Source organism: Maylandia zebra, linkage group LG10 (genome assembly GCF_041146795.1).
Source record: "Maylandia zebra isolate NMK-2024a linkage group LG10, Mzebra_GT3a, whole genome shotgun sequence".
Taxonomy (NCBI): Eukaryota; Metazoa; Chordata; class Actinopteri; order Cichliformes; family Cichlidae; genus Maylandia; species Maylandia zebra.
In genome coordinates this window covers 20,610,181-20,754,359 of record NC_135176.1, presented here as the reverse complement: position 1 = coordinate 20,754,359, position 144,179 = coordinate 20,610,181, and the positions used below count along the sequence as shown (strand labels likewise).

The following is a 144,179-nucleotide window of genomic DNA, read 5'->3' as shown; positions in this document are numbered from 1 at the left end:
TTAAGTTTAAGGACTGCTGTGATCTAAACCAAGAGTGCTGCATACTCATGTACAGTCGCATCTCTCTATATATTCTATTTTCATTGTATAACTATTACAGTGAAATATTTCAGGACTTTTTGTTTTGTTTTGTTCTTATTTTTTATTTTCGTAACTTCTGCTCATCTTCTTTTTCTTCTTTTGGCTGCTTATTTTTAGGGTTCACCACAGAGTGCATCCTTACCTTTACCACCATCCACTTTTGTCACACCAGACTCTCTCCCTGTCCTCCTTCACTTCATCCATGAACCTCCCTTGTAGTCTTCCTCTTTTCCTCCTGCCTGGCAGCTCCATCTTCAGCATCCTTTGTCCAGTACTTCCACTATTTGACCTTTTACATGTCTAACTGCTCAACCTGAGCCGTCCCTCATGTAAACCTTCCCTTTCATCCCTCATACTTGACTCCAGTCAGTCCACCCTTCCTGTGCTCTCTTCTTCATCTCTCTTGTGCACTGGATGGTTGACCCCAGGTATTTAAACTCATCCATCTTCACTACCTCTGCTCTTTGCATCTTCACGTTTCAACCAGCTTGCCTCACATTCACACACGTGTATTCTGTGTTGTTTCTACTGATTTCCATTCCTCTTCTCTCCAGTACAGACCTCCACGTTCTCTGCAACCTGCACATTTCTTCCACTACTGATCACAGTGTTGTCTGTGAACATCATAGTGCACAGAGATTCCTGCTTGACCTCATCTGTCAGTCTGTCCATCTCCATCGCAAACAAGATGTAATCCCACCTGAGTTGGAGCAACAGATGGGTTATCTGTTGCTCTACATACTTTTTGGCCAAAGAAGTATTAGCCCTGTAGCTCATTGCTCATTAAAATTAGAAATCCAGTATCTCAAATTATTTAAATGTTTTACTTTTAGTTTGAGCAAATTACTATTTACATAGTGTAAATACCAGCTGAGTATCTTTCAGTCTAGTTCAGTTCATGGAACCACAATCACAAGGAAGGCTGCTGATTTTACAGATAATCGACAGCCTACAAAAACAGGATAATCCACAAAATCCCATTGCTGAAAAGGCTGGTTGTTCACAGAGTGCAGTAATGGAAAGTTGAATGAAAGGACAGAGTCTAATAGAAAAAATATGCACAAGAAACAAGGATGAGAGCCACCTTTTGAGAGGATTCTCAAGAAAAGTCCATCCAAAAACTTGGCATCAGTGGATCAAGAGCCACCACACACACATGCCCCCTTCAACTGTTGCATTCTTAATATAAAGCCACTCCTGAACCAGAGACAACGTCAGAGACGTCTTACCTGGTGTAAGCAGAAAAAGAAGCGGAGACTTTCTCAGCGATTCGAAGTCGTCCTTTTAGATGAAAGTAAAATTTGCATTTCATTTCGAAATCAAGGTCCTCGAGTCTGAAGGACGAGTGGAGAGGCAGAGACTCGAAGCTGTCTGACCTTTGATCACCACGGCAGACTGAAATGAAGTCTTTCTTTTCCTTTATAGATTCATTTCACTCGCCGGCATGTTACATTCTGAGGGCGATTCTCCATTTCATCTATTCTTTTAGGACCCGGTGTCTTATTTTTTTTAAAGCGTATAAGGATTTATAAACTGTGAATTATGCAAACCTACGGCAGTAGAGTAAAAGAATAAAATTTCAAATTTATTGGCTTGACTGAAAGACAACCCAGGGAGAGGTTGTTAAAATACTGTCACAGCAAATACTTAACTCTAAGTCAATGAAAATAATGAATGTCTCTTGGGGATACAGAGACGCAAAAAAAGTATCTAACTTACTTTCTGTAAAAACACATCCTGCTTCTCCCTAAAGATGCAGTAAGCGACAGATCAACCTTAAAGGCTGAATAGAAAGCTGTCAACATCTGCCAGAGTGCAGCTTTGATGAAACTCCGCGCTGCTACTCCCCCACCATTTACCTGACTTTTCTCCTCCTCTTGCAATTCCCCGTGGTTCTGTTCCCCCTCCTCTACTATTTTTCTCATTCCCTTCCTTCTGTTTTCCTCCTCCACTTCTAAGGGACAACTACTGAGAGGCAGCCTTTCTGTGACAGCAGGGGAGGTGGCTGATGGGAGAGATGGAGGTGTGGGGAAAATTACACAGATGGCCGGATGTGTGTGCGACTTTTTGATCGTCGGTAGCTTTGAACAACATTTAACAACAACAATGAACGTTTTTGTTAGAGATTTTTAAAATGAGACAGTTTGGAATAAATTCTGCAAGTACAACTTACGTGTGATAATAATAATTTCAAAAATATGTGTGCGTCTTTGTTCTGCCTGTTCCAGAGGCTGTAATGTGTAATGTGAAAAGGCAAGCAGCAGCTATTCGAATATATAACGAGTCTGGGCAGTGCTTTACAAACAGTTATTCAGCACAGGCACTGAGGTTTCTTAGTTTTGCAAGAGGGGATAGACTTGCGGCTTGATTTCTAGAAGTCCGGCAGACACCTGAGACCCCCATTTGTTTGTTGATGCTCTTTAAATATGTTTTGTCTTAAACCCCTGGCAAAGACAGCAGTGGCAGTAGGGCTTAAGAGCAAATTTGAGCTCAGTTATCTGGTTAGCTGCTTCATACATAGCCTGCCATTCTGTTTAGTTTTGTCCAGCAAAGGGGAATACATCAATGAGCGCACTAGACCTCTTCAACAAATCAGTGTTCTGACAGAAAAGTAATGCAACTCTGGATAGAAATAAATAAAAAATTGCATAAGCTCATCGAAATGGTGCCATGCAGAATGTATGCCATCATCAAATCAAAAAAGTGATCCAACAAAATATGTCAGTTTGATTTCTTTTTTATGGCTGGGAAATACATGTAACTACATCCTTTGATTTTTCAACCCAATATTATCAGCCAGAAGCTCTCTGCATACTTCCAGCTGTCTTAAATGTGAGAAAAAGAGTCTATTTTTTTTACTATAATGTATCCAATGACAGTAGTTGAGCTGATCTGTAGTGGATACAGATCCACTGTATTCAGTGAAGTTCAGTGTCTCTCTTCTCTGTGCTGAAGGACAACAAGATGATCAAATTTGAGTCTGCGGTGCAGATGTCAGTTTTATTTCCCATGCATTGCAGTTTGTAAGTTACTCATTTATGACCTCCTGTCTCTTTTTTTACCCCCTCCTTCTATAAGAAGGTTGTGGATTTTAAACCTCTGTATGTTGGGCGTGTTTCATTTGGATCCTGTTTCTTATGAACGATCAGAGCGAAGCTTGATTTTTATCAGCATCAGTTATAACAGACAATTTCTCCCTTCGCAAAAAATATGACCTGTCTCATCTATCATTTCTTTGTAACACCAACATCCTGTACCACGGGAAGATGAATTGTAGATATTTGCAGTTACAATAGAAAAGCAAGAGATATTATTAAGAACCGTTTATTCCCATATCTCGATGCCAGCTGCTCATTTTAAAATAATCAGGACCACAAGGCTTGAAATTAATGATCTAGGAAAGTTTGATAGGCAGCAAACGTATCTGAGCTCATGTCAGCAAGGTTTACAGTTCTTCAAATGTTCTTGTGACAAAAGATCATCAGCCCCTTAGGCTTTCTGTATTTTCTCTTTGTGTTTACCCTTGTCAGTTACTTCTTCTTTTCCGACTTGCTTAGTCATTCAGAGGCGTACCTTGGTCTAGTCCCTGACCCTTGTTGATCTGTGAAGGAAACAGATTGCCACTTACTGTCTCTTGGACACGTTAGGTCATCAGCTGCTCCTCTTCACTTAACCCTTCAATTTATAACATGTCAGGGTTGTGTAAGCACGGCATAAAAGAACATCTGTCCATGCGTATGTCTGAGTCAGTACTGCTGTGTTGCTGATTTCCCTCCCTTTTATCAGTTTCTTTTCGTTTCCTGGTTGTTCGTTCTTCATCCTATTGTTCTGTTTGTTTTGTTCTGTTTTGTGTTGGATTATTTCATGATTCTGTTACCTCCCTCTTTCTTTCTGTGTGAGCGACAGTGATACCTGCAAACCATTTAATTAAGTTCCATTTGTTTTCATCTGGAAACGGGTGGCTGTTCTTTTATTTATTGACTTCGAAAAAGATGCAAAACAAAAAACGCTGCGTGTTGGACCGTGAGGAGTCGTGTTAATCTGTTATTTTGACCGGCAGCACGCACATGCACACTGGGCAATTCTTTAAATACACAGATATGTTTTCAGTTTAACAGGAGGATTAAGAAAGGTTGAATTATCAGTTTCTTTAGATCAACAAGCAGTGTTGTGTTTGGCAGTATGTCTGTGTACTCTTTGCATTATAAGTTATGTAGTGTGAACACAGGACAAAGAAGGACCTGTGACCTGCGTTGTAAAGAGCTTCATTTTTCGCTCTAAATGGGAAAATGTCCAATTTTAATCTTGGTCTTCAAAAATCAAGAGGAAACACTTTGCATTATTAATGATGGTATAAAATGGTTGACTCATGATTTAGAATAAAAGTAACCTCCCTATAACTAAGGAAAATCTGTGGTTGCTAGGTGACTGCATTGAATATTTTGGGATTCAGCGACTGACTGCAAGCAGCTCTGCCATTCAACTGGTCACCCAGAGGTTAAGCGTGCAACACCCTCAACCTCTGGGCGACCACTATCGATTTCACAGGTCAGCTGGTGACAGGAAACCTGTCGCCACAAAACAACTAACACTGACAGCAATCACTCTCAGAATGATTTGCAAATAATCGCTGTCTAATTTAAAAACAAACTGCCCCCAAGAGCGCCACTCCTCTGACACATCTCTTTGCAATAGAGGACTGATTGCCAATTGTTTGTATTCTGCTTATAGTCCCTGTTGATTTGCTTCCCCCTGCATAAGCTGCCTTTATAGGTTAAAAGTATCAGTATAGGCAATATTGGTCCTGTATTTACTTGGTATCCCACAGCACTATCAACAACAGTAATTAATTCCTGTTATGCTAATGGAGTTTTCTCAAACTTTTACTCGCATGCCTTCCTTGCAAAGAAAGTTCACATCCCCGCACCCCACAACTCTGTATTTACTATTAACAAAAATGAGAAATTAATTTAAGTGACAGTCGGCACTTGTTTATTTCCTCTAAATAAATTACATTTATTCCACTTCCCTTCACAAACCACCCTTTTTCTCCCTGGGCATCAACATGGTCCAATGGCAAGTTTCTCCTCTTACATAATGAACCATGGCCCCTGCATGATTTGCATCATCAAATGAACCCAGTGCTATTTGAAGTATTGAAACTTCATGGATATTTTAAACACCAAATGTATTATTTCTTTGTTTATTCTGCTTTAAATCCTACATAGCTGTCTTTTCGTCTTATGGTGCTTTCTTTGCTCTCAAAAAGCTGTTGAATTCAGGACCATTTTCACTCTGCACAAGTGATAAACAGCTGACAGATTCATTAGAATACACATTTCCAATTAGGACAGTCAGCTATTCATGTCACTGAAATGCCTTATCTGCCATTTACAAGACTATAGAGACATGTAATATATCCAGTAGTTATTATTCATACAGGTATTTTTTTCCTAATAATTTTATTTTACTGTCAATCACAGGTGCTCATTATTATAGCAGACAAATTTGCCCCACAGCTCTGGAAACTTTAACAACGTGGTTTGAATCCGAGTATGTACATCTCAATAACATAACATGGTGCAAAAAAGCCGTCGCTCTCTTTCACGATGCTCTGCCTCGGGCCCACATTAGACGCCGTGTGAGCGCTAAAGAGACGCGGCGGTGAGCGGGACTGACAGACACACTCGGCACAGGTCACAGCTTGTTTTATTTTGAATTCGAACCAAGAGAAGAGGGACAAGGATGCACACGGATAAATTACACCAGGTATCGCTACATATCAACTAACAACATCACAACATCTCATTAAAGCGCTCTTGACAACAGATCCAACATTACCAAATTGAAAAAAAATTAATAATAATAAGAGTGCAGGAGGAGAACTCGGCTGCAGCTGAAGCCCATCCATAAACAGAACAATACACAGTGGCAAATAAAGAGTTTTGGCAAGAGACAGTTGTATGCACAATATCTTGTTTCCCATCTGCAACATTGTGTTTAATGAAGCTACAAGACTGGCAACTGAAGCAATATGTAGTTCACATAAAGGAATTGTACTAATTTTAAAAAAAAGGAGACGAAGAAAAACTCCCTAAAGCTACTACAATGCATACACACAACCTAGCCTGAATGCACATCTTTATGTACAGCTTAGCTCACTGCAGGATCTCAGGATTTAAAATGTATGGCACATCACATTTAAAATGTTCTTCTTCTTGTGTATGAGCGATTAAACAGCAATGAAGGGGGGGGGAAAGTCGTTCGGTCAAGTCAGAACTGACGCGGGCCTTGGCCTCAGACAGACCAGCTGAAGCTTTGACACATTTTGGGTGATACGCCTGTGTAGTTTTTGACAGGTATGCCTGAGGTTGCCTAGTCTGCACAAAAAAAGCTAGAAAGAAGAGGGGCTGAGAATGACTATACAGTAACTACAGTATACACACTGGGGAAAATATGACTTCAAACTTCAGAGACTCGCACAAAGAAGCGTGAATCTCAGCGTCAACTCGTGACTTCGTACAAAGAGTTACCTGGTAATCACATACAAAACATCCATAGATTACAGTAAAAAATAAATAACCATGATAGTCAATGAATAATCATTTTGAGGAAGGGAGTAAACAAGATAACAAGAGAGCAGACTGCAGGTGGATGTGGGTGTACGTCAGCAGATGATGATAACCTCAACAGAGTAAGAGATCGGATGCCCCTCGATAAGAATGAGCACATAAAAGAGCAGACAAGTTAATCTGAATACAAATGTGCTTGTGGGGTTTAATGTCTGCATGCACGATTTCACTCTATATATGTACTCTTGTGTGAATCTGTCTCTTTTGTCTACAAGTCTAAATATTCACTGACATGTTGTCGGCCTGTGTCTGCATGTACGTCTTCATGTCTGCATGTGTGTCTTTACATCCTTTAACCATTCAGCTAACTCAGTGGCCCTCACCGCCACTCGGGGGTTTGGCGTCGCGCCCTCCTGACCCTCCAGGCAGCCAGGGGGAGACAGAGTGCGAGGTGGTCTGCTTGGCCATGCTGTAGTGGCTGATCACTGTATAGAAACGGCCCCTGGAGTTGGCATCCTGGGCAGCGTAGTAGGCCTCAAGAGAGGCTGGGATACACCGCTTGTGCTGTAGGGGGAACAACAGTGAGGTTGGTGTGATTTAGCAGGAGAGTAACATGCTAATTAAAAACTCTGAATTAAATACTGAATCATTTACAGAGTTAAAGCAATGAAACCTGAAGGAAAACATTAAAATCCCAACTTCAATTACAATCCAGGCAAAATGTGTTTATACCACATTTATTAAGTTTTTACACTGATTGTATACTTAGCATTGGCCACATCAGAAATATTCAAAGATAACACTACATCAAGGAAAAACAGGTACGGTGCTGCTACTGTACTATAATCACTTGTGCTCCAGTTCTGACAGAGACTAGAAACAGAGATGTCCCATATTAGCTTCTAGCATATTAGCGTTAAATCCTTCTGCTCACAAGCAAAGGTTTTAAATAACCAGGTCCAGTAAAGACCTCATAGTCCCATTTTATCCTAATAGCACATTCTAAACGAGCTGACAGCTCTGCCTCCCAATCTAAAAGTGGACCCGACTCCCAGTTTGGGTCTGGGAGACAGCTCTGCTTTTAAGACAAGACTTAAAGCTTTCCTCTTTCCTCTTAAAGCTTATAGCTAGTTGTTTAACTCTGGTTTTCTCTCAGAGTGTGTATCTTTTGTCCCAGAAGCTTGGAAAGAAAAGCATCTGGACTTCTTTAAGTTACTTGAAGCCGTTTCACCTCTCATCTGAGAAGCTTTTTCAGTTCTAAGGGAAATTGGTGGAGAGTCCCAAATGTTAAGCCCTATGGGAGGGTCCCCAAGTGGGTCATGGACCTCCTATTGATCCTCTACCTAATCACACTAACCAAGGTGTGAAAATGGGTATGGGACAGAGAAGACAGGTGGTTTGAAAGAGGAGTGAAAGCAGCCATCTATGTCCACTGTGAACGACCCTCCTTGAACAGAGGCGGTGGTTTACAACACCAACTGTCTGCCATCTAAAATCCAGTTTTGAGATCCCTTTCCAGACGCCTTAACGCCCACTCACACCCTGGGCCAATTGACCTCAGGAAATCACATGATAGGGTGGGGCTCAATGAGTTCAGCCGAAAATTTGGCTGATTGTGACCTACACCCGTTTTCACACCTTGGCTTGACACTCTTGGGGACAATCCCATAGGGTTTAAAATCTGGGACTCTTCACCAGTTGCTCTTAGAACTGAAGAAGCTTCTTGGATGAGATGTGAAATGTCTTCAAGCAACTTAAAGAAATCCAGACACTTTTCTTTCCAAGCCCCTTAGACAATATACACAACTTTCTCCCCACAAATTTTAAGTATACTCTTCTCTATTTGTACTAAGTTTGTGCAGAAGAGACAGAAAAAAAGATTAATAATATTGCCACAACATAAATCTTCTGGTGGCATTTGACATAATACAATCAGGGTCTTATGAAAGGATGAGAAACCCACTGTAATATATAATAAGAACAAGGTAATTATCTCATGTTTTCTAATACTTTTTGTTAGAACACTGAACACACACAGTAATATTGTCTCTTATTAGGTAAGTCACAGTGAAATTGTGTGTACTCTGTCACATTAATGATTTTTTAGTTACCACATTACCTCATTGAAATACCTTATTTATTAAGCAGTTACCTTTTTACATTTTCTATGTAAATAACTGTATGTTTGCTCTGTTATCTGATGGTGTAGCCGACCAGCTACAGCTTTCATTATACATTGTAAAATGTCAATAAAAGGCTTCTATTTCTGATTCTAATATTAGTTGTAATAAGGAGGTAAAGTCAGAAGACACAAGAAGACGCCTAAAGCTCTGCATAAGATTTATAGGTCAGTGTGCTCCAGTGTGTACCCATTTAAAGCCTCACATAGTTGTGCTGTGTGTGGCACACTGTGTGAGCAGGCGTGTCTTTCTATTGACACCTTTCCACCTTGTGAATGTGGATGTGACACTGCTAATAATACCTCAGCAGACTGCAGTCAGAGCCCCTGCAGAGGTTGTGGGCCTCAAACTAGATTTATTCCACCTTAAAGACTACATCTGTCTAGAGACACAGACTTGCAAGGTGACCTCTTACAAGGTAGAGTAAAACTTATAAGTAGAGGGCAGTAGAAATCAGCAGAAAAGAGGCTGTCTGTATCCATACACTGTAAAACCTAAAACAGACTGTTGCATAAGGACATCAGTGTGAAACATTTTCTTTTACGACCTCAGCCGTAATGATCAGGAGTCAGTCATAATGTGGTAATTACCATAAAATATTCAGCATGTCTGATTTTTCTAATTTTCATCTAATTGTCAACCAAGCTATTAACATATGATAGAGGACTAAATTAAGTGTCTTTTTGGCTTCTGTGTCAAAGAATAAAAGCAGAAAATTACACCGGTCATAACAAAATCATTGACGCCATTGATGGATTATTGCCTGTCAGATAAGCCTCATCAGCCTCTTCGGTTAACATGAACTCAGAAATGAATAAAAGTAGGGCAGAAGTTTTTTTTCTTCACCCAGGGGAGACTGCGCTCACCTCTATTTCCTGATTTAGATAGGTGGGACGTTAGAGAAGAGCGGACAGGATTCTGCAGTTTATATGGCAGAGCAAATATTTGCCAACACGAATGGCCAATGACAGAGAAATTTATTGTGAAATTTTAGAAAAATACTTGGATGCTCCAGTTTCTCCTGCTGTCAGGGGAGGAACAACAGAAAAACAAAAAAAGGAATGGAAAGAAAATCTCATTATGGTGACATGTCGTAGCTGGACCTTAAAATATTCTTCACAGCTCATGCCTTCTTCAGGATGTAGCACGAATGAGCTGAAGGGGATGTATGTACAGGAGAGGCATGAGCACGCGAGCATATAATCAAACAACAGCTGCTCCACCTCCAAAACAATTTGATCCTATGAGCCTATTGATTTTGCACACGCTGAGATATCTTTCAGTTACACAGATGCTCAAAAACAACAGCAACGACCAAACAAAGAGGAAAAAATGATAAATGAGAACCACACATGTGACACCGCAGAGTATTGAACATTTTGGTGTTAAAGAACAGCACATATATTGATTTAAACAACAGTAACACACAAAGACGACATAAACCACACAATCATCACAAAAATAACTAAAATCTCTTCCTTAAAGACCTGGATCCATAGCTTACCATTGCTAAATCCAAAATGTTTTACAGTGTTAATGTGTGATGCATTAACATCATCACACATTTTTATGTTCTCACTCCTCAAACAAGCACATCAACTTTCTCCACTTGGCTATCTTTGCACATTAAAAAAAAAGCTTTCACACATCAATAAACCAGAAAATCTTTGCTGAGGGCTCACAGTTTCTTTTAATGGGGGCTTAAAATCAATATACCTCATGGATAGCTGAGTGTTTAAGAAGATTTTGTGCTGATGAGAGATTTGGAAAAGCAGGTTCAAGAAATAACATCCAGATTTTGTACCTATGAGCATAAACCGAGGCTGCAATAGCTAGGATGTGTTTAGAAAGCAATGTGCAACTAAAAATACTCACGTCTCAGTTCGATTAAGCAAATCATTTAATTGAACCCTATCTGATAACCCTGGGTGGTCTGAGGTTAAATATATCATTACTCCTTTGCCTGAGCAAACCATCTACTGTGAGGCTTCTCACCAGGTCCTGTAAAGGTCCCGTGTGACAGTAATTCTGTGGTCTTTACACTGACTCCCTGTAAAGTTTGGGGCTCAGTGTGAGACTTTGGTAATCACTTTCAGAGCGCTTCATGGTCAGACGCTTCCCCTAGTGAACTTCTCCATCCACGCGTAACTAATAAGCCTCTGAGGTCAGCTAATCAGTGCATTTGGTGGTACCTCGATCTAGGTCAAGGACAAACTCAGACGGCGCTTTTTGGTTTGTGGCTCCCAAGTTGTAGAACTCGATTTAATTCGACTTCAGCTCTGTGGACACTGTCTACACCTTTAAAAAGAAGCTTATGACCCACCTATGCAGGATTGCTTCTATCTACTTTTATCCATTCATAGCATTTTAATTGTTGTTTATATTGCCACACACTTTGCAACATTTATTCTTGAAAAGTGCTACATAAACAAACGTCACTTACTTAAATCTTTCCCAATCCACCCATGACTACACTCAGTAATGCACCATCCATAGGAGACAAGCTTTTAAGCAGTACACACCAGGATCCAAACAAAGAACGTGGCTAAACAAAAAGGCTTTGGAAACCTTGTGAGAATTTCACTTAGAGCAAGACATCTGCTACTGAAGAAAACACAGCAGAGCTTCATCATTTGTGTGTTACCTACTATTTACATCTGGATGCGTCTTTGTGGACTAAAAGAAAATTAAGCGACTGTATGTGAGGTGATGGGAGACACTTTGGACCCAAATCTTAAGAAGGACATAGATTATAGGCCTGTTCTTACTGTCAAGTGGCTCCCATGCTGTTCTTTATTACTAAAAGGTTTAATTTTCTGTATGCTTAAGACTTGAAGACCATGCTTTGAACACTGCAAGTATTTTTTTTTCTTAGTGCATGCATAATTAATAGGAGTGAATGTCTAAACAATGGAAGAGTTTTGGAGGTATGCTGATGTGCCTTACTAATTAACTGAACACAGAGGTGGGAAGTACCGAAGTACAAATACTTCTATATTTTACTTAGGTAGAGTTTTCAGGTACCTCTGACTGAGCACATGCTGCATATTTTGATCAGTGTATTCTTATGACAATGCACTGCAGCAAAAAGATGTCAATATAATACAAATTTAATCGAATTATGGTTAAAATCTCGCTCTTTATTGATTGATTAAACATCAGATCATTTTGTACATCCCACTTGACATCCTGTGAGCATGACTTCCAGTTCAAAGCCTAAATTCAAGGGGTTTAACAAACATATTGCATTAACTATTTAGAAATTAGTTCAGAAACTCAAAAGTATTTAGATAATATGATACAGGGATTGTTTTGGGGTTTTTTTTTTTATACAAGGACTCATTTACCTGTAGTAGGCTAAAACCTGATATTAGGTTATCCAAAATATTACAATATTCACAGAGGAATGAATGGGCAGTTTGAAGAAGTGCACCTCGATAGGCATGATAAACCAAATGACATTATATTATGTGGGGCTTTTACTTGACTCTGTGTCTCCTTTTGAGACCAACCAGATTAATTCAGACAAGTGCTATAGAAGTAGTGAAAAACCACAGTGCTATTGAGATTATTCATCTCTTCTTGACATGATCCTATTTAAGATGTGACAGATGTGTTTCCACTTGATATATTACCTGGAAATCTCCAAGACAGGAAAATATCTACTGTAGAATACTGATAACCCTCAAATATGTTGTTTTGGAGAAAAGGAAGAAGGTAGTCCAAGTATTCACAAAAGGCATGAAGGTGCAAAAATTAAGATAGACATATTAATAAAAAAAAAATGCTAAGAAATGGCTCAATAATAATAAGTTATCGTGTGCTGCAGGCTTGCTCAGCACTGAAGAGGCTAATCTACAACCCACATTCCAGCACAAACCAGCTACTGTGTTAAACACCTCTCCTAATAAATGTGCTGCTGAGCAATAAAATGAAACACTGGCCGTTTATGGGTATTACCTTATAAATGAATCCATCTGGGCAGGCGTGGTCGTAGGTGAAGGCTTTATAAACCACCAGGAACACAATGCAGGCAAGGAAGGCCAAGGCCAGGATGATCAGAATCGTCACCTGCAGGGAGGACAAACACTGGTCAGAGCAATAATGGACGATTGTAGTTTTCGTGAGGCAGGTTTAGGGTTAGACAGCGAGAAAGATTGAGCGTGTGCACCAGTGCGTGTCTACATGTGTGTGTGTAGTCATGACAAATGGTAAGATGTTGTTGACTGAGGTCAAAAGCTCCTCAAGGCAAGGTGTTCCTGTTGAAATGTGTGATGAATGACTCAAGTGGTGACACTATTAAAAAGTACCTTGTTTCCACGGTGACAATGCTGCAAAGATAAGACATTAAGTGAGCGAGGTAAATCACTGTTCTGTTTACCTTTGTTCAGGTATATATGTGTGTTTCTCTGATACAGTACATGCATATTTTGCACCAACACCTTTGTCACTAAAAGGTCTCTTTTTTTTTTCTTTCAAAAACTCAGTTTGAATCAAAGCTCTTTTCTGTTCAAGCATCCCAGTAAGCTGTGACAGGTGTGACAGCGAGCCTCCACATACCATCCCTGGCCTGTCGTGCTACATATCCATCTAGATCGCTTTGGTGTGAATTACCCACCTTCGAAGACCTTGCTGTAGAAATGTCTGCCCTCTCTTGGTTGTAATGAAACTGGCACTTGGTTTATAAACCCACAATCCATGCTGAGAGCAATTTCATGTGGGAACTATTTCTAACAAACTACACCCACCAGTTGTATCAGTGCATAGCAAAAAGCGAATATCTACCCACGGCGAGAGGCTGTGTTCATGACAGGATGTAAATATTAGTGACCACACACTGCAGAACTACAGTATAATGTTAGTGAGCTGGATGCTTGTTTTACTTGGCAGTCAACCCACAACAGGGTAATTTAGATGGGTAAACAGTGTTACAGATAAAAGGAAAAGCAGGTAAAATTGATTTGGGGATAATGACCCCTTCAATTTTTGTCATCATCTGAATTCATTGTCTTTTTCCTGTCTTCCTCCATCCACCCCCAGTTGGGGGTAGAAGATTTAGATTTGTTCTGTTTGTGCATGATGTATTGTATATGTTGTTTTAGACTGCTGTATGTGAAGCAAATTAGCCCACAATGATATGGCATTAAATTGGTCCTGAAAGATACGTATCTATGAATTCTTATTTCATAGATCGAACAAGGTGCTGGAAACATTCCTAACAGGCCTGACGGTATCACGCAGTTGCTGTACAACCCTTATACAAATTGTGTATTTCACCAAAAAGGTGGCCTCTGGTGACTGTGAAAAACATTTGATTACAGTGAACTATTGCTATGTTCAAGAAACTATTCTAAGTTAGTTTAAGACATCAGAAGATGGGTACACTGTGGTCATAAAGGACTGTACATTGTCAGAAACAACACTCAGGTAGGCTGTGGCATTTCACCCTCTATCACCCAGGACTTACACTTAGTATAAGTAATTTTGGCTGTAAAACTATTTTAAAAATCTAATCTTTTAGGAACCATTTGAATGTTTTCCTCAGCCCAGAATAGTTGAGGAGTTACGGTAATGTGAAGTGCACATGGTAAAATCTAGGCAGAGCTGATTTTTCCATCTGTGTTCAGACAGCAGAACCTAATGAATGCTTTATGCTACTGTGATACATCAAAAATCCCTGTAAAGCTCGTCTTTTCTTCTTTCTGAAGCCATTTTAATTTAATCTGTAGCACAAACAGTAAAAGAATGACAGTTAGTTAAAGAGCACCTGTAAAAAGAGCCAGGGTTAAACAATGCTTAGCTGGTACTAAAGGGCCCAAAGTGTGCCAAGAAAACCTCCTCCATGCCATTACATCACCACTAGCAGCCTGAATTGCTTAACAGGGCAGGATGGATCCATGCTTTCATGTTCTTTACACCAGATTTTCCATTTTTCTAAAGTAGAACAGTATTGTTTTTTTCTGTTTGCTTGTTTTGTTTTTATCCATGGAGATATGCTGCAGTCACTCTGTTGTTAAAAATGCTATCGATTGGTTTTTGGACGTCTTGTCAGTGAGTCATCCACGTGAATCAATCAGAACCCTTCCTGCCACCAAACCTGCGCTAATTGTCAGCGCACTTGAGTTAGTGAATTTGCCCACCATTTAATTTCTGAAATTCTCCAGCTGCTCACTGCCAAAAGCAGAAGAAAGAAAAGTGCCCTTCATTTTTCACTGTAAATAACAGGGTGCACAAAAGAGAATTATAAATTGCATATTCTTGATCTCAATGAAATATAATTTAAAAGAAAAGAAATGAAACAAAGCATAATGTTTGGGTCAGTTTCAATAACAAGGGCCAATGAAATGTTATCAGCCTGGACAAGCACTTGTATGGAATCAAAAGCATTATGCAGTGTGAAAAATGCCCAAATATCAGCCCAAAGCAGAGCTAATCGAAAATGATGGAAGTAATGCATTTATTTCTGCATGCTGATGCAAATGTGTAGTTTGATGTGTGAAATATTCATTTCCCTGGCAGGCTAGACAATGTTGTAGTAAAGTAGATTAACATATAAAAGGATTTGTTTCCTCCTACTTTCTACTTGACACCCTGATTGGGTGCTTCTGAGTGAACATTTAATTAGAATTATGCAAATGGAGTACAAAGGATAGCTGTAGGTAAGTGTGAGCTGAATGAACATAGCTGTATCTCCTAAAAAAAAAAGAAAAACGTTAATATTAAAAGTCAGAGTTATCCCAGGGAGTCAGCTGAAATATGGACTCTTCCATAATGGATGAACGTATCTAATTTTCTCTTTTCATTTCTAGACCAATGTTAAAGCCCGATTTACTGCTGTGTATACAATCTGTCACAGCGAGATGTCAGAGCAATTACGCGCGGTTGTAATCATCAGTCTCCATCAGCGTTATGCGGGTGGACAGTGACACGCAAGCTAAGTGACTGTTTACTTGGTGTCAACCGGGGGACACGACTCTCAGCCTCGGTTGCTGCTGACACTTTTTGTAAATTACATCTCCCGCACTGCTAAACGTGAAAAGAATGCGCTGAAAGTCATAGCTAACTCGTATTTAGGGAGCAGCGGCAGACGTGGAATGACTGACGAAGGACCCACCCCCTTTTTTTGAAGTCCTGAATAGCGATGCACATGAAACGGGCTTATTAAGAAGAAGGATTACTGTAAAGCTCCTCATATCATGAAGAAAGCAATGTGAGTTGCTCATGCATGTGGGCTTTAAAATTTAAAAACTCTGAAGCATGAAAAGAAGGCTGGAGTCTGAAGAGATCTGCACTTCTGTGTGCTGCTAAAAATGGAGGGAATTTAAAGAGTCTTCATCCACGCGCTGGAACCGTTTGTCTGAAATAGTCATTTAGGGGATTATTTACTAAATGACACTTTTAAAATTAGGTCGTGACATATTACATACGTAAAACAGATTAGCGGGATTAACCCTTGCACCGAGTGTGTAGCGTTGATGTTTATGTTCAGTCTCTCTCTGATGTTAATTGTTGTTGGAGTGATGACTCAAGCAGGAATTTAGCCCACCCTCGGTGACAGAAATGATCGCCCTAAAATCCCTGTTGATGCAGCTGCTGTGGCCATGTGGTGTGCAAATCCATTAAAAATCTATCCTGACCTTTCTCCATTATTCATAATCTGGCTGAACTCTGCAGTAAACCTTAGAAGGTTCAGCTGAGGGAAGTCGACTCCCTCCATGCATGTAATGGCTTCAAACTTCTATTTACTGTCTTACTGTAATATTTCGCTGCTATAGGATGACACTACTGTACTCATGTATCTGATCTGAGCGTAACAAAATGCGCATTTATGGAACAGAACAAGCTACACCAGAACATAACAGAGCAGAGAAAGGCTTTTTTTGATTTGATCACTACAAAACTATAATTATTCTAGCAAGGCACCCACATCAGCGTCATCCCATTTTCTTCTCAGTATACTCAATGTGACTGTTTTGTCACTAGCACTTCAGTATGTGTCATACTACACTACTATCACCACCAACACAACCACCATCCCGTTTGCTGTGCAACACAGATAACAGACAAACGCTTGTTTGTCTTGGATGCAGGTAGAAGCGCAGCATGTTGTTGCGCTTTGAATAAAGAACAGCGTGTCTTTAGGATTGGCTTCATGAGCAGAGGCTGGGTGGCTACAGGTAACCGTGCCTGCTGGGGCTTTAATCACTTCACCTAATCCACCGTGGGGGTGGGGCCGAGGGAAAAAGACCTCAAACTGTCTGCATTTAAAACCACACAAAGCAAAATAAATAAATAAAAATAGATTTGACAAGCATCACAGGCTTCCTGTGGATCCACACTGTTTGCTCACATGAAAGACTAATAAGAACTCATGAGTAAAGTAAGTACAACAATGTTGAGAAAAACAAACAAAACAAAACAAAAAAAAAAAAAGTTGCTGTAGACTTACCTGACGGACTTTCGTAATTGAAATCTCCACCACAGAGTTGCTCTATTAGACTGAGATCTGGTGACTGTGGAGGCCATTTGAGTACATTGAACTCATGTCATGCTCATCACCCAGTTTGAGATGACTTTTTTCATGTTTATTAGCATTTGCAACTTACATGTTTAAATAAAGATTTAATTTGTTCATTCAAAATCAAATCAAACGAATGAAGTCAGAAACTATGGAACTACTCAGCGAAGGCTATCGGCATCATCTTCTTGGTAAATCTATTTCAAAAATACTGACGGCCTGTGATAGTTATTTTAAAATCCTATAGGTGATTTTCAGAAAATTTGACCTCTGACCTTGACAAAGTCACTGAGATTTCAACTCATCGCCTCGTTCTTCTGGGGTTACTGTGTTCACAAACTTGGGTGCCTGCCCACCTGTCATCCCAGTTGGGTGACGACAATACCTCATCAGCCTTTATGGCAGAGGGGTAAAAACGTTATTATAAAGAATAAACTAGAATGTAGTTTAAGACCATCCACTTGAGATAGTTTCCTCAATCTGTTGACCTGTTTGGCATTTTTGCTCAAAATGGCCTGCAGGTCATTTTTCTTTCAATCAGGCTTAAAGATATTTATATTTATATATCTATAATCTTGTACTTCCCTATCTGCCTTTTATTCTTCTCTACAACAGGCAGCTGTCGACAGTTGTGAATTTCAGAGAAAGACAAAAAACAAAGCAGATTATAAAAGATCCATTAGGATTGTTCCTCTGCTCCCCGGCTTTCTCATCACTGACTGCAGATTACACATCTACAGTTTACCTGTTGTTTACCACATCTTTCATAACACACACACACACACACACACACACCACATGCTTATTTTCTCAAACTCCCTTTGGATTGTAGAAAATAATTGATTGCGAGTGAGATATTTTCCACAAAATACATTTCTCTTTTATTATTTATGGCTGCACGGTGCATCACAAGTTCAAAGGCAGTGAGTTTTCTAAATAGATGTGCTTCTTCACAGTGTGTTTTCCCACCATTTGACATATGATTTCTCTCCTTTTTTTTTTTTTTTTTTTCCCGACGCCGTGCTAGGTTAAAATGCAACACACCACCCACACTCTCTGCTGTAAGTTGACAGGCCATATGGGGGGAGCAGACACCTCCTCACATTCGAGGAACAGAGGAGAATATGTAAGTGCGCGTCTAAGCAGGAGAGAAAAGAAAGGTGGGTGTGTGACAGGAGAGAGAAACGGCGCTGATAAAACAGATAACTAAGTGACAGAGGGAGCAAAGCGAGAAATAAAGAAAGAGATGACAAAGGCAATAAAGCAGCAGGCAAAAGGCAGACAGCGAATGACAGAGATCCAGGGGCAGATGGAGAATCTTGTTCCCTGTTTTGGTAGCAGGTGGCAGGGACAGACAGACACACAGAGAGGCAGGCGGGAGGGCAGCAAACGCAATGGGATATCAGTTGTTGCATCGATCAATACAGTGCTGAAGAAAGCATGAATAACTGCTTTTCATTCATCTTCCTATTACCCCTCTGACATCTTCTCAAGAGCAGCACAAAGGAAGCTCAATCTCTTAAATTTTCAACTATTATTTTCCGTTCAGCAGTGAGCTGAATGAATCTGCGCTCGCACGGGCATGTGGCGCTACAAGCATTAAAAACAGCCACGCTATCGAATGAGGACTGTTCGAATGCTAAAAAGTTTCACCTTAGCTGTAATATCTCAAATGCCCCAAGGGAAATTTTGTTGATTAATGAGATTAATTATGTTGTTGACAGGCTGAGTTAGTGCAGAGTGAAAGCCTCCCCTACAAAAATAAATTATTTTTTTTAAAAAGCTTAAAGGTCACTGGTCAGCGGCAAATGCCAGTATGTCAATCAGACTCAACATCCAAAAATAAAGGATGTGGGGAAGGACCCTTTAAAAGTCTGACTATAAACTTGAGCAGTGCTTTTTATCCATCGTAACGCAGCCCGTGGGTTAAATTCTGAAACTACATCACTAGAAAGAAATCAGACGAGGCAAAAAAAGAGCAATTAGACGACTTAAATGTCAAATATAAATATCCATGAAAGTTTCCAGATCAAAATCCTCTTTGAAACTCGGCTTGCTCTTCCTATTTGATGTGGTGTTCTTGTCACACATGCGGCACAACTAATAGGATTTAAGTACAGGTAGTCTTTGTCCAAATCCTTCTAGACTTGAAGTTTTATCACCTCGGTGACTAAAAGTTTATTACAAAGCTAAAATCACAATGCAAATCTTTACAGAATTTTCAGATTAAATCCAGAATCATCGGAACTTTAGTAACATTTTGTTTATGAGTAAGGTCAGAACAAGTGCGACTGGAACTGGACTTCTAACACTGACTCGTGGCAACAAAGTGGAAAAGAAAAACGGTATTTTTGCAATGAGGGCTGAATTTTTGTTGTTTATTGATCATGCTCCGTTGATAAGTAAGTACGTTAAGAATGTAAAAATACACAATTTAGCAAAGCTAATCTTTTATTTTTATATTTTTTCATATATTAACATTTCAGCCGTCTTTGGAAACATACGATCCAATCCAGCCTAAAGATATAAGAGCAGAGATGAACATGTGCCTAATCCAGAATAAAACCCTCACCTATATGTCACATGCACAATGCTTTAAGCCATGGATCAGCTAGCTACATATAATTTTAAATTAAATATTCTCTTATCCTCTTAAGGCAGTTCAGTAAGGCAGAAACTAATGAAATGTGTGAACGGATACCTTTTAAGGCATTTGGTTGGAAGCTATCACTGATAACTGAAAGATCACAGGTTGGACCCTCATGCAAAATACACCACTCAAACATACTCTTTCACTGTATGCGATATAAATGTGGACATGGCCATTGTTACAATGATGACAGAAAATTACCGGAATACTTTGTCACTTCAAGGATGGTAGGTGATGTGGTTAAAATCATTGAAAAAGAAAAAATAGGAGCGGACGTCTAGTCTTCAGGCCATTTTATTAAACTTTAAGGTAAATACTGTTTTTAATCATATATAAAGTAATACTATCAGCACCACAGACACAATCTGTGTTAGCCCTGCGATAGACCAGCGATGTATCCAGGCTGTACCCTGGCTCTTGCTCTATGGAAGGTGTGACAGGCTACAGTATCCCCCGCCCCCAAGTGAGCCTGATAAGGATAAGTGGAACAGGATGGATGGATAAATCCTCACTTTCTTTCTTCCACTCTACTTTTAAGGTTTTGTTAAAACTCTTTTTCCAACTACAGTCGAGCCATGTTGTGCAGTATTTAGGAAGAACAGCTCTTCTTTCATGGATTTTCTTCTACCGGTACTTGGATTTTGGCAATTGTGCCTTCTAATCCTGCATGCTGTTTTTCTCTCCAAAAAAACTCGGGTGAAAAATTCACTTTGTTTTTAGTATATACAACAAAGGCAAGCCTCAAAGCCAGCTCTGTTTGGGGAGTATCTGAGACAGGGCAGCGGGATGTCAAGGAGACCATGTAGGCGGATTTGGGCTCTCGAGAACTGGTTATCCGGTTGAGACGAGCGCAGCTTCAGCAGCAGAGCCCAAACACTCCACTGTCGAGTTGCATCATGTCTCAGACGAAAACACAAACTATTAAAATGCCAACCTGAGGTTTGCACAGAGGAGCAAGTCCCCCTAGCCAGAGCACCCAGATTCCTTGAGGGAGGTCAACAAGTTACACTTGTTCGCTCTTTCTCAAAAACAATGACTAGAACATCTGCGTTGTGATTATTCATGCAGAAAACCTGCTGTTTTTCTCTGCATGTGAGGTGAATTTCTTACAAATTTTAAATAAAGGTCACTTTATTTATTCTGTATATTCATGACATCAGTCTTTGATCACCAAACTCAAGTTTTACAGAAATATATGGCAAAAACGGCGCTGATTAAAACCTGCATTCTGTCTGGTATGAACAAATATAATCTCCCTCTTTCTGACTGTGCATATCCGGGGGTGAATGAGCTGCAAACATCTTGCACTTGCAATGTCCTCTGCGGCCTCCTGCATTAAAGCACAGCAAGAGTTGCTGAATTTTCTTTTTAACTGAACCAGGTTGGCAGTTGCAACGGATTGCAGGAACACGATGAAGAAGGCTTTGCATCCCTCGGATTATGTGCTGAAAGGAAAGTACACAAGCCAAGCACAGACTAGCAGTCTTTTAAAATCCTAACACCCCCCCCCCCCCCCCCCTCCTCGCCCATGAAAAGAACATCACATGTGTAACAACTGCTTTATGCAGATTGTAGTCATCACAGTTTGAAATTTTCATCTTTTAATCATGTTAAACCACAGGACACACTTGCATATTAGTCATTTCCACTCATAATAATCAAAGATTTCTGATGTAATCTCAAAGGATCCAACAGCTCTCATGCTGTGTTCGAAGACTTATGTTCTGCTCACTAAAAGATAACGTAGCAGTGTCCACAGCCCATTTTTATGGAGACAAGCACAGCGTCTTTACACACTGGTATTTAAATGGGACATTTAGGATTATAGCAAGCTAACTTTAGCGATGATAAAGCCCTTTCTCAGGACTAATCTGTTATTCTTTTTGGATGTGTGTCTATAGACAATGTCATTGTTAATTTTTCACCTCCTCGTCTGTTTGCTGTAAGATGTGTCATTAGAGAGCATCAAACTTTTCTCACTCAGAATCCACAAGCTCAGCAGCGAGTGTGACAGTGCATGTTCAGCGGGAGATGAGTGCTAATTATGATAATGCATCCCAATTAGGCGAGGTCTCTATGGAGACAGAACTTCAAAGGTTTTGCCTGTATGCACTGCGTATTAGTTAGAGATGTTACACGGAGGAGAAGGTTCTTAGAGTATAGAGTCCAAATCAAATAGCAGGTGGGTTAGAATAAAAAGAAATGACAGAAATAAAAATGGACAGAAAGGGTGAAAGAGGCCAAAAAAAAACAAACAAACCCACAACGTAAAAAACAACTGAATAAAAGTCCAGAAACCTGTTTTCCCTAAAATGTGAGTCTACAGTCCACCGGAAAGAGAGCCACTAATCAGTAATGATAACAAATCTGAATGCACCCTCAATAATATGAACACACAAAAACACTTAAATGCTAATCATGAATCCGTAGTAAATCCCTGAGGAGACTGAAATTCTCGATTAGGTTTGCTAATCAGCTCCTACTCTGCTAGATGAAGATGCTGCAGGAGAGGAGATATTATTAATGATGGGACCTGCCTGCTAACACACAGCGCACCTCTAAACAGCTGTTTACCTCGCAAGACAAGGTCCATTACTCTAATGTATCCCCAGCTCTCAGTCTCCTGGGTACGTTTTATGTTCCTGCATTTGTTCAGCATGCGCACGGATGTGTGTGCATGAACGCGTTTGTGTGTACGTGTAACACAGTGAAAGTAAAATGTATCCATGTGTCCTGGGATTTTTCATCTTTGGAAAATGTTCACCCAAAGAAATTTTAATTTTGATTTAGTTTGGGATTTCATACAGTAACTCAAACAGTTTTAATTGTAGTAATTTATTTGAGATCTTTGGGTGTGATTTACATGCTTTACCTACGCACTGACGTTCAGCCATGACACAAAGTTGTAGAGTCGTTCACGTCTGGTACGAAAATTAAACACGCTTAAATTACTCAAAAGCCACGTTAACAGCCTGATATGGTTATGGTAGTGGTTAGTAGCTATGGCTATAAATCAAATGGTAACGTGGTGCTAGGCATGAAAGATAATCAGCATTATGATCAATTCTATTTATTAACAGTCACATCAAGGTGAAAAAACCCCGACAATCACAAAACCCCCTATGAGCAAGCAAATATTGCCTTCATTTTTTTTTTGCAATTTTTGCCCCTCTTAGTACTGAAAATGGAGTTGAGTATATATTTATTTGTATTGTTGAGTACAACAATATAAAATGTGGACGTAGCTTCTGAGAAAGGAAAAATGAAGCCAGTGCAGAAGTGGCTTAAACATTAATCGAGCCTTTCTGGTTTGTCCTCTGTAAACGTTTTCCTGCTGGGTTTATGGTCTCACACCCACATTTTGGGCAACACTGAATCAAAATTACATCTACCCGATTTCAAAATCAAGGATTATCTGTGGTATGAAACTGCATGCTGATTAGCTAACTAGCTGTCAATCACAAGTCATTAGCCCATTCTTGTTTTGTATGTAAATTTCTATCTTCTATTAGAGATTACTTTCCTAAAGTACTTGCTTGCTTTCTCTTTCAATGCTTTGCATCACAGTGAAACTCTCCCATAGTGTTTTGTTTCCATCTCTATGTTCTCTATTTTCTTTTCTCCTTCCCCTCATCCCACACACCGGTCACAGCAGATGGCTTCCCATCGATGAGCGTGGTTTCTTCCTTTTAAAAGGGAGTTTTTCCTTCCCACATCACAAAATGCTTGCTCATAGACAACAGTTTGACTTAAAGGGTTTTCTCCAGAATACTTTAGGTCTTTACCTGGTGATATATAGTGTGCCTTAAGGTGACTGCTGTTACAATTTAGTGCCACATAAATAAACCTAAATTGAATTCTCTACATCTCTTGTAAAAAGTCACTGTCCTAATTTTTCAGTAGCAGTATATAAATCTATGAGCTGTAGTAGCAGTAGTATTTTTATTATATATCTCCCATACTATAATAATTTTGTTATTACACAGAGCTCTGCTTATCTTATCTTAAGAAATTTTTACCAGAGAATAATAGCAAATAATTACTTCCTCACTTGTAGTTTACAGTCCTGTGTGTCCTACAGTGATCATGCAATCCGGTCATTAGGTCTGACATCACTAGCCGTGTCTGGGCCTAAACTCCGCTGCAGGTCCATATATCAAACGATCACTATGGCATTACTGAGAGTTGAAAAACTGTCTAAAGTCTTTCATCTTTAATAAAATGATCAGCATTCTGCTCTACCAGGTGTGACAATTGAGTTTAACATCCAGGCATCCATGAAAACGGAATTTATGACATTTAACGGAGTTAGAAGTTAGCAGGAAGTTAGCTCGCTAGCTTCTATCTAAATGCAATATAGCATGTCCTGACTGCAGGGTTTTGGAAACAAATTAAAACGTACAGCTCTGCTATCACTTCCGACATAAATGAAGACAGAAAACTAAAGCAGCAGCAGTGACGTTTGTATAGTGTTACTGAAGTTGGCTAGCTGGTATTTAATGATGTGCTACGTGACCGCTAGCGACACAGCTATGTTAGCATAATATAAACAAGCTAACTTTTTTTCCACTCGATAACAGTTAACGTGAGTGTTCTCGGTGGTCAGGAGCAAATGTAATCGCATGGCAGGATGCTGTAAAAGGACCAAACTTCAGCCAGGAGAACAACTGAGATAATCCATCCACAATACGAGGTTAGTCATTTATATACTGCTGCATGGGCTGGGCTGTAGTTACATCCTAAGGTTTTAAAAACTGAGCTTAAATAAATGATTAGCGGTAATAAAAGCCGAGGGAGGTCAACAGTGATCACTGACTGTTTTAGGAGCTTTTTGAGATTAAATAGAAGAAAATACAAAACATTAAACATGTTAACAACTAGGGCTGCTCAATTAATCAAATTTTAATCACGATTACGATCTGGGCTTTCAACGATCATTAAAAATGACTGAGCCGATTATTAGCCCCTCCCTCATGCTTTACTCTCGCGCTGCTCCGTGTGGCAAATCAAGCGCACTGCTCTGCATTTCGAACACGCGTCACAACAATTAAGAGGACCCGAGGGAAGCTCGGAAAGCTAAGCAGAAGTTATTTGGAGAGGAGAGTGACTGCCGTTGGTTGAAAAGAAAGGTAAAGAAAAAAAACTTCAGTGGTGTGGAAACATTATGGGTTCGCGGAGTCAGATGTGGATCAAGTAGACACAGTGTGTAAACTTTGCTATGGTGTCGTAGCTGCACCACAGAGCAACACTGCAAAGTTCACATTTTTCATTTATTTCTTATATTGCAAACATTTGCACTGTTATCAGTATTTGCACACTATTTTATATTATTTTTTTAAAGTCATTATTCAATACATTGTTATTCTTAACCCTTTAAAGCCGGTCAGAGCAGCATGCTCGTTTTGTATAACTATTTTTAAATCCCTGTAGAACCTGAACCGCTAAGCTAGCACAATAAATTTTTTTCCATATGAAACCAGAGGAGTTACATCTTATGCCATCAGCTTGTCCTAGGTCACGGTTTCCTTCCACATATAGCTTTGCAAAAATTGCATAAAAAGCGCTTGCAGGAACAAAAACATAATATTCCAGAAACACGCTTTGCCGATCCGATCAGCTGTTTGTAACACTTCCCACATTGAAAAAGACGTCAACGCGAACTATCGCAAGTGACGTCATTTTTGCGGAAAATTCGTCACATCATCACTTAACAACCGGATAAGAGTGATACCACTGGTGTCTGTAGTCTGAAAACACCACGAGGAAGACATAGGGAAGTGAGAGGTGGATCAATTTGGAGGACAGATGTTAAAGTGAGAGGAAGCAACAGAGAAGTATAAAGTGAAGGGTCAGATTAGTCATCCGCAGTCTGTCTGTCTCCTAATTGCTCCCATGGCTCAGCTTGTCAGAACACCAGCAGCCAGGAGGACAACTCAGGCTGAGGACAGGGAGCACACTGGCCACTCACTTTTTTCCTCCACTTGATTTTTTTTTTTTGCCTCCCCAACATGGAAACATCAAAGCTTGGCTTTTTCTCCAATTTAATCTTTTTTAAGTTTTTAACGCTGCACAATTTGCAGAAATTGGCAGCCCGTGAACTCGATCAGCTGCCACTGAGAAGTTAAGAGGCAGCAGAAATGCGATCGCTGGAGGAGTCTTACAGGCCTTGTATTCCTGGTTGTAAAGATTACATTAAAATCTGGCATTTCTTGTGAAAGACAAGAACTCAAACAAATTCCTGCAGCTAATTTAAAAGATTTTCTGATCTGATATCATTATGGTAAATGTGTGGTTAAATTTAAGCACCAAAATAACATGGTCTCGGTAAGAGAAAGCCAGGGTTGTGAGCAAATCCTTTAGGAACAACTGTGTATCCTCATCAAATTACTCTTTTGGGGACAAATCTGATACATTACAAATTTATTTGATGCTCACCTTTAATTGCTTTTGCATAGTCCCGAGGCATTAGCGGCTGTCTGCACTGGCAGTTAAAAATCTGACTTACTAATCTTAAATTTTACACTCAGATGCAGATTTAGATTCATGGTTTTAAAAGAATGTCATCTTCTTTGCCATACAAAGAAATCCTTTTAAGCCACTCGATCAGCGCTAAACACTGAGGACTTTTCCTGGGGCAATGGAAACATTTTCAGCCAAATTTTGTTATAATACTCTGACACATTTTCCAATTTATCAAAACAAAAGAGATAGATGATAATTGCATTCGCAGGCAATCTCTAACCAACCAATTAAGCCTAAAGAAACTTAATTTTACATCTAAAACTGAATCAGATTTCATAGCAATGAACTCGTGGATTTCCGTTTTGTACCACGGTGGACTTAAAAAACAAAACCAACTGATACAGAACATTTAAACAAGTCAGGCTGAAACCGCAATATGAATGCCAAGAGATTTATTAGTGTCAGACTGCATGCACTTGGCCATCGATCAGCCTCAGACATCCTTTTTCGTCTTGGCATCCCCTTACAACTGAGTTATTATGTCCAACAACAGAGTATGAATGCAGCTGCCTCTGCAGCCTTGAATAAAAACAAGACAGGATGGTCAAGGTTGGATGGATTCAGGATTCACTTTTGCTTTCTGTAGTCTCAAATTGGATTGATTCTTCGCCTTGACCTTTAAGATAAAAAAGGGCACGCACTTTGAATTTTTCCTTGTATACTGATTAAATAAGAGAGATGATTTATGCATATATATACTTATATCTGCTGAAATTGATAGGGAGACAGCATTTGAAGTATACCTTCCCTTGAGGTACTGATTGATATGGGAACTGAAACTAGAAGTAGAGCACAAGGGAAGCCATCTGGACCTCTAAATCATCCTAAATACCACTCACAGGGCAGCGATGTCTGTCCATTACGTGGCTTTCGTTGCTGCTGCCTTTCAGACGTGGAGTTGTCTGTCTGTCCAGCCTGTTTGTCAGTCTTTCATATGGTAGCTGGCACAGGGGACCTACAGTATTTGCAGTGACAACTAACTCATACTCAAGTCAACTTTGAGGCCTTTGAGACAGCAGACTGACCTGATCAGTGGCATATGAAGACTTACGTACACCCCCGTGGAGCTGTGCAAAGGTTAGACATAAAGAGGTATCCAAACTATTTTACACTAATAACTGACTTTTCAGCTCACATTAACCTAATACAACCATCACACATTCATTTCAGGTCCAAAGTGAATACAACAGCATGATCCAATTCATAATTTAACAATGACAGAGTGTAAGTACTTCAGGTGTGTGTGTATGTGTGTCTACTAAAGATCTAGGTATCACATCTGGCTTATTTTATCAGAAGCCAGTTTTGAAATAATAATGTGTCTGTGATAATCTGCCAGTGGGAACTGGCACAGTTAGAAGTGTGAGTGTGATTGTGTTAGAACTGGTGAAAATTACTTCCCAGCATAGTTTGCTGAGAGTGTGAGCACACTGGTGCCAGTGGTTGGTTAGCTATGAAACGATGGAAAGGGGAGAAAAAAGAGGAAGTTGGTGTATCGAGGCAAATGGAGGACAAGAGCACAAACTCCCAGTCTGCCTCTATATATATATATATATGTAAAAGAAAAGAAAAAGAAAAAGAAATTCTGAGGGTTTTTTGGAGCCTAAATGTGGAGCCAGTAGCGGAGTCCCGACTTAGCAAGGATGACTAGACCCATCTGTATCATATAAACTTAGCCCAGAAACTAAGGAAATATATGTTTGGTTTTAAAACAATGCTCCTTTGTAATAAATACTTTTGGAAAGCCTGTTTATTTCCCCTTACGTGGTGCCACAGTTGTAAGTAAAATGTGTGTGAGCAGCAGAGTATTTGAATTGCACCCATGAAAAACTTGCCAAATCTTCTCTGCCAATGCCAAACAGCTTATTACCTCCTAATAAATAAACAAAATAAATAGTTTAATTAATACAGAAGACCATTATGGAAATGTTAAAAATGAACTTTGGATAATGTGTGGTATAGTTTTGCTAAAATAAAGAAAAACGGAGCAGCAAACAACAACAAAATAAGAAACAAATTATTAAAAATAAATTATTGTAATAGTAGAAAAAGTAGTTGGCTCTGCACAGCCAGCAACCCGCCCGGTTCTCCATGTGTCCATAGTTTGCTCCGTTGCAGCTCAATATTCCATGTGCGGTCAGTCCGCTAGCCGCTAGGTTTATGATAACAGGTGGCTAAGGCGGCTAACGGGTACGTGCTAATAATTAAGTTGCTAATGCTAACGTGTACGCTGGCCAAGGTAAGATTTCTAACTGTTTAAGACGTCAGTGACCTTCTTTAAATTCCTCCTAAAGTGTCCTTCAGTGTCATGTTAACTACTTCAGGTGTCAGCGAGGGGAGGAACTGTGTACCTGACAATTACTTAATTCTTCATCATAGATCTTTACTGACCTCCTTGGACTTTCCCGTTGTTCTAATCGATCAATCGTGATCACTAACCAGACGTTAACAGGCCTTGTGAAGTTAAAAGACATTGCAAAACTTCAGCACTACTTACTCGCTTAAAATATTTAAGAGAGTGTTTGTATATGTTTGACTCCATGCGGATTGGAGACAATCGAAAATAAATTCAAATTTGTGCACTTGACTCGTGTTTTTTAAATTCATTTAAAGGTGTACGCTGCACAATCATGAAAAAAAATCCTTAAAAGCCCCAAATGACCAAGAAATTCATGCCCATGTCAAGTGCATGTGAACTTCTGGCCTCAGCTGTACTGCAGATATTTTTGATGATTCTATACAATATTATGTGTGCTTTGGAAAATTTCTCCCTAATCAACAAAAAAGCATCTGGCCTGCCTCCCTCTTGTTTTTCTTTTTTTGTTTTTTTTTGCTTAAACAGTACTAAAGGTCCGGCGTTCAAGGTTTGGCGTTCAAATGTGCACGAGTGCATGAGTGTGGGTGTTTAATCAAAACACCCACAATCAGTGCACTATTAGTCATCCGTACAAAACAAGGAAGAGCAATACGTGGAACAGGAGGCCATGTAAGGCGTCAAACCACAGCAGTAATTACTTCCAACCTGACAAACAGTGAAGGCCTTCTGTGGAGGCGGCAGAATGCAGCAAAGCTTTTATCTGAAGGCGAAATGGAGGTAATAACGGGATAATTGTTCTGGACGATAGCTGCCTCTCCCACTGCTACCTGCTAAATTCTGCTGGCACCGAGCGTGTTCGGCTTGGCAGTCGTGGCACCGCCATGTTTCCCGTGTCTATGAATGTGTATGTTTGTGCACGAGCGAGTTTGTGTTGGCATTTATCTGGGTGTGTGAGTGTGTCAGCACTTGATGTATGTGAGTGGGTTTGAAGTGTGTGTAAAGAGGAAAAAAGCTGGCCAACTACACCATGTTTTCTGAATAACAAGCGAGCCAGAAACCAAGCTGGACAACACAACTCTCCCCTTCATCAATCTATACACCTGTATCTCTCAATCCCTGCCCTGCTGTGCTAGACTAATCTTTCCCCCCTCTTCCAATCCACAGTGCCAGAGATGATCTCCGTACTATCATTTTATGAGACAGTCTTGTGGCTGAGAATGATAGATCTTTTGGAGCAAGGGCTGTAAGGTGAATTCAAATCCAAAACGCTGTAAATACATTTTTAAATTCGCAAACCACCCTCTTGACCACAGGTGTTTGTTTCTGTGTACAAATCTCTGTTCGTGTGGTCATGTTACTGTGTCATGTGCTATAAAAGAAGCCCTGTCTAAGGCTGTATGATCCCGTCAATCATCACTTTTACTTAAAACTGTGCATCAGATGAGATATTTCACTACACTTTTAAATCCACTATCTTAGGTGATGTCACACAGGTATAGTATTGCACAGATATTCTATTGCAAAGCATAGCAAGAACAACAGCCCATAGTAATAGTGTCTGATCAGCTGTTATGTACCTACTAATCTCCATAGACAGTATATTACCATAAAATGTACAACTCCTAATTAGTATACTGGGAGCTAATGTGAAAATGATTTAAAAATGCATTTAAGAAGAGTAATATATAGAAATAACTCACACAAAAGATGATCTTAAAACATTAGGCTTTAATAAACTACCATTCCTCATGCATATAAAATCCAGTGTCTGTTTTGAACTGAGACAAAATCACTTCCTGAGAAAATTTCCATTATTGGATTCTAATTTGAACAAATATGCTAAACAGACTGGTTGGATGTCATAATTTTCCACAGTCATTCTGAGAGTAAGTAGGAAAACTGGAAGCCAGACCAAAGATCCACAACAACCAAAGTAAAACACTATTAACTAAGAATTTTAACTTTTTTTTTAAAGTTCTTTCTTTAAAGTGATTGCACAGGAGCCTTTAAGACAGTATCAATTAGTACTTGATGATTGATGTTGCTTAAATGATTAAAAAAAGACACGAAATATATTGCAATATACCATAACACAATACAGGAGCTGGCTTCCTTACTATAGGGAGAAATATGTATACTGGGCCACCTATACATTACACCGACAGAAGCTGGCTAGGTGCTTGATATTTTATATACCTAAAACACTTAAAATTAAAGGTGTGGCCCAATACTTTACTTGTACTTTGTATGTTTTATTTTTTGGAATATACTTGGATATACTAAAATATGATGAGCTCTTTCTCTGCCTGCAGTATCAACTTTAATCTTCCTTCTCTACCTATCAGGGGCATGCAGTGAAATTCAGAAACTTATTGTCCGTCTTCATTATAGCTAATGAGGTGGGAAAGGTGCCCTCCTCGGTTCATTCATGGAACAAAACAACTACAGGGAATACACTGCAGCTCATCTGTACTGTGAGTAATCAGGAGGACAGGAAAAATGAGGGAGGAGGGTAAAAGACAGACGGTGAGGGACAGAACAAGAGTAGGAGGGAGGGAAGAAGGCGAGGAAACAGGAATCAATGTCACATGAACCCGTTCTAAAGTGATGGATGTTTAAGAAAAAGGAGGATTGAACGACACAGACAAGGAGAAAGAATAATGGGAGAATAAAGTAATTACTAAATGTATCTGCTGTAATGCTCATGACACAAAAAATAATGAAATTTATTTTATGCTTTTTTTCCCTTTTAGGTAACAAAAGAATCAACTATTCTTTCGACTCACTTTTTCAGATCGACTATCCTTCATTCACTGTCCAGGCAAGTAACACTTTCAAATTTCTAAAATAAATAAAAGCTTTTTTAAATCCACCCAGAAAACAACATCAGTGCTGCGAGCAGAAAGAGGCAAGGAGAGGAAATAAAGAAGCAGGATGGTGAGTGGTAAGCAGAAACAAGGCGGTGGGGGGGGACAGATTAGAGAGCATTTTACACTCTGAGCTCTTCATCCATCAACAAAATCTGCAGAGCTTTAAAGGGGGAAGAGATGTGCAAGCTTTTCATCTAGAAATGTCTGCACTGCACAGCGTGCAGCACTCTGTTCTGCATATATGCATGTGTGCCCGGCTGCAGGATCGGCTCTGTCAGTCAAACAAAGCGAGTCGGTTCAGTTGAGCACCCAAAACTACCCGACATACCATAAAAATCCCACGGACTGAAACGCATATCTAGCTAACAAAAGCTGACGTAGTGTGGTAAGCCAGGGATGACTGTAGAGTCTGCCGCAGCATTCTGGCCAGCTCAGAGGAGCAACACTCTCACTGTGTACATTTTTGAGTTTCCTCTATACGACGAGGGGCCACACATTGGAACGTGTGCAAAAGACCTATCCAGTGTGATATTAAATCCACACTTTTCCTTGTACTTGATAAAAGATATAAGGTCAAGGAAAGCTGTGAATGAGAATTCCAAGGAATTCCAAATGAAAATAAAACAGGACTGTTCAGGGAATTTCACTAGGCTGCTTAATTATGTAACTATAGATGTTATTTTTGTAGGTCTGCCATGGTTAAACTATGATTTTGGAATATGGAAAAAGTCCAGTATGGTGGTTAACACTGTTGCCTCACAGCAAGAAGGTTCTGGATTTGACTCCAACATCTGGCTGGGCCTCTCCGTGTGGAGTTTGCATGTTGCCCCTGTGTCTTTATGGCTTTCTCGCCCAGTACTCCGGCTTCCTCCAACAGGCCAAAAACACAAATTTAGTAGGGAATTAGCCCGATTGCTAAATCTAAATTGCCATAATCGTCTGTTTCTCTGTGTTAGTCCTGTGATAGACTGGTGACCCTCCCAGGATCTCAACCTATGGCAGCTGGGATAGGCTCAGGCCCCCACTCGCAACCGTGAATTGGATAAGTGTAGGAAAATCAATGGACAACCATGCTAAAAACGTTTTTTTGTTACCAGTGGTGCAATAAAAACACTCCTTAACCTTTTTATACAACATTCAATTGTAATGTATTTCAAGCCCTAAAAACTTCCCTCCTCAAAGAGTTGTTAAGGAAGGTAATTACTTGTAATTGAAAGATACTTAGATGGGTCTGTTTGGTCGTCTCACATTTAAAATGTTTCTCAATGAAATTCCTAAAATGTGCTGTATGCTATATGTAGATAGAGAACATTTTAACAAAAATGGCATCCTGTATAGACTATATTGACACACAAAATTTATTCAAACCACCTCCTAAACATGCTTAGCCAATAAGCACTTAAAACGGGACTCACAAAAGGCATCAAGCCCTTTAATTGGCTTCTTGGGAACTAGTAAGGGAACCCAGAGGCAGCTGCACTCCGTCGATATCATGAACAAAACTTATGTCTGATGTTCTACCAAGGCACCGAGCTCACCCCATGTGCTATGGGATAATCTAAAGACACATTTTTCTGCTCAAACTTCACAGCTTCAGTACAGTCCGAACACACAGCACATCTCATGTTTTCCAGGATCCGATTCTCTTCTCTCCTGCTTCGAAGGACATCTCAGACCAGTATTACACCTCATTTACACACCCTCACCTACACCTAAACATGCACACACCTCTGCTCGTGCACTTTTTCCTCCTCTCTTGCTCCCTGTCAGGGTTGCCATGGAGGGAGGTTTTCTTTGCTGCCATGACAACGTGAGATCTCTCTGGTCTCCCCTAACGACAGCGAAACAGAGCAGACAGCGCCCGTGGATGATTTTGGAGCGCTGTGATCCACACTCGTGCTGCTCAAGTCACCTGTTCTACCCTGTGGCAAAGAAGGGTGGTGTTGGAAGATGCACACAGCTCCCTTGCTTAGATTAAAATGCCAATAAAACCGAAGATGAAGAATTATCAATTATTTGTACTTGAATATTCAAGTAAAGGTCCTCGCTTTGCCAGAAAATGTGTCCTATTAGATTTTAATCCACACTGTGTAGGCACTGTAGACTGCTATGCTGTAGCTAGTTATATTGACAGTGAATATAATATCTATACTTGTAAAGCATTACTGGGTAAATCGAACCCCTGTACCTGTCAGCTCGGGTAGCTTCCACCTTCAAAGAGCTGCTTTTCAGTGGAATAATTTGCATGTGGTTGTTTTTCTTTCAACAAGGCAATTGTTGTTTTTGTTGAGGATTTCATATGTCATGTCATTACTGTATGAAATAGTGTGCTTTCTGCCTTCTGACTGTGCACTGGTATATATAGATTAAAGGGGAAAAAATGCAAACAGCCAGGCAGTTTGTCTAGTGGTTACCAACTTCAATAAATCGTCTGGATTATTAGATTATTGATAAATGTAAATGAAGACAAATCTTCTCTGGGATGGAAAGTAAGTCTGTTTTTGTTATAAATGCTGACACCTATAGAAACGTGACATAAAGCCCCGACCAGAAGCACTGGATTTAAGACTTGGCTAGGATATAACATCAGCATAGTGAGATGGCTATACTGTCATCTTTTCAAAGATCTACCTATTACTGTAGACTTTGGCCTTCCAATTCTAAGCTTATGTGCATAAGGAAATTTGGGTTTGGTCGATTACTTCTTTCTTGTAACAATGCTTCTTGACAATAAATCTTATACTACCGGAAAACCTGTTTATTCCCCCTTAAATGGTGCCACATGTGTAAGGAAAATGAATTTGTGGGTTGAGCAGCAGAGTTGAGCATGTGGGCTGCACTCATGAAAATGTGGTAAATCATCTCTGCCAATGCCAAAAAGCTTATTCTGTTTTTGACTCTTTTTAGGTGTCGTTACTGGACTGGATGATCGAAGTCTAAAGAAACAAGACATGTTGGTAATTTCACTATTCATTTATTTAACAAACAGGGGCCTCAGAAATACATGAAAAAACCAAACACAACCACAACAGCCTGGCACATCCTACTCATGGTGGTCACCAGCTTGGTCACACAATGCTGTGGCATGGCATCCCATTCTTCAACCATCTTAAAACAAGAGTCAGTAGTAGGGCTGGGCCATATCATACCGTTCACGGTAACACCAGTATAATGTTAGGCAATGATAAGAAAGTGAAATATCGCGATAGAATATGGGTAAAACGTGCATGTGCAATGCATTTATTTTTATACGAACATGGCGGAAAAAGCATGGCGGTAATGGAGAACGAGAAGGCCGAAAGTGGATCGTTGAATGAAACAGATGAACTAACATTGGTTTGTAAAAATGCTGCAACTTCAGTGGTGTGGAACTGGTTTGGTTTTCGTCCGTCAGATACACAACAAAGCACAATTTTTGGTAGAGCATGCTAGCAGGCCGTCGTTATTAGCGTGTTTTTCGGAAAATAAGGCACACTTAAAATCAATCCTTTGATTTGATGAAAAATCGACAGGGCCCCTTATAATCCGGTGCGCCTTATGTATGAATTCTTGTTGTGCTTACTGACGTTGAACCGATTTTATGTGATACACGGTTAAAAAATCTGTCAAAAATGTTTTAGTACAACTTTGGTAAGCTACGAAGCCGCACCGCTTAATGGATTGTCTGAGCATTACAGCTACCGTAGTCAGGAGCCTCATGGAGTGATACGTACTGTGCTTCAACATAATATTACTGTATTGTGTGTGTATAACCTCTTTTTAAGTTTTGTGGATATTATACCTGGTTATGCTGAGGATATGTCAGCCAATTTCCACTGGAAATGTCATGGCTAGACGGTCCTCACTGATCGTCTTGCCAATTTGTTGTGGTGTTTGTGTGTACTGTGTCGTGTTCTCCTCTCCATCCTGTGCATGTGTTTTTCTGCTGGAACATGTACTTCCGGAAGCCGTGGCATGGAACGGCAGTTGACCGGAGGGGAGTGTCCCGAGCTAGAATCATTGCACCTGTGCAGAATTACCTTGCCAGCTCAGACCTATTTAACGGGGCGGTTGAGTCACAACCAACGCTGGAACGTTGAACTAAACCGGGTAGCGTAGTCGTGATCAGCATACTCGGTTTGTGAAGGAGAGAACGTTTTCGTTACTGTGCGTGTGTTTTTTCTCATCTGCCTCCAGGATTCAGGGATTGGAGGAGGAGCCGGCACCAGGAGTTGTTGTGGATTATTATTGCACTGTCACCGTGAGGAGAGATCGCCGAATCACTGCACTGCCCTTCTTGGATTATAGACTTGAACTATTAACTCACCTTTTTCACTGTAAATAAATCCACTGTTATTCTGCAAGGAGTCTCGCACCTGAGTCCTTTAATCCATTCACCATGACAGAACGTTCCAGCCAAGTGGACTCAGCGGACTCGGCGCCTTGGCGGCGCGAGCTGTCACTTCAGGCGGCGCTACTAGAACGCCATGAGAATATGTTACAACATTTCTCCAAGGAGCAATCAGCGCTAATCCAGGTTGTGACCGAGCTAAAAGGTATGTTGCTATCTCCACCTGGAGCTGCTGGGGGGCCTTTACCAGTACCACCTCCGATCAACGTCGCTGCTGCTTGCCCACTGCCCCCCTCCCCTCCTCCGCCACGGCGTGAACATTTGTTGCCAGTCCCAGAAAAATTTTCTGGAGATTTGGACAAGAGTAGGGGATTTTTAATGCAGTGTGCCCTCACGTTTAGGCAGCAGCCTCAGGCTTATGCCACTGATTGTTCTAAAATCACCCTGATGGTGGAGCTGTTGACAGGTCGAGCCTTGCAGTGGGCACAAGCGGTCCTAAACTCCCAGCCTCAGATTTCCTACACTGATTTTTTGAGCAAATTTCGAAGTGTTTTTGATAAAGGAACTAACCCTGACAGTGCGGCACATAGGATGTTTGTTTTGAAACAGGGCCGGAGGAGTGTCGCTGACTTTTCGGTGGATTTCTGGATTCTTGCTGAGGAGACTGGTTGGGAGGAAATGGCGCTCCGGGGAGCTTTCTTGAACAGTCTGAACGAGGGACTGAAGCGTGAGTTGGCTTCCAAAGAATTGCCTAAGACCTTGTGTGCATTGATTAATTTATGTATTAAGTTGGACGATCACCTTCGGGAGTTCAGCAAGCGGACACCGGGAGGCGCTGGGTGGCGGACTGGATTACCGGCCCTGGAGTGGAAGGGGACGGACCCGCGGTCAGCAGGAGAGGAGGAGCAGCCGATGCAGTTAGGCGGAGCACGGTTGAGCTCCACAGATTGGAGGAAGAAACGCCAGACGGGTGAGTGTTTTGCATGTGGAAAGAAGGGACATTTTGCTGACGCATGCCCCTCTCGGGGAAACGACCAGGCCCGTCAGTAGCTGTGGGAGTACTGACGGGTGCGACCATGAACATTGCTCCCCATCTGAGTTGTTCTGCTAAGTTGGTTTTTCAATCTCACACTCACCAGTGCCGTGCATTAGTGGACTCTGGAGCTGAACAAAATTTTTTGGATGAATCGCTCGCTAGGCAGTTGGGCTTCCCCGCGGTTCCTCTCCAGGAGCCTCTTCAGGTTTCAGCTCTTAACGGCAGCCCGTTAGCGGCAATAACCCATCGCTCTGTCGATCTGACTTTAGTTCTTTCTGGTAACCATGTTGAGAGAGTTTCCCTGTTTCTGTTTAAAGCCCCCGGCACCCCATTGGTCTTGGGGTTCCCATGGCTTAAACAGCACAATCCGCAGATCGACTGGGCTCAGGGACGCGTGACAGGCTGGAGCGAGTGGTGCCATGAACATTGTTTACGTGCAGCGGTGCCTAGTGTAGTGCCCCTGAATCCGGCGGCTCAGGTGAAGGCACCCGATCTCTCAGCCGTCCCTCCGGAGTACCATGACCTGGCTCAAGTATTCAGCAAAGACCTAGCAGTGTCTCTCCCGCCTCATCGCCCTTATGATTGCGGGATAGATCTGCACCCTGGCGCCCCATTACCCACCAGCCGGCTTTACAGCATCTCAAAGCCTGAATGGGAGACGATGGAGCGCTACATTACAGACTCTCTCGCTGCCGGCCTAATTCGCCCATCTACGTCCCCTCTGGGGGCTGGATTCTTCTTTGTACAGAAGAAGGACAGGTCTCTCCGCCCCTGTATTGATTTTCGGGGCCTGAACAAGATCACCGTCAAGAACAGATATCCCCCTGGAGCAGGGTGCCGCCGGTGCATCGAGCCACCTGGGGGGCTCTTCAACTGGTGGGGGAGATTGTCACATCTTGCAGGAGCTTTCCTCTCCTCAGGAGCTCCCTCTGCAGGAGGGGGAGATACAGGAGAGGTGGAGGAAGATCTCAGCCTGGGTGTTTATTGTCTTATGTAGTCTGGAAGATGAGTGGATGGTGGGGTGGGTGCAGTTTTCTCTGTGGTGGGGTTGGGTGGACTGTCCCGGGCTCTGTGGGGCCGGGCGGCACTCCTGCACTGGGCCCCGGTCTGGATGGGCCTGGGCCCCCTTTCCCTGGCGGGTCGCGGAGTGTGGGGGTGCCTACTGGGGTCAGCGGGGGAGCTGGCCCCAGGGAGGGGTCACTTGCCCCTCCCTTCCTTCCCTCCCCATCTCCAGCTGCCTCCCTCTTCCCGCTCCACCACAACCACCCACACATGCAGGGCCTTGGAGTAGGGGTATGTCACCAGGGTGCAGAGGAGGCTACCCCCCCCCCCCCCCCCCGTCCCCTTCTGGCTGCCTCTGCCTCAATTTTATCCCACAACTTAGACATTCACATTACTCACACTCTCATTACACATACATATAGGATCTTGGGGGTGGGCACGATACACGGAGTCCAAAGTACCATCAGGGTGTACACCCCACCCCTGGCATCGTTGCCCACCTCTCAATTTTAAATACACATAGACATTGAGGGCTAGCAGGAGGGACCATGCGCTTACCTGCTGCTCTCTGGCAGGTAGCTCCAAGCCCTCCTGGGTTTTAAATGCACCTTAAAACACACATGCATCAACACTACAATGAGCGGGTGGAGGGAGGTTTGGAGTCTTCTCTCACCCCCATTCTCTGCGACCTGCTGGAGCAGGGGGGCTAGGAGGAGGAGTTGGCCGTCCAACTGCGGTCTGGAGTGTGGAGCCTTCCTGCTGCTACGGAGTGGGGGCGGTCTGCCTCCCCCCACCGCAGGGAAAAGGGAAACACCACCTGGGTCTGGGTGCAGTTCCCCCCTCCAGGGGCGGGGGCACCTAGACCCGGTTTGTAGAGTACGCTTGGGGAGTGTGATCGTGTGTACAACGTCTCTTTATGTCTGTCTCCACGTTGGTTGAGTGTGGAGTAAGTGCATATGAGAGCATGAGGGTGGGAATGGATGTTTGTATCTGTGTGTGCCTGTATGTCTGTGTCTATATGTCAGGTTGGGTGTCAGGCGCCACCTCTCTGGGGACATCTCAGGCCCTCCAAGGTTTGGAGGCCTATCTCCCCCTACCACCACTTCCCCTGCCAGTGGCGGACCCCCTCAGACATCGGTGCGTTGGTGGTTCTTTGTGTCCGGGGATGGGCGTCCAGGTACACACCGGCTCACTCCTTGGCGGCCGCTTATCGGGGCCTGGAGCCTGGGGCTCGCTCGGGCCACTTCGGAGGTGGGGTGCCCCCGGCCTCTCGGCCTGGGGCTCGGTCACTCAGGCGCAGCTGGCTGCCGGCGGAGCTCACGGGCGCGTCACTGCAACTCCCCCTGGCTTCTGCTCCGCGGCTGCTGAGTGAGCCCTCATCTGGGACTCTCCTCAGCTCTTTCCGGGACAGTGGCGCAGCTGCCCCTCTGTTGGTCTTCCTTGGTCTCTTGTGTTCTGGGGGCCTCTGGATGTCTGGAGTTTTGATCTCCTCCACACCTGCTTCATGCCCTGGAGGACGGGGCTGTGGCCCCCCCACACCCTCTAGCAGATTATTACATGAAGGAACCTTTTAAAAAACAAAAAACAAGCGCGTCCATGCTCACAGGTGTACACACGGGTGATCACACCCACAAACTACACCCTTTTTGGCTCCTACCTCAAAGCACACTGTGTTCTGTTGATCTTATGTGCTGCACAATAATGTTTAACATTTAGTATTTACTGTCATATTCCCATATATCATTGTGATGTTGTTTATTCTATTACTCTTGTTCTCTTCTGCTTGCTTTCTTTTTTCTTTCTCAGCAGGTGACCCAGGTGATTGATATATGCATTTTTTTTTCTCTGCCCGTTCTGTTGGTTTTTGTCTTTTGCCCTTCTCCCCCGTCCCTCTTCTCAGCTGTTTCTCTTTCCCTCTTTCTTTCTCCCCTTCTTTCCCCCAGTCAAGTCTGTCCCGTATTCAGTGAGTGAAAATAAAATAAACAATAAAAGGTGAATCAAATGGACCATTACGGCAAGGCTGGGATGGTCAGTTTGGTAAAGTAAATCCGTTGGGCATCTTTCTTTGCCTTTAGACAACAATTCTGAGGGCAAAAGAGCCAAACGGGACAGGCCAAAAAAAAAAAAAAAAAAAAAAAAAAAAGAACAGATATCCCCTCCCTCTTCTTGTCTCAGCGTTTGAACTACTCCAAGGGGCGACTATCTTCTCCAAACTCGATCTCCGTAATGCATACCACCTGGTTCGTGTTCGTGAGGGGGATGAATGGAAGACGGCGTTTAGCACCCATTTGGGGCACTTCGAATATCTGGTCATGCCATTCGGACTCACCAACGCCCCCGCTGTCTTCCAAGCAATGGTTAATGATGTGCTGCGTGACTTTCTTAATCATTTTGTGTTTGTCTATTTAGACGACATTCTCATCTTCTCTAAGACTCGAGCCGAACATGTGAAACAGGTGCGACTGGTGCTGCAGCGTCTGCTGGAAAATCGACTTATCGTCAAGGGTGAGAAATGCCAGTTTCATGTTCAGTCTGTGCCGTTTTTGGGGTTTATTGTGGAGGAGGGGCGGCTACGAGCCGATCCTGCTAAGGTGAAGGCAGTGGTGGAGTGGCCCGAACCCAAGACGCGTCGAGAACTGCAAAGGTTTATTGGGTTCGCCAACTTTTACAGGAGGTTCATCAGGAACTTTAGCCAGGTGGTTTCTCCCCTCACACAACTCACTTCTCCCAAACTGCCCTTTCTATGGTCTAGTTCCGCGCAGCAGGCATTTGCTCGTTTGAAACAACTGTTTTCCTCTGCTCCCATTTTGATCCAGGCTTACCTCACCCGACCATTTGTGGTGGAAGTGGACGCATCGGATTCGGGGGTGGGGGCCGTTCTCTCCCAGCGGGTGGGTGGCAAGCTGCATCCATGTGCCTACTTCTCTCGACGGCTGACCCAAGCGGAACAGAATTACGACGTGGGCGATCGGGAGCTCCTCGCCATCAAGCTGGCCCTGGAGGAATGGAGGCACTGGTTGGAGGGAAGTGAACACCCCGTTGTGGTTTGGACGGACCATAAGAACTTGGCGTATATCCAGGCAGCTAAGCGTCTTAACGCACGTCAAGCCAGGTGGGCCCTGTTCTTTACACGTTTCAATATCACTAGAACCTACAGACCAGGATCACGCAACACGAAACCCGATGCTCTCTCATGCCAATTTGCACCACACACGGATGACGGAGAGAAGCAGAGACCCATTCTGCCCGCCACATGCATCGTGGGAGCTATCACGTGGGAGATCGAGAGGATGGTTAAAGAGGCCCAGCAACAGGAGCCGGACCCAGGGACGGGCCCTGACGGACGACTGTTCGTCCCCACAACGGTCCGGGGCAAGGTTATACACTGGGCCCATACAGCAAAGTTCTCCTGCCACCCTGGTAAGAACCGCACCGTGAGTTTCCTGCGACGTTTGTTTTGGTGGCCCTCTCTTCTCAGGGATGTTCGGGACTACGTTGCGGCCTGCCCTACCTGCGCTCGCAATAAGACCCCCAGTGCCCCCCAGGCCGGTCTCTTGCACCCTCTGCCAGTCCCCAAGCGCCCCTGGTCGCATGTTGCTTTGGATTTTGTCACTGGTCTACCGTCGTCATCAGGTAACACGACCATACTAACTGTTGTAGATCGTTTTTCCAAGGCGGCGCACTTTGTGGCGTTGCCCAAACTTCCGACTGCCTTAGAGACGGCTCGGCTCCTTACCGAGCATGTTTTTCGGTTACATGGGATTCCGCAAGACATTGTTTCTGATCGGGGCCCCCAGTTTACTTCCCGGGTCTGGAGGGCGTTTTGTTCAGGACTAGGGGCCCGTGTGAGTTTGTCTTCAGGTTTTCATCCTCAGACGAACGGTCAGGCGGAGAGGGCGAATCAGGAGTTGGAAACCATGTTACGCTGTGTGGTTTCCTCGAACCAATCCACCTGGAGTGACCAGTTGGCTTGGATTGAGTACGCCCACAATTCCAGCACGTCAGCGGCCACTGGTGTGTCTCCGTTTGAAGCGTCGCTGGGGTACCAGCCACCATTACTTGCCATCACTGAAGGTGAGCTGGCCGTTCCCTCTGTTCAGCATCATATGAGACGCTGCAGGCGGGCGTGGCGCGCCACCAGGGCGGCTCTGTTGAGGACGACGGCGCAGAATAAGAGGTTGGCCGATCGTCGCCGCACTCCGGCCCCTGCCTATCGTGTTGGACAGCAGGTGTGGCTCTCTTCCAGGTATATTCCCTTACGAACTGAATCCAAGAAGTTGGCCCCGCGTTTTATTGGGCCCTTTTCGATCCAAGCTGTGTTGAATCCGGTGCCTGTTCGTTTGGCCCTTCCTCGCAACATGAGGATTCATAATGTGTTTCATGTTTCCCAGGTGAAACCGGTCCGGACCAGCCCTTTGTGCCCGCCTTCCAGGCCCCCGCCGCCCGTCCGGGTTGTTGCCGGCGCTCCTGCTTATGCCATCACGTGGATTATGGATGCCAGGCGTCGCGGTAGGGGCTTCCAGTTTTTGGTGGATTGGGAGGGGTATGGTCCGGAAGAGCGTGCTTGGGTGCCGCGGTCTGCGATTCTGGATGATGCTATGGTGAAGGAATTCCGCCGCCGGCACCCTGACAAATTTGGTCGGTCGCCGGGAGGCTCCCGTTAATGGGGGGGTACTGTCATGGCTAGACGGTCCTCACTGATCGTCTTGCCAATTTGTTGTGGTGTTTGTGTGTACTGTGTCGTGTTCTCCTCTCCATCCTGTGCATGTGTTTTTCTGCTGGAACATGTACTTCCGGAAGCCGTGGCACGGAACGGCAGTTGACCGGAGGGGAGTGTCCTGAGCTAGAATCATCGCACCTGTGCAGAATTACCTTGCCAGCTCAGACCTATTTAACGGGGCGGTTGAGTCACAACCAACGCTGGAACGTTGAACTAAACCGGGTAGCGTAGTCGTGATCAGCATACTCGGTTTGTGAAGGAGAGAACGTTTTCGTTACTGTGCGTGTGTTTTTTCTCATCTGCCTCCAGGATTCAGGGATTGGAGGAGGAGCCGGAATAAAGAGACTTTCCAGCAGTATAAGATACAAAAAATAATCAACCAAACACAAATGTCCTTACTTTTTGTGCTAAGTTTATAATTATTCCACAATTAGAGTGTCTGTAAACATCCCTTAGTTTGGTTTGGTGGTGCAATGCCCTGCAGGAAGAGACACTTTTCCAAAAATAATCCAGAAGTGCCTACTCTGCAAAGACAATAAATGACATACGAATGCTTTAAAGCAGCGGTCCCCAACCTTTTTTGCGCCATGGACCACGGAGTTTAATGTCCGACAATATCTTCACAGACCGGCCATTAAGGTGTCGCAGATAAATACAACTAAATAAAATAATATGACCAAGACATATGGTGGTATTTTGCAAATATAATAATAAACGCAAATTCACCAAATACTAGTATTGGCAAAGATTAATGACAGAACAGGGATTGCATCGTGTTACTACTGTAAACTTCCCCAGGACAGCTAACCTGACTAACTTTATTGTCCTGGAACATTTGTGTGTTTGTGTAGTGGTTGCTAGGCAGAGTTACAGCTATACAAGCAAGAAATAAATGACTATCCTGAGTGTTGTGAATAGCACGGATGCAACTGTGGCTAAATCAATTTCATGTTAATGTACTGTATGAAGCCTGTATAGCTTGTTGCATGATACACACAATTTCTTTTTAAACTCTGGCTTATAGAACCTAACTTGTTATTTCAGTCACCGGGGAAGACTGTGAGTTTGCATGCCAGTGAGTGAGAAAGATTGTTATAGAAAGAGCAGGAGTCTCATGTCTGCATGAGCTGATCATAACCCAGATTCATTCATTTGTTTGTCTACTTCCTGAGTATTTACACTACAACTGCAGCTGCATTTCTAAATGTAACGAGCAGTTCAAACTGGTCACATGGATTTCATTTGGGTAGGCCAAAGGGGAACATGTTAGATGAATCAATATTCTTCATGCAATTATAGCTGCGATGATAAAGAACCCACCGGACACCCATTATTAGAATTGTTATTTCTGCATCACAGACCCCGAAGATAATTAAGCACACTGTGAGTTTCTATTATGTAAATTCTTACCTTAAGTCTCTCAGACACTCCATCAGTAAAACTGATGGTGAACTCCTCCACTTTGGGCACCTTCAGCCGCTTCTTCTCTGTCTGGTACTCAGTGCGAGTTTTCACCACCACCTGGAAGCAGAAGAAGAGTCGAAATTAAAGCAGTTAAATACTCAAAGATGCTGAAGGCAGCGAAGGATTGATGGGTATTACCGTGGAAGGGAAAGGTTAATTTACGTTTAGCGTGTTGCCACAAAGGTCTTACAAACTGCATTAAATGGCAGGAGGTTTCACCTGACAAAATCAGTTCATTCAGGTCAAGTGCAAAAAAAAGGTGACGGAGGAAACATGTTGGCTTAATAAAAACTGGGCCAAAGTGCAGAATCATCCTTGGTTAACAATCTGTATCAAAACATATCCACATTCAGTAGACTGTAATGTACATTATGAAATATTTTGTCCAGAAAAAATGTGCAATAGCCAGTAGGAAACATTCATTTACTAATATTCTGTTTGTTTCCCACTGCCTTCAAAATAAAAACCAATTGAAACCAGAAGCTCAGTAACATTGTAGCTGAATTCAAAGGTTAATGTAACGTGCAGAAAGAAAGTTGTGTTTTCTTACTAGTGGTTGGTTTTGTTGCACAAACTATTGAGAATTAAAGAAGTCAAGGAGACTTGAAAAGTCGAGGATCAATGCTATTAAATTAATGTCACTTCACTAAAATACGACCAACGCTGTAGGAGGAGTGGTGATGCCTTGACATAGCAAAAGTTCATCAGTCCTTTGGCCGCATGAGCAAACAGCTGACAGATGGCGTGAATATCATTGATCATCTAATTACAATGCAGTGTTGTACCTGTCTGTGGTCCTGAAAATCATCTGCATATTAACAGGACACGTAGCACCCCCTTCAATATTGCTGCAGACTGAAGCCTGATTCAGACTTCTGTGGGGAATCTTTGTAGAGTCTACAATGTAACCTCTGTAAGTGGTCGACGTTGTCTATGCTTGCGCAGGTTCGTTACATGTTCATTACCATGTGGTCATGTCCTGATGCTTCATACGTGGTGCCAGCCAACAGACAAAAATAAAATGCTGGGTCCTTACTGTTTGTTGTGGTCAGTTTTCTTTTTCTTTTAGGGGTAAAGATATTTGTCCCTCATTTTTTTTTCCACGTTTTTGTTCAGTCCCTCACATCCATTCTGATAGTTTCAGCAATCTCCCTCCAGGAATCTACAGACATTTGTGAGTCCTTATATTGATGCTGTGGTTTTTATTCCTTATACTGGGCTGATGATTGTTATTCTCTCACTGATAAATTCAAAAACTGTGGCGAGTAGTCAGAAATGCACATGAGGAATCAACTGTGCTGAACAGGCCAATCACAGTAGTTGGGGGCTGCGTTGATGCATCGTGCAGTTATTTCTCAGGAGGTGTGAGCAGGTTATGTTTTACGTTACGGCATAGATTCCCCACTGAAGCATAAATGGGATGTAAGCACTCCCCTCATGGCAACGTCACTCTCCAGCAGCAGCAGCCTCCACCAGAAGGAAAACTCACACCCAAAGTAAAGGACACAGGACCATTTATTGTCCAATATCCAGTTCCCATGTCTTAGCAGATCTGAGCTGTTTAAAGGCATGAGGAAGACCTACTCAATATTAGACAGGTAGTTTTAATGTTGTGGCTGGTCAGTGTAAAACACAAAATTCAGAAGCTCTTCCAAGATATTTTGACAGAGACATTTTCTTGGTCATAAAGTAACAAATCTTATGGTAATAACATTATAATATTGTGCTTAGCGCTTCCTCTACAAACAAATCCTATTCCTGTATAAAGATATGACAAAGAAGTCACCCCTCACCCCAAGTTATGTTTCCTCTGTAAAAGGCATAATTGTCATAGGAAGTTTGGACAAAGGCACATCTTTCTAACCAGCAGCAGGTTTAAGGGTTAGAAAATTCGATTCAGTTCAATTTTATTTATTCAGCACCAACACAACAGTCACCTCAATGCGCTTTATATTGTAAGCTAGATCCTACAATAATACATACAGAGAAAAACCCAACAATGATATGACTCCCTATGAGCAAGCACTTTGGTGATAGTGGGAAGGAAAAACTCCCTTTTAACAGGAAGAAACCTCCAGCAGAACCAGGCTCAGGGAGGGGCGGGGCCATCTGCTGTGACCAGTTGGGGTCAAGAGTGTCAGCTGATATTAGACAGTGTATGAGATTACAGCACATCAGTCAACTTTTCAATAATTATATTCTAAGGCAACAATGTTAGCTCTCTTATTTTGGCGCTGAATTAAACCTTGGATTTGGAAAGCTCATATCAGACACCTGTTACCGCTTACTAAGCTGTCTTGCTATTTTCTGCTGGCAGCTAGAGCAAAACAAAAGAAGCAAAAAACTGTCCCAGTAGTGTCAATTTTGCACTCCTCAAGCAAACAGGTTTGGAGCTGTAGTCCAAACACAGAGTCTTCAAAGCTCTGGTTTGCTTTCCGACTTCCAGTTGTGTTGTAGGAGGTCCACGTTCAAAACACGTGGGAGGAGAAAGCAGATGGGATTTCCTTAGTAACATAGGAATTACAGCTGAGCTTCTCTTGATGAAGATATCAACCCACGCACACTCAAACATAAAAACAGTTTGCATTGCAAGTCACACTTCTGCAGTAGTGTCTGGCTGCACGCACATGTATAAGCAGTTCTTAAGATTGTCTGGAGGCTATATTTGCACAGTCCCCTCTTGCTAGTTTTGATTCCTCTGTGGTGCTTTTTGTGGCCCTGGTGTAAATGAACAACAAAAGAGGTGCTTTTTACCAGGTTGCGTGCACTTCACCACTGCAATTACTAAAAAGACAAAGTGTCCCTACTGTTTTTGTGCGTTTCCTGTATACTAATGCACAGAAGACAGGGCAGGGAATAGAGTACAAATGACAGAGCAGAGGAGAGCTGGATGGAGAGGAAAAAAAAGAAGAACAATGTCTCAGTGTCCTTGAGGCTAATTGTGCTGCCTCTGAGCGGCTCTCCGTCACTTTGAGACAAAGCCAGAAACTGCTGCGCACACAAACTGGCTCCACTATATGAATAACAAAGCTGTCAGTTGGCTGTAGAAACCTCTTATCTAACAGTTGAAGGCCGCAGTAGGTGTACTGAATACTGCGCATTTGATTGGACCCCTGAGGCGCTGGTGCCCCAAGGCTTTCCGCGCAGTAACACCAGACGTCAGGCTTGCCATAGTTGTAACTAATGTCTCAATTTTGGCTCAACTTTCCCATTCTCCAACTCATTTCACAATAACATGCTCGCAGCCTCTAGGCTCAAACACACCAGCGCTTTATTTTGCTTCATTACTCTTTCCCCTTCTCTAAATCTCACTCCTTTATTTCATATTACCTAATGAAGTGGCCATCAGTCAACATTGCCTCATTTACACAGCTGTTAGCTGTCAGCCAGCTCGTAGATATCCCCTGAACAAAGTGGCACCATCTCTGATCAGACAGGTCTAAATACTCTCTGGGAAACCTTAAATTTATGAACAGAAAACTCTTATTACTAACACTGGATGTAAATGTGTATAAATAATGCAGATGTGATATGAAGACTGAAAAAAAAGCAATTGCAGCTTGCATTATTATCATTGTGCATGAGCAGCCTTTTATTTCTTTATGTTAGTAGTATGATTGTGCACTTTTTTGGCAAAGCCTGCAGTGAAGTGTTTGCGATAGCAGTGAAAGTCAGGTAGGTGGCCAAAATTAAATATCTCAGCAAATATCAGATTTTCATGAAAGGCTGCTAAAGCTATTTTAGTTACCCAGCACATAAACCAATGTGGCTTTGGTGAAGCCTTGACTTTTTCTTTTTTTTCCATTTGAAGAAATAAATATGACAGCTATAAAGTGGAACACCGCAAAATGCTGTAGGGATGCTTATCAGAAGATCTTTCAACAAGCAAAGAACCATTCAGAGGTGGACTGTCCTGCTGCATAACCCAAGTGAACTATAGCATCAGGGCACGAACTGATGATCAGACATTGTCCTTCAGGAGTTACTGGTAGAGAGTGGAATTAATGGTTTCATCACTTGCAACAAGACTTCCAGGTCCTGAAGTCTTTTTTGGTCAGCAGTGGTTTTTGCCTTGGATCTCTTCCATTTCTGACATTTTTGCCCAGTCTCTTTCTTATATTAAACTAAGAACGCTGACCTTAACTGAGGCAAGTGAGGCCTTTTACATGACTTGATAGGCTGTTTTGGGAAGGTGTTCACTGTTCCAAGTTGTCTCCTTTTGTAGATAAAGGCTTTCACTATAGAGTCCCCTGAAACCCTTTCCAGAATAATAGAAGTCATTACTTTGTTTCTTTAAATCATAGTACGATCTGTTGCTCTTTTAGCCTATTTAAGGGATTTCTTGATTGAACAGGTCTGGCAATAATCAGAGTTGGACATGGCTCATAACATTGAACTGACAAGAGAGGGCAATTACTTTTTCCACATATGGCCAGGATTTTTTGTATTCACTCAGATTAACCTCTATTATTATTATTCTTTTATTATCTTAAACATTTAAGTGTGACTTAGAAATCAGGAAGGGGTCAAATATTTGGTACAGGTAGCTGGTACATGAAAAAACGTATTCAGTGGGAGATTACACAACCCATTTAGTCCCCTGTAGTTGTACTATTGTACTATTATTACTGTTCATGGTGGTACTTCTCTGTCTCAGCAGTGGTGCAGCACATCCTGCAGTTTTGGTAACATATTCCTGTAAGTGTGAAAACACAATTTTAATTTCCAGAATACCAGCGTTGCACGTTAACACCGTTTTATCTAAATTTTGAGTCTTATTTATCAGTTTGTATATAAAAAATATTTATTTTAGCTATTAATATTTCATTCCTTCTACTGCATCTGTGAATAAAATTTCAAATTAAACCACCCGTATTAAAAATACATCACCATGAGTTTTCTGTAGCTGCTTTAATATATCACTGGCAAGCGCTTCTACATCTGGAAGAGGCGGGTTAATGATTCCCCCACCTACATGGGTACAGCCTCTCCAGCAATTTCCTTTGAGAGTCTATTTACAGATATCAAATTAGTCATGTATATTTTATGTAAACATCCTGTTTCACTGTGACCTTTTAATACTTCTGTGTCTGACTCAAGAGTCACTTTTAGATCTGTAATATATCTCTGTGCAGTAAGCTGATGATTGCCTCACAATGTGACGATGGACACTTTGGTTGCCAACAGAATTTATAGATATGTGGGTTTTTTTGAAAACACACGTTTCTATATTTGAGTGAAGGAGCAAGTGATTGAATAAGGCATGAAGAAGTATATGAAGTGCATTTCAGAAAAGATGGCTTAAGCTCATCAATCTCAGCCTGCCATTCTCTCTTTGTGTCTCTCCATCGTTCCATCTCCAGTCACAGTATTTGTCATGGTCCTGCGACCATGACTCAGTGACTTTATGTTTATGTTCTTTATTGTTATTACTTTCATTATTATTCATGGCTGTTTTGGGATGGTTTGTGTTTGGGATTTTAGACACTGGGTTCTGGGTTTGTGCTCCCTCTGTTGGTCCCTGGTGTTAGTGTTCCCCTGTCTCGTCAGGTTAATCAGGTCCAGCTGTTTCCCCCACCTGTGTGTGATTTCCCAGTGTCTCTTTGTGTACTTATAGTGTGTGATTTCCTCTGCTCCTCGTCGCGTCGTCTGTGTTCATACCCTGTGAAATCCCCTGCGTGCTCTCCCTGCTGTTCTCCCTTCATGTTCAGGTTTGCTATTTCTTTGTGTAGTTTCTCCCAGTTAGTTCATCCTTAGTTCTGTTTTACCATCCCCACTTTATATTTGATATTATCAATAAATCACCCTCACACCTGAATAAGTGCTGCGTTTTGAGTCCTCCTTCCACTCTCCACACGGCCGCTGCCCCGGACCGTGACAGTACGACGCGACCACAAGATGGACCCAGCAGCGCTTAATCCGTCCAGGGAGCTACGGGAGACGCTCATCGATGCCACACAGGAGCTGATCGACCTGTGGCTGGAAAGCCCGGGTGGCACGTCCCAGCGCGCTATAGAGAGGCGGCTACAGCGTCTGGTGACCGGTCTCCCATGGCTTCTGGACTCGCTCTGTTCGTGGGAGCGGGAGTTTCTCCTTTTGGACCTTGGACTTCACCCCCCGTCTGCATTTACTTTCGAGCAGCCCGAGGCGGTGAGTGAGCGGGATGCATTGGCTTCCCCAGATTCCAGGACTTTGTTTTCTGGGGCTATTCAGAGCGGGATGGGAGACTGTACGGGTCGCTTACCTACCTTCGTGGTAACGGATCCTTCCCAAGTGGGCGTGTACAAACCCTCTGCAAAACTGACAGACTGTGTCTCTGCCGCTCCTTCTGAGCCAGGACTTTTTCGCCATTCTCCGGCTCAGTTCTGTGTCCAGCCACAAGCTTCCCGGTCTGTAGCTCAACCGTTAGCCTCCCTAAGGGCACAATTACCTGTTCCGCCGCCGCTCCAGTTAGCCACTCAACCCATAGTTTAGTTAATGGCTGAGTCACAATATTCACACTGTTTTTCCACCGCTGTTTCTAAGCAGGGAGATGAACTGTTTTACAACGGACCTGTTCCTCAAAAGCTGGCAACATTAGAGACTGTTGCTCACTCCGGGGCTTCCCCAGAGGCTGGGTTACTGCCCTCAGCTTACTCTGGACCCCTGGAGGCCAAGATGCCAGCTGTGAACTGCACCGGGCTGTCACTGCCTGAGCAGGGTCAGTGCTCTGCGCAGCTGCAGCCCTCCGTACGTGCGCCAGAGGCCCACGTGCCTACTGGTTTTGTTTCACGTGCACCAGAGGCCCACGTGCCTACTGGTTTTGTTTCATGTGTGCCAGAGGCCCACGTGCCTCCTAGTTTTGTTTTGTGTGTGCCGGGGGCCCCGGTGCCCGCTGGTTCTGCGGCTGTTTTCGCTGGGGGGCCCGAGGAGCCCGTCCAGCCTCCTGCTTCGCCTGCTGGGGGGCCCGGGGAGCCCGTCCAGCCTCCTGCTTCGCTAGCTGGGGGGCCCGGGGAGCCCGTCCAGCCTCATGCCACACTGACTGCCACGTCGGCTGGGGGGCCCGAGGATCCCGTCCGGCCACCTGTGGCTGCTTCTCCACCTGTGGCTGCAGCGCCGCCTCCTGCAGTATCATCACCTGCAGCGCTACCACCTGCTACTGCCACGCCTCAGCCTGAAGCTTCAGCCTCGCCTGGTTCTGGTCCAGCTTCATCCTCGCCCGGCCCGGTTCCAGCTACAGCTTCGTCCTCGCCTGGCCCAGCTTCAGCTGCAGCTTCGTCCTCGCCCGGCCCAGCTTCAGCTACAGCTTCGTCTTCGCCCGGCCCGGCTTCAGCTACAGCTTCTTCATCGCCTGGTCCGGCTTCATCCTCGCCTGGCCCGGTTTCATCCACGCCTGGTCCGGCTTCATCCTCAGCTTCATCCTCGCCTGATTCTGGTCCAGCTTCATCCTCACCTCGCCCAGCTTCAGCTACAGCTTCGCCCGGCCCAGCTTCAGCTACAGCTTCGTCCTTGCCCGGCCCGGCTTCAGCTACAGCTTCTTCATCGCCTGGTCCGGTCTCATCCACGCCTGGTCCGGTTTCATCCACGCCTGGCCCGGTTTCATCCACGCCTGGCCCGGTTTCATCTCCAGCTTCATCCACGCCTGGTCCAGCCTTCGTGTCTGCATCCTCGTCTGGTCCAGCCTTCGTGCCCGCATCCTCGGCCACAGTATCCTCATCTTCACCCACTGCGCCTGGTCCAGCCTCCGCTTCAGCATCCTCATCAGCCTCGCCTGGTCCAGCCTCCGTGTCTGCATCCTCATCAGCCTCGCCTGGTCCAGCCTCCGTGTCTGCATCCTCGTCTGGTCGAGCCTCCGTGTCTGCATCCTCGGCTGGTCCAGCCTCCGTGTCTGCATCGTCGTCTGGTCCAGCCTCCGTGTCTGCATCGTCATCTGGTCCAGCCTCCGTGTCTGCATCATCATCTCCGCCTGCTGCGGTCCCGGCTTCCGTGCCCTCAGCCTCGCCTGGCCCAGCCTCGTTTGGGTCTGGAGCTAAACGGCCGTTTTCTGGACCGCTGGCTAGGCTACTGGCCGGGCACCATCACCTGAGCGGCCGCCGTTGCCTTCCGCATGGCCGGCCTCCTGAACCTTTTGTGCGCCTCCACGGCCTTCTTCGTGGCCGGCCTCCTGAACTGTCCCATCCTGGCCTCCTGTGTTATCGGGCCCCTGGCCGGCCACCTGAACTGTGTTTTGGACTCTGCTCCCCTGTGAGGTTTTTTTTGTGAACATTTGTTTGGGACTCTGGGGCCTCCGTCTTTGGTCTTGGCCCGGTCCCTCCGTCCTGGGCCCCCTGCCGCCCGCCCGGATCTGGTGGTGTGTTTCTGTGGCTGTCGGGGGCCAGCCCTTGAGGGGGGGGTACTGTCATGGTCCTGCGACCATGACTCAGTGACTTTATGTTTATGTTCTTTATTGTTATTACTTTCATTATTATTCATGGCTGTTTTGGGATGGTTTGTGTTTGGGATTTTAGACACTGGGTTCTGGGTTTGTGCTCCCTCTGTTGGTCCCTGGTGTTAGTGTTCCCCTGTCTCGTCAGGTTAATCAGGTCCAGCTGTTTCCCCCACCTGTGTGTGATTTCCCAGTGTCTCTTTGTGTACTTATAGTGTGTGATTTCCTCTGCTCCTCGTCGCGTCGTCTGTGTTCATACCCTGTGAAATCCCCTGCGTGCTCTCCCTGCTGTTCTCCCTTCATGTTCAGGTTTGCTATTTCTTTGTGTAGTTTCTCCCAGTTAGTTCATCCTTAGTTCTGTTTTACCATCCCCACTTTATATTTGATATTATCAATAAATCACCCTCACACCTGAATAAGTGCTGCGTTTTGAGTCCTCCTTCCACTCTCCACACGGCCGCTGCCCCGGACCGTGACAGTATTATTATTTTTTTCTTTTTTTCAGATTTGATATCCCCTGTGGAAAAGCTGTCAGAACATTTCTTCTTTGCCCATCTTCCCAGTATGTGAGACCTGTTATCGCAGTGAATGCTGTTTCGTTTTTCATCCCTAAGAACTGAGCTGTGGGAGAGAGTTGGTCTTTGGTGAAGTTTAGCGTGGAAAGCAGCTGTAGATAAATTTTTGACACCTTTGATTCTTCGGGATTCCTTGTGATAAAAATAATTAATGAAAACCATTAAAAATAGAGAAGAACATTTGTACAACATGAGTTATAACAGGATGAACTGATGTTAAAATCAAGACAATTAATATTTAATTTAAATGACAGCAGACATTCACGTTGGCACATTTTTTATCTTAACTACCGTAATTGTCGGGCTATAAGCCGCTACTTTTTGCACAAGCTTTGAACCCTGCGGCTTTTAGTCAGGTGCGGCTTTTCTATGGATTGTCCATGATTTTTGTCATATCGTAAGACGATTTGTTTTGTTTGTTCCGCTGTTGTACGGCACTACGTTGCCTGGCGGAAGGATCGGGGTTCAAGAGTGGTATGTTAGTCACATGTCCATCCGCCAGGCAACGTAGTGCCGTACGAAGTAGCGCGAAAAACAAACTTCAAAGTAGCGCTACGCGTTCAGCGGGAGTCCACCGGTGGATTCTGACAGCGTGGAAAAGTGTGAAAACATCCACGATCACCACCGGATTTTGAAGGGCTGGACTGCTGCATGATGGAGAGGAGGACTCTGACACTGACAATGAGGATTTCTTTGGTTTTGAAAGTGACAACGAAGGAGAGAAGCGGAGAGTGGATGACGAAGCCATCCTGAGCCTGTTTGTATCCGACACTGGAGAAGAGGACTTTGGTGGTTTTAGTGCGCAGGAAGAAGAGAAAGATGGTGGTGAATGACTGACTTTTCTTCTTGTTAAAGCCGTGTCACTGCACCTGAGCCTAAAAGGTAGTCCGAATCTATTTTTCTGGTGTGCTGTAGGCTACTGTTATGTACTACATGTGCAAATATGTACCCATAACTTGTTTTTCAAGTTATGGGTACAAACAGCCATCTCTTTCCTGACAATTCGCTTTGTGCATATTCTCTTACATATGATAAGTCAACATTGAAACACCTGCGGCTTTTAGTCAGGTGCGGCTAATGTATGTACAAAACAGGATTTTCCCCTGATTTTAGCTTGTGCGGCTAATATTCAGGTGCGCTTTGTAGTCCGGGAAATACGGTAGTTAAAATAAGGTAAATCTGTTATAACGTTACTTTTGTTTTTTACCTGCTGGATCAGCCTATATTATCTTTAAATCTATTTACATTTTTTTTTAAATAATGGTCTTCAACACATAAATACGGGGATCTCTGCAAATCTAATCTGAGTACTTCATACTACAATGCACTTCATTACTTAAACCTGTCCAAGTCCTGGCTAATGCAAAAATGTATTCAGCGAATCAAATGGCAGGAATTCAAGTATATAAGAATTCCAGACATGGTTAAGACAACCTACTGAAATTTTAACTGAATTAAGGGAATTAATAGGGAACAAAGGTGATTTAAGTGACTGTAAACATAGCATGGTTGTTGGTACTTAACAGGCTTGGCTGAGTTTTTCAGAAATTTGTGATTGTTAGGGATTTTCCTACACGACCATCTCGAAGGTTTATGGAGAACGATCCATTAAAAGAGAAAAAGTGAGCAGTAGTTCTCTGGGTGAAAAAGCCTTATTGATGTCCAAGGTCAACAGAGAATAGCCAGACTACTTCAAGTTAATAAAAAGCCAATAGAAACTCAAATAACCGCTTGTTACATCCATGTAGAGATGTCATCAGAACTTAAGAGTAAAATTCTTTAAATGTGACTGCATTTGTTTTTATTTGGCACTGGAGGTACAGAGGCAGCAGAACATCCAGATCTGTTCAGAGAATTGAAGGTGAGTGAGTTTCAGTTTAAATTAAAAGTTTGGATACTTTTAAGTGTTATCTTTTTTTTTGTTATCCTGAAATGCACGCTGCTATTTAGATTGACAGCTAACATTGTGAAATCAGCTTTGTGCGATGCGATATTAAATGCTTATAATAACGTGATGTAACTCTAACATTAGTAGGTTACATGGCAAATATTCTAATATTTCAGTCAGTGTCTTGTCAACAAAATGTAATGTTAAGATTTTAAATAAATGACCCGCCATCATGTTAGAGTTTTTAAAAGAACTTCAAGAAGTTCATCTTTAAGTATGTGGGATACAAATTTTGTTTTGATATCGAATTGGCTGTCCATTAATTCAACTACTGGTACTAACTATTCAATTTCTGGTATTGTGACCCTACAACCAAGATATGCAGAGGAACGTCTATGAACGCACGACATACTGAACCCTGAAGCGGAAGGGCAAGATCACACCAGGTGCTGTTCCTGTCAGCTTAAAACAGAAAACTGAGGCTACAATTCACACAGCCTCATCAAAGTTAAAAAACAGAAGAATGTAAAAATGTTGCCTGGTTTAAGGAGTCACAGTTTCTGCTGTGACGATGGTGGGGTCATCTGAATTGGCGGGTAACGAGCATGGATCATGCTTTTTATAAACAATTCAGGCTAAGGCTGTGCGATATGAACAAAATCGCATATCCCGATATAAGAATTCTATCGTTCCGATAACGATATAAATCACAAAAATGTAACATTTTCTGTAAATTCTGTGAATCTCGGGCAGCTCGACTTGCGTGAAGTGTTTCCAGCTGCGCGTCATGTAGCTGGAGTCGAGTGTTTTAACAGATGCATGAAACGATACATTTTTAGACATAAGTTGTAACGACCGCCGTTTTCTTTGTGAGTATTTATTACACAGCGTGCTGCGGGGAAAAGCCTGTTCTAACGTTTGAGTCTAAGGTTTATTTTTTTTTGCTTCTCATCCATAAATAATCTGCTCTTTCACGTGATTCAGTTTATTTTGAAAAGTCTCAACAGGATCTTGAGCTTTATTGTGAAAGGTTTATGTGGAACATAAACAAGCTGACACGTGATGCTGTTACCGTCGTTGTTGCTAACCACAACGCATAAAAACAGGCGCTTGCCCGTCAGTAGTGTGGTTATATAAAATATAAGAGAAAGAGAGAAAGAAGAAATTAATATAGCCACTACAGTGACCATCAAAAGGATGAAAAAATATTGCCGTAAACAGTTTATTTTGCGACACCACGAAACAAACGATAGCGTAAAATGAAACGATAGACGTTTTTATATCGTCATCCGATATATATTGTTATATCGAACAGCCCTAATTCAGGCTCGTGGTGTAATGGCATGGGGGGATATGTTCTTGGCAAACTTACTACCAACTGAGCATGGTTTTAACACCACAGCCTACCTGAGCATTATTGCGGACCGTATCCACCCTTTTATCACCACAGCTGTTTAGTTCATATGAAAATAAAAATCTTAATCATGGCGACCTATGAAAGAAAAGCTTTGCACCATTACCATGACCCAACAATTACTGGGGCTCAATCCTGAAAGTCTCTGTTAGCCTGTCAGAGTGAGTACTGCTGGTCCTCTTATCAGGAAAGTAAGAGCAGCTATTTGCATTCCCCAGCATCTGAGGTAGAAATCAATCTGTGGCTACACAGACAGAATATAAACCAGCAGGGCTTTAAATCCAAAGGTGCAACACTCCAACCAACCAGCAGCACTGCAGTACTGTTGGATTACACAGTGGAAAGAAAGCATGAGCCCTGAATGGCTGCTACAGTATAAAATAAACACAAAACTGTTGAAGGCTGAACATGCATACATGTATTTCATTCATTTAAATACTGAAGATAAACTGACACTGTCTATTATTTTGCATGAATTTAATGGTCCTTAGGTCTCCTTAAGGTATTCATCAACTAACTAGTGTTCAGTCAAAGCAATACCAGCTGTTCGCTCTATAGTGATGGTAAACTCACTGTTATCCTTTTTTATGCATGTTTCCCAACATGTTATGACAGATGATTGACAAAACGATTAATTTCTTCATTTGGGAAATACTCTATATGGAATCTAAATCTAATCATAAACAAAAAAAGATATCTAAATGATCCCCCGCTAAAGCTCGCTATTCAAACTGTTAAACAAAAAACAGACTGTGTAGGCTTTGCGTTTCATCTGATCTGGCCTACAGCCTCTGTGCACATCCAGCCAGATAAACGTATAAAAAATATATTTAGAATCTGTGGCGATTTGGCAAATTAACATGAGCGATGGTTCATCTGGTTAGGAGGCCCAAAGCCGTCACAACGCATAAGAAATCATCCGCTGATCCATTACTGATTTGACTGCCTGATGGAGGGTTCTCAATACCAGGAATTCCTCTTTAATTTATGAGGATAAGAACAAAGAATCGCAAAAAGAAAGAACAAGACTTGAAAGCGTCTCTGAAGTAACTGAGGGAAGTGAGAACAATAAAAGAATGAGGATGTGTGTTAAACAGGACGAGAGTGATTATAAGTCTCTTACTGCCTTTGAAGCAAGTCTTGGTAGCTTAGCTTTGTTCTTAGAGGAATGATAAACAGAAACGATCTGCGTGTCTCTCTCAGAGGCAGTCCACCTCTTGCCACCCTCCTCTGGTTGTTGTTGTTGATTTTCTTTCAAACTACCAGAAATCCAATCAAGATATTGGTGGCGCAGCAGAGGCCGTGATGCATCTCTGCCCAAATGAAATCAAATCTAATGCTTTTCTAATGCCTCAGCAGCATTTTCCTTCCATGCGTTGGTGTGCCTGTAAGTGTATGAACTCTACTGTCATAAAGTTACCCCACCCCTGCAAAAATCTGCAAATATCCCCGAGTAACCCTGTAGCCGGCAAGGTCACATACTCATCAGACAGGGATCAGGGAGAAAACAGCTGGACTCGTATTTGTAAAGCCGCTCACAACCGCACCGCTGATGTGGGGTACTAGTCGGGTCACATGGCCTACTAAAACCTCGCTTTGGCTTTAAAGGACAAAGAGAACAAAACTGGTCTCAGATCAGATTTTGAGAGAATGATAAAAGCTGATTACCAGTGAACTCTTTCTGGATAGGGCAAGTGGCAAAAACAGCAACCCAGTATTCAGTGAGATTATGAAGCCTGTCGCCGCAACGAGTCTACAGTTTCTGATTTAGACAAAGGAATGTTTTCCTACAGACACAATCAACGTCAAATAACAAAATGATTACCAGTATAGGTTCCTTACTCAAAAAAGGTAATGTATTACACTTCCTGTCATTTTTTAAACTTTACATTACTTAATGACTCCCTGAATAATGTAATTCTTTACACTACTTGTTGCATTACTGTGGATTAAGGCTTTTAAATCTTTGTGAATATTTTATTATTAATGAAGTCATTCACATCAACTGCATAAATCTGCAGCACAAATTTACAGCATTTGTAGCTCAATTTTTCAGATTTTTCAGATCAAAATAAACAGATCTGACCAATCAGACCACTGCATTTGGGAACATGTGTATTCATACCTCATGACACCAGTATTGAATATTCATCCATCCATCCATCTATTTTCTTTTGCTTATTCGCATGGGCAGCAGCCTAAGCAGAGAAGCCCAGACCTCCCTCTCCCTAGCCTCATCCTCCAGCAACTCCAAGACCAAGGCACTCCCAGGCCAGCCAAGAGATATAATCTCTCCAGCGTGTCCTGGGTCTGCCTCAGTACCTCCTCTGACTGGGACATGCCCGGAACACCTTGTCAGATGCTCAAACCACCTCAACTGGCTCCTTTTGATGTGGCGCAGTAGCGCCTCTAATCTGAGTGTTGGATGGCCGAACTCCACACCCTGTCTCTAAGGGCGAGGCCAGCCACCCTTTGGAGAAAGCTCATTTCTACCACTTGTATCTACGACCTCGTTCTTTCAGTCACTACCCAAAGCTCGTGACCATAGGTGAAGGTAAGAACGTAGAACGACTGTTAAATCGAGATCTCCTGCTCCCCTTGATCGTGAACAAGACTCTGAGTTACGTTAGGGTCCACTTGGAGCAGTAACTCGTACCTGACATAGAGTCGGCACTCTAGCCTTTTCCGGCTGAAGACCATGGCCTCAGACTTGGAGACATGGAAATAGTAAAATAACACAGTTTTGCCACAGACTCATAGCTGGACGTTGCTCCGGGTCAATCAGCTCTCTGAAAAAAATTTTCTCCCTCCTAAAATGTGGTCTCAGCTCTGCCAACAAGAGTTCAAACTGCCCCACTGACATCCTGAAATATGCATGAAAGCAACCGTGTTTCGGCTTCAACTCTTGGAGAAAACCATGAAATTCTCAATGCTGCTGCCTTCTCGTGAGAATTAAATGAACCCAGAATCTCGGTTTCTTCCTTTTCTTGTTTTATGTTTAATTTTATGTTGCTTTTTTGCAGCACACTTGGTGTGTTAACAATATAAACTGTCGATTACAGCATGACATGCTGGTACAAATCCCTATCCTAATGAGGACATACACATGGTCTGTCTTTGATTGTTTAACTTTTAAACCAAAGTCATTGACACAACATTGAAAATCAGCCTAAAGGGACTTTTAAGTGATTGCTACAGTGACTCTGTCCAAAAAAAGGTAGAAATGGATGCTACATGGCTACAAGTCAGACTGCTCATCACTGTTGTTGTTTATGATCAGGCTCTGGCTGCTGGGCTAGACTCTGCATACCCTCAGCTTTAATGTGACTTTGGGTTCTTTGCTAGCTTTGTGTTAGCATGCCGTGCAAATGCTTGCAAAGAGCCAACGCTGTGTTAGCAGTACAGTGCCGCTGTTTCTTTCCTGGGTGCAGCTTACATTTTACCATCATGCTCTGGTATTTTTATACAATGAAAATGAAGGTAATTCTCAGACCTATACTCCTCAAAAGTCAAACACTGCTCCACCATTTTCTTCCTCCCTGCTAAACTGAAAACAGCCTATTATAGTGCAGGTGTGCAGGAAGAAAAGGGCACATTTTATGTATTTGTGTGCAAATAGTGAAATAACGTAATGTTATTTAATCAACGTGTGGTACTGAAAAAAATAGCAATGTGATTACTTTGTAATCTATTACACCCGACACTGGTGATAACAACGAGAAACAAGCTGTCTGGTCCTCTGTGCTTTCCGGACCTAAATAGCATAGATTCAGCTTAATGTTATCAGTCTGACCCACAGTTTGACTGCTTTGGGTCTCATGTGCAAGATTGGTGGCTTTATTCAAATCAGGAACTCCAAAGAAAAGGGACTCCAAATGAATTATAAAGTTGTTGCATAAGAGCTTAAAATATAAACAGATGAATTTTCTAGAGATTTCATAAAATCTGATGTCTAATTAAATATTTCATTATTTCTTGGCCTCTCTTGCATTCATGCATCACTTACCAGGAGGAAAATTCTCACACTTACAGCTCCAAACAAATGCTAAGATTAAGCAGCAAATTGACCTTTCCGACTCCCACACTGTCCTGACTGTTAACAAACGGATCCACTTTCGTTTGCATAGTGATAGATTAAAAGCAACACACACACACAAAAAAAAACTTGCCACGGTTTTGTTTGCTTAGTGTCCGAATGCACAAATGAGCACAAAATAAATGAGCACACGGAGGGGCTGAACTAACAATTTCCCAGTCCTGGGAGCAAGCCGGCAAAATCTGCATCAGCTGTCAGCAGATTTATCCAAAAGCAGCAAGCAAATGCAATCTTTGTGGATGCATCTCCTGAGGCATGTAAAAACTCAAAAACAAAGCCAAACAGAAAAAAAATTACATTAAAAAAAACAAAAAACTGCAAGCCATCCTGTTTGACCTCTTTTCCTCTTAAATGTCAACAGCAATAAGTCACTGGATGGGGACTTATACTCAACTCAGGTTATTCTCTCTGTCAGTCTCCCTTTTCAGGTAATCAATATAAGACATATTTGTGTAGTCACACAGTACAGTAATACAGCAATGAGTGAGTGTGTGTGTGTGTGTGTGTGTGTGTGTGTGTGTGTGTGTGTGTGTGTGTGTGTGTGTGTGCAAAGGCAGCTTCATCTACAGTACGTAGCAGTGTTGGTGAATCTGCTGGGACTGATTTAATCAGAGTAAAATGACTGACAGCTCTACTAAGAACGCCGTTTCACAAACTGGTGACAGAGACGACCTGTCACTCACGCACACGTGCACGCACGTGCCGCCTTTGTTGTAAGTATGCGCTGCTAGAATTCCCGCAAGCACAACCGTGAATGAAATTGCAAGTGTGTGCGCATGTGTGTGTGTTAGCACAGTGAATGGCAGGTCTCCTGAGTTAACAGGTAAATGAAATGGAAAGCGACTGTGCTTCCCTCAGCAGAATCCGCGCTGTGGGGTTCAGGCTGTGCTATCTGTTTCGCCTCGCAGCAGGCCAAACGGGAGCTCGTTTCATACGGTGGAGTTTTGTGTGTGTACGCTCAAAAATTTAAACCCTTTGTTAACGCATTTTTCAAAAAACGGGGTGACCATGATATGAAGAACACAAGCACAGCTAAACTTCAAATTTAAACACACAGCATAAGCCTCTTAAATTTGCCACATACAGTATAAACGTCCGGAGAAATGACATCTCCCTTAATGGGAATATTCCAGCTATGGAAGCCAGACACTTATTAACATCGTCAGCTGTTATGCAGCAACATTTTCACTCATTTGTCATCGTATTTCTGGCCATTGCTGGCTGTGTAGCTCCAATATTGACTCTCTCTGAGCTCAGATGTTCTCCAGAGGGAAATATCCAGCTCCTAAATGCTCCACTCTACCACCAGTTAGTTGCTTCGTGTCTGTCATTCAGTGATGTGAATAAAGTACATTTGGTTGTTAGAGGCTTTTCACTAAAAATGGCTAAACAGCAACTAAATAGGGGGGATTAATCATGCCATAAAGCTTCTTACAGCTACACATGAAGCTGATAGCTCTCTGTTGGTTTACCAACTCCAATAAAATACAAAAATATGGCGTTACAGTCCAAAGTTATGGATTTATTTCTCAAAATGTATCTAATTTGATTTGTTTTTACTTCTACAAGTCATTGGTCACTTGGTGAGAGGAGAAATATGGATTAATATAGCTGAAAAATGTTCATCCTTACATCCAAACAGCGAAACAAACAATCCACAATAAAGCTTTCATGTGTGCAAAAAGTGACAATGAGCTCGCCTTGCTGCCTAATTCCATTAATTCTTATAATGCGCAATCAGTGCTGCTCTCTCTTCCAACCCGGCACATACACCAATCGGCGCTGCACTGCCACCATGGTAACTGGATTAACGAGCGGCGGCGCAGTTACTATGGGATGTCAAGATGACAAATGACAGTCTGTCTGGCACCAAATCTGTCTCCTAATCTCAGCTGGAAGACAAAGGACATGGCTGGGAGACAGATAAGATGAATGAATGTGTGAATAAATGGAGAAAGAAAACATAATACACACACACACACACACACGGATGGCAAATAAAAGTAAAAATCGACATAATATAAATCAACGTGATTTTGAGACATTTAGTGACCCATTGTGAACTACAAATATGAGGTCCTGCAATCCTGGGATAACAGGAGATCACCTCCATCAGGAGTGAAATACTTCCTCACCAGATAAAGGTGAACACTCACATCAACTTTGTATTGATCTGCAATGATCCTCCCCTCAAGAGGGTGGGGGGGCAAGTGGTTTCAAACAATAACAGCAAAATGCCTCCCACAGCTTAACAGAGCCATCATATCACCTTTTTTTTCCCCCTTTGCTGTGTTTGTCTGTGTGTGGGAGGATGGCACAGGTCAAAAGCACTGAGGCAATGGCAGCGAAGGCAGATTTGGGAAGAAGATGCACAGAAGCTGGTGGGCAGTCTCTCACCTTGTCAGGTGCTTGGCTCTGGAGGCTGCCAACATCCAGTGGAGTGATGAGGGGCACATTCTGAAAGCCGTCCTCCACGCTCACAGGTTTGGCGCCTTTGTCCTGCAGATTACTCCCCAGTTTCACCATCTTCAGCCTTTAGTATTCCTTTATTTCCCCGAAGCCTACTTCTGAAAAGAGGAAGTTTTGCACCTTTACAGCCTCTCAGGTCAATGAAAGCTGGCAAACGCTGGTTGATTGATGGGGACGATTTTTAATGAAACGGTGAATAAAAATGTTGAATTAAGCGGAGTGTAGCTGTGAGGCAGCTTACGCACAAAAAGGTGCTCAAATAATGCCTGAATGATTGATTGGTGAATGATTAGAGTAAAAACAGGAAATCGGAGGGAGGGGAATTTTTTTCGTTTACACTGAAACATGTATCTGAGTGAAAACTACCGAAAAACAAGGTGGGGGGGGAAAGGAAATATGCATTCTGTCTTCAGCACCTTCTTTCTATCACAACAAAACCATCAGAAAATGAACGAATAACGCGTAAAAAAAAATAGGCTGATACTTACAGCTGCTCGTCCTTGTCCGCCCGGTTCCTCCGTGCTGCGGCACTGTTTGTGTGGACAGAGGCGGAGGGAGCGCAGATGAGGAGCAGGTGAGGCTGGAGGATGCTCTGCGGCGTCGCTGCTGCTGATGCTGCGGGAAAGCTGCGCTGCACCGCCGGAGACAAACTGGATGTCTGGCGGCAGGTTTCCTACCAGCAGGCAGCCCAACCCCTTTAATCCAAACAGCCTCTTCCTCTCCGAGCTGCTAACGCCAAGCCGCTGGAGTTGCCACTAGGGGGATGTTTGGGTTTTTTTTCCTCCTCTAAGAGTCTCGTTTGTTTTGCCAAAGTGGAAACTGGACTGTCGTTGCCTTTCAAGTTACCTGGTAAAGTCCGATTTTTCACCAACATATTTTAGAGCATTTTGGTCACTTTTGTTTGTTAAATGAATTAAAGCGGGTCCGGATCTAGCGTTGTGAATACACAGATCTAACCCGAAGAATAAAAGTGGACTGCTTGGAGCGGATTGATTTTGCTCTCCACCCTGAATATGACATCCCGATCACTTAGAAGTTGCTTAATATTCTCATTTCCCCAGTTTTAAAACGGACATTTTCCATAAAGAAGCAACATTACACGCATCACATGAAGGCAGCATGAAACATGCGGGACTCAAACTGGTTTCTTTGGTCCTACAGCGCCACCTGGTGGTTTAACAAGTGACACGCAGCCAGTGTAACAGTGCAGCTGATATTTCAAAAGAGGGCGTGTCCGTAATAATTTACCATTATCAGGTGGAGGCTGCACAAGGTAGAAACACTACTACTGCTAAAACTACTAAAACTAACACTACATCAAATACAGTTGCTTATCATATGAATAATACTAATACTGCTGGAGACAACTGGCAACCTACAAATACTGCAAGTAATACTACTAATTTCATTGTACATATACAATAACAATAAAGCGCCATTCTATCCTGTTACTACTAAAACTAGCATTACTGTAAATTATCACTGCTTCTACTAATCCTACCAATGAAAATACCAATACTACTAGCATTACTGCTAGAGACAATTGGCAGGGTACAAATACTGCAAAAGGTATTACTATTACTTAATCTGACTTATTACTACTAATGCTTACTAATACGATTACTACTAAAACTAGCATTATTCAAATAATCACTGCTTCTACTAATGAGTGAAAATAATAATATGACTACTAATGCTGCTGGAGACAATTTGAAAGGTACAAATGCTGCAAATAATACAACTAATGATAATGGTATTCATTATTATTTAATCATTAATATTATTAATAATAATCATAATCATATTTCACAAGTTTGTGGGGACGTGTAACCTGTATGCAGCATTAACGGGACATTTGGAGCCCAAGAGTCGGTATGTAGGCAGCCATATTTCACAGAGGTGGTGACTTTTTCATGCTTTTTCACCTTCTCCGTGGTTTAACCACCTTCTCTACCCTCCTGGCCAGGAAGCGCATTTCCATAGAGGCACAACAGGGGAAACGTAATCTTTTATGCACTTTTCTGCTTCATTGCTGTGCTTGCAGATCTTCCTGAGGTTATCAAGTCAGCTGACATAAACACCTAACTCCTCCATGGATCAAATATAATATTTTTTATAGCACATCAGATGATTAAAGATGAGCTTCCATTTATTTCCCTGCCGTCAAACGTATTGAAAGTATTTAGAAGTTTAGCTGAGCATGACCACCCTTCATCCTTTTGTGACGGGTGATTACCTGATTATTCAGCAGCTGAACAGAGATATAATCTGATGCCTGTTTCTGTATACTTACTGTAATGTTCCTACTGCGTCCTCTCAGGTTTAGGAATTAGCTCCTTTATGGTTCTCAGGGAACCGACTAAAATGGGATAATTGACTGTAAGCGAGACACAATACACCTAAAGTGATTTTGCAGACATTTTTTTTTTCAGCCATTGCATCATCTCCTTTTGTGAGAACCTCAAAGATGGAGCTCTGTTTGCAGTGGAGAAATATCATCCTCCAGCTGCCCTGTGGTATGAGGTAATACAAATTATTTCTTCATACAATTTCCTGACACAATCTAACAAGCTCCGTTTGTTTGTCCATGGGAATCAGATGATGACGTATTGATTTTCAGCCTATAAGCTGAGCACCAGGATAGTTTAATACTGCAGTCATCTTGTTATATTCATATTACTGGGTGTGGACGAGATATGTTTTATGTTATTCTAAACTTGTCTTCCTGATAACAACATGTTCTTCCCTCCCCTCACCTGAAAAGGTAGGCTGTATCACACTAACAACTACAGCTAGGTCCATATATATTTGGACATTGACACAAGTTTTGTTTTTTTACCTGCTTATCCAAACACTTTCCATTTATAATTATATAATGGACAGAATGTGTAGTCTCTCAGCTTTCATTTGAGGGTATCCACATTCAAATTGGAGAAAGGGGACCAAAAGTAATTGGACAATTAACTCAAAGTCATTATCAGTAATGCAGACAAAAGGCCTGGGGTTGATTTGAGGTGTGGTGCTTGCATTTAGAAGATTTTGCTGTGAAAAGACAACATGTGGTTAAAGGAGTTTTCCATGAAGGTGAACAAAGCTATCCTTAAGCTATGAAAACAGAAAAAAAAAACATCTGCTACAATAACAGGAGTGGCAAAATCTACTGTTTGGTACATCCAAGGAAAGAAAGCACTGGTGAACTCAGCAACGCAAAAAAAGATGGACGTCCATGGAAGACAACAATTGTGGATGATCGCAGTATCATTTCCACAGTGAAGAGAAACCACCTCACAACATCAACCAAGTGAACAACACTCTCCAGGAGGTATGCGTATCAATATCCAAGAAGACTGCATGAAAGTAAATACAGAGAGTTCACTGCAAAGTGCAAACCGCTCATAAGCCTCAAGAATAAAAAGGCTAGATTGGACTTTGCTCAAAAAATAAATAAGTAAATAAAAACGTCTAAAAAAAAAGCCAAACCCCAGCACAGTTCTGGAAAAAAAATATTTCGACAGATGAAACCAAAATCAACCTCTACCAGAATGATGGCAAGAAAAAGGAGACGAGTATGGAGAAGCTGTGGAACAGCTCATGATCCAAATAATACCACATCATCTGTGAAGCAGGGCAGGGGCAGTGCGATGGCTTGGGTGTGCATGGCTGCCAGCGGCACTGGGACACTACTGTTTGTTGATGATGTGACACAGGACAAAAGCCAAATGAGACGGAGACATACACTCTTTTCAGATCCAGCTAATGCAGTCAAATTGATTGGGCAGCGTTTCATAATACAGATGGACAATGACCCAACACATACAGCAAAGCAACCCAGGAGTTTATTAATGCAACGAAATTGAATATTCTTGACTGGCCAAGTCAGTCACCTAACCGTAACCCAGTTGGGTATGCATTTCATTTATTGAAGACTAAACTTTGGACAGCAACGCCCACAAACAAACAGCAACTGAAAGCCGCTGCAGTAAAGGCCTAGCAGAGCATTAAAAAGGAGGAAACCCAGCATCTGGTGATGTCCATGTTCAAGACTTTTCAGGCTGTCATTGCCAGCAAAGGGCTTTCAACAAAGTATTAGAGATGAACATTTTATTTTTAGTTATTTAATTTGTCCAATTACGCCGAGCCCCTGAAATGAAGGGATTGTGTTAAAAATGTCTTCGTTCCTCACATTTTTATGCAATCTTTTTGTTCAACTCACTGAATTAAAGCTGAAAGTCTGCATTTCAACTGCATCTGAGTCGTTTCATTTAAAATTAATTGTGGTAATGTACAGAACCAAAAATAGAAAAAGTTGTCTCTGTGCAAATATTTATGGCCTAACTGTATCAAACATCTCTACAAAATTTACATTTCTTTGACTAAAAATCACACTTTACATGGAAAGAGGACTTCTGTTACAAATAAGATGCAGCCAGCTGGTGGTGTTACCGAGCTGTCACACATGTTCAGAAAACAAAAGAACAGGTCGTGTCTGGGTTATTAGATAGGTAGTAATGAACTCACAAAGAAAAAGTGTAGACAGCTCCTTTTATACTCAAACATGAACTAAAAGGTAATTACTTAGTTACTTAGTTACTTTTTAAAAACACGATTTACAACCTGAATAGGTGATAAAGCGAAAGATCTTTCAGCCCAATTCTACTTTTTCTGCATAATCCATCATACAAAATGTAATCAAATGGAAAAGTCTCTTTTTTTAACTTGTTTTATCAGTTTTAATCTTTTAACTTTATGCATCAAGCAAAAATTTAATTATATGCAATATTCTCTGACTGGAAGAAATTTGTTTAATATTTAAACCTATTTTCTGCACATTCCAGCACATAAAATAATAAAAAAAAAATTTTGTGTTTACACTCACTCTTTCAAATCGATGCAAGTAAAACACAGCAGAAAATAAATAACATCAAAGACTCAGCGGTCCTGTTGCTCTATTTTCACCTGTAAAGCAGGAGTGGGGTAGGCGGAGGTTTACCCTGGTGCAGGTGTGCAGCGGTCAGTGGAAGGATACGGCAGTTTCTCTGTGAGTTTCCCATTACGTAGTAGCGCACTCGGTGCTTGCTCGGAAGTTTAGGGGGTTTTTTTTCGCTGTAAAAAGAAGTTTTCTTCCCAAGTGAGCAGCGGACGCTAATGTTTTTGTCACTTTTTATGGAATCAAACTTAAAGTAAGGTCAGTACTTCCACGCTTTAAACGCTGCACGCTCATACTCTCTCCGCACTCGATATATTATCCATTGTTGATCTGCACACAGCTGTTGTCACTAAGGTCGCACTCGCTTACGTCACTGTCATGAGACATTCTCGCAAAAAATCACGGTTTTAGTAACGCAGTAACGCAGCGTTCCTACGGGAAAGTAACGGTAATCTAATTACCGTTTTTGCAATAGTAATCCCTTACTTTACTCGTTACTTGAAAAAAGTAATCAGATTACAGTAAGGCGTTACTGCCCATCTCTTCCCAGGAGTGGCCGACCTACCAAAATTACTCCAGGAGAGCACTAGTGGCTCATCCAGGAGATCACTAAGGAGCCAGTTCAACATCTAAAGCACTGCAGCCCTCACTTTCCTCAGTTAAGGAGTTCATGATTCAACAATAAGAAAGAGACTGGGCAAAAATGGCCTCCATGGGAGAGTTTGAAATAAATCACTGCTGACCAAAAAGAGCACAAAGGCTCGTCTTGTATGAATAAATATATATAAAAAAAACAAAAACAACGTCTTCATGATCCTCAAGACTCTGGAGAAAGAATTCCATGGACTGATGGGACAAAAGTATAACTTTTACACCAGTTACATCTGGTGTGAAAACCATTTATGCCGGAAAACCCTCCAATGTGGCTGAATTAAAAAAAAAAATAAAAAAAAAAGTGGACCAAAATTCCTCCACAGTGATGTGAAAGACTAATTACCAGTTACTGAAAGCCATGATTGCAGTTCATGTTGCCAAGGCACAACCATCTATTACTTTATCACACAGAGCCAGGTAGGTTTAGACAACTTTGTTCCCTTAACAATTTAAAATCCTGCATGTTGAATTTCTCCGGTTATCGTTGTTTGATATAAAAAATAAAATAAAATAAGAAGGAAAACAATATTCTTTCATTCAGCTCATTCTTCTTCTCAGTTGTTGAATGCGTGAAAAACTGAAGGAACGTCAAAGTTTTCTCGTCATCGAGAAAAATCCCATAAAACAACAAATACGACCTTGAGCCATCAGATGACTGTCGTGTGCAGTTTTCTCTAGGAGTGGGAATTCTTGTGAATTGTAGAAGATCAGGCGGACAGCGGATGCCTTTAGCCAGACAAGGCATCGACACTCCTCTTTAATTATTCAACTTTCAGCCAGATTTGAACACTGATTAAGGAGCTGAAGGTTTAAAGCTGTGACAACACAACAGTCATAAATAATCACATCACACACAGGCTTTCATCACAGTTAAGATTTATTTCATTCAACATTTCACATTACAAATATTTAAAAATTATGCATACTGTTATAAATAGTTGGCTGCAAACAATTAAATAACATTAGATTTTTCTTTTTCGTTTCACTAGCACTTCTACAGACCAACTCCTAGAAATATGGACATATCCGTATTACATAACTTAATTAGAAAGGAAAATACAAAAATAGGAACTTATAAAGTGAAATGACAATAAAAATTAAGGTGATATCTTAAGTAAAAAAATGCTATTAATAAATACAACAACCTTCCCATACACAGTTAAAAACTATTGAAATCTTGCCATTAAGTAACATCATTAACAGACAAATATTTAAATATTTATTTTCCTTCAGAAAATGTGAACCATATATTGTGGAGCACAATATAGCAATTAGTAAAAACTAGACACTTTAACATATTAAAAGCTTCACCTCAAAAATATAACAAAAATCTGATCAAAATTATAAAAATCAATTATACATTCCAATTAAAAATATACCAATAAACAGCTAAATACATTGTTGACCTAATAATTACAATGCAATCAATCACAGTAGCTTAAAATAAACAAAATAAGCAAATGAGCACAAAACCTTTAATGTTTTAAAAATAACTTCAATTATTTATATTAGTACAAATAGTTTGATTTCTTTTCTTTTTTACAAACACCAGCATGAAAAGGATTACAATAACAGTAGAAAATGACTGTGAAAAACATATTAACATCTTCTTTAATTAAATGTCTGCAATTAAAAATGGCATTAAAGAATTACATTGCAAAGAGTCTTTATCTGGAAAAAGGTTCAAAAGAAGTATTGCACATAACAACTTGAAGTTAACTTGCAACATTTACCACATTCAAGTCTTTAAGCTCCCCTTTCCTCCAGATAGGTCTATGTAAGATCACCTCGACAGACAGCGGGGACAGGTTCTCAAGTCTTTTTAAACAGTGTTCTCTATATAAAGGATGCTCAAAGTCCTGCACTGCCAAATCAATTCAAAGGTAGGTTTCTTTTATCTCTCTGTCACGTGCATCCTGCAGAGGTCTGCGAATGGGGAAGCGAGGAAATCGACACGTGGGGCGGGAACATGGGAAGAGGGTGAGGTGAGAGCGGGTTCGGGGTGTCCTTAACTGAATAGTTGAGAAACATTTGGTGCACACCACAACAATTAATTGTAATAGCTAATTCATTGTACTTGTCATTTTCTTTTTCTTTTTTTTTTTCGTCATGCATGCTAAGGATTACAATAGGTGCTAGTTGGCAAGTTCAAGAATATATATATATACTTTTTTTTCAAATATTAAAATATCTAAACACCAAACATCCATTCTTGTGATACGAGATTCAGCGTTAAGCGTGAACCAAATTTTGCATTCTCCTTATATAATAAGTTATGCTCCATCTATGGAGAGGAAACCAAGACAGAAGTTACCATTTCCAACTAGTATAGCCATTTTTAGACACATTAACATCAATCCCAAATTATATGTCTTTCTTTCTTTCTTTCTTTTTCTCGCCATGCTCTTATTGACCAGATCGACTGGAAAACATCTAGTGTAAGAAAAGCTAAGACCAAGAGAGCGATACACTTTGGTCTCTCCTCTGCACATCTGAAGTCGCATCAACACAAGTGCGCACTTAGTTGTAAAGATTCCTCAGCACTGAAATGTATAAAAAGCATAATTGAAAATAATATATATTGAAATCACTCAACTTTTTTTGTTTTTCCTAAAATGAACATTTCCATATATGCAGATCTTTCAGTAACAAAAGTACAAAAGCTACCTTTCACAATGTGAAAAATTGAGGTATTGCAAAAAGGAGTTTCCCCATTTGTGAAAAATGTGCCTAAAATGACTGTTGGAAAAAGAAACAAAAAATATTTAGAAAAGTAGTGCATAATAAATGTTTATATGTGCATGACAAAATAATTTAGCTAGAAAACACTGTACCAAAAATCAGCAGGCCATGTATAAAATAATCTTTTTTTTTTCATCTCATTTAACAGCAAATTCTTCACAAAGTGTTTTAACTTCTAAAATGCTCACCCACCACACCCACAAAACTAATGTCCAGGGTGCAAAACTGGTGCCGACAACACCGCGCCGATATGAGGATTCTCACTAGTGTGTGTAATAATCAAGTTTCTGTACTAACTCCCTGACATTTAAATGCTCGGCTAATAAGGTTACCACTGAGTGACTCAAACAAAGGTAAGGATTAGTTTTACTTTCGCCGTGGGAAGGTGTACTTTTTGTGTTACTTTTCCCAAACGCACAAATCCATTTCAGATAAAAATAACTAGCGCCTAACTGACAGCACACACCTCCATTTTGAGCTACGGAGGGAGTGTGAGGCCTTGTTTGCATGTCTCGCAAGCCCTGTTTTGTCCCCCCCCCCCCCCATACTGATGTTCTGATGGTTTTCACGGCACTATCGTTCATATGCATAATGCATTCTGTAAAGACGATGTTCAAGGCCAATCTTTGGTTCGCTGGAGTCTATCAGGGCTTGACAGTTAAGCAAAACTGGGTAGAAATCACAGATTTAGGAAAACAAAAAATATATATATGCAAAACGTCCTTGAAGAAAATGAAAAAGAAAAACCAAAACTTCCACACAAGTAACAAGCTACAGTATGACCCACTACTGCACAGCCATCTTTGGTTCCCAAAAGCCGCTGGCTACAGTCGACTGGACCTGCAATCTCGTTATGGAGAGCAAACTGCATGTGGGTCACAAGTGTGCAGTAGTAGAGCACACTTCAGAGACTATCTTCATTTATGCTTCAAAAACACTGGATGCTGAGTTGGATTAGCTTGGCAGGGACCTGGCTTCAAGGGCAGATCCCTACATGTGATGACGATTCCAAAGTCAGATAAACTTTTAATTGCTTCTTTCATTAAATGTAACTAACCCTTGGATGCAAAGTAAAACTTTTTTTTTTTCCATTAAAGACTTGGGAGAATTGCACAAATGCATTAAAACAAAACTAACACAGACAGGTATTTCCTGTTTGGTGGTAGCCCCATTAAAAACTGCAATACCGTCCTTCAGTGACACGTTGCCTTAACCTCGGTCCTGAAGGACGTGGATTCAAGCCTCGAGCAGGTTGTGATCCACGAATGAGGCCTTCTGTTTGTTAGCTGTAAGCTTAGCAGCAGAGGCCGCAGGCAGACACGAGGAGGGGATCTGGGGCTGAATTTCTCTCTTCACCACTAAGCCTGTCTCTCCTGTAGCCTCCCTTTACCATACATTCCAATAATACACTGTATATTTTACGATGCTCTGTCACTAGCACAACCCTGGGTTTGATTACAAAAATAAGGAGGTGATGAAGCAAGTTGAGTAGAAAACTGTGCCAGTTACATCACTCTCTGCCTGTTGTATCACTTCCCTCTGATTATAGTTCTGAGGAAAGGAGAACACCAGAGAGCGATGATGTTTTCTTTCTTGGTTTCTTTTTTCTCTCTCTCTCTCTCTCTCTCTCTCTGTATTCGGCACATTAGCAGCGGAGTTTGAGGTATTAGTTTTTGCATGTCAAAATGGAGATCGAAACCCTAATCAGTGTTGCTAAAATTTTGTTTAGATTTTCAAGTAACATCAAAATGTTTGTATGGTCCTGGAAATCATAACGAGAGGTTCGAACGTTTTTGATCTGGGAAGGGAAAACGAATCCATTTCGTTCTGCAGTGGGCTCTTTCTGCTCGTCAGAGTGAATTAAGATTCAGCTTTGGTAACTACTAAGGGTCTTACGTACTGTGTATCTTCAGTACTTAAACTGGAAATAAGTGCACTCTTCTTTAGCAACACCCTTTTTAATTCACATTTGCTCTGGAGCCTCAGCTATCAATAGCAAACTTAAAGTGCCCCTATTATGCCTTTTGGGTTCTTCCATATCCTTTAGTCTGGTGTGTGTGTGTGTGTGTGTGTGTGTGTGTGTGTGTGTGTGTGTGTGTGTGTGTGTGTGTGTGTGTATGTTGATTTTTTATATATTAACTATATATAAAATACTGCTGTACTGTTTGAAACTGTCAAAGGTTTTTGTTTTGTGACTTATGTCAGGGGGGGGGGGCTTAAAGAGACAGGAGGCAAAACGGAGAGTTTCACACAGAGGGTTAAAGACAGGCACTGCAGCAGTGAACAGTATGACCCAAATCTTGTTTTTGGACTTCACAAAATCTATTTGAGTGAACACTCGCCTCCCTCACATGAAACACTGAGACTTTAAACATATGCAAATATGCAAAATAGGGGCACTTTAATCCTACCTCTCAGAAATAAATAGCCAATCATATTCTGTTCAAACAGCATTTGCTCTGGAGACTCGATACAAAATAAAATGTAAGAGCTCTGCTACAAAACAAGTCAGCTGAATGTCAAATGACAAGTATTTGTTTCGGGGCCTCTTGTATCAAAATTAAAATAAAATACACTGTTTAGAAAAATATCCCAATTAAAATAGCAGAGTACCATATCACACCTCAAACTTTTCTATATAAGTTTTTTTTTTTTTTAGAACTAATAAAAATATTTTAAAAATCAAACATAAATAAAATCATATTACACATCTTCTTTTTTTTTTGCTTCCTTGACATATCTGGATATAAATCCAATCTTTCTTTTCCGTCTTTAAATATTAATTTAACAAAAAAATTGCAAAAAATGTCGGGTGAAAGTGGAGCAAAAAGGAACCAGCAACAGAAAAGTGCATTTATTTGTACAATGATTTTGCGACTCCTGCACTACCTGCCCTCCTGCTCCTCTGTTGCCTCTCCCTCTCTAATTTCCGCTCAGTTCCAGCGGAAGGAGATGTGACGGGGTCGGTCACCTCCCTCTTTCACCAGGGGTTTGTGAAACTCGCGGCCGGCGCGCGAATGGATGGCCGCCCAGCAGTACTCGCAATAATATTGTAGGCAGGTGACATTGGCGCAGAAGAACGGCGCAAACTTCCCACCGCAGCGAGTTCCCTGGCACTCATCGCACAGCTGGTCATCCAGCACATATGGCTTCACTTCCACCTGCAAAAGAGGTAGAAATAAATAAATAAATCCATACATACTACGAGCAGGGTGCAACGTGAGCCACAACAGGTGCTGCTTTTATTATTGGAATCATTACAGTAAGCAGGAAAGAAAATATTGTTTTTAATACCGTGAATTAATCCAATCAATAATTCACTGCATTTACACCTCTATGTAACAGCCTTCATTGTTATTTGAGGGGTCTGCTATTCCACACGCATGAGTGATGCACAGGGGAGAGTGTATGTCTATAACCCAGCTTACTGTTACTTTGTAATTCCATCTTTCTGATACGAGTCTCACCGTTTACTTTTCCCTTTCCTACTGTTGCATCACGTTGTTTTAAGTTAATGTGAATAAAAAAATCCCGGGTGCCCTACTGCTGTAATTCTTTTCGGCAATTGGTCATTAAAAATATTTCCACAAAGGGAAAAAAAAGGTCTCTTTTTTTGCACTTGTTCAGCATTTCTTAACCACATTTGTTTTTATGACAAGCAATCTCAAGTGTCACAGAATCAGCCTGGGCTCAAAATTGAACTTTCATTCACTGCAGACGCCACAGACCTCAATTTTGGCCACAATGCACAGTTTATTTTCATTATAGCTGATTAACAATCTGCTACGATTAGGCTGTTTGCCTTTTCTACCATTTTTATTGGAAAAACATTATCTTGATTTAGCTGACAAATAATATGACGTGCTGAGTGGAATAGCCGAAGCTTCACTTTTGGTGAGGAAGACTGTAGTATCTTCTCAATCCGTTATTTACCAGTGATTAGCAGATGTGTGTGTGTGAGAGGCTCCATACTGTGGTGGCCTGAGAGACAAAAAAAAGAAATCCAGAGTTCGAGACTGGGAGGAGACACAAATCCCTGTGGGCTTGTCTCAGGAAGGGCATCGCGATCCCTTGTGAATAAGGAAGCAGGTGTTTGTATGAGCTTTCCTCCTCCTAACCAAGCTAGCCAGGATTTGCTGTTAACTTAGCACCCCACACAGTGTGCTTTCTTTATTCAGTCTATGCTTCAACATACACAAATTAAACTAAAGATGCACTGATTGACCATCTAGTGACAGGAACTGGACCATTTTTATTGTTTGTGGCCCTGACTAGCAACGAGCAGGCCCAGTCCATGCATGTGCAACATGCACACAGTGGCACATGCAAATAGTTGCAGGTTTACTCAGTGTCACACGCAAACATGTCGTTAGCATGAAAGCTCTTCACTGTGAGTAAATACGCAAATTTAGCCAAAGTGACCCATGAGAACGGGAATGACCACACAAACATTTTTAACAACAAAACTAATCAGATGAAAGAAGCTAACAAAGCCAAAGTGGTAAATGCTAAAGCTATCCAAGCTAACAGCCTCAGTATGAGCAAAGGATGTAAGCAGTTATGAGGAAAATTGTGAAGTCAGATGGGGGGGGGGGAGGAATAAATAAATAAATTGTTGATGTCCTGTTGTCTGGTGAATTTTTAAACATGTTGGAAAATGATCTGAGCACTTGACATTTGTTTTGTTGCATAAATGTGTTTCACTTGTTTTTGTTTATAAAAAGCAGAATGAATAAAAAGCCGAATAATCTCCTATTCCTGATCAGTATTCAAAAGAATGTTTAAAGTTGTTAATATCGCACTGCTGACTTCACCGTTATTAAAATACTAAAAATTTTCTGCATTTTAAACTTCCTGTTTATGACCTTTTGGAACACCTCTTGCTTCTTTATCTTTCCTGCTCACTGATGAATGACTGTAGTATTGGGAGGTGAACGTTACCAAGGCAGTCATTACACAAAATTTGCACAACATCACAATTATGCAAATCTTAAAAGAGCATACCATTACTCCAGTGTCTTATCTTATAATGTTACCTATACTTTACATGCATCTGCTGAGTCTCACGTTATCTTAACTCACCTATTGTCAGTAGAATTTGTGTCATATACAGTTCATTAGCATGCCTGTAGAGATTACTGTAATTCTTCTGCTGCTGACAGCGCTGGCTAAGTTACTGACAGTATTCTTATGAATTAAGGCTAATAAAAAAAATGTAATAAATAATAGACTGTGCACCATCTGTAGGGTTCCTGATACTGAAAGAGTGAGGCTCTGGAGTTCATAGCCTTTTTATAGAGAATAGTTTTCAGGTCACAGTAGGTATAGCACTGATAAATGAACTCAATGAAAGCCAAATTCCATTTAGATGCTTCACTTTCAGGGTTTTTGGTATTATGCATGCTGGTTCACTGACACATACAGTATGAATGTAAAAAAAAAAGAAAAAAAAAGCACTTGTTAACAAATTTGTACTCTTACTACTGAAACTGGTCAAAATAGCTGTTTTAACTGCTGACCAAAAAAACAGTCCACTCAGTTACAAAGTCTGAATTTCAGGCAGTTCTACAAGTAAAAATCTCAATTATTGCTTTAACAGGAGAGTCGTCATTAGAGCAGTTTTACAGCTTGCGAAGACATGAAAATCTTAAGCCCAGTTCAACCACACCAAGATATATTTCAGCTAAAAACATCCAATCATTTCTGGTGAACCTACATTATTCTGTTACACAAATCACTCTCTGCTCCAGTTACATCACAAACACAGCACGCCTATTATAACTACTCTGCCTGGATAAAGGTTAAAATGGATGTAAAATCTGAAGCTAAATTTAACAGCAGTCATTTATACTCTTCTGTTCATATGCTAGATGATTTCTGTATAAAATGCAGTATAGTATGACTATATTACTCCAGGAAAAACTGTTAAAACTTTGCATCACCTTTGCGCAACTGAAAGAAACACCACGAGTAAGAGCAGGAAGCAAGCTGAAGAAAGGAGGGGGCTGAGGGGGAAGACAGAAAAACACTGAGCTTTTTTTTTCTCTCCTCTTTCCACTCACCCGTTTATCGATTTCTCCATGCTGCAGCTGTACAAAGCGAGCACTGATAGCAGCAATGTAGCTCTGCTGATTAGAGAAGGCGACCCGCCCCGCTCCCTTGGGGTACTTCAGCTCGGGGTCTGTGTCGATGCCAGCGTAGCAAACTCCACCGTACAGGCGGTCCATTATCATGGCCAACTCCACTGCAAAGAGGGAGGGTGAGGAAGACGCACACAAGCAGATCAACAAAACATTCACAAAAACAAGTTTGATGCACAGATGGAGACAGCACACCGACACAAAGATTGCAGGACACAGAAATCCAGCAATTACCTGTGTGGATACAGAGGTTCACATAAACTCATGCCAGTGTAACCAGAAAACACAAACACATACTTTATGAGAACTGTTCATCTGAGAGTTTAAACCATTAACGTGGACGGATTAAAGTCCTGCAGAGTTTCACGGGGTAAATATGAAAGCAGTGCCCTGAATTTACTGACCGTCCTTATGACTGTTTTTCAGTTTTTTTAACAAGCATGCAGTTTGTGGAAAAAAATCCCTGCAAGTTTACATTTCAGCTTTACTTATTACGACATTAAAAAGTCTGAACGTCCTTTTTAATATGTGGATTTTCTTAAAATGCAAATCTAAACCCAGTTATTACACACGGTCATAAAATATTTAATGCACTGCTGGGCCTAATGTCTTTGTTCCTTTCTAAAACGGCAGCACAGAGGTTTAAGACACAGTTACACAAAGGTGGCATAAACTTGAACACACAGTACACGTGACATTATTATCAAGGGAAAAAAAATATTTATTTTTTTTAACACTGCACAGTGTGTCATAGAGACTACTTCCTGAAATAACCAGTGTAGGTCAGTGTCTCTTTAGCCTCACCCTGTAGCGGGTCTAATTTTATAAGCACAAGCTGATCACATTTTGTCTCACAGAAGGAAGCATTTTGCTTACGGCTGATATTTCAACAGTTGGGAAAGAAAAGGAAGTAAGAGAAGACTACTACTTATTGTTCTCATTTGGTCATTTATGCTATAAAAATATTTAGACTACTGAATCAAAGGGAAGGGAAATAAGAACCTTTAAAAGGCTTTTGACAAAAAAACACTTGAGATGCAAAGCATATGCACAGAATACTCCTCAGATGTTTGTATTATAAACACTCATTTGTTGTTAATTCAGCTGGCGGAAAAATACCAGCATAAAAAAGAAGGATACCTGCACGGAGTGGGCGAGGAACTCCTCCCACAAAGATGGTTTTCCTTGGGTCAAGAGGTTGAGATCCATCCATCACAAAGTCGCTGTCATTCAGGTTCCATGGGCGGATCTGGACCTGTCACACACAAAACCAACAAGTGGGTTTTGGTTTTTTTTAGCTCTAGTCTACTAAGGGACTACCAATAGATTTAAGCAAATTGGTGTGTGTGTGTGTGTGTGTGTGTGTGTGTGTGTGTGTGTGTGTGTGTGTGTGTGTGTGTGTGTGTGTTCCCACTGACCGGCTTGTCTTTGATGGTGGGGCTGGACACGCAGAGGTACAGCTTGCCATCCTCCTCGATGCAGGCATCGATCAAAGCCTGCACTGAGCTCTCGTCCTGGAACAGCAGGAAGGCATAGCCTGCACAGAACACAAGAGGGTTATTCTCGCTGCTGGGGCCGCAGAGTACTGACAGAGGATTGTGCTGGAATTTAGTTTGCTGATTACTGTGAAAGCATGTCTGATCACGACACTCTGCTCGCACAGCAGGAAGGCATAAGCTTTTACAAACATACAAACAATCTGAGCAGAGATGACAAATGCTTCAGATAACAGCCTGAAGACAAAACCAGATTGCTCAGATGTATAGATATCGATTGTAGCAGATTATCACTCATTGCTTTACCCAGGAATACTGAAGTCAGTTGCCAAAAAAAACAAACAAACAAAAAAAAAAAAACCAGCATAGTGTGAACAAGCTGTGAATTTAAGGAATTTAAGATACCTTTGGGAGGAAAATAGGATTTGCTCTCAGCTTTGTGAGGCCAGTCCACAAACAGGTGTCCAAAGCGTCTGAAACTGGCTGTTATCTCATCTGAAATGAAAAAATAATAATAATGCATCCTCATCGTCAGCCCATAGCTTTTTCAAAGAAAACACCAGGGGAGATTTAGAGCAGAGGCCCTGCTCAGATTTCACAGTAAATTACAGGGGGGTGTACTGTAAGAAGCCCTGTGTGTTTCAGGCATGATTGCTTTATTTATTTATTTTTAACTTTTTACATTTTCCCTCAAGTTCCCTTGTTCTAAGTTTGATTACATAAAAGGCTAAAAGTAACCCAGGAATTCAATCCTTTTGATATTAATCATGTTACTACTGCACCTTCATCTATATCTGGGGGCAGTCCTCCAACAAAGACCTTGCGCGAGTAGCGTTCCACGCGCTCTCCGTTCTGGTGCGGAAAGCAGTGTGGGGAACCTAGGCCTGCGAGACCCTGGTCTCCACGTTCATCATCAGGGAAACCATCCTCTATGGGGAAGAGAGAAGAGTGGCCTGAGAAAGAAGAAGAAGGTGGAAAAGATTTATCTTTTGAAGAGAAAACTAGACATTTGTTTTGTTTTTTTAAAGAAAACAGTAAATCATGGTAATGGCACTACAATAAAGATGGCCGTAAATGAGCACTTTAATTTCATCCCTTTGTCTATCTGACCTCAATTCCTACTACTTTAATTTTCTTGATCTAACAACAGTAAACAAACCATTAACCTTTTTATCTTACTTACTAAAATATAACTATTTGATTCAAATTGGAAGAGAATCAGTTAAACATGTGCACGCAGAATGGAGATATTAGAGCCTGAAAGGACCACATCACAGTCTGACCGAATTAAATGTCCTTGATGTGTTGTTCTTTATTCCTAATTAGCTTCCATGAATCACACATGGAACTGTGCTGCCTGTGAACATAAAGGTTATCGCGCACACATTAGTCCCATCAGTGAGAAAGTATAAACACTTTCAGAGTGCACTGTGTGTGGTAAAGGTTAAGCTCTCCCTGCTCTATCCCTGCTCCTATACAACCTGCCCTGAGCTGCTTTATGAAGATTTATGAAGATTTATGCAAGGACGTTAGCCTTAACTGACAGTGTGTGTGCCTCGCCATGTGTCGGGCTCCTCTTGCAATGAGTGTAAATCAGGAATTACACTTTGCGCGTCTCCCTGCCTCATTAACTTGTAGCTAAGTGTGACACCGTCTTGTATTGTCTGAGTTAATCTTGCAATATGCAAGCAAAGATGGAGAAAAGCGAGCAGAGTGAAGCATAATGAGAGAAACAAAAACTTGAGGATAAAAGATGCACAAGATCACTTGACAACGAGTAACAAGGCTCGAGACTAAAGACAATCATGCAGACAAACTCGTCACATCACTGCACGTATAAAAAAAAAAAAGAAAACAAGTTTTAAAAAAGCACAGGGCCATTCCAAAACTAAATGCACGTGCCCGTTAATGTAACAACAAACAAGCAGACCACAGTCAATAAAATCATAACACTGCTTAACATTACAAGATTAGTTAAACACTGAGGCTTATAGGGCGGGAAAATATGCTGAAAACGAGACATGATGTATTTGTGATTGCATTTTACCTCGTCTCCTGCTATAATTCCTGGCTGCATGTGGAATAAGGACAAATCAAAGAAGAGGATGTTCACAAAAGTCCCATAATACACATAATACCAATAAAAGTGCCAGGTGGTGCACGACAATGGAGAGACGATCCACTTTCAGCCTGCGGGCCCTTGATTTTATTAATCACCGATGAATCATAAACACCCTGTGGTTTTGTCAGCACACCGACTATCAAGCAGGTTTTTGTTTTGTGTTTTTTAATTGTGGAACTGTGCATTTTGAAAGGTTGCAGACAATCATTTTAAACTTGCTGTATTTTTTATAAAGGACACTTTATATAGACACACTGTAAAGGTCACCTCGCTATTAATATAGCACTTTCAAAATAAAATGCTGACTCATTATGAGAAGGGGATAAAGGAGACAATCTAAAGGCGCACAGCTAAAAAAGGACATCTCAGTTCAACAGCAAAACATTTCTGTAATTCAATACAAGCCCTGGGATAACCTTTAACAAAGAAACTGAAGGATAACATGAAGTGTTACGCTACATGTATGGATGCTCTGAATAGGAATATTGACAGAAATGGCAGAAAAATTGAAACTTGAAAGTGAAGCACATCAGGAACATCTATCAAAAATCAAATGAAGCCTTCAATTAAAAGAGGGGAAGAAAATGAAAGAGGAGGAAGGAGGAAAAAGAAAATAATAAAAGCATGAATAGAAACCAGTTTCGGAACAACTGCAGCTTTGTGTGAAGTTAAGTGCCAGATATAATTATATGTTCAATGCCAGCCAAACAGCCGTGTGAATTATCCAGTTCACCTAGCTTGACTGCAAAGTACCAAAATTAAGCAAGTCTGCATAATTATGCAAACGGAAAGACGATGACGAAGACTTGATCCCAGGGCTGAACCTTAAACTGGATTTCAGGTTTAATTTAGCAAGACCTATAGCTAACAGCAAATGTGCTTTAAAACTGTAGGTCATATTTGACCTGCATGTGTGCTCCACACAGCATGAACCTGCAAACAGCATGGCAGAGTGAGTTGGTTACTTTGCTGGGAAGTTACAGCCTTTTGCCTGCAGCTCTTTATCTAATGGTTCACAGTGGCTGCTCCTGCTTGTTTCATTACTCCCTGCAATATTTCAAACCCATCTGTTATCCAAAATAAAATTTAAAAAAAAAACATCACAGTGAATAATGGCATTAAGATACAAGTTCACTGATAAATGCACTGCACTTCCTGTGTGACTCTTTCATAATAAAAGTCAATTTACAACCTTTTTTTCTTCATTGAGCTGAAGAAAATGTTAGTTTGCACTAGAATGTTTTCCAGGAATGTAATGCTGCAAATAGATAAATATTGCCTTAGGCTCAATAAGTGTAAAAGACGTTTATTTATTTAAAAAATAAATAAAATTGAGACCTCTACTATAAGCATGACCTCAGTAATTTAGTGACTAAATCTGAACTCTCCAAGACATCAAATGCATCACTGAAGGTCAAGCAGCACTACCCCTGACAACAGCAGTTTCAATCTAGCCTCATTAACAGAAAGAAAATGTATCCAGTGTGTCATTATCCAAACTTTTCCCAGGGCAGTGGTTTCTCTGATGCTGACATCATTGCGGGGGGGGGGGGGACTATACTGGCCTTGAGCTAAAGTGACAAATGTTCAAATGTGCACACTGGAGTGAACCAGGCCTCAACCCATGTAAAAGAGCAACATGGAGAAGAGCGCATGAGCAACAATCCTGGCCTCCCTCAGTGGATTTTCCAACCCAGATGGACATCAACCGGGGGGGGGGGGGCTACAAAGGCTAGCAATAGAGCCCAAGAGAGTCAAGAAAGCAGACTAAAAGGAAGCACACAGAGCTATAAGAAGTGCGTGAACAGGAGAAAAAGAAAAAATGGTCAAAGAAAATGAAAGGGTGAAAGAACAGGAGATAGGAATGCAATCTTTGTGTTCTTATGAGGTGGGGGTAGAGGGATGGAAGGGAGGGTTTGGCTAGTGTGCATCCTCTATCTGCTGCCTATCCGCTGGCACCATCTGTCTCGGGGCTTGATGACAGCTCCTGATCATGTGATCTTGCCATGTGACTCGGCAATCTTTTGAAGAAACTGCTGGCCTTTCATGTTTTACATCTTAGCCCCAAGCCCAGAAGCTGTAGCGTACAAGGGCAAAGTAGAAGCCACTAAATTCCACATATCATGTGGACATGAATGGTTTGGTTTTTTCCTACCCGCTGAGGAAAGAAATAAAGTATAAAGCCAATTCTAATTTCGAGCTCCATATCTTATTTTTGAGAAGCACCAGGATTAAAGAATGCATTTAAAAGCAAAACAAACATAAGATGAAAGAGCTTCCTTAAGAAGCATGAGAACAGCAAAGAGGTTCATCTTTAGTGTAACTACCTATCAAACTATTTCTGGTATTTAGCAAATTATTCAAACCAAAGGCAGTTTCCCTTTCATTGCTGCTTTCTATCCACTTATTAAAGAGTGGTGAAAAAACACCATTTCGCTCCCTCCACTTGTCCACATTTCTCAATCCATTCTTTACCTCTTGGCTTTGGGGACTAAGCAATCTCAACAGTAACAGGTAGAAAGGGAAGAGCCCCACATTAGTTTCAAGCTAGGAGAAAGGGCACAAAAATATATGCTTGTTAGTTTAATTTCAAGCAGGCATGTGGGGATGTGCTTGTATTTAACTTCAGGTAAGACGAACAGAAAGATCTGCATCTCCACCTGCTATATTTAGCCTACCTCCCTCCTTTAAGATGTGCACTCTTCTCCAAGAATCTGACGGCATCTAAACACCCTACCTTTGTGTCTGCATAAATATCGTGGCTACTTCCTCTAAGAGTCACAATGGCACTCTTACCAACAAGTTTTTAACTGAAACCAGTCACACTAATGGTTACACACTCAAGATTACAACTGCACAAGTGTCTTGTGTCTAACTAACTTATTTTCCAATCATAAAATATGTATTCCTGCTTCTCTCAGTCTATCAGGGAGATCGCCTACTTTCTGATCCTGCATGCAAGGGGCAGGAGCAGCTGCTGCAATGAACAGTACACAGACAGAAACACCGCTCTTAGCAACAACAGCGGCAAACAACTAAACCTTCAAGTGCAGTTACGCTTCGCTAGAGTCGATACAATACAGGCATGCCATCACTCTCTCCCTCCATCATGGCACTGGCTGGGAAGCTATGAGGGACGTTAATGGAAAAGCATCCCATGTCTGAATGAGAGATTACTGCCATTTCCTCAGACTGATGAAGCCCACCTTGTTACGTCTCCAAAAAAAACCATCTGAAACATCTGACTCTTCTTCACGTCGATCTACTGTCCACTTGTCCATTTTAACTTATTGGGCGTTTAAGCGATAAAGGCCCTTTTTTTTAAAAAATTAATAAATAAAATGAATGCCAGCTTGCAATAAATAAATTTATCAGAGATATCAGCATTTTATGATTTAATTTTTTAATTAGTTTGTTATTGCCCAGTTTGTCATTTTAGCAGACTCTTGAGTGTTTAGGTTACCATACGTACCATTGAGGGGAAGAGGGTTGTCCCCTCCTGGGTGAGGAAAACCAAGACGACCTACATAGGGAAACACAACAAAAAAATCTTTTGTTATATCATATAAACCTTCCTATAAAGCTATTATTATATTTTCACTGACCAGTTGAAAGAAAAATCTGTATTTTATTAAGAATATGAAAGATATAGTAATAAAATGGCTGTCACTAATGCGATGTCTGCCCTCCACACCAGCTACAGCCAGCTAAAAACAATGTGAGGCAAGACAGCACCACTAACACTATCAATCAGTACTTTGTATTTGGAAAAGGGCTGTTACCATAATAATCCTCTTGACAATTACAGCAGTGCACTAATTAAATTGCCGAGGGGCACTATTTGATCTATTCTGCGCATAATATAGGAACAGTTGGTGACTTTACTTTGTTATAAGTTTTTTTAAAGTGTTAATCCAGAGCAGACTTTAGCTGGGACAGCTATGACCACAACCTTTGTTACCGCTCGCTGCATGTTTCTCCTACATCTATGGGACATCAACTATCTCTTTCCCTCTTATCACCTCGTTATTCTCCAAGCCTCATGCTATAGATTTTAGCCATTTGCCAAGACCCTCTTGCATATGCACACACCCGCGCCTACACAAACATGTTATGATTCCAAACAAGCTTCGAAGTTATGCAAGGCCCACTTGCTGCAGAGGGATAATGACATGAAAGAGCTCAAATAGTACGACCATTGTTGAGTGGGTAATGAGTGCCCTGTGATTGGTGCATTCCAACGCCTTGGTCACATGGAAATGTGTTGGCTCCTCCCCCCATAGTTTGCCTAGAACTATGGGGGGGGAACAGAAAAAAAACAGAACCCCGACTCACAGAGCAGAGAAACCAGGACAGACCACCTGCAGCTTTGAAACACGCCGCTCGATGATAATATTCGACTGTGTAGCGCACCCATCATCATTATCTGAATAAAAATGCAATAAAATGAGTTCAGTTTAATCAAAATAAGCTCAAAGGTGGCAACCAAACCAAACTAAAATCCTCTGGACTACAATTCAGACCTTAGTGATGTGATGACACTAAGGTAAAAGTCCATCTGAGCACCACCTGCTATTCTGAATTTTAAAGGGCTATAATGGTCTCCGAGGATCACACGAGTAGGCACCATATCCCTGTGTGTCTGCAGGACTGTGCATGCCCGCTCTGTGAACCTGATTTGCATGCTCCTGGCTACATGTGAGTACAGTACTGTAACAGTTAAAGCACATGCATGCAGAGCACACAAAAGACGGGGGGGGGGGGGGGGGGGGGGGCGTGTGTGTGTGTGCATGCATGGGGCGGGTGAACAGAGGGATCCTTTCTGTCAGTCAGGACAATGCTGGAAGGGATTCAAAGCTCCTTGTACTGTAGACATTTTGTCTCGCCCGCTCCCTTGCTTCATTGCTCTCACTTTGTTCAATATGTTAAGCCGGAATGAGAAATTGCTGCCCTGCTTATGTGCATCTAAATGTGCTTGTGTATGAATTCTGCCACAGTTTGTTATGTAGATGCATGTATGCATGTGACGGAGAGAAAGAGCAAAAACTGGCCCGGAGAAGAGTCGCTGTAATTATAATATAATATTTGTTATGCATCAAATTATTGTCTAAAATTATTTACTTTTTGTCATCTTTCTTCAGACAAGCTTTGCAGACAACGGAAAAATGTAAACATACCTGACCACACAGAAAAAGGTTCTGAGAATGCCACTGAGTAGGGATGGGTATCGTTTAGGTTTTATCCGATACCGGTGCCAAATCAGTACTTTTGAAACTGTGCCGGTGCTCAAACGGTGCTCAAACCGGTGCTTAAAGAATGGAGAACACAAAATTGGTCCAAAAACCTCTCATGTTCAGCTGGTTTTTTGTAAAAAGATAACAATGTTAGCCTTTTCTGCAGCTATGGGGCATATATGGTATCACTCTTGGCTGGAAGCAGTGCTTAATCAATGGAAAAAACACAAACTTTATCCAAAACCTCTCATGTTTAACTGTTTTCCACTTTTTCTTTGGTCATTTTAGCCTTTTTGGCCAGGGTGAAGGGAGTATCTGCCATCAAACAAGAAGACAGCTGCATGTAGCTATGATGATGTTTGCTAGTTCACCTTACCTGCATTAATGTAATAACATGGTTAGCCTACTCAACGTAAATTACACACGAACATTAAGCTACTCACTCAGAGAAGAACGGCTGCTGCTGCATCATCATCCTCATCATTTCTGATACACTGGCAGGGCTAGGGGCCAGGACTCTCCTCTTCGGGGTTTTTGGGGGATATTGCTAACTCCGGGTCAGATAACAGGCAACCCACGCACAGTAGATGCGCTCGGTGTGAGGTCTCGCAGCAAGCTATCATACGGCGCATTTCTGGGCTTTTAAAAAAAAAAAACGCTATGCGTCGCCAGGTGTTTCATCGGATTTGAGGTGTTACCTCCTTTGACAGTATCACAGTATCAGCTTAAAGCACTTGTTGCAGGCTGCTGAGTTTGCATATTTTGCTGTGAAGTACAGCCAGACTTTTGACCGCTTCGCCTTGGGCATTTTAATCTGTAGCTCTGCTCTAAAAGAACGTACGTACCTGGACCCGCCTACTATCCTGGGAAACGTAAAATGATTGGCTAGAAGTGTATCACAGCTCAGGAAAAAAAAGCACCGAAATAAAGCACCGAAATGTGCGCTGCTTTTCGGTCTGGTTACTACCTTTTATGTCAGAACCGGTACCATCATGGCACCGGACACCGGTACCATCATGGCACCGGACACCGGTACCCATCCCTACCACTGAGCTAATATTAGCATCAACGAAGCAGAGAACATCTACTTTACATGTATTATAGGATGTATACATATCATATTCTATCATATTTATAGGAAGTTGGGCTTAAAAATCACTTCTGCAAACCAGACTATGCAGTATTTTGAAATTGTGATGAAGTTATGTAAAGCAGAAGCTTTGTGGTTTTTAGAAGAGAATTTTGACTTCTCTTCCTGTGTTTTCTTGGATCCATCAGTGGAGCTAAAGCACCAAAACATGTTTAATGAGGCAGACTTCTAGTTTTCTTCTGCTAATACTGAAGAAACATTTACTAAGATTTGACAGCACAACATTATACCGCCACTGAGCCCGATAGGTCCGAGGTTTAAAGAAGTGATCTTACTGTAGCATCCCATACTTAAAAATTTATTTAAAACTTTTATTTTGTATTTATTCTGCTAATAAACTGATGTGTATAGTAAGCGTTTTTATGGAACATAAAGCTATGCATATATTACGCACGACATCGCTCCCATTTAGAGATTTTTTATACCACATTTTTACCTCATAAGAAGACTCCTAACAATTTCTGGTCCTTGACTTAAAACTTGTACAACCTAACAAAAACAACATAATCATTATCTAAGTCCTCTGTCCTATTAAACTACTATCAAATATAACAGTCAACTTTAACTGTATAGTTAGTTACCTTTTACACTTAGCCTAAGCCTTGAGAAATCAAATGTGCTTCCTTTCAAACAATGATCATTACTAAGAACTTCAGCTCTATCCTCTTAGCCAACACTCACTATTGGCCACTGACTAACTTTTCTGTAGTCAGATTATTTCTGTGAGCGTCACCCTTTAAAACAATGATCATTAGACTCCTGTAGAATTAATTTAATATTCAATTTCTGGGTTATGATAACCGGTCAGCAGCACTGTTTGCTATCAAATAAATGTTTCCTTTTAATGCTAAGACCAATACTGTATGTTAAAAAGTATCATTGTTCTTGGCAACGTCTACACCAACATGTTAAAAAATTAGCATGCAACTTCTTCAAACATTTTGGACCAAAACTATTTCACAACACTATTTTGCATGAAAAGCTTAGCAGCAGCGATCATTAGAAAACAACGACAGTGTCAGTTCAGTTCAGCGAGGGCTCTCCCATCTCTCATAATTCCCATTTAAATAAAGCCTAAGCCCTCATGAATCTCTCTGCATCTGCTTCTTAAAATTCATGAGAAAGAGGTTATACCTATTGCACCATGCTCAGCTATCCTTCAGTTCAGTTTGTACACTTTGTGTTTTTAAATCTGGGATGCCACGGAAGTAGCTTTGATTGAAGCAAGCAAGTAATTTATTTATATAGCACTTTCAGATCAGCCCCCAGTTGAACACAAAGTGCTGTACACTTGACATGCCAGAAACGATACATTGAACATGTTAAAAAATAAATAAAAAAATAATATAAAATAAATTAATTTAAAAAATAAATAAATAAGATGATTATTAAAATGACATTTAAAATAATAAAATTAGCACAAATAGCAAAAACAATAATAAAATAGTATAAAAATGATGATGAGAATTACATTTAAAACAACTGACAGTATTTATCTTATGGTTCTTTTTGCATTGCCCCTCAGGTCATCACCGTTTCTATGAAACAAGCTCACTTAAATGGACCCCTCTTCCTAAAGGCTCACTTTATGCTGATCGTGCAGTCATCTGTCAATATAAAAACCATCAGATTCAAAACAATAGTGGGTAAAAGTGCTTTTGAAAACTGCAACTTGTGGACACCACAAATATGTGCAGCAACGATGGCTATGGCTGGGCGTCTGTGTTTTGTAAATATTAAATTCATTAACTCCTTATTGTGTTATATAACAGTGGAAAAGCAGGTCAGTCAATTATTGCTATACAGGTCCATGGGAATCAACTTGCATAAGAAAACGCTAACTGACGTGGAAAACATCTGCCATCAGGGAATACCATATGTAACACAGCAAGTAGAATATTAACAGCTGCACAGGAAAGGCACCTCTCTGATGCAGTTTTATGCATGCTTCGAATCACACTGAGAGCATTTCAAAAGGTTTAGTCTTTTATTTTGATAAATGACCAGATTCTCTGTCATTTACATGTGTGGTTTTGTCTCCTCCTGACCTGCTCTGTACAGCCTGATATGGCTTCCAAGCAAAAACAGACTATTAGACACAGTTTCAAGCAATGCCATTTTAAATTCAGGGAATTTAAAATAGAAAGTAGCTCGTCCACAGAAGGACTGGTAGCTCCCCTTACGATAAGGGTTCAGATCGCGCGTACAGGTGTGAAATGTGTGTTTAGTTAGTTTGTTTGTTTGCTTGTTTTAATCAATTTTAAATCATGCTTTTTATTTGTTTTTGTTTCTAATGTCTCTGTAAAGCACTTTGAATCACCTTGTTGTTGAATTGTGCTATACAAATAAATTTGCCTTGCCTTGCCTAGAGCTGCTTGTGAAATCCACTGCCGTCAGCTCTGGCATAAGCCAGAATGCAACATAGTCTCACCCAGCTGCATTTGTCGCACCCAGAATAATCGCATATATGGATATGACAGAAAATGTAAAGAAGAAGAATAGAAGCCACAAGGAGAATTTTGTTTTTGTTTGTCTTGGTTTGTGTTTTTTATGATGAGTGGGAAGAAGAAAGAAGGAAAAGGAAGACAGAGGTGTGAGCTGACTGCTACACACTGTGGCCTTTCATAATATCGCCGATGATAGCACAAAAAGAAGACAAAGCCTCTACATGGCTGACCTGTGGAGGAGGTGAAACCTCTCTGCTAAAAACTGAGGCGTTAACTGATAAATTATTGTGTGTGAGCTGTTGTTCCTTTGTGCGGCCAAATAAGCTACAATCCATAACAAAGACAAGTGTTTAAAGGTAAAGCCTGCTTGCACATTAACATTTTTTTCCCCTCTTGTATTGCACACCTTATATGAGGAAAACTGCCAAATGCAAAATAACGAGTGTACTGCAAAGTGTTTGCATGTTATATTGTGAAACTCATTTTCAGCGAGATCAGTTGACATGCACTGAATAACTATTGCACACCAGCCATTTACTGGACAAATAATGACAAGATCAGTATCATAGTATGTGTGCCATCTGTGGGAAAATATGATGCATCTAAAGATAAAGGTCCATACAACTACCTCCAGCGCATCACAGGTTTTCTAAAAATACAGACATGCTAAATGGGAAGCATACACTTTCAGCATATACACTCATTTCCTGTACCGAATCCATAGTAAAAAAAAAAAATTCCCTGCCTATAGAATAGGGAAAAATGTATGGTTGCTGGAAGTTGTAGGCTGATGCTGGGAGACATCTGTCGCACCAAAAACCTCCTCGTTGGTCACAAACAGATTGAAACATATTGCCGCAACCAACACATTTCAAAAGGCGAAACCTTTATGCTGGAGACTCACTTTTTGCTAGCGACTGGTGGTTGTCAGACATTCACCAACCAGTGTCTAGGCCTGTGGCCTTCTATGAAAAAACAGCTCTGCTGTTAACGCAATGTCAAATTAAAAACAGAAAAAAGGAAGAAAAAAAAATGCTACTGGTCTGCTTAGTGTTTCATGATCTTGATTGACAACTGGCATCTTTACCTTTCAGACTGTCCTGCTCAGCTCTCATGATGTCAATCAGGGAGCTCTCCAGAGTGTTCATGTTGAAGCTGTCAAATGACCTGGTGCGCTCCTAAACAGAGGAGAGAAAAAAGAAACACTGTGTCACATTTTTAGCCTGCTTCAAAGACATGCAGTTAACACAACTATAAAAAGAAATGTGGTAACCAATGGTGTTAACTGTTAAAGCGGAGCAATGAAGAAATTGCCTTATTAATGCGACAATGACTTGGTTAATATCTAAGCTTGCCAAAGACTGTCTTGCCACAAGACAGACATGTTCACTCTTAACTTAGAAAATTTACACAATGGTGAAAACTTCCCGCAATACTTAAAGACTTTTGACCAAAAAGAGTTAAAAAAGGGGAACAGTCACATGCTTTCCTGTTTCTTCTCACCTCACTTGAGCTTGTTTCAAAGAAAAGACTTGACAGAAAGCTTTGTTTCTCTCAATGTGAGAGACTGTACAGGTACACATAGACTTAGTATTGGTTTAAATCGTTTTAAAAGTAAGAAATGAGAAATAAAAAAAGTTATAGCATTTTCTTGGCTCACGTTGTGTTCAGCTTTATTGTGTGGGTCCAGAAGGACTCATCCCAAAGTAGCTTAAAAATTATCTGTAGGTGTGTATCTACCAATGGGAAGAAGAATTAAATGTTGTTCTTTTCTTTTATTAAATCTAGCTTTTGCTCTCAGCAGTTGATTTCTCTCATCTTATAAGATGCTGTTATGTGCTTAATTACTATGTGTTTAATTCAACCCTAATTTCTTTTCTTGCATGTTTTTGTGTGCTTTTCCTGCTGTGCAACTTGCAAAGTAAACACAAGCAATAAACAGACTCGTTCAATGAGGCAACATAATGAAAGTCAAGAGAAAAACAAGCAGTCAAATGGAGCATGAGCCAAGCAAATTCCTGGGCAAAAGCTTCGTCACCTACAACAAGGGCATCCTTGGCATATCAGCCAGCCACACTGGATATAATTGTATGCACACACAAATACGTGTTAACACGCACACACCCATACGATGTGTATATACAAAATATTCTCACACTAAAAACATGTACCCATAAACAAACACACACACTCCAAGTGGCATGCTGATAAGGTTTCAGTGCAGACTCCACCTCAGCCAGACAAAATATGCAGTCTTTGTCAACAACTTCTAAAGAAAGTGATCAACTCTTTGGGTTTCCCTTCCTCTGAAAGAACCAAAAGTTAAATATGAAATAATTATTATTCGCATCTCGCTTTTCAATGTCTCATTGCTTCCTTCCTCCTCCTTCACCATTTTCCAAGCCATTCTCTAACAAATACCAACTTCAAAAGTAGAAATGCCTTAAAAAACCTTTTATATTCCTCATGCATGTGTCAGAGATCTCATACTTGACAAAGGCAGCAATTGTTCTAGCTAGAAGTTGTTGTTCATAGGCTGTACCCTATGACTAAAAAGTTTAGTCATGTTTATTCTCTCAAAACTTGGTCACGACTGAATATGCATGTCCTACTTTCAGTTTGGTATCTAGTCCATCGACTACTTGATTATTTAAGGGATTTTTTAAATGAGAAACAATCTCCAACTAATTTGTAGAGCGGCACTCAAAGAAAATCAACCGTTAGCATTTTGTGTAAATATGTAAAAACATAAAATAGATTATTACAATTTAACAAAAAAAAAAAAAAAAAAAAAAAGACAGGAGAAGGAATGGCTGCCTAACTACTAACTGTCATGCTTCTAAAATAACAATGCCAGAACACACCTGATGTGTTCAGGTTTAACGCTGTAAAAACATCCACTTCGAAGCAATTGAACCTGACAGGATGATTGACAGATCAGACTTCCAAACCATGTCAGCAACGCAGTGTTAAAATAACAAAAGCATCAGTGTGAAACAATGTGGTCTGTTTCTTTTTAAACCTAATCGGCGGACAGTTCAGATGAAATGTGGAAAACTCTAAATCCAAATTTAAAAACTATAAGCAAAGTAAGCAGTAAACTCATACAGTTCAGGTGTAGCAACAGTTCGAATGTTGGTCAGAAAACTTCTGCCTCGAGAAAAACGGAAGAGAAAAGTGTTAAATAACTGAAATAAAGCATGACACAGAAACAAGTTCACCGTTTCAGACAAAACAGAGAAAACATCCTGACAACAACACTACATAGTCAGCTCTGCCCTGGGCCTGACTGATAATGGGCAGAGAATTACCCATCATGTCACTAAGGCTGCATTATCAGTCACTCTTTAAATTTACTATGTTGTTTCTTCAGCAGCAGCTATGCAAAGATCTCTGTTGTTAAACCAGCAACCAATTCAAAGCCTAACGGCAAACTGCAGGCAGTGTCAGAAAAGACTAAGAAATGTTCATTGTCCTTTGTGTTACCATGCTAAAAGGCTCAGAAGAAACACACCTATCCAAGTGAACTACACTTCAAGGGTTGACTAGGAGGGCAACACACTTTTTCTCTTTTTCCTCATTAATCTACCGTCCGGTGTCTGGAGTTGTTCACCAAAATTCAATATCTACTATCTGATCGGCTTGAAGAGCGTGGTTGGGTATCTGGCACACTTGGCTGGTAAAACAGCCAAACTTCCCAGCTGTAGCCAAATTTCTTACCAGCATTTGAGCTGACTACAACAGAAACAACACTGTGGCAGAACACACCCAATGCACTAACTCTCTCTCCCTCAAAACAAATATCAACATGGGGATACAGGCCAGATTGTGTCCACCATTTTCTCATATCCGCTTCAGTATAATATGTGCACTTGCGCTATTGCCTAAGGACAAATAAGTCAAACACTCCAAGGCAAGGGAAGCAGAAACAGAGTCCAGGTTTGGTTTCTGCCTTAAGTATACAAGGGTAATGAGTATATTCCAACATGACGACAAATGCATACAAATAGGAAGCGGACAATGCTGTACGCATTTTTGGATTCGCACGCTTTGTGGCATCAGTTTATTTACCATCATATGTGGGCGGTGTAGTATGACAGGGTAATTCTATTATACTGTTTCTGGATAATACAAATTCATTTTGTGGCTGAGATGGACTCAGTATGGTGGACTTGAGGCCTGGCTGGTTCTCTGCAGTTGCTAAGCATTAGCCTGGAGAGTGATTAATCATCAGATTTCTGCATCTCACTCGCTCTCAACAACTGGCCAGCTGTCCAGCAAAGAGCTTATCCCTGACAGATTGCAAGCATGCACAAATGCACGCACATTAGCCACAAGCAAGAAAAATGACGGTTTATATGGTAGTTCTTGTAATCTATGAACACGGCCTAATGCATACACTTAAATTTGCATGCAGCCCATTCACACTGCAAAATCATCTCTTGCAGAAACGTGTAACCCTGAAGCAGTCTATTTGAAGCTGATAATGTAAACAGTGACAGTGCAGGGTTTTTTCCTTTTACTATGCATGATAGGTGTGAATTGTTGGTTGTATGCAGCAAGGCAACCTTACTCTACCAGGCCCGGTGCCATTTGCTGTTTGTTTGACACTGAATTAAAAACTATGCACCAAACTAATCATTTAAAAATTTTGGACTATTATCCAGAATAAGGATTATGGAACACACAAAAATGGGCTTATTATTTATTATTCCATTACAATTACCTCTCAGATAATTTGACTTTTTCAGCCAGTAATTCTTATCAATCTAAAATTAATAATCAATTCCTTTTTTTCCCCCTTTTCTTTCTTTTTTTGTTTAAATTGGGACCTATGCATTGTCTAAGAAGCTTATTTGAAATGCTTGACAAAAGCGTACTGGGTCACACATGATCAGAAATTGGTTCATCTGTCATTCAATCTATGGTTCATTAAATTATGATATGGGTTAGCTTTACAACCAGTGCATAAAGTGCTGCACACAGCACACACTAGTTGCTTAACACTGACTGAAAAAGTAGTCTAGGTAGATCTGGGCTTTGCCATTCTGGGCTCCCTGGTATATTTACACAGAGTCAATTCCAATCAATTTTAGACATCTATAAAAAACAATGTCTATTTTTGACAGGAGATATTTATTTGGACAGGAGAGCCTATCATCGGCTCCGTCTATAACAGAGACCACCGACAACACGCTGCCTTTAATATCATAAAAGCTCAAGTCAAGCATGTTTGGAAAAAAACAAAAAAGCAAACAAAACCAGGGCTGGGCCTGGCTACCACTGTGTGACTGCTCCCTCTAAACAGAATCTAATCTTTAGCAGCACCAAACTGAGCAACCTCCAACAGATTTTCATGGCATGTAGAGTCATCAAAGAATGATTAAATCCAACATGCTGTGGGTGATTAACTCTCAACATTAATCATCAATGTCATCTGGCTGTTAAGATAAAATGGAAGCTGTGGCAGGGTAAAGGGATGCACAACATAAAGGCAAAAAAAGAGTAACTAAATTACACACTGGTGATGTGTAATTTGTCAAGGCTGTAGAATTTGGAGGTTATTTAATAGTTCGCTTATATTCAATTGTCGGAAGGTTGAGCTTTTAATTACATCCCTGAGATTTGTAAAAGATAGAAAGGCCAAAGAAGGAAGGTAGATACAGCTGTTAAAGAAAGGGGAGAGCAAAAGTGAATAGTGAGGTAATTCATCATAAAAAGAGGAAAAATGTAGTACAGGAAAGGGAAACAAGTTGTTCTTTTGACGCTTGTGATTATTTAATTATCACAAAATAAATATAAAGTTGATAAAACTCATTCCATCCATGTTTTGACAGGCAACACAAAAGTCCAATGACAATGAGAATAGCAGAGTTTGAGCCATATCAGGTTAACGTGACCTGCAAAGCGTAGGAAGAGCAGCAGGTAGTGGCACATGCGCTAATGTCTGGGCTCCTGCAACCACGTACAGTAGAACGTCAGGAGTATGAGCAAGCTAAAGGACAAAATGACACCAGAAAATGTTAACGAAAACTCATGCATTACAGAGCACGACACCCCAGAGGACACAGTCCAAGGCTCAGAAGACTGGGACAGAACGGTTTGAATCAACAGAAAAGTATCGATGCCATTTTTAGTGATTTATTTTCCATTCTTAAATGTGGATCCATTTTATTTATTTGGAACTGACCAAAGAATTTAGACATTTGTTTGCGTTCTTCTGTCACAGAACTTTAACTGATTAGATTGTCACTTTGTTATATACCTATTTTGTTTTAAAATGCAGACCAGAAATAAATATTTAAATCAAAATCAACCTTACATCATCACAAGTAAAAAGTCAAAATTATATACTGATCGATAGACTGACATTAAAGAAAAGAATTGTGATAAAAAAAAATTAAAAAAATTCCACATTGCTCAGCTCTGGTGATTGTACTAAACAGTAATATTAACTACTCCCAGCTGCCAAAAACAACCAAATACACAGTGTTGTCTGAACAGTGTGTGCGTTTGGGTTTTAAAACAAGTGACAAAGGGAGGCGTTCAAGCAGTATTTGAACTGCTTGGGGATTAGATTAAAACAACTCACTTACTGTATGCATTCAGCAAAGCTACCTATAATAAGACACTAGGGCTGCTCAATTAATCGAATTTTAATCACGATTACGATCTGGGCTTTCAACGATCATTAAAAATGACTGAGCCGATTATTAGCCCCTCCCTAATTTATCCGCGACACCTTAAAGGCCGGTCCGTGAAAATATTGTCGGGCATAAACTGGTCCGTGGCGCAAAAAAGGTTGGAGACCGCTGATTAAGAGGACCCGAGGGAAGCTCGGAAAGCTAAGCAGAAGTTATTTGGAGAGTGACTGCCGTTGGTTGAAAAGAGAGTTAAAAAAAAAAAAAAAAAAAAAAAACTTCAGTGGTGTTGCACACTATTTTATATTATTTTTTTAAAGTCATTGTTAACCCTTTAAAGCCGGTCAGAGCAGCACGCTCCGTTTTGCGTAACTATTTTTAAATCCCTGTAGAACCTGAACCGTGTAAGCTAGCGCAATAATTTGCTTTGCATATGAAACCGGAGGAGTTGTACTTACATCTGATGCCATCAGCTTGTCCTCGGTCACGGTTTCGTTCCACATATAGCTTTGCAAAAATTGCATAAAAAGCGCTTGCAGGAACAAAAACATAATATTCCAGAAACACGCTTTGCCGTTCCTATCAGCTGTTCGTAACACTTCCCACAGTGAAATGATGCACCTGCTGTTTTCTTTGCAAATTTGCATCATAGGATTGTTTTTTGTTTTTCCTGCAGTATATAAAAATTGCTGTATCTCCAAAATAAAACTATGAAGACACTCAAAATAAATTTCCTGTTGTTGTAAACTATTTTTTGCAACTTTATTGTATTTAAAGTTTTGAGGGATAAGCCTCTTAAATTTCTCCAAGTAGAAATATATGTAAACAAAACAAAAGCGATTTTCAATTTTTTTTGTAGTTTATTGCACTTTTTTGCAATTTATGTAATTACTATGGACTTAATGCATACATATTATTAAAATATGGGCTATAACAGTTGTATTGATGTATAGCAACTTGAAATGCTCCCACAAATGGCACTACAGCATGTAAAAAAATAATATAAGCTCTGGTGGACTTTGTTCTATAGTAGGTCTTAAAGGGTTAAATAAATATCGTCAAATAATCGTGATCTCAATTTCAGTGAAAATAATCGTGATTATCATTTTTGCCATAATCGAGCAGCCCTATAAGACACCTGAACATAAACTTTCCTTTGTCAACTCTTTTTTGTTATATCAAATTTTGCTGAACACATATTTCAGTGACTAATTAGGGCTTATGCACACACGTATACACAAGTGCCCTTTCTTCCTGTTGCAGAGCGTCTGTCAAGGGCGTAAGAAGGGCACAATGAGGCTGTATGAGCAGGAGAGTTATGTGCTTGCCGGTGCACCGCTCATTAGTTTAAAAAAAAAGAAAAAAAAAAGCAAGTTTTTTTTCTAATTTAACAACACTGTCACAAGGACCAGTGGTAATGGTTTTAACCTTGGGCTTCAAATGACCGAGAGAATTTGTCTGAAATGGCATGACAGTTTTCATGCAGAACATCACAGGTAGGCAAGGAAGGGTACCTGAAAGGCCTGAGGCTTATCTTTAAAGCAAATTTGTCAGTGTCAGCGTGATTGTGTACAGGAACCATAAGGTGTTGTGTTTAACACAGGAAAATGGGCAGGTCTACAGTTCAATTACCTGATACGTGAGTAGGGCTGCTCGATTATGGCAAAAATGATAATCACGATTATTTTCACTGAAATTGAGATCACGATTATTTGACGATATTTATTTAACCCTTTAAGACCTACTATAGAACAAAGTCCACCAGAGCTTATATTATTTTTTTACATGCTGTAGTGCCATTTGTGGGAGCATTTCAAGTTGCTATACATCAATACAACTGTTATAGCCCATATTTTAATAATATGTATGCATTAAGTCCATAGTAATTACATAAATTGCAAAAAAGTGCAATAAACTACAAAAAAAATTGAAAATCGCTTTTGTTTTGTTTACATATATTTCTACTTGGAGAAATTTAAGAGGCTTATCCCTCAAAACTTTAAATACAATAAAGTTGCAAAAAATAGTTTACAACAACAGGAAATTTATTTTGAGTGTCTTCATAGTTTTATTTTTGGAGATACAGCAATTTTTATATACTGCAGGAAAAACAAAAAACAATCCTATGATGCAAATTTGCAAAGAAAACAGCATGTGCATCATTTCACTGTGGGAAGTGTTACGAACAGCTGATAGGAACGGCAAAGCGTGTTTCTGGAATATTATGTTTTTGTTCCTGCAAGCGCTTTTTATGCAATTTTTGCAAAGCTATATGTGGAACGAAACTGTGACCGAGGACAAGCTGATGGCATCAGATGTAAGTACAACTCCTCCGGTTTCATATGCAAAACAAATTATTGCGCTAGCTTACACGGTTCAGGTTCTACAGGGATTTAAAAATAGTTACGCAAAACGGAGCGTGCTGCTCTGACCGGCTTTAAAGGGTTAACAATGACTTTAAAAAAATAATATAAAATAGTGTGCAACACCACTGAAGTTTTTTTTTTTTAAACTCTCTTTTCAACCAACGGCAGTCACTCTCCAAATAACTTCTGCTTAGCTTTCCGAGCTTCCCTCGGGTCCTCTTAATCAGCAGTCTCCAACCTTTTTTGCGCCACGGACCGGTTTATGCCCGACAATATTTTCACGGAACGGCCTTTAAGGTGTCGCGAATAAATTAGGGAGGGGCTAATAATCGGCTCAGTCATTTTTAATGATCGTTGAAAGCCCAGATCGTAATCGTGATTAAAATTCGATTAATTGAGCAGCCCTATACGTGAGTATTCATACTCATATATACGTGTGTGTGCTTTGGGGTTAGGGAGTTAAAAATGTACTTTTGCCTTGTTTGAAATATATTATTAATACATCTGTGAAAAACCGCAGCAATAATTCTACCATTTCACCCCCAAAAAAGGGGTTGATCCATGCAAACCATTCGCCATTGCCACACCTGACATCCTAGTGATCCCACAAAAATATATCAGTTTAAGAATAAGCAGATCGCTCCAGGACACAAATGAGCTATGAACAAATAAAAATGAGCAGAAGAAAATTACTTATCGGAATAAATTCAGGCAATAATAAAATAACATTTAGCTTTGCTTACTTGCTAATCCAGAACTTATACTTCTGCTGTAAAGTGAAAGTTTTATTTCAGGAGTTCACAGTACATATATGAACGGATGTTCACACATACCTTTCTTATCTCTTCTCAACCGGAGTTTACAAACAATGTTTTCTGTCTGCCATTACCAGACATAATAAATAGCTGCATTTTACTCTCGGTTTTATCAGGCACAAAGCAACAGGCCTTGCTTTTTCAGCCACTTCCATGGCTTTGTTTGTCTAACTTTTTTACTGACAATTAACTCTGGACAGGATAGAGTTTACCCAACTGCACTTCCTCTAGTTCACACTCAATATTTTCTGCATCATATTTTCATTAAAGATTCAGATGTTAGCAGTTTTCACGCATGTACTGCCACCCTTGGCCTTTGTAGAATATAACCAACAAAGGTTCATGTAAATACTGAATATCATCTTTAGGCTCCTGAGCACCATCCGTCCAGTTATACATCCATCCATTTTCTTAATCTGATTCAGGATTGGGGGTGGGGTCTGAGGTCTGGAGACTCTCCCAACTGTCATGGTGTGAGAGGAGAGGTAGACCCTCGACAAGTCGCCAGTATATAGCAGCACTAACACAGAGACAGCCAATTAACCTAACATGGATGTCACTGGACTGTAGGAGGAAGATTTAGTATCTGGAGGCAAAAGGGAAACATGCAGACACAGGACCTTCTTGCTGAGAGGCGACAGCTCTAACCACTGTGCCGCCCACTCCAGAGCTACAGTATTTTCCAAACATGCATCCATTTTCTTAACCTCTTATCAAATTCAGGGTCACAGAAGAGCTGGAGCCCATGTAAGCTGACGCAGGGCATCCAACTACAAATATTTAAAGCACAGGCTTATCGAGTAAAAACAAACGGCCTAATAGTCTAATATTCGTAACGCAAACCAGCTTACAACCCCGTGTACTGGTCATTTACAGGTCTGATTTTACATAAAAAGTAGCGTTGTTTTGGTTAAAGCGATATGTAAAACCACACTCTGCAAAGATTTTCTGGACATACACAGAGACAGTTTTAATAATGTGCCTTCAGATAACAGCATCATTATTTCTAAGCTGCACAAACAGTCAGGAGCGCTGTAACCAACAGTTACCCAGGTGGCTTACTGAGGCAATATCCTGTGCTGGCTTCTCTACCTCAGACCCTGCAGGTCTTGACCTGGTCACTGGCCAGATTTACCAGTCTGAAACCACTCAGTACACCTGACACAGCAGCAGGCTTCTGACCTTGAAATTCACGGGTGAAGAATTAGAGGACAAAGAAGGAAAGAATAACAGATAGAAGAAGAAGAAAATAAAGACTTCCCTGACATTTAAAAAGTACACATTTCTGGTCAAAGGTTATTTACTAAGTGAACTGTGTGCTAGCAGTTAGCAGCAGTGTGTCTGGATAGTTAACCACTGTAACATATCTGACTGGTTGCATACTATTGATTTATTGTGTTTATGTGCAGCGAGTTTATAGTGCAAAGGTCACAAAAGTACTGACTTACAGAAATCATCTATATTACATGTTTACGACATTAAAAATGCACAAAGAAGCAGATGTTGTGATGAAATAGGAGTTATTTCATCAAACACAGAAGACCTGAATAATGCCCAACTGATCCTTCATCTGTTGTGTGTGCTAAAACTCCAACAGTTGAGGCTTACAGGAGAAGGGATGTGACACAGGTCTGTTTAGTTCACAGTTACACAAACTACAGTGTTTCATTTACCAAATCCGGGAGTGCCTTGTGTAAGACAACTTGTGTAATCAGTCATCTGAACAATGCCTGATCTCAACAAACATTGACAAGAACCATTTTAAAAACAGTTTTAAAGAAAGCAAAACAAAGCCATCTTTCCCATAACTTCCTCTGGAGTATTTCTGTAGCTACGGGAGTAAATGGATAGGAAACTGCTTAAGGCAACTGATGAGACCGATGTGGCAATTTTCATGTCACATGTATATGCAAGCATGGATAATGAAAGCCAAACAACACTTGGATAGATGTATTTAAGAGTGAAATATACAGAGAAGGCACTGGCAATTAAATGTGACGCTTGGTTGGCTGTGCAGTAATTTAACAATGGTTTCTACAGTAACCACTTCACCACAACATCATGACCTACAGTACATGCTCACACCAAAATGAAACATTTCAAGATTCGGTTGTTTTGTTGTGGATCGAAACTGACAAAAAGAAAAAAGAGAAGAAAAACAACTGATGTGATTCAGAATTTGACAGACTTATAAGCAAATCCTCATTTACATGTAGTAAACCATCTCAGTTGGAACAAATCCTAATATCCACATGAAGTGCATATGAAGTGAATGTTCCAAAGCGGCTGCATTACACAATGCAACAAGCAGCACTGATACAGATCTGAGTGGAAGATGTAACTACGGGCAAAACAATACCGATCCACATCCACGCAAAGCGAGGCGAAAACAAATCTGCGTGAACTGATCGTGTCCGACTTGCCATTACGCCACCGTGCATATGCTTGAAAAGTACAGATTCACGAAGGAGATGTTCTTGAAGAAAAGAAGCAAAAGTGGAGATTGCGGCAGGTTTCAAAATGAGCTTGAGGACTATAAATATACACAGCAATTTCTTAACAGTCATTGTTATCCTTTGTTTGTTATTGAAACCTATATTTTAAATGTGTTGTTATTTTAAAAAAGGAGTTACACTTACATAATCAGTCCCTCTCCCTCTCTCAGACATGCACACCGACAGGGAGGCCATTCTACGCCCATCCTCCATCTGCCCTTGCAGTATCAAGGGGGCAAGAGGACAATGCTACTTTAGTTGATCTGATTCAACCACAAGGAAGAACAACATACTGCAGCTACAGGAAAGCTAGCTTAACTCTAACACCGGGATGTAACAGTCAGGCTTCTCAAAATTGTTGCAGAAACCCAAATCTGATCTACAGGCTGTTTGACACCAGTTGTAACGCCAGTTGTAATGCTTTTAACGCATTTAAATCTACAAAGCATGTTGGGAACTTCTTTCTCATTATACTTTTTCTGGTCTTTTTTTTTTTTTTATTAAGCCAACAGCTTTTTTTGTACCATCCAACCATGCTAATCTGTAATTTTGTGCTCATGAAGACATAACAGCTGCGTATGTGCACCTCTGCACAAAGCAGGGAGGAGGATGGAGACAAAGTGAGACACAGGAGAGCCTCCCTCCTTCCAGCATGAGCCGAAAGTGATGCTTCTATAAGATCATTATAGTATTCTATCACTGATGACCCCGTTCACATATCACAACAAATGATTTTGCATACAGTAACTAATTAACTTAAGAGGACGGATATTAGCTGAACAGGTAATACAGAACTAGGTCACAACATTTGCCCAGTTATTTAATCAATTTAAGCTTTTTAAATCTTTTTGACATGTAAAAACTGTTAATAGAAGCAATAGGATGAAGTTATAAATTAGCTAACTACCTTGTTACAATTTTAGTTATCTTTTTTTAAACTACAATGCTAAATAAGTGAGCCACCATCCTTGTAATTATGCTGCCAGAAAACTAGCTAAAAGAGAGAGGATGTTCCTAATATTGTCCTCTTAAGGGAAGTCCACACAGCAAGTGTGGTGACAATCAGAGACCACAGAAGGTCACTGACATTTAGTGGCTTTAAGCAATGATGGGGTGGGAGCTAAAAAAGCTCATTTCAAACGTTGGATGAACTGTACCAACACCCTGTACAAGACAAATGAGGATGTCTTAACTGAATCATGCAAAGCTAGTCTAGTGGAGTCCAAGAATAAAAATATGGAACTGTAAATGAGAATAACAGGCCCCCTTTAAATAGTCTCCTCATCAAAGCAAACTGGAACAGGTCAGACACGAACCTGGGCCGCACAACTACCTACAGCAATTAGCTGTTAACAACATTAATCCTAAATAGCTACTGAGAAGCATGTGCTCCCTCTCTAATACATGTCAAGACATGTCCGCACAACCTTCTGGCTGCTGAGCCTGTGGAGTGTTGAGTCATTAACTGCTAATGGACAAGAAGAAAGGTCACAACAAGCATCACTTTAAACAGTTTTAAGTTACTTTGCATCTTTAGAGAATTTTGGATTCACTGGTAAAGAACGTGTCCAGGAAATCTGCAATCTATACGTTCAGTTATGATGTTGACAGGCTGCTGAATCTAAAAAGACATGCAGCCACCAGGACTATTTAACACGATCTATTTTCATCCATGACGACGACTACGACTGACACCAACTTGCAGGGACTTTGTCACAACGTAAAAAAGTAAAGGATATGTAGGGTACTTAAAGAAACATTTCACTGGATAGGCCCAGATGGGTCTATAGCCACCTCTGTCTCTTTCCCCTCCTCCTTATAACGACCAGCACAATCAATCACGGGCTAGATCAATAGAATGAATTTATCTCCAGGCCCCTCTACCTCTTTCCATTACAGCTGGTTTCTACATGTGACAGTACAATTATTTAAGCAGTCTTCATTGTATGTGGACCCAGCTTTTAAAATGAATGAACAGGTTGGATTTTTTTTTTATTAAGGGGTGGCCACCCATGCCATGACATACAGTAAGTGATTAATGTAACTCTAAATCTTATAAATCATCAGGCTCTCTTTTACACAGTGTAATAGGTCAAGAGCCTAATATATGCAAAGCATAAAGAACTGAGCAAGGTTCATGGATCTACAGTATCACCGTTCGTTGCTAATGGTTGTTTACGACTGGAACAAAAGCAATCTAACCATAATGTATTGTTATTCATCACTTAATGCAGATATAGTTTTTGACACTATTGTCTGTCGTTATACCCTCCATCGCCGTCTTCATTTTGTACCTCGCTCTCCCAGTCTCCCATTATAAAATCTTATCATTTTTTTTCTGTCCATGCCGTCTTCTCCCCCATTCCTATATGCGCCCCCCCCCCCCCCCCAATTCACATGGCACACACCACTGCAGTGACAGAGCCACATTAGTCATCGCAAAGGACGCTCAGCTATAGAAGTACAGAGTCCAATAACAGGTTTAACACAGTAGCAAAAGCATCGTGTAAATCTGTGCCCTCCTGCTGTGTCTAAAAATAGAAGATGTACCACATAATGCTATAATATTAATAGTTCACATAAATGACATCCTGCTGTTTAATAATTCAGGTGATGAGCAGCTACAACTGAAAAATATTCAGAACCAGACATATACGCTGGACATTCATGCTTAGTATACAACATAATTGGGAAGAAAAAGAGGACAATTCCATACAGTTAGTGAAAATTCCCACTCAACCATCTGAATAAACATCTTAGAGGCAAACTGACCTGAAAGGGGAAGATGTTATCGCTGCGGCCAACTCCATCATCCATCCAGGACTTGGGGTTAAAGCCTGCGGGACTGTTTCGAGGGTACTTCTGGGATGCCACATGGTTGTTAGGGAAGGTCTTCTTCAATGGGGAGATAGAGTTAATGGGAGTCATCCCGCCATTCAGCCCGCGTCGATAATCTCTGCCTTGAGATCCTCCCCAGCCGCCACCACTACCATATCCTCCTCCGGGACTCCAGGAAGTGGAGGAGCCGGGGGAGGGAGAGGGACTCTGGTAGCTGGCTGGACCCCAGGGAGACGGGGGCTTGTTCAGGCTGTTGGACAAATGCGGCAACTGGCTGAAAGCTGCATTCCTGTGTGGGAAGGGCGGTGGTGGGTGGGGAGAAGCTGGAGAACGCCGATGCTGCTGGTGTTGGCTGTGGGGGTGCTGGAAATGGGGATGAGGTGGGGGAGCCGGGTGGTGCTGGGACAAGGCAGCAGCTGGTCCGATCTGGGGGGAGAAGTTCCCACCAAACCCTGGACTGACGTGGTGTGAGAAGTTCTGGAACAGCAGAGGCCCGTTACTGGCAGACGCCGGGTTGAAAAAGCTGACATCCTCGTTGATGATTGTTGATGGCGCAGGTGGAATGGCGGGTGACCAGTTGTTAAAGCCAGAAAGCGATGACGAGGTTGTACTGGACTGAACTGGGCCCGTACCCCCGAGACCAGATGTCTCCTGGTAATCAAAGCCTGTCAGAACAGGTGACTCAAGACGGAGCTGCTTCTCTTTTCCATTACTGCTGTCAGATGTGCCATTCTCTGTCTTGCCTTCCTCGGACCTGGCTTTTTCCAATTCTGAAATTATCCCAACGCCACTTCCACCCTCTTGGTGACTCCCAGGAGACAACTGCTGCTTTTCTTGCGTTTCTTGCATTTCCTGTTGCTGCTGTGCTTTGGGTTTTTCTGGCCCCCCCAGGATTTCGTCTTGCACGCTGTTGTGGGTGGCGGAGGCAGGGAAGAGCCAGGGAGAGCCTCCCGTGGTGCCATTCCCTGCGGCTGTGGTGCTGTTTATGAAAGCGGCAGGGCTCTGCGACACATTTTGGTGATGATGAGGGGGCTGCAGATGCGGGTGGATTCGGACCGGGAATGCAGACTTGTTGCCAGTGTTGTTTTGAACTAGAACTCCAAACCCGTAATCCCCCATTTGTTTTCTCCCCCCACAGACAAGTGCTATCCCGTGATCGTTTGGTCCTATAGAGAGAAGAGCATACAAGCATGGCATGCACTGAGTTAGCAGTCACCCACTCACATTAACCAACAGATCAAGGGATTTAGAAAAAAAAAAACAACGAAGTGAGGGGACACAGAGGCATGGAAATCTCTTTATGTGTAGGTTCTAAATGAGATCCTACACACATATAACATTCACTGTACTGTGGCTTTAGAGCTCATCCTTAAAAAAAAGCCAGCCAGTTAACGTTACATCTTTAGCTAATTATAACCCCGTGACGTTGCCAGATTGTCTACAGCTGAGCTGCTGGCAGCCACCAGTAAAGCCAGAACCACTGCTGTGTCGAGCATATAGTCTCCATTTGGGGACGTTTTACTAACGAAAACCAACTGACAGGCAACTAATTATCACCCAAGAAACGCACATTAGCACAAAATATCAACGAAGGCTGAAAATATTGACAAAAAACCAACAAAACCGTCAAAAATAAAACACTCGACCTTGTTTGACAGCTGTCAGCACCCTGGGAAGAGCCCACTATCAAAATTACGTTTATATTAATACGGCTTTTTTATCAGTCGGGCAAATTATTGTTAATTAATCGGTTTCACGCGTCGACGGAGAAGCAGTTTAAATCGCTGTTAGCTGACCAGCTAACTTTTCCATCCGTTGCTAACATTAGCTTGCTAGCTAACGACCGTTAGCACGAATGCTAGCTAGCTGGACAGGTTGAAGGCAAGCGAATAAAACATCTCCTCACCTTCTGATCACCACCTTTCGACCTCGGCGTCGTCTGTGTCGAGATCCTTTCCCTCGGGCTGAGAGCGAGACGGTGTCCTTGAAACAATGAGTGCGGCAGGCAAAGGTTTTCAGAGGCGGTTTTAGTAGCTGACTCGTACAGTGCAGTCGGTCAGCTCTTTTTTTTCTCTCTCCCTTCTCCTGACGTGTCCTGCCTGCTCAATGACACAGCTCTCTATCTGCTGCCTGTAATCTGGACCGTATCATCGAAGAGCTTTGTTAACGTGGCAGTGTGTGACTTATACTCGGTTCGTTCATAAAGCCTTATTCGATCGGTTTCATTGTTCGCTTTATTTTCTTTTCTTCTCACTAACTGTCTCTCCTTCAGAGCCAGCCGATCCTCTGTGTGTGTGCTTGCTTGCTTCTTGGCTGCCCCTCTCTCCTGGAACCGACCGTGGCCGAATGACAGCGAAAGATCAGCCGAGACACACTTCCGCTTCTGGGACGGCCCCTCTTCGCTTAGACCACGCCTTCACGGGGCCACACCTCGGTACGCGATTGGTTGGACCACCGGCAACCTCTCTAAAATTCTTCATCATTTAACAGCTATGCGCCAATAATATAACCACGCCGTGCTTTAAGGGCCTGCCCACTCAGGGCAGAAAAAAACCCTCCTCCCATCGCTATCCTGTCTTTTCACGATGCAGCCTATATCAGGTCGTGAGAAAAATGAGAAACCCAACCCCCCCCACCAAAGCTTCAGTAAAAGCGCATCCTTGGCTCGGGCTTTTTGATCCCTAGCTCATTTGTTGTGTGGAGATGAAACAAGGAGGTATGCTATCGTTTTTTTTGGTGGTCGTTTTGGTGTTCCTTTTCATGCATAACTTAAATGCAAACCTCGTCCTCTTCACACTGGCCACTGCACTCTGCAGTATTTTTCATTTTTGTCAGGTGGCTAGAGACTCCTCTTTTCAATGTTTCCCAATCAGTCAATCTTTATTCAGCACTCATTGTCCATAGAAAGAAATACACCCACAAAGAGACTACAGGAGTGCCTCCAATAAAGACTCATGTTTTGCCAAACCTGATATCCATTTAGCCCAGTGATCTCATTCTCAGGCGTGTTGAGCCTGAATATAAATTTAAACATGAGATTTCTTAATAAAGCTTTAAATATACTGATTCCAGCAGTTACAAGCATCTCACTTGCCATTTTAGTCTCTTTAGTCACAACCTCATGGCATCATTATAAGCTACATGTAGCTCGCTTCCCTGTATTTCATCCACAGGTGTTCTGTATACAAATGTGTACAGTATGCTCTAAATGAAGAAATATTCACTCATTCTGTACATGCAGTAAATTTGCATAAGAGGATGTTCGCTTGAGCATACATTAACTGTCATGCCTATAAATATTGTTGTCATCTGTCATTGGATCTGCAGAAAGATCTGCAGGATATTTGATCTCATTACTGACAGTAAGATTATTATCTGACAATGTAAACTTTGGAAATCTGAGATAGATTTCCTCCTTAATCTATATAGAATCTAGAAATCATATCGCTCTTACAGGCATTGCGAGTAATACGCATAACATATGTGAAGTAGCTGCTGGAGAGAAGCACTACTAGGACTGAAGACCACAAGATCATCTGCATACATGATGTGGTTCACTAAATTTACAGGCTCTCATATTCTTTGACACATCATCGACATAAAGATTCAAAAGAATTGTGGATAAAATCTCTCCTTGTTAGACAAGGAGTTATGTTGTATACCAAAAGAAAAGCTGGTTAATGTAATATCTCCTATCTGTGTTACATCTGTACTCACACTGTCTTATAATAGGTTTTATTATGAGAAAACAGCCTATTCAATCCAAAATCAAAAGCAGCTGTCATGTAATCATACAGTTAAATATGTAGTGACAACCAGGAAGCAGATTGCTTAGCAAAAAAGCTTCATGGCTATCAAATTGTCCCGTCTACATTACAGGAAAAACAAGAGCCAGAAAGAGAGCTTTAAGTTTTTTAAACCCATTTCACCTCTCATCCAAGAGGCTCTTTCAGTTCAAAAACCAAAAGTCCCAGGTATTTAAGCCCTAATGCTGCTTAGGAGGTGGTCGTTGACACACTATTAATCACGTATGTCATCACATGAGACAAGGTGTGAAAAAAGGCGTGGGTCATTACCACCAGAGGTTTCAGGTGAAACCACTGTGAGACCTTGCCCCACCCTATCATGTGACCTGTTGAGGTTACTTGATGTGAGTCAGGGTTGAGGCACCTGCCGTAAGCCACCACCTCCTTCGATGATGGTCCTCCACAGTGGACATAGGTGGCCTCTTTTACTCCTATTTCAAACCATCTGTCACTCCTCACTGCACTGCGCAGCGTACACTATGTTGCTTAGTTTCTGTTTGGGAGCTTTGTTTTACAGATGAACAGGTTTATGTCCGAGGGTGTGGCTGGGTCTGAAGTACAGTATGTACTTGTGTACACGTATATGTTCCTTTTGTTTCCCTTCTGCCATAGGGAACATTTTCTGTCAAGTATGGCAGGGTCCTGATCACCCCAAGCTTGTGTTCCGGAGGGTGGTGGGAGTTAAAAGTACAGATTTGTGTATGTGGGCTTCCAGTGAACTTCAATGTTAAGGCTTATATCCTTGTCAGTGTGCACAGCACAGTCCAGAAATGACAAACTATTATCCTTTGTACATTACACAAAATACACAAATCCATTATATTAGGCAGATTACAAGTGTCAGCTATGGTTCTATCTTGTGAACCAAACTTCATGTATGTAGTATATAAATGCTTTATTCATTAAATCCATCTGTCCGTCCGTCTGTCTGTCCGTCCGTCCGTCCGTCCGTCCATCCATCTGTCCGTCCATCCATCCGTTCGTCCATCCATCTGTCCGTCCGTCCATCCATCCATCCATCCATCCATCCATCCATCCATCCATCCATCCATCCATCCATCAGTCTATCCATTCATTCTCTTCGGTTTATCCAATTCAGGGTCAAGACAGGGCAAGAAGCAGGGTGCCGATGCCATTTTATCTTCAAATTATTTTGTTTTGGTTGATTATTTTAATCATTTGGCACATTTTCTGAGATGTTTCAATGAACAAGGAGCATACTAGGAAATATATTACTTTTACCTCTGACTCTGGTCATAGTCCATTGTAGTGATCAGAAGCTGGAATGAAGATGCTATACTTATAGTGTGTGAGAGAGACATAGTATATTCTGCCCCAGGCCCTAACAGAGTTTGAAGCCTGTGGGATAAAGCACCCTTAAGAGATAGAGCTATAGGTGCTTGTGTTTTCACCTTTGCACAAAGCCAGGTTAGTGTTTATGCTAACAAAACGTTGAATAAGCCTGCTTGTGTCCTGATTTAATGGACAGAAATTAGAGAGGAGACAATCTTATAATCTCAAATTCAGTAAAAAAGCATTCAAGAAAAGATTTCTTCTTTTGATCTAAAAAAGCAATTTTCTCCGTGTACAGTGTTAACTGACATCTAAGATTGATTTGATTCGTCATACCAATATGAATCTGTCCCAGTTTTTTCTAGGGTATCACATGTAGCCCATTTAAGAGATGTGGTTGTGTCTGCTTTACTCTGTCAGATGACCATCCAACCACCTTTTTTCCTTCATCACCCACCCACACCAATAACCTTCTACTCCTTTTATCTGTTTCCCTGTCCTTCTGTGTCCTTCTCTCTTGTATGGTCATTATCACAGAGAGGTCATCAAACAGCTTTGACTCTGTCAGTCTCACTGACCCTCAACTGGCAGTATTACACGCAAGCCGCAAATGGCAATCTCATAAATCTGTCACTTCAAATCCAGCTGGGAGAGAGCGATAAATTAGGGGAACATGCAGTCTCCTGCATTATTTAATATATACAGGAAGGATGAACAGGCCATGGAGCAGGTATTAGCAGGGTTAAGGAGTGACCGGATTAAAGCAATCAGATTAAGAGAATAGATTGCAGATGCCTGATAATGTGGCCATTCACATTGTGCTCAGAGGTTGGCGTGAGCTGTGCAAATACCCGTAGATGTGTACAAATAAGACAATATTGCAATAAGAAATCCATCCACCTATCCTCTGCCACTTGATCTGGTTGTGGAGACAGTTAAGACAAGATGCCCAGACTTCCCTCACCCAGCTACTTCCTGCAGCTCTTCTGGGGGAACTCCAAGATGTTCCCCAGCCAGCCAAAACGCAGTATGTCCAGGGGCCTCTTCCAACTTGGGCATGTCCAAGAAACCCTCACATATAAGGCATCCAGGGGGTGATCAGATGCCCGGACCACCTCAACTGTTTTGTGTTTTTTTACTGTAGAGGAGCTTAACTGCAGTCTAACACTCGTATCACAAATTTCTATCATCATTTGCATTTCCTCTCCTCATTTTTTAAAATGTCTGTTCTGTTCCGCAAACAAAACTGTTCAAGGGAAATCTTCATGCACTGGAGGGTGAAAAACAGCAGGAAGAAGGAGTAATGTTTTTTTGTTTTTTGTTTTTTTAAAAAATCACAAATGAGATCCAGCTTTCTGCCACTCCTCATGCTCTACACTACAGTAGTATGAATAAAGAGTAGAGCACAAGGAATTCGATTTGTTTCAGTAGGAGATGGTTCTTACCTAAAGATCTGTGGCTTGGAAACAATGCCAAATATTATTTTTTGTTCATGTTCTGCTTCAGAAATATTTATATTGAATTTAAGTTGCACAATTAAATCCTCTTTTTATATTCTCCAAAATATAATTAAGCCCCATGACTGTCTAAACATAATAAAATAATCATTTTACCCCTACTGCTTTTGTTAATTAGAGTATCGTGTCCACAGTAGCTCCATCCTAACACTTTTATCTTAAATTTCTATCATATACACGTGACCTCCGTTTCCCTTTTTCATCATTCTTCAATCTCCACTCTGGTCTGCAAACAAAATTGCTTAAAAGAAATCTTCTTCATACACTGGGGGGAGAAAATCAGCAGGAGGAAGGACTAATATTTAAAAATCCTAAATGTGATCCAGTTTTATGGCCCTTCTTGAGTGTAGGACACAGTATTCCTTTCACAGTGGGGCAGATGATTAGGCAGAGTGCTCGGTGCTGTAAATGGATTTCTAGGACAGAATAACCGGTCCTGCTGGCCTCACTCAGGAGACAACACCCTCTCCTCCTACTGTCCCTTTTCTCTGCCTTTTGCTGTCTGTCACAAAAATACATTGTTTTGTTCCAAATTCTTCATGCCCAGAACAACCCTAAATAAAGCACGAGGCAGAAGGGGAAGTAAATTACATATTTATGAAACTATTTATAAGACCTACTGTGAATCTACAGTTTCAGCCTGAAATTCGACTTTTTTCAAAGCTACCGAGATGTGTAATTTATCTACTGTATGAACTTACTAATAGCCAGTTTTATCATGTATTCACTTTCTGGCAATGGTTTTCTGTGCGCTCTGCCATATTCAAGAGTGGATAGGTACTATGAATAAAACATTGAATCCATTAAAAAATTAATCACCTCTACCTAAGGCATAATTATGGTGCGATTCCTCCCAGAGTGTACGCGCGCATGTGTGTGTGTGTTTGTGAGTCAAGTGTGCATTTATAAGCGTGCACAGAGGTGCCTGAGAGCAAATGCATACAAGTTCACAATATTTGATGTTTAATTTCTTAAAATCTCATTTCAACAATTTCCTGCCGTTTTGATTTTCGGTAGAAAATTCTGCAGCCAAACCCAAAAGTGCATAGAAGACAATTCTGCATTCCCAAGTTTACACATGAATAATACAGAATTTTGACTTTGACACCGATTGTATTTGTGTAAATTATGTAGATGTTTACATGTGTAGTGTTGACCAGCGCAACAAAGCCTTATGGTGTGCTATTGTAGAGTTGTGTTTGGGTCCTATAAAATATTCATTTGGATCGGGCATGTGGCTGAGAAAGAAAACCGTGTGGGTAGTTTGGGGATGCAAAGGACCTTGGGGTATGGATGGGAAGCTTCTCATTGATCTATGGGTAATATTTATAATCACTAACAACCTCACTCTAAATATAAGCTGAAAACCCCCCAACTTGCTCCACTTTTTATATAACAGAAAAGCTCATCTCCTCAATGATTTTCTTTTTTCTTTATTTTTTTGCCTGACAGCCTCAAACCCTTCATCCTTCCTTCATCCATCCAGTGTATTTTCCCCTGTTGTGCGCTCCCTGGGGACCCTATACTAATTAAGCCGAAGAGGTCTTTCTGGGTAGCGGGCTGAGATGACTGTTTGAAAAAGACACGTGAACTGTGTGTGTGTGTGCATCCATGTGGGTGTGTGTGTGTCACAAAGGCCAGGCTGATTTCATGACTCCACTGGGCACAGAAGGGATAATAAATTACAACAGAGCAGCAGCTGGGGGCCTGTGATGTGAGGGTCAGTGTGCGTGTGCATCGTATGCATGTGTACGCTACACTGAGCAAATAAGTGGTTAAGTGTGTTGAAAGAAATTTCAAAATTTTCCAGAGCAAAAACTGACAAATCTGCAAGTTTTATGTGATAATTATGCAGCTTTCCATATTGGTAAATAAAAAACTAACACAGGCAATGAAAAAAATAGTTTTTAATTTGCTGCATAATTTCAGGAGTGAAAACAATTATTTTATTTGGAGAGGCACCAAAGTCAGAGAGCAAACAGGAACAATTAGCATAACTGTTGTAGAAAATTAGTAGCGGTGGATTACCCGTTATTGCCCTGGTGGTAATCAGATGTGAACAGCACACATCACTGTAAAAAAAGGGTCATAAAGATTTTAGCCTCTATTCAAACAGGGACTGAACATGGTGTCTTGAGCAAAGTGGGTCAAGGATGTACAAAAGTACAGTTGTGTTTGTCCGTCTTTATATCTTTCACTACAGTACATCCCTGTATGTTGAGCCGTTTCTGTAGTATGCACGGCAGCATGCAATTTGTGAATTTGTTGTTGCCATGGTGATGTCAAATTTGGGCGACTTGCTCATTCATTCACGGTTCGTGACATAAAAAGGAGTCTAATTCTGCTCATTTTCATGTTATCCTATTTTTCTTATGAAGCAACGCAAGAAACGTTTCAAACCCATTCATTAGCCAAAGGTTCTCTGTGTGTGTGTGTGTGTGTGTGTGTGTGTGTGTGTGTGTGTGTGTGTAATTAAAGAATGTGCGCAAACGTGGGTGTGAAATCAATTGAGGACCTCTGCCTCTAAAGCCAGAGTGGTTTCATTTACCTTCTGGGCACTTCTCCATGGCCGAGGAGTCTGGCTGTGTGACAGGCTGGAAGGAGCCACAAAAACAGTCACTGGGTGGAAGTGGTGGCCAGCTTCAAAAAAAAAAAAAAAAAACCCTATGAAATACACCATTTTTAGTTCTCTTCCACATGATGTGTGATGGGATGTATTAGGGCCACATTAAGATAAAAAGATATTATTGATCATTTTGAGAAGAAAGTCGAAATTTAGAGATTAGAGTTGTTGTTTCAAGACAAACTGCCACGGCTGCTATGGCCTCTACAAAACGTCTTGTGTAGATGAGTTAGCAAAATCGTACTTCAGAATCGGTTTTACTTACAAGGTAATGACTTCTCTTTTAGCACATAAACAAAAGGAGATGGTGCAGAAAACTGCATCTGGTCAAAATGAAATGGCAGGCAGTGGACAGGTGCAAGGGTAAGCGTAACCCGATTGCTAAAATGATGATCGAGACTAGTTATCTATGTTATCTAACATAGCCTGAATTAACTCAAAACTTTTTTATGATGGTGGGGTGTTTAAATTACTGGTGATAAATGGCTGATTAGGAATTAACTCGAGTCTAATATTGTTTCAATTTAATTTAAACCTGCTGACATCGCCAGTTGTTTCTTTGTAGCATAACCGCATTAACGCGGCAAATCTCTGCTAGCGAGTTAGCACGGATCATGGGGCTGCCCGGCGCTAACGCGTTGACGCCAGGCAGCCCCACGCACGGGGCGATCTGCACTAACTCGCAAACGGAGATTTGCCGCGTTAATGGTGTTAACGTCATTTTAACAAGATTAACGCAGACAAAGCTGATTATTGTTATTTAATTTTTAAACTACCAAGAAGCAGACATCATAGTTCTTAAAATTCCCAAGCCTCACACTATAAATAATGCCCAGGAGGCTGACACTCTTGCCAGCATTTTGTCATATCAGCTGAGCTGAAGTCACAGCTGAAGGACAAATTGGTGGCTCTGCCTCCACTATGAGTGCAGTCCTTCAGCTGTGAGGTCAACAGCAAAACCTGATGTTTGCCACCAGTAACATTTTATTTTCTTTCAGGAGTCTGAAAATTGCTATTGACCTACAAAACGAGATTATAAAGGTCCACTGACCTGTTAGTTGTTCACCAACTTGTGTCTCTTGTTTAGTCTACGTTGGCTTTATCGTCTGTGTTTGTCTGTCTAGTTTTCCCTTTTGTGTTTCTCAACAGATGATTTACCAACACACACTCACTGTGCTGACAGAGGCTGAAAGAAAAAGCAATGGACAGAGAAATGCTGAGTCAAGCCCACCCGAGACTCCCTTTGCCTCAATAAAGGTACAAAGCACATGGCCTCATCAATAATTGAAAGTTCTCCTTAAAGCTCTGAAAGTCCCAGATGCATGTGTGTTTATGTTGTGTGCTTTTTTTCTTGGACTTGTGGGTATGAGGTGCTCTCTTTTTCATAGTTTATGTGTGTATACAGTTGTGGTCAGAGGTTTACAGACACTTATCATTGGCATAAAAGTCATGGTAATTTGGGGCTTTTAAGGATTTCTTGGAACTGTTCTTTTTCCACTGTGCACAAGTTTGATGTTATTTTGGATTTCTCTAATCCACACAGTATCAAAAGTATACATACATCCCAACTGATATTTGATTAATTTGGTAACCTTTAAAGAATTAGTAGAGTTCATTTAAATTGGATGGTTTCCTGACATGGACCCAGCCGTTAAGTGTAAGCCACAAATTTTGGTTTGTTGTGGTCGGGTTTAGGGAAGGCCATTCCACAAACTCAATGTTAGTCTGATTTATTCATTCCAAAACCAGATTTGATGTATGTTTGGGATTACTGTCCTGTAGTAGCATCCAGTTTTGTCCAAGTTTCCACCTTCTAGCTGTTGATTTGAAATGAAGGTAAGAATTTGAAGGTGGATCTCCTCCTTCATTATTCCATCCATTGAAAACATCACCTTATCACGTCATGTGATTATGCCTTGTCTTGTCTCACCCATGTTGGCAGCTGCAAATTTCAGTCAAGACTGAAGGTGTGTATTTTGGAGCAGGGTGAATCGTTCCAGTGCTGCAAAACAAGAATCAACACCTCCAAGTCTGAGGCCATGGTCCTCAGGCAGAAAAGGGTGGAGTCCCCACTCTGAGTCAGGGACTGGTTACTGCCCCAAGTGGAAGAGTTTAAGTATCTCAGAGTCTTGTTCACAAGTGAAGGAAGAGGAAAGCGGGAATTCGACAGACAGATTGGTGGTATGGACGCTAGGACGCTGCATCGGTCTGTTGTGGTGAAGAGAGAGCTGAGCATAAAAGCGAAGCCAGTTGATCTATATCTCCACCCTCACCTATGGTCGTGTACTTTGGGTGGTGACCGAAAGAATGAGATCGCAGATACAAGCGGCAGAAATGAGCTTTCTCCGAAGGATGGCTGGCCTCTCTTTTAGAGAAAGTTCAGCCATCTGAGAGGGACTCATAGTAGAGCCGTCTTCTCCTCCACATTGAAAGGAGCCTTTTGAGGTGGTTCAGGCATCTGACAAGGATGCCTCCTGGGTGTTCTGGGCATCTCCTCACCGGGAGGAGGCCCTGAGGCAGACCCAGGAGAGATTATAACTCTTGGCTAGCCTGGGGGAGGCTTGGTGTTCCCCAGACAAGCTGGAGGACGTGGCTAGGGAGAGGGAGGTCTGGGTTTCTCCGCTTAGGCTGCTACGGCATTATCCTGGCCCCGGGTAAGTGGAAGAAGATCGATGGATGGTTTCTTTCTTGGTCGGCGCCCTATCAGTTCTTGATGATGTAAACTCACTTTACTGTAGACAATGACACTGGTGTTCCAGCAGTTTCTAGTTCGTGACAGGCTTTGTGGTTCTTGAGTTGCTCCTGAGTATCCTAATAAATTTCCTCTCATCTGAGGGTGACAGTCTGTGTTTTCTTAGCAGACCTTAGCAAAATGGTGAGACATCTCAATAACTGGAATCCTTGGAATCTGAAGTTGTTTAGATATGGCTCAGAGACCTTCCCAGCTTGAGTAAATCTACAACTTTCCTTAGATCTTCACCGAGTTCCTTGGAATTTCTTATTGATCTGAATATTGGTCAGTCCAATGAGCGCTGTCAAACAATTCCTTTTCATTCTGGCAAAGAGAAACAATCATGATCACTAATGAAAAGTTAACAAGTCATGTCAAGTTAAAAGATGTCACATAACCTTCAGTACCACTTATTAAAAGGTTTAAGCAAGCGTATGTATATATTTGAACCTGTATGTATAGTAAAACAGTCACACTTCCGGGACTAAAGGCAAGTCACACATCAGTCATTTCCTTTTACAGTAAAAATTCAGCTTAATGTTACTATCATGCTAGTGTTTGTAGTTAGAGCTGGGTAAGGTTACTTTAAGTACATGTCAGTGCAATGTCCTTCAGTGTGATAGAAAAGCAGCTGTGAGCAAGTCTGAGCTTCCAGTTGGGAGGAGGATGCACAAGAAGAGATAATTTGGCTCATAGTATTTTCAGATCACTCGGAGGTGGAGCTTCAAGAGTCTCTTATCAGTCGACACAGCTGTACCTCCGAGGACACTGTGATGTACTGTGATGTGTGTCAGACGGCAGATGTAGCGAAAAGCGTGTGTGAATAATGTGAAACCTACCAGCTGAAGGTTTCCAGACAGGACTACATGTTACTCCCTCCAGCAACTCTGTAATCCCCCCAAATCTTAGTTTACTCAACTGCGAACTGAGAATTAAGGAATTTCTGGCACACGCTCCTAAAGGCTGAACCTTATGCCACAAGCATGCAAAGTGCCAGCCATTTCACTTTGCATTGCTTTGAACTATCAAAGTCTATCACTTGCAGACATGAATTAGGTGTTTTGAAACACCCAGGAGACTTTTCACGTTATTTAATGGTTTAATTGAAAGAAACCTTTTTGTTTAATTATATTTTCTCTCTTTGATTTCACAAAAACAGAAAAAATAACTGTGACCATAATTCCACGTGAATATGCAATGTCCAAATTCCAATGCAAATTACTGTATTTCACCAAATATAGCGTGGCGAATGCAAAACGACAGGGGCTTTTCTTGCTGCACGGCTTAGGGACCTACACGTAAAAATGGGGAATTCATCCAGCGAGGGAAATCTCAAAGGATGATGAGATGCTGTCTTTCAACAAAGATCGAAAGGGTACATTTAAGGTCAGGGTTAGGCCAGCATACATGGTTCATCTCAAATTTCAATTCAATTTTGAGTTATATAGCTGTCTTTTTATTTTACCTCATGGCCTCATGTATGAAATTACATGCGAAAAAGTAACAAATACATAGAAGCAACATGCACGTGCACTCACATTTTATTCATATTCTGCTTCATGTTAAGTGGGGTTTAAAAGTGTTTTTCTGCCTTAAATTTACACCATATGTCATAAATGGAAACTTGTCTGAAGTCTTAAGGTTTGATTTGACTTCTCAGATGAATCTATATAAAAAAATATAACGTAGCCTATGCAAGTGGCTGATATCATTACCAGCATTCATGCTTTTGTATGGTATATTATGAATAAATTACCTTGTGGTGATTTCCCAGAGTTTTATATGCGGTGGCAGCCATGATAGAAAAGAGCGAGGACCCTCCTAGGGTTTGTTTGGTTTTTTCAGAGGCAAACATATTTGTCCTGTCTTTGTCCCTTCCTTCACATCTTTCAAGTAGTTTTGGCAATCTCCCTCCAGCTGTTTGCTGACATCTTTGAGTCCTTTTAGTAAAGCTACGATTTTGATTCCTTATATTTTGCTAGCGATTGTTATTTTCTCTGAAGAGTATGAAGAAGAACAAGCTACTTGTTACCTCTAACTCTATTCAAAACGTTTTTGTTTTTTTTTAACACCAGATCTCCTTCCTAATGCAATCTTACTGGAGATTTGTGCTACATCATAACTGCAAACCCTTCTGAAACATTACGGCATAGCCTTAAATGTAACTACATGTTGCATCCACACAGCCTGCAATTACTGTGAATGGTCAGTTCATTACTGTCGATTCCTCTTTCCAGCTACTTTAAGAAGGTATGGTTCCTAATTATAATAAAAACCATGCCTTCAGCCGTAGCATGTCAGCAAATGCCTGTAATATTTCTGAAACTATTAAAATGGACATCAGGGAATTGTGCAAAGAAGCGTGAAAACCTAAAGCATAAATATATTTGCCCCTGAAAAAACTACAACCACAACAGCATTAGTATATGTGCAACACTGTTAGCCACGTTGCTGGAGGAGGTGCACATTAGGTGATTTACATTTACCAACGTGAAACAAAGACTTTGCTTCTCACCACATTTTTGATGAAGCCCACTCGGCCGCATATGATGTAGACATCGCTGACAACATAACAGAGTCAGGACCAGTTTGCCAGTGAACTATTTTTATGACACATTTTTAAATTCCACATTGGCTAACTGATAAATAAGTCAAGGTCTAGGTAGACATAAAATATCTTCTTCCTTTCTTATAGATGTGGGGTTTTTTTTTCTTCATTAAATAAAGCTGTCCCTTTGTTTCATGACAGAATTTATCTGTATATCAGTTTAAGCTTTTGATATACCCCTATTTGTAAAATCCCCTGTTTAAAGCACTGATTGTGTAAATTCACAAATACATGTTGTGGTTGTTGCAACCCTGCTGAGAAAATTCAGTGTGATGGGTATTATCAGGTTCGTTTGGCATGCTTTTCTAATATCGAGAATCAGTGGGAGTTGCGAGCTTTGGAAGGAATAAGTGATTCCTCCTCGTCGAAGATTTATATTCTGACAGCCAGATTGTTCTATCCTAATTACTCCTCCAGATGTTTCTGTCCCTGCCGCAGTCCCCTTACACCTTGTAGCTCTGCCAGCCAAAAACTAACTGGGGTTAACTCCCTAAGTCGTAACGTGCTGAAGCCTCATTCCCGTTCAACTCAGGTGTCTCTCAAACTTGGTACAAGAACATTTTGAACTAGGAGCCCTAGCTGAAATAAAAGACGTTAATAGCTTTCTGGTTTAGTCCATTATAAGGGTCAAGCCTGTATGTATTTAGCTAGCTGGACGATACAAGGGCAAAGTTATATAACATGATATGCCCTAAGATTTTTTTTTAATGTGCTATTAAAATGCTGATCTCAGAAGACTGAGTAGTTTTCTAAATGATCTGAGGGAAGGCTACTGTAAAATGAAGGTCACAGATCCACACAAGGTCACAGGAGTTTACAGGATCTAATTAATCCTTTTTGATACGGCTGGTTGATGTTTGTTTTATGAGCTGTGTTAGCATTATTATCAATGAGAAAATCTTGATGACCTTTGGAGTAAGAAAAAGTACAAGACAGGGCCCTTTAGTAAAGCTATTGAAAGCTTCCCCCCAGCTCCAAACCCTTCAGCTTACCCCCAGGATGTGTTGTGTTTATTGACACAATCTAACCCACTGGTAGTTAAAACACACATGATCGCACTACTCATCAGTCTATGGGGTCATGGAGGCACAGAGCAACGTGACTTCTGGGTGGGGTGCAACGGGTTGTCCCTGCATGCATGCACACAAAGCATTTTGTGTGTACTGATGCATATCTGTATCATACATTCAACAAACACACTCATTAAGATGCAGCATGCACTCTGTGTAAACATACATTAATCATCACATGCTTTCCTCACACAAAATTCCACAGCGAACCAGCAGATTCATTAATCAGGTTTAATTCTGCCCTCTGAAGGGCATTTTAAAGCAGATCAAACGGATAAATGGAGAGTAAATGTCAAAGTCTCTTTCTTCATCTTTACAGCAATAAAATCTATTTGCACAGTTCCATTCAAAAACAATTAAGTGCTTTACACACGCGAACAGTAAAAGTAAATACACTCAAACACCACCGGTAGGTTTCACTTTCCTCTTTTATTCATGTCATTTATTCATTAAATGGTCATAGAAGCAAAATAAGAGTCATGTGCAAATAAACAAACACAAAATGAATCTTTTGTGTGCAAAAATTATAACAAAGATTCCTGCCCAGAATTAGACCTCAGACATTACTGGGTTGTCTCCAGTTAATGACTGAAGATTGTAAAAACTTCATGTTTCTCAGGTGACCTGTTAAGGTTTTTACAGGATTTCCTAGAATGATGGGAAATATCTTATTGCTAATTTACAAGTGTATGGTCATCCGTTTGCAATAGAAATGTTGTGTATTTTAGTGCGTATGCTGTGAAGTTAAATTTGATATATTTGTAACAGGTGTCTGATTCCTTCTTCTGCAGATAGTGGACCTTCATAATGCAGCTCCATCGTTGCAGCAAAGACATTCCAATAACATTTTGAAAAGAGTCCAGCATCATCCTGAGAGCTGATCCTGTAAGCTGTTGCAAACTTAAATGAGACAGGAAATGCCCATGTTTTCCTTCTCTTATCAAATTCAGGGTCGCGGGTGCGCTGGAGCCGATCCCAGCTACCATAGGACGTGAGGGTACACCCTGGACAGGTTGCCACCTTGTTGCAGGGCTAAAACAGAGAAACAGACAACCAGTTACACTCACGTTCACACCTGTGGGCAATTTAAAACCACCAATTAACTTAATGTTACAGAATGCTTATTAATGATGTGACTATGTGACAGAAGTAATAGGATAAATTCTGAAATTTCCAGAGCTATACTCTCGCTCAAATTTAGTCAGATGCAAAACTGATCGGACAGCGCTTCACAGTGTAAATGGATAAAGATCTGAAACATACTGCAAAAAGCAGCCCAAGAGTTTCCCAAAGCAAAGAAATGGAAAATTCTTCAAAACCAAAGTCAGTCCCTCGATTTCATTTCATTAAAGCGTGCTTCCAGTTACTGAAGACAAAACCTGAAGGTACAGAGGCCCACAAACAAGCAGTAACTGAAGGTGGCTAGCAGAGTGGCTCACAGAAAGAAATGCAGCCTTTGATGCTGTCCATGGGCTCTAGACCTCAAGCAATCATTGACTGATCCTTTTATTTTAAGTTTTGTTAGCTTGTCTATTTAATTGTGAGCTTCTAAAAAAATACCTTGAATTAAAGCTGAAACTGATTGTTTGGTTTACAATCCTTTGTTGTGGTGTACAGCAAAACAAATTCATCGAACTGTATATAGATTCATTTATACCATTCAAACATTACAGGCCTGCCATCAAACACCCTTAATCGTGATGCCTGTCAAATGAAATTTAGATCAAATGTATAGGAATTGTGCATTGAAAGATGAGTGGTCTATGTTAGTAATCTTGCTTAGCATGCTAATGCTATTCCATTCTCTATGTGTGCTTATTTTAACCCGGTCTCTCTGTAGTTCTCGTTCTCTTTGCCAGCAGTAGTGGACAGATGGTTAGATCAAACCCCATCAAACATTTACAACCTCACTGACACAGCCTCCTCACGGACGCTCACTCCGTGACATCACAGAGGTCCACCCATACCACCCCCACATCTGCATACAGATACAGTACCTAACCTTGTTGCAAGCTTAGAATTCTTTTATTTTGCTGAACTGTGAGTTTAAATGCATTTTGCAGTAGTGTGAATCGTAGAGAAACTCTCCCCTTCAACACTGACAGAAACGATCCTATATGCTCCACTAGACTTCAGGTTCATGCCAGGTTTCCTCTATATTGTTAAGATTTTGGTCAAGGACTTCCATCAGGACATATTGAATCCATCAGACTTGTTTTACTGCAGCCTCTAGTCCCTGGGGTCCTGTATCTCAAATAAGCGGAGAAGGACGTTAGAGGAAGGGAGGACAAGGATGATGAGTCAAGAGAGAGAGAGAAAAAAGTGAGAGGAGGAGGAGGAGGATGACAGTGTTGAGGAGGATGGGAAAAGAGAAACGTGTATGATAAGCAGCCAGGCAAGGAAAAGAAGGAGGAGGAGAGGTGGAGGTGGCAGAGGAGGAGGCACGGGAACTAATATGGACAGCTGCACTGCTGTCATGTTGCAGTGTCCTTCAAGCTTTCAGTAAAACAACAAGCAGAGTTTCGCGCCCACTGAATGATGACGACAATGTGCAGAAAAAGACGCTTTTCCGCAGAAAAACTCAGAAGACCCTGGGCGTCACTTCGTCACTGAATTCTACTTTTACCTTCTGACCTAAATGCAGGTTTTATTTACATTGCTATGCACCAATTCTGCTGCTCGGAAACAATATTTTTTCTATGAGAAACACACATAGACGCCCACGTAAACACGCAGAAACATCATCAGCGCTGACATGCAGACAAATACGTGCAACAGTTAAAAAGATCTTAATAACCATCGGTCTGTTTCTCTCCAACAATCCCACTGAGATTTGGTTGCCAAGTCAACCACGGCCACGTCGATGACAACCAGGCAGTAGTCAGCTTGTCTTCACCTCTATTGTGAATTCAACTGAGTCAAGCTCACCGCTTGTATTGTGACTTAGTGTTTTGCTCACTTTTCTCAGAAAAAAAAAGAGCAGCTTGCCGTGGTTTAAGTTTACGGTTTTGTTTGCTGGATTAAATTGTACGTTTGTCTATATTATGCCTTTTTGCACAAATGAGTCACAGCTGTGTCTTTTCCCAGGCTATGAATTGGCTTGATGAGATCAAATATCTTTCAAGAAGCAGGGTAAAAACAAGTGGTCAGTCTAGCCAAGCCAGCAGGATTTAAAATTGCTAGCTTTACCAACAGGCATAGCAAGTTTACTTGTGAAGCACATTTGAAAAACCACAAAGACCATTTGAAGTGCTTTACATAATGAAGAACTTCAATGGCAGTAAATAAACTCAGAATTTCTGCGTTTCATTTGCACTCTGGATAGTCATCAGACACCCGATGAAAATAGAAGCCACTGAGAGGCTGGCAGCAGTACTTTAAACTATTTTCTGACACAGAGAGGTGAAGCACTTCACTTTTCTTAACCTTTGTTGGGACTCTACAGTCACAGTTTGTCAGTTGAGGAACAGGAACTTGAAGGAGCCTTCAGCTGTGTTGCAAAAATACTTTTTTCCTTCTTTTTTGTAGAAAGTTGACAGGTCATCCTGAGCTGCAAACAAGATCCATTATAACTCTTTTATAATGACTTTTAACTCTGAACTTCAAAAACTTTCTCTAGGTTAAAATAAGAATAACAACATCTTGAGTCAAAGTTTATCTGAAATACAGGTGCAGGTTTGAGCAAACAAACCATGAGGTTGCACCAGATGGCATGAATAGCCACCTTAATGGTTATTGGAACACCACTTCTTAGACCTGTATAGCACTGGTGTACGATAATAGATGGACATAAAACCATGGTAATGATGATGTATGTTTCAGTGTAGAAATGCTGAACATTTCACAGGATTTTGATGAAATGTGCCTCAGTGGAGGAAAACTGCCTCTGAGGTCAGTACTGCTGGAGCAATGCCTAATGGAGCTTAAAGTCAGACTGCAACAGAGCGAGAGAAACCTCGGGGAAAGGGTGTTACTTGTGCCACAATATATTTTGGTACAAAAAGCTGCAATCCAGATGAGATATGTTGTGTTTACAAACTGCAGGAAGACTTTAAATAGCCTTACCATCAGGAACTTTGCACGTCAGAAAACTGCCTATAGCATGCTCATACCGTATTAACTACGTGTTACTTCTTTTGAACAAAAAAAATGTAAAAATAGTTTTAATTCGTGTGCAGGTGTCATCAGACGTTTGCATCCACTCTTCATGGTATCTTTGGGCTTTTAATAATTGCTTTAAACTGTTCTTTGAGGAATGTTTTCATGAGTAAATGTGAGGCTTTGAAACCTACAGTAAGAACACTATAATAGCTGTCAAGCATGGTGACAGTAGCATCATGCTCGAGGGCCGGTGTCCTGCAGGTTGTAGTTAACACCCTGGGTCAACACACCTGAATCATATGATTAGTTCATTACCAGGCTTCTGGAGAACTTCAAGACATGTTGAGGAGGTAATTTAGCCATTTAAATCAGCCGTTTTGGATCAAGGACACATCTAAAACCAGCAGGATACCGGCCCTCGTGGCCTGGAGTTTGACACCTGTGCTCTAGGGCTACTTGTGATATTTGTACATTGCACAAATGGGATGAAATAATGAATAAGGACGACTACCACCTTCTTCAAGGTCATCTCAAATTAACAGTTAGATAGTTGAAGGTTGGACACAGTTAGGTGTTCCAAAAGGATAATAATCACAAAAACACACATACAAACTTTTTTTCTGAATGAATTAAGCATTAAACTTCTGAAATGGCTTTCCCAAAGCCCCGATCTCAACCCTATTGACAGTTTGTGGTTTATGTTTAAAAGCCGGGTCAAACAAATCCTAAAAAAAAACAAAACCAAAATTACCAAGATATTCATGTCCCTGATGAGTGTATGCAAACCTCTGTCCACACCTGTAAATCTGTTTCCACAAGCCCCACTGATAAGGGTGGTAAATTTTCACAAATTTACAATGTGAAGCTTTAAACTAAAAAAAGAAATACTGCATTGAGGCCTTTAATGGTTTAAACACTGGTACTTTACTTACTAGCTGCTTGAATTCCAAGCAGTGATATGACATGACTGAATGGTTTAAAGTTATAAATGCTTCTGAGTAGCACAAAGAGGCTTTTATAGCATATTGTTACACCTCCACCTATAATAATCCATATGAGTCGCCATGCAATTTTTTTGCAGACAGGTAATTTACTCCTAATGACACCGGGCACACAGGTTACCAAAACAAAAGTGGCACAGACTAACAGAGGTCACAGTAACACGGTGACGTTGTTTGCAGAGAGGCAGAAGTTTCTAACGCTTGCAGATTGAAAGGCCATCTTTCATATGAGATGATTCAGAAAGATGGTTTGCAAAATATTTCTTTCTGTTACGCCTCCACCCATACACGCACATTTCAACACACATACACGCCTTAGTCTTGAGAAACTCAAACCCAGAGCCAGTGAAGAGACTAAATGCTCTCTCCAGTGTTGACAGTGCTTGACTCATTCTGCAGTGTCCCTGCAGTCATTGAGATGCATAGCGAGGTCTAAACAGAGCTCTGCCAAGTTGTGGGCACCCATTTAACCATCGCAACGAACACGCGCGCACACACGCACATGCAGGCACAGATTCAGAGCGAGGAAGAAACACAGTGACCAGGCTCATATTAAAAGGATATTCATTCGGAGCTCTTAATTCTGTGGTGTAAATGCAGAAAATATGTGTAATTGTAAAGTTGATGTTTTTTTATTTAGTTAGTTTTCATTTACAATCCAACATCAACACTGGTCATAAAACCTGCAAGAGCATGGCCATGCTAGGTATGCTTTAATTAGGCAAGCCATTATTTCAGAGCTAAATACTAGCTGAAGTGTTCTAGCGTGCTAACAGTGAAAACAGACCACTATGTTAGCTAAACATTTAGCATGCTAACATCAGTCTAGCACAAAACATAGCTTTCAGATATTTGTATGGGTATCCTGGAAAAGTTCTTTCCAGCAGAGCCCAGAGGAAGATTCGGGGAGAAAGTAAAATCATTCAGACTCATATATCTGGACCACATTTAAAGGTGCTCTATCGGGTAGGTATTTTATAGTACGGTGGGCCAGTGGACAGAGCACACCTGTTATATTTGGATCAAAACAGTTTCCTCTATTTACTTGCAGACACCTGCTCCTTTGAAAAGATAAATAACGCCACTTTTTTAAGAAGCTCAACAATTTCTCAAAATTTCTATTGGGTGTGACAAAAATATAAAGAAACAGGTTGGTTTAAAGGTTATTCGGGCTCAAGCTAAAGCACAAGTTTCCTAAGCATCAGTGTGAGTCTGGTATCCAGCCTGATATTACAATCAGCTTCTATAATAGTGATTTTGTGGAATGAGCTTTTCTCTCTTGAGCCAAATGTTGGCTTATACCCCACTAACCTCAGCTTTTCTTCTTTAAAAGTCATTTTACTTTAGAAGAAAGCATCTCAATAATTGTATTTGCAAAAATGCTACAGGCATTCACTTCCTGTAAAGTCAATTAAATTTGCAGCCCAATAAGACATCAAATCTAAGTATTACCACCAGTGTGTTAGCTTTGCATGCTAATATTGTGCTTTAGCTCAAATGTCCTCAAAGCATACTTGTAGCTCCCTGCTGCTAGCATGACTTTACACTCTAGTCTTGTTTAATTGTGACTCTTGAATCATCTAACATTGTTTACTGGGCTGCAGCTACTGCTGCTCTATAACAAATAGCAGTAAATGTGTCACACTATACTGAACTTAGCTTAAAATTCACCATCAGTCTTTTTATTGTCATTAACAATATGCTTCTATTAATGGAACTGACAGATGTGCAGATAGCTATTTGTTATCACACCTCTGCTGTTGGTAAGTAACTAAAATGTAGTGAAAAGACCACATGAAACTAGAAATAGCAAGAAAGTTTTTTTGCATACACATTCAGAAGCAGATGTGTGTGAGCTGTAAGAAGCAAGAAGTGAAACAAAGGTTAAAAGGCAGTGGTTTATCTGTATGCATGTAGGGAGAAAGGTTAGCACCATGAGAGATAGACAGAGATGTGTTGTTTTGTAGTTAGATTTCTCTTCTTCCACTAAGTCACATTTACCCACCAAGAACATGATAGTATCTAGAAAGACTGGCAACAGCTGTATTAAATTTGTTGTAAAGAGTCACTCCCTTTTAACTGGAAGAACCCTCCAGCCCAGCAGAACCATTAACCATTTATTACGTGAGTTGAATCTCTGTCTTTAAGAGGGAATCTTTTTATATATACATAAATGACACTGGTAGTGTCAATAACCTGATTTTGACCCTTATATTTACATTTTTACATTACCAATTCAGTTGAGATTTGCTGCCAGAAAAAGACCAACATTCATCACACACAAGTGTCATGCAGAAGGACACTTGAAGAATCTTGCTATTATTGCACCGGTGTGAAATCTTTTTTTCCCCAGTCCTCTCCTCAGCCATGCTCAGAGCAGAATGGATCTTTTCTTTTTGCACAGAAAAAATAATAATCACATGATCATGCTCTTCTAATTGGGGTCAAGGAGAAATAATCATTTAAGAAGAAAGATCTCCCTTCCTCTCCTTTTATCGCCTTGCCCCTTCATTTTATCATCTTCTGGGGACGGTGTCACAGCACACACACAAAAACGCGACCTTGCCGTTCCACTCCAATTTATAACAATTGCTGTGTGTGTTCTATGTCTGTATGGGCTGTGTGGGCTTGTGTGGATGTGATTGTGTGCATTTTACATGTGTGGTCATCTTATAAGGCCACAAAGGAAGCTTCTTTTTGTTCTCCAACAAAAGCACCTGACAGAAATGTCTCAGATATCCTAACAACTCTAGACTCTACACACACACATGCATGCAGAACAAACACACACACCTGAAGGCAGAAACAAAGGATAGAAGAGCATGCAGACAGCAGAAGCGTGACTGTGCACATGCAACGTCATTTTCTAGGAAGCTCTTTAATTCCTGTAAGAGAGAAACTGCATTGTCATTTCTAACAGAGAAGCCATTTAGTTTCTGACAAAGAACTGCAGCATCAACGTTAGCACTGACTAACAGGCACAAGCAAGGTTTCAGAACATCTGACTTTACAAAAAAGTCTTACATTTAAACTACAGTGCAGCAGTTGATGGTGACGCCAGGCAGCTCCTGTCTTTCCCTGACTATGGTTATTTACACTCACACTGCTGATTAACACACCCCACTAAGATTGTGGGGTTTTTCTCAGATGAACGTTGAAACGATTGCTTTTATCCTATTCCTCCTCTTCTCCCTGGAATATAATGCTTGTGGAGTGTGCACTGTATATTCTCTATACACTGTGTTAGCAAACTTAAAGGCTGTGTATAAAAGATGGACATTTAATTTGCTAATTGCCTAATTGATTATATTTTATGTGTTTTTGATGTGAGTGGGGCAGAACAGGTTGTATTTGCAGTGTGATCTTCTGAGGATATAAATGAAAAGTTACTGTTGTGAAATTAAAATGAAACAATGCTTGTATCAGATGGGACATTTTAGCCTGTTGGTATTTGATTGCTAGATAACATGACGACATCATATATCAGGCGATTTAGCGAATTATATCAAGATTTCTTTCACTCTGCTTGTTTTTACTGCAAACGACAGGTAGTATATAAGACAACAGGATTACCATGACAACCTAAAAGTGTGATTGTAAGGGGTTTTTCTGAGATGAATATGGATTCTTCCTAATTAGTGTGAAGTAACATACAATCCACATACTAGTATTTCATTCATCAGAACTGAACCACAGACTTCATGGCAGACAACAGGCCATATTATTTGGCACATAATTGCCTTCAAAACACAAAACAATGGTTCAGTCACACTAGAATAAAAATTGGATGCTAACATCCTTGTGACTAGCAAATATCAGTAGTTGCTCTGCAAGTCGGATTTACCAGCTGGTCACCAACTATTTTCAATCCTAGCAACCTGTCTCCAAGCAACTGGGGTCTGACTTGGACTGACTGCAACCAATCTCAGACTGTTTGCAAATAACTGCTGTGTAATTCATTAATGCAGAGTTTGCTAAAATGTTAAACTCAGTAACACATAAGTGTGACATATGTGTGTTACATATGTGTGACACATTTCATTACAACAGGGGACTCAGACTTGACTCGACTGGTTGCCAACTGGTTGTATTCTAGTTATATTCCTATTCAAAAACAAGGTTTTCTGTTTAATGTGAACTCTTGTGTTTGTGGACAGCCACAAATGTATCATCCTCAATCAGTTCATCACAGTTAGTTGTTGTATTATTAGAAACAGGTTGCATTTAATTGATTTTATTCAGTGGTCACCATCTTGATGCACCAAAGTCACTTTGAAGATGGCAACTGACTGCAACTGGTCCCTGAAGTAACCATTAAAGGCACCGCACTGCATTTGGGTCACAATAATTTTGGTTGTGTTGTAGTCTCCAGCTACTGTTTTCCCCGAGTATGTCTGTTGCACAAATCTGTTGGGATTGACTCACTTTTGGAGCAAGTCTCAAGCGGTCATTCAGAGATTTTTTTTTCTCACATTGGGTTTGCTTTCGCTTTGTCCGGTGAAAAATTGTTTGATTGTTCAGTTGACGCAGGGATAGTGTAACTGTTTATCAGCATTAGCGTCATTTGCACAGATGGTGGCACATTTTCAGGAGTGAGGTTTGATGCTTTGCTCATTAGCACCTTGTCAGTAAGGAGACAGTAGTTATTCTGACGCCTCACTCTGATTTTACAAACAGATCGACTAGAACTTCATCTTTAACCTTTACAATCAGAAACGTATTTCACACCTCTTCCACACATTTGCACCTCATCTCCACCTTGTTTCTTTTTAACATTTTTTTGCCTCCTCCTGTTGTTTCTTTCACCTCCTGCTGTCTCCAACTCGCCTCGCCCCATTTTGCTTTTGTGTTTCTCCTCCTGCTCGTCACCATCATCACCACTATTTTCCCAGCCTTCATCTTTCTATCTTTTGTGGTAGTCTGGAAAGCACAATACTCTGCTTTCGCACCAACAGACTCGTCATAGCAACAGAAGTGACTGTGACAGGCTGTATATCTAGGAGAGGACAAGAAGAGGGAAAATAGAGGGATGAGAAGGCAGTCGGGAAAGGAGGCAGAGGGGTGGAAGGAAGAGATGCTGAAATTTGCCTGCCTGATGAAAGATACTGTGGGGAAAACAGCAAGCTTTGCTATCCGAAAAGATAAGTAGGTCAGTCCTAATCTGGGGTTGAGTTTAGCATATAAATAAATAATGCAGTCAGCTTCACAGCAAAAGCACCATCTAGGTAGAAAAACTCATAAATATAGAAGCCAACTGCACTGCACTGTGTGACCTACGCTGCATCCAGCTGCCATCCACTAATCTTCACGTCTCTGATCACAGCATCAGTTTTGTTTTCTAAAGTGCAACGATGATGATGTACAGCATCATAGTGGCGAACAGACGTGTGGTGACAGAGGCAGATGTTGTGTATAGCCCGAAAGAAGCTAACTGTAACAGAGCCAAGATACAGCAGATAGCGAAGAGGTAATCAGTACCAAATGTTGTCACTGCATGCATGTGTGCAGCCCGAGAGAGAGAAGAGAAAGCCTGGACTTTGTTGAGGAGATGGCACTGTTGGAGATATGAGGTGCATTAGACAGATGGGACATGTGATAGGTCACATCTGGTAATGGGTGGAGAGGACAGGAGAGGAGATGCTGGAAATGATAAGACAACAGCACAAAGTGAAGGTAGTAAAAGGGCAATGCACACTCACTGGCCACTTCTAATGCGATCCAATATAACAGCTCTGCCATAAACACTACTTTTTCCAAGCATCTATTGTTTTTGTTTGACTGCTAAAGGTTATAAGTCTACCGGGGCCATATTGGTTGAAGGGCACTATATTTAAGTGCTCCTAATTACGTGGGACATAGAAATGCCCCTCCTAGATTGGCATTTCTCAGTAATAAAGGTTACTGTTTTAATCATAGCCTGTCTATACACCCACTGGTTTTTGACTCTTTATTTTGAAGCTTCAACATTAGCATTTTGGCTGCTACCATGTTAGCTTTTCAGAGCATGAAGTCACTGAATTTGCATGATTATGGAGCAGAAATACAGAAATAGTTCATTATTAGCTAAACGATGTGCAGACACAGGTATTTGCTAATTAATGCTATGTAATAATGCTATGTAACTGAAGCATGAGCTTCTTAGACTGCTTCTGCAGTACCACACAGCAGACTGTCAGAAATTACATTGACAATGCTCCAAAAATCCACAAACACTACAAACATAACTGAGAGGTCCAGTTCACTGACTCCAGTTAGCTGAGGTGAAGCAGCACAGATGCCTGTGTTAGCAGTCAAAGCAGCCATCCATCTGGATGTGTTAAAAAATGCCCATCTTACAGTCTTTATAGAGGGGTATATAATAGTATATTTAGGTACATCGGTCGACTTGCCTTCTTCATTTGTCATTATCACGCTCACCACATTAGTAGAAACAATGTTTTAACTTGTTGATGGTTTAATTAAGAAGCTAGAGTTTGTCATGAATGATAAACATGAAACAAGTAGCCTAGCTTTGTTCAGAGTTTGATGCCATTCTCAACTCAAATGCATTAATACAGACTCCAAAGCAACTTTAAATATGGATACATTTTTAGCACTTATGTTTATAATGTTTTTCCCCCTATTAATACAGTTAATGTCACAGTTCTTTCATGAACATCTAAGGTAATATTTCTGACCCTGAGCCATACACAGCTTTGTTCATTAACCTGGTTCTATAACATACATCTTGCTTTGAGAAACAACACCTACACTTAACCCTGCACTGATATCTGGGACACTGCTGTGCACCCTGGCACGCTTCTTTATCACCATCATCCTCTGCTGATTTTAATCTGCTTTCCTTTACACCAGCGGGGTGTTATAAACCCCCACTTTCATTTCCCTGTGAGCTGAAACAACACCTTCCCTGCTGGCATTATTCTTTAGGTTTCTAATTCTTCTTTGCAGCAGCTCAACCATTTTTAACCCATTCCATACCATTTTATGGTCCTTATGGATAACCAAATGTATGATCTAACATCACACGAGATGTTTCCTGTTATACTAGATTGTTTGTAGTTTCCTCTAAATAATTGTATACAGTAAATACATAACTTTAATTTTTATGGGCGTAACTATATAGGCTACACTGAGAACAGGCATGTATTGCACAGTCAGCTGATGACCTGCCCATAATTGTAACCAATTTCAGTACAGTCTATGTTATTCTGCAAGAAAGTACAGTCTCTTAGAAACCTGATCCATTAACTAAGAGAGACACAGCACTCAAAGACTAAAGAATTTAAATCTATATGAGAACTATTTAATGGCAAAGACAGTGGCTGTCCTACTGCACACCCCAGACAATCAATCATTGGCTCTATCACAGCCAAACCGGGATTAATATGCTAATGGTGCTGTTGCAGTGACACATGTGCACCTTGTAGGTTCATGTTTCAGCAATGTGGTGGCAGACATATCTATTCTTTAACATAATAAGGATAAACCTAAGTGTAATTTACATTTTTCTTGGGTGATTGTGATTGGCTCTTTCTGTTGTGCCATCAATGAAGCCATAACTGTGTGTGACTTTTGTGCAAGCAAAGTAGAAGTAAGCTGCAGAGAAATAAGCCTCTAAAACCTTTCTTTAGAGTCAAATCAACAAACTTTTTATTATTTTTATTTTAATCAGATATCATGGTAGACTCTAGGCGTGCACAATAAAGGTTATATCTTTTCTCTCTCCTTATTCATTTAGACATGCTAGTCAAAATAACTCGTAGTCCATTTGAGCACTCACGATGTTTTCTGCTATGAGCCTCATTCACCCATTCACTTTTTTCTATGCCTTAGTGCTTTTATCTAACATCCACACACACAATCTGATGAATATATAGGGAGAACTCAGGCTTCAGCATCATGCCCAAGGATACTTGGAGTGGAGGAGCCACCCAACTGACTGCAATTTTTACCAACATGGCTTCCAAGTGGAAAGAAATGCTTTTGTAATGACTTTGGAGAGACTTCCTTGTACAGTCCAGCAAAAATAAAATGCTTATTGAACCAGTTCTCCTGCATGGGACCAGCCATAAGCTGTTATAAGAGTCAAGGTGACTGTGCTGGCATTTGTGTTAATAACAGCATGACAGAGGGTGACTTGTCACACAACACTGTGGGCTTATACAATATTTCAGTACGTAATGAATGAGCGCAGTGGAGTCTCATGTGGACAGACCATCACAATGTCCAGTTTTCAGTGATGAAGTTAGTAGTTTAATTGAGTTGGTAGTTGTCATAATGTACTATGTAGACTAGTTATAATAGATGGTAAATTAACATAACTTTTACACCCGGCTTAGGTAATACCAGAGTGCACAAACGAGGCCGCAGCTGAACTGTCATTTAAGCATTAATTTCATTAAATTTATAATCAATGATATTGTCCAGCGTCTTAATGACGGAGCTGTGATATTGATAAATCTGTTAACTTACACAGACTGTATCCGACTTTCCTTCCTGCCTTCAGATACGCTAACCTTTATTAATATAGCAGCTTTTTCCCAGTCTTACTGACCTTTTTTAACACTAAACCACTGTACAGCACTTTTACTCTCATACATGCTCACTCCACTGCTTTATCTGCAGCAGCTGTGTTACTATCTGTCTGTACTATGTTTTTAACCGCTTTATATTTTTCTAAGTTTATCTTCATTTTTAAAGTGAGCCGCTATGTTATCGGTAATCTCACCCATTTTTGTAATTGCTCAGTTGCTTTAAACACAACCCTCTTCGTGTGAACAAGTGAAACCCTGGGTTAACGTGGCACGCTGATGACCAGCTTTAAGTGATTAGGATAAGTGAATACAGATAACGGATTGTTGAAAGGGTTGCCACGGCCAAAACAACAGGGGCGACCATGGCTCAGGGGGTTGGGAAGCGTATCTGTAACCGGAAGGTCGCCGGTTTGATCCCCGGGCTCTCTGTCCTGGTCGTTGTGTCCTTGGGCAAGACACTTTACCCTACCGCCTACTGGTGTTGGCCAGAGGGGCCGATGGCGCAATATGGCAGCCTCGCTTCTGTCAGTCTGTCCCAGGGCAGCTGTGGCTACAACCGTAGCTTGCCTCCACCAGTGTGTGAATGTGAGAGTGAATGAATAGTGGCATTGTAAAGCGCTTTGGGTGCCTTGAAAAGCGCTATATAAATCCAATCCATTATTATATCACTATATAACCCCCTATAAAAAAATAAATAAATACATTTTAAAAAAAAATTCAAGTGTCTTAGCTGCCTCCCCAATTTAAAAAGAAGAAAAGGTTGTTAAAAAGACGACACCTACAGCACCAGGACTGCTTTTTTAAAAATATATTTCCAATATTTACATTATATACACACTTATTTAACTTTTTCAGAGCCAAGAACACTTGTCCACACAGCTGTACCGAACACAACACACAGGAAGTAGGGAAAGCCAAGGTGGTCTAGCCAGGTCTCAGTTCAAAGTTGATGCTTCCAGTCTCCAGCCAATGGCAACCTGCCACCTAGAGCTTATGTAACTGAAAACACAGAGCAAATTTAACAGCACCACACCCAGGCGGTGGGGATCACATACAACAGACAATACAAAATTACGATCTGGGTCATAACAGTCACATGGATGTGAGTCTGAGGCTCTTCATTATAATCCACAGAAAACCTGTGGGCCAGTTTTGTTGCACAGTTTGATGTATAAATGGGCACAGAGGGCCAGCCATAATGGGTGATTTGATTCCCGAGGGCGACGAATGACCTCACCATGTGATTGAACACCAGCGCTGGTATCTCTGGTTACTGTCGTCCTAGCAACAACCGCTAATTCTATGTGTCCAGATCTGTGTTGATGACGACAGCCTGGTTTGGACAGTTAATCTCATCTTATCAGCAGAGTCTTTCTTTTTCCCCCCTCTTTCCCATTAAATCTTGCAGACCCTCATCCTCCTTATTTATCTTATCTTCACCTCTATCACTGTTTCTGCTGTTAGGACAGCACACTGGTTCCACCCAGTCTATATAAATAACCCTAAATGTTGCTTTCATTCATTGTGTTTCTGCTAAAATATGTCAGGGGCCCAGCCGCAGCCAGAGGCGTTATGTTTTTGGCTTGCCAGTCTGCACAGACACTTGGACTCTGGCATTAACTGTTCAGAGTTTGGTGGCTAAAGGTCAAGGTCCCTATAATCACATCCATCCCATTGTTCTGAATCCAATGTGTCAGGATCCTCTGAAGAGAATTACATTACTTAGCTGGCTTAACTTGGACTGAACACTGAACCAAGTAGAACTTGATGGGCAGAGCTTAAGATCACTGTGACACTAATTTCAAGAAGAAAAATGATAAAATGGTGACATTTTATAATCAAAAGGTCAGAGATCATGTCTGGACAGTCATGAATTTAAACTGCGACATGACTGGTTGTCAGAGCCGTACAAATGTGGAGCTGTAGCTCCCATTTTTACTACACTGACTGCCTGCTTTTTACAGTGCTTATGGCTTCCTCTTAGCCGTAAGCCATAAGCATTAACCAAAAATGTCTATCTTGTTGTGGCAAGTCTTTAGCATGCATCCTAGAGGGAGGATGATTATTTTTTTACTTTTTGCACCAATTAATGTAATTTATTTTTTACAATAGTGACTGATCTACCAACCCAGGGACAAGAGAAACCAAGAACTTGCTGCCTGAAGTTGAATAAAAGACTATAGGTGCAGAAAACACACTTTGATGGCTTTGATCGTGTTCTGCTTCTTTCCGTGCTGCACTCCGTCACCTTCGAGCGGGTTTCATAAGACCAGTTCAGCTTGCTGGTAGAGTGCAGTGTGTGGCCTGACCGAGCACAGCTGCTGTTTATGATCTCCTGTTGTTATTCCTACCCCATTAGGACACCACAGAGCAGCTGAGGGAAACAACAAAGGCACAAACACACAGGCACCAACACAAAGGCTGAAACTACATCCACACATCCAGCACGCTGATTGATTCTGAACCTGGTGTCTGCACAGCACCTGTTAAAGTACTTTGATTCTATTTCTCGATGTTACACTCTGGCATTAGTAACTGTGTAATTACACATTTGTGATTAGTAATTCCAAGTTTGGTCCGGGATCATGGCACTTTGATGCTGGCAGTGGAACAAACGGAAAAGCTACCAGTCCAGCGTGGCAAAAGTAGGTTATTTATTCAGAAAGGGTGCGGCTCTGATTCGAGGTCTATTTGAAAACCAAACATGTTAATTCAATGTCAAATATACAAACTGAAAACAACAATTATACTGAGGGTTAATAAACTCAATTTATTCTTTAATGACCTCCTTTTTATATGAATCACAACCTGCTAAAATCTGTCTTTGCTGAAAGAGATGCTCTTGGTACAATGGTAATAAAATCCTGGAATAAAGAGTCTTTTAGGAGTAAAGATAATTTGGTGGTTTTATGATCCATGGTGCATAATATAATTTTAAAAACAAGAAACATTCAAAGGGGTGGAAATCAAATATGAATACAACCCAAATATCTGTATCAAATAAAATATTCATATATAAACAGGATACAAATTGTGTTTTAATTTTACAGCTGGCTATTATTTTTCTTTACTTTCCTTGCTCTCAGTGTTACTTCCAGATGGAGCAGCCAGCTGTTCTTAGTGAAATGCTCTTGCTCAGCACCAGTTAACAGATACCAATGAACGCAGTGGAGCAATTAGCAGCTAAAGAGCCAAATATTTCCTGTTAAGAGTCGATGGACAACAAAATGGAAATGCTTAACACAATATATTGGCCACGTTGACACAAAAGCAGCAAATAAATGCAAATATACTTTCACTCCCACTTTCTGTGCAAACAAACCACTTTTTGTTAGCAAGTTTGTTTTACCACCATAAAAGCTGATAACATCAGTATTGTGCTGCTATGTCTCAGTTTAAGAAGAAACAGATCATCAGGTTTAAATAAATAGAAACAAATACTTGTCTATTTATCCAAAATACAGTACTCTGCAAATGTCACGAGGCAAAGTTCCTAATTTGTTTGTTCTTCCAAGGACCCAGGCTTTCTTTTTTTTAAGTGATCTTGAGCAATAATTCTCCAGGCTTTCTGAAGGTCTTTCACAGTTTTTCTTTGGCCATTGGCTGATTTTTCACTGTTTTTCAGTCCAGTCCTTGTAGCTGACTATTTTCAGAGGTTAAGCCACTTAACGCTGATCTATAAAAGATTCAAACATCTAATTTAAGATATGAACCAGTGTTATGCCTACACATAACAGAAAAGTTAGCAAAGAAACCATTTTACATTGTATCTTTAAAAACTTTGTTAAAACACATTGTTCCCCATTTCTTTAGATGAATTCAGTTCAGTTCAGTTTTATTTTATTTTGTTTGTACTGTGCCAGATTACAGCAACTGCCACCCTAAGGTCCTTTATATTGTAAGGTAAAGATCCTACAATAATACAAAGAAAACCCCCAACAATTAGAGTCCTTTTCCATGCCACGTGGCTCAACTCTATTCGGTTTCGGACTTTTTCCATTTCAGTCAAGTACAACCTAACGTGCACGCAGTTGATCTAGCAACGTGGCCAAAAGTCCCATGATGTAATTTGTATGCAACACAAACGCCACAACAAAGGAGCACATCAAGGCGATGGCATACCTACTGCTTGGTGTATGACTCTTTGTCAGACTCAAGGACAACTGTGTTGTTTTTTTGTCACCATTTCCCCTTATGCGCAAGCATGTGGTGAAAGTGGGAAGGAAAAACTCCCTTTAAACAGGAGGAAGCTCTGACAGACCTATGCAACCTAAGAATGTATAAAAGATTTCAAAGTTAACACAGTTTGGCAAACATAAAATTGTATTCTTGCACCAAAAAGAACTGTTAGTTGAAAACATAACATGTCTCACCACTGTGTGAGTGTGTCCTTAAAAGATCTGAAGAATCTGGACAAGTTGAGGACAAAAGAAGAAGCAGCAGGCAGTATGTAAGAAGTCGTGTCTCTTAAAAATAGGAGGAGGGGGGGGGAATCCAGCAATGATCCGACATGTGACTGAAAGATGCATCTGGCCCTTGAGATGATCCACCTATTGTTCACTGAAGCCTCAACAGAAATGGTCTCAGTGGAAGGCTGGCTCTCAAGAAGCCATTCTTAAAGGAGCCAAACAGTAAGAAATGATGATGGTGTGCCAAATTACACAAGAACTGGACTGAAAATCAGTAGCAACAGATCGCACAGAGTCAGGTGTCCAAATTAGAAATTTTTAGTTTAAATTGTCAGGTGCTCATAAGAGAGCTACAACAGTGAGTCTCTATGATTATGAATGCAGAAAAGTAAAATCAGATTTTCAACAGTTTAGTTTTTTAGACTCACACTGCCAGTGCAATAAAAGGATATCTGGAACTCTATCAGCCATGGATTGGCCTCCCCACAGCCTGAACCTCAGCTTTATTGAAAGCAGTGTGGGACATCACTTAACTGACAATGACACAAAAGGCAACCAACATACAAAAATGTGCTTTGAAATATCCTGGAAGAAGCCTGGAAAACTGTTCATGAAGACTACTTAAAGAAAGATTGCCTAAGAGAGCTTAGACTGCGTTAAAGACTAAAGGTGGTCTTATTATCAAATACTGACTTTCAGGCTTGTCAGAACTGTACAAACTCTGTTTTTGCCTTACATACTGTATTTCCATGTGGGTTTGCACATGTGTCAACAAATTGCTGTCCCCAATTCCCCACATTTCCCCTGTCCCCAAATAACATATAAAGAAATAAGGCATAAATCAAGACTTTCGTAATGTAATCTATAATAGCTTATGTTCCCTTTACTTACTTCCCAACCTGCCACGGCAAATGGTCTGATAGTTACTACTGCACGCTTACAAGTCCTAGCTAGCCACAGTGTGTTTGGTATCATCTGACCTCTTTCTCTCTCTCTCTCTGCTCTTACTATTGACTGTACTGTGACTCAGAGATGTTGTTCACAGCTTCCTTTTCAGACATCTGTGACCTTACCTCCTCTCCTCTCACTTGCCTCCTCCTCCTTTTCTTCTCCTATTCTCTTGGCCTCCAATTGACTTCCCACCTCCCTCATCTCTCTGCAGTCATTCTTCCACCCCTCTCATCTCTGGACATGGGAGAAGGAGTCAGACAAGAGCACAGATGCAGTGACAGGCATAGAAACAGGATGGAGAGCTGTCTCCTCCCAAAGCATATAAAGAAGTGTGAAGAGCTTGAAACACAATCTTTTTGAGCAATGACATCATTATGTGATGCTTTATTAAACTCATTTAGGCTTTATCAGGTGGCAGACAGGCCCGATTTAACTGACTGTCTATTTTCAGCTTTTTATAATCTTTTTAAAATACACTCTTTTTCATTTGAATCCCAGAATTAGACTACCCAACTCCTTACTGCAATCTCTGGCCTCTTTGAGATACAGTACATTGATAAACAAATATTTGAGCCTCTTTCAGGCATAATTGCATATGATGCAGAATTCATATTAGAATCAATGAGTGCAAGCTGCCCAGTCCTAGAAGCAGTGAATCAACCTATTACATTCATACCCGTCAATCTTTGTTAGTATGATGTTTTTTTTACCATACAGGATGTTTATTCTGCATACATCTAAAGTCAGTGTCACACAGCAGGAAGCGTACACTATGACGCTAACTGCTTCAAGTTACCTGATTTTCTGATAAAAATATTTTGGCCTAAAACTATCTATTATACTGAATGCGGTGTTCCTCTAGTTGTCTAAATGGACATTTAAAATCTACAGCACTAGTAAATGATGGTGAAGTATTATGGAGCTCTTTTGAAATCCCTTACTATACTCTTAGGTATCCACAGTCTTCTTTTTTTTTCTCTTCCTGGGTGCCTTTGAGAGTTCTCGACATCTTAGATCTTGGCACGATGACACCAAAAGCGTTCTCATCCCAGGGTGACGCCATACACAGCAAACAGCAAAAAGAAGACCAGACTCTAGATTTCAGCAGTTGAAATCACCCTGGCTCGCCCAACAAATGTTCATTAGCACCTAATCTGAAACCCCTAATTTAAATTTATGAAGCTGAAGATGTGAGTAATGTTGATTTAACTATTTCAATGTGATGCGCTCTTTTTTTTCCCCCTTGACAACAGGTTTTGTGATTGTAAATGGCCTTGACCTAGCTCACGTACACGGTAGATTGAACCTAAGTCAGCGGTTTTACACTTTGGTTGATGGGCATTGATGATTATGGGCAGCAATAGATCTACCAGATCGAAGATTTTTATTCACTTATGTTTTTACTTTTATTTTTAGGTTTCCTTCATAGTGGATGTTTATAACACTAAATGACGTCATTAACACACCACCCAAATTTACACTCTTCCTCCTTAGGTACCAAGCATGCTTAAGGTATTTCTACCGCTGTGACAATCCACTGGTGGATAAATATACTGGACATAGATGATTGGGTGTTTGCGCTTTTTGTTGTTCTGTGGACTCACACAACTGAGTAGTTTGGTCTGTTATAGCCAGTGTTGGGTAAGTTACTTTAAAATAGTAACTTAGTTACATTACTAGTTACTTCTCTCAAAAGTAACTCAGTTACTTCAAGTTACTCGTTACTTTCAAAGTAACTAGTTACTAGGGAAAGTAACTTTGGTTTTACTCAGAATTCTCTTGTTAATGTGTTTCTTCCATAACTTTGCCAGTCTTCTAGCTTGCTTATTTGCCACAAGTGCACTGTGCCACCTACCAATAGAAAGGATATGATAACGTGCATATTTCCACGAGAGAAATCCCACGCCTGGACCGTCATTGACTGCTGCCATGATTCTAGCCTACGTCACAGAGTCATGTGCGCCTTTTACATCCAACACAAAAACTGCAGTCGTGGTGCTTTTGATTGTACTCAGAACTCAGAAATTCTGCCTTCTGAATAGGAAGATGTAGGTAACACCAGACTGCAGATGAGCTGCATACAGGGCTGGACTGGGAAAGAAAATTGGCCCGGGCATTTTGACTAGAAACTGGCCCACCATTATAGGAAAAATCATAAAGCCTTTGAATGAAAACAAACACTGTTGTGACAGTGATGTGCACTGTTTTGATGGTATATATGCATCAATCTATCAATCGTTTGTTGTAAGATTCAGATAATTATTTTTTAAAAGCTAGACATTTTAAATGAGAATAAGAAAGAAAAGTATTTCTTTGTGCCCCCCATTCCCTGTTAATGCCCTACATGCCCCCTTGGCCACACTTTGCTAGATCCGCACCTGCACAGTTACCAGCTGTCAGCTACCTAAAAAAGGATCCTGGTGTTATTTGTCTCTCAGAAACAGTTCATAACTTCCCTTCAACTCATTCATGTCACCTAAAAGGTAAACCTGTTTCTCCATCACCTGCTCAGCTCTGATGATCCAGTAAGGACATCTCCTGGTTTCATCTTCATGTTTCCCTCTCACCAGATAACCAAACCATATCATGACCAGCAGCTTTTTTTTTACAGCTGTGGCTCCAGCAAACATCAGCTGATACTAGAAATTAATATTAAATAAATTCTAACAACAGCTGATCAAGCTTAAACGTGCTGCTGTTGTTTAGCGCGACATCCGCTGGTTTCCTCTTTCGGCGCAAAGTGGGCGATAAACAAACAAGATCAGCTGATCATTGATCAGTTTCATGATTGAAGTAGAAACGGGAGAGGGAGGGGGGAGAATGAGAGAAGAAGAGGCAGCTGTGCAGCGTAAAGACACAGAATAACTCCAGCTTTGTGCCTTTTTCATTGTAGCTGAATTACGGGACAAACTGTTCCTTTTCACCTCAATAAGAAACGCGTAATATTTTCTCTGAATACCAGACGGGACGGTTGGCAACTCTAATAACTTATGAACAAAATAAGGTTCAACATCATTAACTTCATAGCACCCACCCAGCTGTGTAGAAACTCCGTCATGCTAGCTAGCACGCAGTACGGAAAAAGTCAGAATAACGAAAATAAACTCCACCTAAGCTTGGTTTATATCTGACCCAGAGAGACTGCAGGTCATAACTTCTTACCTGAAGTTCAGTTCACACTTGGACCGGCGGCCGCCTCGGGTCTCTTTTCCTTCTGCGTCCCTTTTCCTTCATCCACCTGCTGCCTCCACCACTTGCTAATGTTACTGAATCTGTGGAAACTCCGCGATGCCACCACACGAAGTAACGAGTAACGACCCTATCTAAATCCCAGTAACGAGTAACGCGTTCCTGATTTTGGCATAATAACTAGTTACCGTGCTCGTTACCACAATAATAACGTAGTTACTGTAACGCGTTACTTAATAACGCGTTGGTCCCAACACTGGTTATAGGCATCCAAATTTTAAGTCTCACATTTAGCCATTTCCACGTCCAAACTCTTTTTCAGTTCTCAAACTCAAACAAATACTGTAGCATCACTGAGAACTGAAAGTGGCTCAGTTTATTTTATCTTTAATAATAATAAAAAACGACCTGTGTGGCCTCTCCCCCAGGTGTTACAATAAAATTTAACATCATTTTCAAAAATCAGGAGAGTCAGGTCACATGTTAGTTAGGTATTACCCCCATTAGCTTTACGGATCTCTTAAGGTTTCATAAAGATGTATATTTTTTTCAGTAAAGGTTTAATTGAGCGTACCTTTTTTTATTATTATTGTTTTGGGGTTTTTTGGCGCTATGGACTGCATCCCACGCAGAGACTAAAAACCCATCAACTTTCTGTGGCAATACAGACACTCCCCTCTCCTCCTCTTTAATCGGGGTACCGGCGGCACAACAAAGGTTCCTAATGACAATAACTTCCAAAAATGTAGAACCGGAGAGAGATCATTTAGCATATTTTGGTGTCCCATACCTGTTCGCAGATGCAATTTTGTTGTCAGAGAAAATTACACTAAAGCTTTCTTAATCTTCCTGGAGCCCTGATTGTGCGGCACGGTACTGTTCTGACACTAATTTTCATTCCCGATGGCCCCCGCCTGTCACGTTTAGCTAGTTTTTGGGTTCATACCGTGTACTCTCACCCCAGCAATTAACTTAGATTCACTTTTTTTTACTACAGCAATATTTTTGCTGTCTTTTTCTTTTCTTTACTTTTTTTGTAGATTCCAGAACCACAAAATAAACATAAGGAGGAAATAGGTGTAAATCATTAATAATTATTTATGTTTACTTATATTTATTTTCTTCTACTTTGTACAGTGTGCATTTTTCTCTGTAGTTGCAAAGTTTATTG

At 41.1% G+C, this 144,179-nt stretch overlaps 2 protein-coding genes and 2 long non-coding RNA genes across 8 annotated transcripts; 1 reads left to right on the top strand and 3 right to left on the bottom strand.

Moving 5' to 3' along the window:
- Positions 1-5,773: 5,773 nt before the first annotated feature.
- On the bottom strand, positions 5,774-63,921 carry nsg2 (neuronal vesicle trafficking associated 2). 2 transcript variants are annotated; one of them, XM_004550331.4, is made up of 5 exons: positions 63,597-63,921; positions 63,037-63,203; positions 44,209-44,319; positions 12,794-12,904; positions 5,774-7,217 (listed from the first exon to the last, which is right to left on the bottom strand). In XM_004550331.4, exons 2-5 carry the CDS (start codon positions 63,163-63,165, stop codon positions 7,023-7,025), a joined length of 546 nt encoding a protein of 181 aa, XP_004550388.1. In that variant the 5' UTR covers positions 63,166-63,203; positions 63,597-63,921; the 3' UTR covers positions 5,774-7,022. The 2 variants fall into 2 exon arrangements, with proteins under 2 accessions (XP_004550388.1, XP_004550387.1); XM_004550330.5 differs by having other exon boundaries at positions 63,037-63,206; positions 63,597-63,900.
- LOC143420682 (uncharacterized) lies at positions 30,003-31,755 on the top strand. The gene is made up of 3 exons (XR_013100406.1): positions 30,003-30,088; positions 31,232-31,314; positions 31,594-31,755. It is a non-coding gene; the product is annotated as an uncharacterized LOC143420682 (long non-coding RNA).
- Positions 63,922-73,047: 9,126 nt separating the features above from the next.
- cpeb4b (cytoplasmic polyadenylation element binding protein 4b) lies at positions 73,048-107,832 on the bottom strand. 4 transcript variants are annotated; one of them, XM_004550326.6, is made up of 12 exons: positions 107,082-107,832; positions 105,110-106,341; positions 102,482-102,550; positions 91,108-91,198; positions 84,662-84,712; positions 81,115-81,138; positions 79,850-80,020; positions 79,473-79,562; positions 78,990-79,108; positions 78,712-78,826; positions 77,494-77,675; positions 73,048-74,592 (listed from the first exon to the last, which is right to left on the bottom strand). In XM_004550326.6, exons 2-12 carry the CDS (start codon positions 106,292-106,294, stop codon positions 74,365-74,367), a joined length of 2,325 nt encoding a protein of 774 aa, XP_004550383.1. In that variant the 5' UTR covers positions 106,295-106,341; positions 107,082-107,832; the 3' UTR covers positions 73,048-74,364. The 4 variants fall into 4 exon arrangements, with proteins under 4 accessions (XP_004550383.1, XP_004550384.1, XP_004550385.1 ...); XM_004550327.6 differs by lacking the exon at positions 81,115-81,138 and having other exon boundaries at positions 107,082-107,645; XM_004550328.6 differs by lacking the exon at positions 102,482-102,550 and having other exon boundaries at positions 107,082-107,628.
- Positions 107,833-121,239: 13,407 nt separating this feature from the next.
- On the bottom strand, positions 121,240-143,229 carry LOC143420681 (uncharacterized). Its single transcript, XR_013100405.1, has 3 exons — positions 142,982-143,229; positions 139,942-140,053; positions 121,240-121,855 (listed from the first exon to the last, which is right to left on the bottom strand). It is a non-coding gene; the product is annotated as an uncharacterized LOC143420681 (long non-coding RNA).
- Positions 143,230-144,179: the final 950 nt, after the last annotated feature.

What these genes read in the sequence shown, in the direction of transcription:
- cpeb4b (XM_004550326.6), bottom strand. Translation starts at nt 106,294, where the DNA reads ATGGGGGATTACGGGTTTGGAGTTCTAGTTCAAAACAACACTGGCAAC. An exon ending in GCCCCCAGATATAGATGAAG is followed by an intron (nt 79,563 to 79,849) that starts GTGCAGTAGTAA and finishes TTTTCATTTCAG; the next exon opens with ATGAGATAACAGCCAGTTTC. An exon ending in TCCTCGCCCACTCCGTGCAG is followed by an intron (nt 77,676 to 78,711) that starts GTATCCTTCTTT and finishes CCCTCTTTGCAG; the next exon opens with TGGAGTTGGCCATGATAATG.
- nsg2 (XM_004550331.4), bottom strand. Translation starts at nt 63,165, where the DNA reads ATGGTGAAACTGGGGAGTAATCTGCAGGACAAAGGCGCCAAACCTGTG. An exon ending in AGAGCCAAGCACCTGACAAG is followed by an intron (nt 44,320 to 63,036) that starts GTGAGAGACTGC and finishes TTCTGCTTCCAG; the next exon opens with GTGGTGGTGAAAACTCGCAC. An exon ending in GAGTGTCTGAGAGACTTAAG is followed by an intron (nt 12,905 to 44,208) that starts GTAAGAATTTAC and finishes TCCTCCCTGCAG; the next exon opens with GTGACGATTCTGATCATCCT.